The 111,556-nt window shown below is 37.3% G+C and overlaps 2 protein-coding genes and 1 long non-coding RNA gene across 18 annotated transcripts; 1 reads left to right on the top strand and 2 right to left on the bottom strand.

The window, feature by feature from the left end:
* Window positions 1-2,962: 2,962 nt before the first annotated feature.
* SETD5 (SET domain containing 5) lies at window positions 2,963-75,535 on the bottom strand. Of its 12 annotated transcripts, none has more exons than XM_063114128.1 (25): window positions 75,204-75,535; window positions 50,350-50,409; window positions 47,211-47,397; window positions 42,158-42,263; window positions 41,623-41,831; window positions 41,226-41,284; window positions 40,519-40,697; window positions 39,514-39,552; window positions 35,886-36,128; window positions 35,138-35,286; window positions 34,639-34,756; window positions 33,777-33,886; window positions 32,535-32,784; window positions 31,906-31,989; window positions 30,706-30,963; window positions 29,675-29,995; window positions 29,019-29,261; window positions 23,598-23,727; window positions 15,697-15,944; window positions 12,477-12,533; window positions 10,056-10,526; window positions 7,314-7,615; window positions 6,349-6,482; window positions 5,781-5,869; window positions 2,963-5,452 (listed from the first exon to the last, which is right to left on the bottom strand). In XM_063114128.1, the coding sequence occupies exons 3-25, from the start codon at window positions 47,279-47,281 to the stop codon at window positions 4,844-4,846; spliced, it is 4,479 nt and encodes a 1,492-aa protein (XP_062970198.1). In that variant the 5' UTR covers window positions 47,282-47,397; window positions 50,350-50,409; window positions 75,204-75,535; the 3' UTR covers window positions 2,963-4,843. The 12 variants fall into 12 exon arrangements, with proteins under 12 accessions (XP_062970198.1, XP_062970196.1, XP_062970202.1 ...); XM_063114126.1 differs by lacking the exons at window positions 50,350-50,409; window positions 75,204-75,535 and adding exons at window positions 42,546-42,738; window positions 46,173-46,397 and having other exon boundaries at window positions 47,211-47,279; XM_063114132.1 differs by lacking the exons at window positions 50,350-50,409; window positions 75,204-75,535 and adding exons at window positions 42,546-42,738; window positions 46,173-46,397 and having other exon boundaries at window positions 41,623-41,774; window positions 47,211-47,279.
* A 161-nt stretch (window positions 75,536-75,696) lies between these two features.
* LOC134390352 (uncharacterized) lies at window positions 75,697-85,176 on the top strand. The gene is made up of 2 exons (XR_010024854.1): window positions 75,697-75,756; window positions 80,918-85,176. It is a non-coding gene; the product is annotated as an uncharacterized LOC134390352 (long non-coding RNA).
* Window positions 85,177-87,377: 2,201 nt separating this feature from the next.
* On the bottom strand, window positions 87,378-111,269 carry THUMPD3 (THUMP domain containing 3). 5 transcript variants are annotated; one of them, XM_063113604.1, is made up of 11 exons: window positions 111,017-111,250; window positions 110,515-110,674; window positions 109,487-109,762; window positions 108,332-108,409; window positions 101,982-102,458; window positions 99,868-99,998; window positions 95,943-96,012; window positions 93,285-93,400; window positions 90,051-90,161; window positions 89,332-89,455; window positions 87,378-89,153 (listed from the first exon to the last, which is right to left on the bottom strand). In XM_063113604.1, exons 2-11 carry the CDS (start codon window positions 110,590-110,592, stop codon window positions 88,986-88,988), a joined length of 1,629 nt encoding a protein of 542 aa, XP_062969674.1. In that variant the 5' UTR covers window positions 110,593-110,674; window positions 111,017-111,250; the 3' UTR covers window positions 87,378-88,985. The 5 variants fall into 5 exon arrangements, with proteins under 5 accessions (XP_062969674.1, XP_062969675.1, XP_062969676.1 ...); XM_063113605.1 differs by lacking the exon at window positions 110,515-110,674 and adding an exon at window positions 109,912-109,986 and having other exon boundaries at window positions 111,195-111,214; XM_063113606.1 differs by lacking the exon at window positions 111,017-111,250 and adding an exon at window positions 109,912-109,986 and having other exon boundaries at window positions 110,515-110,558.
* Window positions 111,270-111,556: the final 287 nt, after the last annotated feature.

Genomic DNA, 111,556 nt, shown 5'->3' with positions numbered 1-111,556 from the left:
TGGTGATACCAAGCAGGTCTTGTATCTATTGGTGGTATATGTCTACCCATTTTTTATTTTGGGGTTTCTGGGGATACCTACTTTTACTGTAAAGTTGTCTAGGGTTTTCAGTTTTGCTATCATGACTGCTTTGTGTGCTTTTATGAGGGATTTAAGAAATAGTCAAAACTATGATTTCAGAATTTCTGCCAGGTAACTTTAGAATGTTAGGAGCTGGTAAAAGTTGTAGAGAACACCATCTCCTTTAATGGCTATGCTAATGGCTATGCTTTTCTCCAAGCCATTTCCTTCATCTATCTTCAGAACAGAGTATCTTAAGAACCCTTGGCAAACTCCATTATCTCTCTGGGCCTCACAGTAGGTTATGAAGACTGTTATAAGTGCAGTTTAAAAGCAAATGGCCTACTCCATTTGGACAACTATGCACTTTTTTTCCCCTTCAGGGTGACCTCTGCTAAACAGAATGCTGTACTATCAAACTGATGCCTGAGGGCCAAACGGGCCCTATTTTTAAGATAGAAAAAGGTATGATACACTTTTTCAGCCAGGTAAGTGATTCCCAGTCACAGTTTCACAGCATATGTTTCTGTTTCCTGGGTAAATTGTAAAATTTCCAAAACTGTCAGTTTGGGTCCATCACTTAGAAGAGAGAAATCCTGGACAAGTTTTATCTTCTGAAATTCAAATCTAAAGAACTATAAGATGAGAATACATACATTTACGCATTGTTATGTGTGAACAAGGTAACCAATGACATAAATGGGAGAACCCAGAAAATTGCAAAGTGATATACAAGGTGCCACCATTTCACTGGCTTACTCTCTTAATACTGTTCATCTTCTAATATTCATACCATATCAAAAAGCAAAGTACCTGGCAACACTGTAGGTACTTAATAACAACAGCAAATAGGTTACTTCCTAATAGGCAGCTGACTGTCTTACCTTTATATTCCCAGCACCTCACATACAGCATAGCATACAGTGAGTGTTCAATAAGTGATTATGAAACAGAACCTTTCGAATCTGGCAGAAATCAGACAGCCTTATTTATTATCAGAAGCCCTGTGGTAGAGCTGGAACACTGTACTAGGTCTCAATTTCTCATTTCAACTTCTAGCATCTGGCTTGTTTTCTTCACAGAATTATGAGACCAAGTAAGACACTGTATATGAAGCTACTTTTTAAAGAGAACAATGCACACTATTCTCCTACTGCAGGCAGAATTAGGTTGTGGCTGGTGGTATGTTACCTAGGTATTCTGAGGTCATTTTGAAGGAGTCTTCTAAGAAGACGAGCATTTTTGTCATGCCTCCAATTGGTTACTTTCTAAGCTCCTTAAAGAAATGAATACCCTCTTCTCCATCTTTGAATCCCTATGGGCTTAGCAAAATGTAGTCTATCATAGGTACTCAGTAAATATTTGTCAAACAAACGTTAAATTACTGCCAGTGCAATCCATCAGCAAGTCCTGCTGTGTAATTGCAAAATATATCCTGATTCCAACTGCTTCTCCTTATACCATTATCATCTTAATAGAAGCCACCATTGTATTGTTGCTTGTCTGAACAACTGCTATACCTTCCAGACTGGTTTCCCTGCTTCTATTTATCTCTACCCCAACAAGATCCAAACAATCAATAGTAATTTTTAAAAACCAACAAGCAAACCAAACCAACTGTAACAGACCATGTCATTTCTCTGCTTTAAATCCTGCTATGAACCCCACTGTACTTAGAATGCAGATTCTTTAAAGTAAACTTACAAAGCTCTACCTTATGGACCAGCCGACTACAGCCTGCAGGCCAAATCCAACTTGCCACCAGTTTCTGGAAATAGTTTTATTGGGACAGTCATGTACTCTCTGGCCCTTTACAGAAAGAGTTTGCTGACTTATATCTCCCCTACTTACTGCATCTTCTACTCTTTCTTCCCAGCCCCACTCATTGACTACATCTCAACCAAGCTTTTTCTTTTTTCTTTTAAATGTGGGAATTTTTTTTTTTTTTTTTGTCGTTTTTTCGTGACCGGCACTCAGCCAGTGAGTGCACCGGTCAGTCCTATATAGGATCCAAACCCGCGGCGGGAGCGTCGCCGCGCTGCCAGCGCAGCACTCTACCAAGTGCGCCACGGGCTCGGCCCTCAACCAAGCTTCTTCAACCTCAGTCTTCATACTTCCTGTACTTCTAAATGCCCAGGAATGATTTTCACTCACATTGTCCCCGGACAGCCTCCTTACCACTGAAGTCTCAGCTTAAGTATCAACTCCTCAGAGACTTTTCCTGACCAACCAATCTAGAGTGGGCCCTTCAACTTCCCTATTCACATATCTGTGAAACAAATGGCAATAACTATTTGAAATTATGAACTAGTTTAGTTCTTTCCTCCACTAGAATATAAGCTGCACAAGTGACCTTACTCTGCTCACTCCCCACCACCATTTTAATGAGCATAATAGGCCTAGCACTAAAAACAATGCCCACCATTGTTTTTGAATGAAAAATAAAAAGGCAAAAATAGTTACTAAATGAATGAGGCCAAGGTCAGGAACCCCATTCTAGTTCAAGTCAGTTTTCAATGTTCAATTCTCCTGTGGCAGACTTGCCTCAACACTGGCCCGACCTCAATCACAAAAGGCTGAAGCAAGATTAATCAGTATTCCCGGCCCTATTATGGGCAAAATAACTCCACCAAGGGCACATTCTCCTGAATGTGGGTCCATCCTGCCTTTTTCAGGTAAGGATAACATTAGGAAAAGCAGGCGAAGTAAGGTCACAGAATTGGACAAAGAAGTTCTCAACTTTATGATTATTATGGTTAAGAATTTTATTATCAAAATTATTACATCTCTTGTGAAAGTTCAAATGTTACAGCAAGGTGTAAACACTCCACTTGAGGAAGAAGTGATACTTCTTCCCTTCCAAGAGTCCCCCCCCCCCGCCCCCACCCCCCCCAGAGGTCTGGTCTTGACAGCACCCTGCCCACACAGAGTGGCTGGGGTCTCTGCACGTGCCAGGCAGGGTGAGGGCAGCCTGCCCGCTGGCCTCTCCCCTTGGTTAATAGCCAAGGGGAGAATGCAAACCCCAGCCCAAATGGAGAGACATTTACATACGTTTTATATAATATACAAAGAAACCAGCATCCCAGGCAACATGATTTCCACTCCCAACGCTCTCCCAGACTAATGGGTTTGTGGGGGAAACAAAAGAAAAGTACTCTGCTGAGGTCTCAGCATTAAAAACAACAACAAAAAAACTCCCCTCATTTGAGCAAACACCTGATTTCAATTTTGAAAAGTGAAATTTTGTAACAGTCACACAGAGAGAGAAGACTGTGCATATGATAGTTGTAGGACAGGGCAGAAAAGAAGGGGATGCAAGAGGCTGGGGGGAAAAAAGGAGAAAACAAATTAGAAGGAAGGAAGGAGGGAGACTCACAGTATTATCTTGTCCAAAAGAAAAGAAGGTCCACTGCAGCACCAGGGATTACACCTGTCATATATTCACTACCCCTACCATGGTTATAACTGAATACAAAATTAGATAAATAAAAACACGCCAGATATTACAGTAAACAAGTGAAAGAAATAAGCTGGCAACCGTATGGAATTTAAAAAGATTGTGTACCCCACCTGGGCTGGCTCCAGGGCTCCTCCAGGGGTGTACAACAGGCACGATGCACTGATGGGGAGAAGCCAGTCTGCTCTCATCTCTCATACAGAACAGTGTTAGGGGCGTGAGTGGCTTGGTAACTCTCACTGGGCCCCTTCTCATAAGCATCCCCCAAAGAAATGTGGGGCAGGCTCACACACAATCACAGTTCTGTTGGTGCCACTCCACAAACCTATTTTCCCACTCTTACTCTGCAGTCACGAGTGCATGCTCCCCAATCATGGAGGCGGTCCTGCTCATGGGATCGTCAACTCCTGATTAACTGGGAGTAGAAAAAATAAAATTCAAAGCATTCCCAAACCACTCGGGATCCTTCCTAATCAAATTTATTGCCAAAAGCTGGTAAGTAACAATGCAATTGGCCTATCTCACTTCTCATTCCTCTCTTCCTTGTCTACTTACTTGATGGGTTACTGAGCTGTGAAATAGCTTGGGAAGGGGGAGTGGGATGGTAACAGCTGGGAGCTCAGACAATCCACTCAGTTAATCTGCTCCCAAATCATCAAGAGCTGACCACAAGCTCTTCTTTAGAGAGCCGGGCACCCCTCAGTCAGAGCATGTTCCAAGCTTTACTATCCCTGCCTATTTCTTGGTGATTTTAAGACAAAGGTGGGGAGTATTCTTGGTGGACACACCTTGGCCAGTATCTGCTTTTGGAATGGTTGTTTTAGGGTGAACATTTACATACCTACCTTTTTTCTTAAGTGCGTAAAACCCTAATACTACTCGGATGGCTTGGGGCTTTGAGATAGGCTCTTTTCACTTTTTTCCTTTGAAAAGAAAACTTTTTTTTTTTGTTTTGTTTTTTATTTAAAAAGATATCCTCACTGCACAAGTGACTACAGGCTACAGGCAAGGATGGGAGACGGAGGCTTCAACACAACTCATTGCACTTAGAACCGTTACTAACTGAAACACCATTTGCTTGTCAACAATGTACCCTTAACAGCAGGGAGAAACTTCTTTATAGTCTCTGCTTCAGACAAGATTTACATCTTTCTCCAAGGCCAGAGGCCAGTCGCGACCATAAGTCTTGTTTCTTGTCCACCAGACCCAATCCTCTGGCACCTTGTACCCCCCTTCCCCAGCAATATGCTCAGCCTAGGTTCCAGAGGCAGCTGGAAGGAAGCAGCTATGGGCTCATTCAGTTCTGTTTGCCCAAATCCAGAAGCCCTAGGAAAGTCCTGTCTGAGTCTTGACTCCTGACCCTTGTAGTGGCTGGAGTCGGTACTGGTGCACTCCCCCACTCCCACGGTGTGGGTAGTGCTGTGAATTGGAAACCGCAGATACCCTGGAGGCCTGGTAGGCAGATGACTGCCCAGCATTGGGCAGACTGATAGTCCGTAAGTCTGATGGCAATGATGACCGAGAGTTCTGAGGAAAGGAGGTGGAACTCAGAGTTCCTGTGCTGGACTGAGAAACTGAGTCTGAGGTTGGCGAGTCTGAGGGGCCCTGCAGGGTAGGGCTAGCAGCACTAGAAGGGCAGCTCCTCCTTGAAAGATTGCTGCCAGTGCTGTTTCCAGAATGTGGCTGGCTGCTATAATACCCTGGTGTCCCTGTAAATGAGGCCAACGAGTCTGTGGACACAGGGTGGGCAGGGCTAGAATAGGAAGTGGAAGAGAGGGATGATTCTGAAGAACCGTGAGAGGGGGGGTTTCCAGGTCTCAGTGCAGTAGTTCGATAACTGTATCCTGGAGATTGGGTGGGATGTCCTCTAAAGGGGGAGGAACTCTGTTGAAGGAGGCTTTGTGATTCTGTCCGTGGACTATCACACTGCAGGAGCTAGGAAGAGTTGGGAGAAAAAGCATAAGGAGGTAAACAAGTCCCTTAAATGGCTTGTGAATATTTACAACACACATTTTTTCTTTATCTTTTTAACCGTTTGTTGTTTTTAGAATACCAAAGGCAGTAAAATGGCTGTCTTTGATCATCTTATTTATTTTCCAGCATAATTTATTACCTGAGAGTAAGCAGATGATGATTTACTTCCAAGGCCGCTGAAACTATATGCAATGACAGCATCTCAACTGCAAAGGATGGTCAGGATCACAAAACATTTGGAACCCACAACACACTCCTATGCTCAGAGATCAGCAATTTCTTATCTCACCTGGTAGCTGTATCTGGAAGGGCTGTAAACGGCTGCTCCTTTAGAGAGTGTTGAGCTTAATGTCTCTGGGCCTTCTCCATCTGCAGGGTCTGGAAGGTAATATAAAATCAACTTGGCTTCTTAGAATAAGTGAGAAACAACCATTGTTCATTCAAATCACCAATGCCATCACCAACCCATGTTGCTCTCTTTGTGACAAGTCACGTGAGTGCAGCATGCCAGAAGAGCAACAGGAGTGGTCAATTATGGGCTATGTTTTAAATGCCTGATCTGACTCCTGTCTCCTTCTTTCTCTTCATCCTTCATCATGGTGCGTCTCCAGGACTTTGGAGAGATGAGAGTTACAGAAAGGTATCCCTTGGGAAAAAAGAGCAGACAGAGAGCAAGCAATGCTACATCTTACAAATGTTGCAGCCCAAATGATTAAGACTGAGCTGGAACCTGGTATGCAGCAGAACCCAACTGCGTAAATAACTGACTCACCTCATCCCAGCACTTGGTGTAAACTGTGTAGAGCCTGGCTCACGTGACCCTGAACCTGGTTGTCAGCAGTAGGCCATGGGCTCACCTGAGTCTTTCTCTGTGATGTTACTCTCCCACGTGGGAGAGGGTTCTCCCTTTTGGGCCACCCTCACACTGCTTCGGAGAACCTTGGGGATGCTCCCTCCTTCTCGGAGTCGTTCAACTGATGTGGGAACCATCCTGTAAGGGAAACATGGTATAAGTTTAAGAGTCAAGACTCTGAAACAAATGAAACCCTGACAAAGTTTTACAAAGTTGATGATACTCTTAAAAATCCAGGACCAATTTAAAACAAGTTATTTCCCCTGCTTCAAACGACATTAAGCACAACAGAAATAACATTTTTAATGAAAAAGGAATCAAGGAAAAAGTGAATTAAAGATATCAATTTCTTTTAAGTCCCGTTTCAAAATGCTGAATTTCTTCCTGTGAAATCATGTGCCTTATACATAGCAATAATTCAAGAGTTTTCATAGATTAATGATTTGAGCTATGCCTCTCCTTTCCCAGACTCATTTCTTTAGCTCAAGATCCCTGAACTCCTGTGCTTCATTCTCTGTTTCACTCATTGGATATTCAGTACTTGCTGCCAGTATTATTTTTTTACTTGTGGTATTCCCTAAACCAGACACAAGTCCTTTTAGAATGTCTTATTGCTAGCTGTGGGGAACAGCACCTCTGCTGTTTATTCAACTGGGCCTCTGCTGAACTCCTGACTTACCTTTCATGCAAAATAAGAAAACAGAAAAGGCAGTGATAGTGCCCACCAAATAAAATAGCTCATCTGCACCCACAACTATATGCTGTTCCGTAAGCTCATTGGTAATTCTTTGTTTCTGCAAGACTTGGGGGGGTTGCAGCTCATAAGATTAAATCTGCTGAACAGACAGATGGCACTGTCGGCTGGCTCTCTCAGATAAAGCATTCCCATACATTTTAGATCCTACACCTACACCCACCCCCCCCACTTTCCTCCTGAATTTAATTATAAAGCATCAAATACAAACTTACCACCTACTGCTGATATTCTCTTGAGGTCTGCAGTGAGATGAAGAAGTGCCTCTGGAATCTGATGGGCTTACTGCCTCCAAATGGGACATAGAGGAATGAGATGGGGAGAATTTTTTGTGAGGGGAAGACGGGGTTCGGGCTGAGGATCCTTGCACACCATGGGCACCAGTCTCAGAAACAGAGTTACTGCTGCCTTGCCCAGCTCCTGTAGACTTGCTTTTGCTCTGTGCAGAGTCACCTCCCCCACCAGCAGAATTCTCCTTGGCTTCCTGTTTCCGTTTGCGGTACTCTAGCAGGGATACCTAGAAAAGAAAAAAGAAACAGTACTCTAGCTGGATATCATTAGTGGATCACTAGCAATGGTGAAAGAAGGGAAGATGGAATCCTGGTAAACAACTAGCCAAGCCATGAAAACAAACCAGAGACCAACCCTGACGACTTTCTTCAGGTGTGACAGAGACCTATAGACAGCTATATATTTAAGCCAGTCAGAAATTAGTTAAGTGGAAAAGAATAAACTAGCAGATGCTATTTTTGAAGAATGATGTTTACCAAGTAGACTGCAACCTTTTTTCTGCTTTCAGAAAACCTGTAAGATTACCATTACCTAGTAACAAAGTGCGCTATCATAGTTATTTCCAACAATGAGAGTACCTAGAAAAGGGAGAGTAGACAACTGGAAGCTTGTGTAGTTTGGGGAAAAAAAACTCCCAGGTGAATCTGATGGCTTTTCTGCACTCCCTAGGAATCTCTAGAGTTAGTTGGAGGGAGGGAGGGGTACAGAAAGGGGGAGGTGGGGGGGAGAGACAGGAAAAACAAAAAAAACAAATGACAAAGCCAATGCTCCAAGGTTCTTAAATATGCTCAATTTTTAAAGATATAGACATAGAGATTTATTACTGTTTCTGTTTTGGGAAACTAGTATAAAAGAAGAAATTATTTCCAGTTCATACTTCAGCAAGCTAGCTTTAGAAAACCTATACTTAGAAACTTCTCTCCAATTCCCCCTTCATCTGCCTAATCCTTAACACACTCTTTCCTGACTGCCACAACAGAAGCCCTCTTCCCTGCCCTGCCTAGTATATCTAGACTGTTATACCGTGCTTATACCGGCTGCAGAACCTGTTAGGGTCTTACCTGTTCCTCAACTAAACTATACATTCTATGATGGCAAAGACCAAGTTTATTTGATTTTCTAACATTTAGCATAGAACCTCGCATATTGCAGGTGCTCAATAAATTTCAGAAATGTTCTGAAATAACAAATCATGATTTTAATACTTTTGCATTCACTAAATAAACGAAACCAGAAATCCAGAGTGTTTCCATCTTTGTTTCTGATAATCAATGCTGCTCATGCAAGTCTTTGAAACCCATTACTATTTTACTCCAAATTATTTGCCAGTGTTTCCTTCTCCTTCTATCCCCTTAGTGCTCTCATTTTTCTGTCCAGGTGTAAACTATAACAAAAATATGAAAAATAAGACAATTTTATGTATGCATTTACTATACATAATCTTGGAAACAAGTTAATAATAATAAATTCTGGTAATGTATTTAATTATAATGAAAATATAAAAAGCCATTAGGCTACATGTCAATAAGGATACTACAGGTATTCTGCCATTTGTGACTGTCTCACATACAGGACATTTAGCATCCCTATTCCTGCCCAATAAATGCAAGTCACTGCCAGAACCTAAAATACTCCCATATATTTCCAAACTCCCCTGGTTGAGAACAACTGACACAAAAAGTACATTTTTGGCTTTGTGATTTTGTGATCAGACATTACTCACAAGTTAGTTCCAACCTGTTAGCAAGCTCTCTATGGCCTGGCCTTGCCCAATCCCCTCTGTACCTCCCCCAGTTCTCCCTGCCTTTCACCTGACACCATAACATTAAACTGGCTACACCACATAGAATCCCTGCTGTCCGCCCAGTAGAATGTCACATTTTTACCTGTTCTGCTCTTTCTAGTATAACATCCTCACTCTCATTTATTGGTTGGTTGACTCTTACTTATTGTTTGAGATTCAGCTAAATCACTAACCTGACACCTCTCACTCCACCTCCCAACTCTCAAACTGGCTAACAGACTCTCCTGTTTGTTCTCAAAGTACCCTCTCTATATATCTGACTAGGTCAGGTTCTTCTGTTAAGATGCTCTCACCACATCTGAACAACTCCTTTGGAGCATCCATCACCAGTGTAATTCATTATTATTAATGTAATCATCTGCTAAAGCTCATTACTATAGGCTCCATCAGGGCAGAACGTAGGAGGCAATTAGCATGGTGGCAATAAGAGCATGCCATCTGGAATCAGACCTGGGTCATATCCTGGCTCTTCCACTTACTAGCTGTGTAACCATGGGCAAGTTACTTACTTCAGTTTCCTTATCTGCAAAAGGAAATTACCTATCTTACAGGATTATTGTGAGGATAAAATGCATCTGAAGAGCTTAATATAGTGTCAAATAATGTAAATAATTATTACTCTTTTTCACTGCTCTAGGCTTTGAATTGCCTAGCAAGTGTATGGCACATATTAGGCATTTACATTTGCTGGATATTTATAACAGTAACCAAATGGTATTACAATAGTTTTTCACTGGACATGGCAGAGACTGTCTTACTTATTTGAGAACAGTGCTGAACAAAGTGGGAATTTAGTAAGTATCTACTGAATTAGTCGGGTAATGTTCTTCAAAAGGAGGCCTATGTAATGTGAAACACTTACCTTTTTCCTCTGCGGTGGGTTCTGTGGAGCAGATGGGACTCCTTCACAAGCCCTTTCGCCACCAGGTGACATGGATCCACGAGAGAGGTCTTTCATAAAGCCATGTTCATATCTGCTGGGAAACCCTTCTGCAGGGGAACAATATCCCCCATCCAAATGTAAAGGTTTCCTATCTCCCACTAGGGGAGACCCTCGATATAATCCATCTGCTCGAGGCATAGCATTCAAAGGGGAGTAGGCATACATCAAGTTGAACTCTGTCCGAAATGCCTGGTCTGAGTTTCTCATGAGGGTCTGATGTCCATCTCCACTCCTGCTTGGGAAACCAGTCTCAGAGGTGGGCCCGATGGAGGGATGAGAAGCCAGGTCAGAATGACTTGAGTTGAGCAGGGAAGATCTGTCAGCACAGTTGTTAGTGTTGGAGTCAAGGTATCCTACTTTTGTCAAATCCAGGTCTTTTCGGTGACAAAGCTAAAGAATAAAAATCAACGGAGACATAGGATAGGGGAGAAAGGAAAAAGTCAAAGGGCAGAAAGGATGGAGGTGAGAGGGACACAGGTGAACAGGGAAAGATAAGAGGGATGAAAGTAGAGGAGAGAAAGGCATTAATATCTGAAAAAGTCCCACGTAGCAACAGTGTATATAGGCCAGAAAACTAAAGAATTCCAGCCTTTCCCAAATTGCTTTCAAGTCTTTCCAGATGAGAATACTGGGAAAGTCAGAATTAGGTAATTGGTCAAATGTGATATTTCACCCGCTTAGCCTTTCATCAGTTTGCTGAGTCACCTTGTACTACACTAAGGGACAGGCAGTATAATCAGGGATTTACCTGAGCCCCATCCATGTTACAGAGGTGAAGCTAGTGTCTTAAAAGAACTGGCTTCTGGTGTCATTCATTTCTAAAGTATTATTGATGGAAGGTGTGGGGAGGGAAAAAGGTGGAGGAAAGTAGAGGTAGATAGAAAGGCAAGTATTTAAGTTACTGGTTCAGTAAAGGAGAATGGCATTAAAGACATCAACCAACCAGTTCTTCACTCAATTTCACTGTTAAGTAGGTTTGTTTCTCATACAACTTTCTGGCCACTCAATTTTCTTTCTTTATCCTCTAATGTGTGTCAACATATCACAAGACCACTAATGCCCATCACTACAGAGCATCTGAAATGCTGAAATATACCAAAAATAAACCCCACCTATTATTTAGTTATCATTACCTTCTAACACCAAGATTTTCCACCAGTAGGTCAACTATAGCTAACTCTTTACAAAGAATGATATCAGAATCCCAGATACCACACAATGTCAGTTTCCAAATTATGCTACCTTAGAATATTTAACAACCGAGGAGAGGAGAGAGCTTTACTTTTCTAACAAGATAGAGGCAAAACACCCAGAAAATCTCTAGTACACTAGTAGAATTCGACATTTTTCAGTTTCATATTGATCTATAAAATCTTACTGATTCGGAATTTGGTAAACTGTCACTGAATTTAGCCCTAATATTTTACTGGAAGGTGGTGGGGTTAAAGTTCAGTTAATTTCTGAGAGGTTATGAAAGAATGTAACTTTCTCTTCAAGAGGAAGAATGTTCCACGTAGATTCACAGAATTAATCATTACTACGTTTGTCCAAAGCCTATAACAGAAACTCTAGCACTAAAGTCTGAATTCAACATCTCCACAGCAGTAGGGTTTCTGGGAAAAGCACTCAATTGATATCCTAAGAGATATCTTGTATAGCAACCATATCCCAACCACTGCAGAACGAAGGCCTGTGACACAGAAGCCAGGGACTGATGAGTTTCCTTATGCACCCAGTAAGGAGCTACAGAGAAAAATTTAGGAAAGCTGAGAGACAGACTGACTTTCCCTTTCTAAAGAAGCTGCTCGATCTATCAACCAAAGCTCAAACATCTGGTTACACAGAGCAGAGCAGTCAGATTAACTCCGGACTCTTCCAATATAAGCTGCTCCTTTATTAGCTCAAGATAATAAATATCAAAAGACAGGTCCTACCAACTTTTGATTCAACTTTCCTTATTTGTTAACCAACAGACCTTATTTTTTAGGCTTTCTTTAACAAGTCTCCTACCACATATTCAGCATCCTTTGAACTTGACTTCTAGATTCTCTTCTTCTTTAAAAGAACTTCAACCACCCCCTCCCCCAAATAACAAAAACAAACCCCAACACACACACGTACACACACACACAGCTACTTCATTTTCCTCCGTCTACATTGACAGTCCTGTGTAGTCACAGTCACACAGAAAGATTCATTCAATTTACTGTGACCAATTGGCCGCCCTCCAGCCCATCACCCAATTCACACAGATCCCCAGCCCTCCCCACACACTCAGGAATACACTCATGCACACTCACTCTCAGCCTCCAAGTGTGATTGAGATGGTGTGATAACTACCTCGGGTGACAGGGACTCGGGCCTATGCGCAGGGGAACTCTCAGGGGAGGATATGTTCTAGAGGAGGGAAAAGCATCTTGTTATTCATCTACTCAAAGTCAAGAAGCAAAACAAAACAAACAAAAAATAAAAGCAAGCATAGATGTTAGCCACAACTTTTTGGGGGTGGGGGTGGGGGGTTGGATAAGAATGCACAGGGGGAATGTTTAACTGCAGAACTCATCTTGATGGACAGAATGGCTTGTTAAAATGCTTCCTGGTGTCTTTGAAAGCATTTAAGGATAAATTGGTTATCAAGTTTCATGCTATAAGTAAACCTCTCAAGCACATATCAGGAAAGAGTTAGATTGGTGAAATTTTAGTGGTTTTTTTTTTTTTTTTGTATTTTAAATGAGAGTTTAGCAACCTATATTATTTGTTATTGAGGGGCACCCTACCCCTTATTCCTCCTTAGAGAAACCTTGCTCCTTCACCTCATACTCCTGTCACATTTCCTTGTTTTCTTGTATGTCTCAGGCCCACCACCAGGGGGACACGTTAGCATGCTGGAGGCTGACAAGGGTCGGGAGGTGGCCAGTTCCTCTTGAATGAGGTAGAGGAAATGTGACTGATGGAATCCCTGGCTCACAAGCTAGATTTGATTCATGGCATCATCTAATTGGACCTGAGCACCCCTACCAACATCCCCTTGGTTAAGATCCTTTGTACTTTTGGGAACACAGCAAAAATAGCACATGTGTACACTTGAAGCCCCATCCCACAGAGGGTAGGACTTTCACCCTGGGGCTTTCACCTGAGGTGGCACTCCCACAACAAGTACTGGGCAGTGAGCTCCTGAAGGAAAGATGTGAATGGAAACAAGTGAAGAGAGTAACAGTGGTAGTGTGGCCAGGATTTCGGGTGCCAGGGCTAAGTAAGGTAAGGGGAGGGTTCCTAATGTTGTAGACTCTGGGCAACTGTGACCTGGGTAGCAGGCCTATGCTGTGGTAGGGGAAATGAGGCTGCTTCAGCAAAGCAAGATTTTGGCTGTGAATTTTATTCAGTGGGGAGGATGGGTATTGTATGTGTGTGCACAGTGTGTGAACTGGAGAGTGGAGTACAGATCTCAGGGCAGGAAGAGAGAAGGGAAAGGTTATTCTGGTGGAAAGGAGAGGCTAACTAAGCTTGCCCTCCCCATGTTGCTTTCACTCCTTTTTCTAGATGCTTTCCCCTCCTGAAGATCTTGTTTTTTTCTACTGCTTATCTCCTCACCTTCTTCCCTCGGCATTGGAGATTTCTCACTTTTCCCCTTAATGCTTTTTTCCTTTTCAAAAATATTCTTCCCCAAACTAAGCTGGTCTTATGACACCTTTTTGACATTTCTCTATATGCATCACAGTCTTTGATGAAAGAAAGGCTTCCACCTTTCTGTGCTAGAATATAGGAAAGAGTATGGCCGTTAGAATGGTGATAAGGATGGATCAGGGTGGTGAAGTTTATTTTTTTTAACTGATGAGAAAGGCTATATCTCCTTAGTTAAATCACAAGTTTACAATCATGGAAACGTGATTTTTGCTATTTAATGTATTTTCTTTCCCTCCTGGTATTCTAACATTATGCTTGGACTATACATCACTAAAACGATCTTTGATTTTTTTAAAAAATGAAATTATCTTGCATTTGCATAGTGTTTCACGGTTATCCAAAAATGCTACAAGGGATAGGGAATGCACTGAGTGCTAAACTTGCTTGGTTTGGAAGGTGACTTACCTTCTAATTTCCACAATTTCACTTTTATAATAAAACCTGCATTGATAAAGTACAAAACTCTCTTCCTATAACCTACTGCCCTCCAGGGAGAATTTCCTCTCATGAAATCTTACCATAAAACTCTAATTGCTAACTGAACAGTCAACTGCAAGTAGACAAAGTAAAGTTAGAAAGGACTGAATCAGCTGCTTTAATATCTGGCTAAAAAGAATGTTGCAAGGAGCTGTCTGGTTAGTTCAGCTGGCTGGAGCACAGCCTTGTAATACCAGGATCGCGGGTTTGGATCCCCACTCTGGCCAGCTGCCAAAAAGAAGAAAAGAATGTCGCAAAGAATTTGGTAAAGATTAACTTCTCTAGAAAAATCAAATGTGACCAGGAGGTCCCCCGCTGCACCAGAAAGAGGTTTGCTCCAAAAGTTATGTTAATATGGTCTAGAGTTAGCTACAAAATATAGCTCCTCTTTCAAGGTTGCTACCTCTTTCTGAGTTAGTCATAAAAAAACCCCAGGTATTTTTAATCCGCACGCTCTCATAAAAACTGAATAGGGAAGATGGAATTGGTTAGAAATTCACCTTTATCAAAGAACACCTCTGGAGAAGTGCAAGCTAGGGATGGAACTGAGTGTGTTTAGTGGTCAGAACAAATTTTTCTGTGAAAAAGGAAGAGATAGTGCCCATTTAATTTCATTATAAATCAAAGCAACATGCAATAGATGAGGTTTTTAAAATACACATGAATTCTATTCAAACCTGCTGTCACCCAAACTTGAATACTGAAGTAATTCAGAATTGCTTTTACAAACAGCTGGAATAGACATTTCTAAATTAATCCAAAGAGTGAATGTAATAAATTTGTCTCTTACAAATGCATGTTGCTAGTCTCTTGTCTACTTCTCATTTCTAACATAACAAGAAGGGAAAGAAACCTGGAGTGGGAACCCCCCGCGCCCTGTATTTGCCGTAAACCATACCACAAAGCTTTCTAAATCTTTTCACTGAGGCCACAATGAAATACCAAACAACCTGGGAAAGACACTTCACTCATTTAAAGACCTAGAAATGAAGACACAATCAGTATAATCTGAGCTTTCAGGCTAGTTTTACTAATGGTTACCTCAGGAAGCTAGAGGCCTATTTTGAACAAGGTATGCAGTAAAGATAAAGATGGAAATCTAGCATGCTTACTAGATTAGACTGGTGAAATCTAAAGTTATGGAGACTGATGGACTACATGCACAAGATAGATGAATGGGATCTGTGGTAGCACTGTTCCTATTTTGGGAAGTCCAGGAGCTGCCAAGATGAGAGGCTACTAGATAACAGGCCACACTGACCCTGAGGTTTCCTGTTCTCTAGCTGAGATGGGGAAGGAAGACAGTAAAGAAACATTTGGAATGATATTATATTTAAAATGAAGAGGTACAAACGATGATTTTCATAGCCAGCACTCCCAACAACCAAACCCAAATCACCTCAAACTGCAGAGGAGTGTTGCAGCGACTAGCAGTAGTAAGTGACGTGATTGGTGAGAACATGAGGCTGTATCCATTTCGACACTCCTCTTCTCCTGGGTGAGACGGACCAGGTGTGGCCAACTGGGGGCTCTTTGAGCCTGAATTGGGAGGGGGTGGCGTGACTGGAGACAGAGGCCGAAGTAACTTGGTGACATTCTGCTCCATCAGATAGCGAGACTTCCATTTCTTTAGGGGGCTCAACAAGTCTGTGAAATACAAAGCTTAGATGAGAGTTTGAAACCACAGTTTAATGGGAGGCTATATAGTAAAGCCATTAACCTCTCACCTACAATGGCTCTTAACTCCTCTTTTGCCTCATCCCATTGTTATCTCCTCCAATCAAACGAAAGCCCAAAGAAACTTTTCAACTGCCACAATTAAAATAATTCTCAAAACAGTCTATAGCCCAGAGAAACACCTGTTGAATGCAACAATTCTAGTGACTAATCCCTGGAGCAAATTTAATTTCTTCCAGTGCAAAATACAAATTTCTTTCTTTTATGCTGAGTTTCCAAAAATCTTAAACCTTTGATTTCTACAAAAACTTCTCCCAACCATTAAAAAAAACTAGGCTGGTACTTCTTTTCTGACTAGAATAATCCTACTTTCTATACTTCTGAGATCCACTTAAAAATAAAGTTATTACAATATGTATTTTAGTGACCATTCAGGTATGTGGGAGGAATTGATCATCATATGTTCTATTTTCAAAGGGCTTATAAATTTGCAAGAAATAAAAAGAGAAAAAAATATAAAACATGTTTAATGTAAGTTTAATATTAGTATAATCAAGAGGGGTGATCACAATGCTGTGTTAGGAAGAAATAATAGCTATATTTTCCAAGTGATTATTATACGACTGTACTTGAAAAGTTCATGGAAAGATTTATATTATTTTTTAACCTTGTATACCAAGGCTCTATACTATGTGCTTTATGTAAAATATTTGGTTAAATTTGAACAACTCTATAAATCAAGCACTACTATTATCATCCTCATGTTAAAGGTGAGGACATGATTTGTGGAGAGATAAAGACTAGGTAATCTTGCACCCATCTACGTTCTTAATCACTAGGTTACAGTATATCTCCAAGGCTTAGTGAAAAGAGTGACATTTATCCCAGGCCTTTAAGAAAAAGTTTTGAATCAGTAGGTCATGATCAGAGCTATGCTTCAGAAAGATCAATCTGGTAGCAATGGTTAGGATGACATTGGTAACTGGGAAACTATCTGGAGTTAATGGAGTAGTTAAAGAGTTATGAGGCACTAAACTAGGACAGCAGATGTTCAAACGTAGAGGGGAGAACAAATGCAAAAAATACTGGAGATGCATATTTTCCTTTCTGATATCTCAGAAAGTTTTATTTTCCTAGATTGGAATATATTCATTTGTTTCTTTTGTCCCAGATACTAACTTTTCTTCCCTCCTTTTTTTAAGTGCCTAGATATAAAAAAACAAACATGTAATTCATGGCTTAAATTCAGAGTAAGTTTTACATATTTCAAGAGTCTTAAACATTGAGTCTTTTGTTAAAAGACCTCTAGGTCCAACACTGTAACTACTAAAATCAATTATACGTGATGAAGTTCACTGCAGACAAGTCAGAAAATACAGATGAAAACTGCCACTTGCAAATCAATGTACGTGGCATTCATTTAACATATATTTACTGAGTACCTGTGATACCGTATATTCAACAAAACAGACCTTATGTCTGCCCTTATAAAGTTTACAGGCCAGCAGTCATTTGCCTACCTTTTTTTAAATTTATTTTACTTTTTGCATACACAATTTTCTAATTTTATGTGGTCAAATCTATCCATCTTTTATTGTTTTTACCTTTATTCAAGTAATTCCCTAGATTCTTTAAATAAACATTCACATATTTAAACACAAATAACCTGAAATCATACTCACAAATAAATGCACTGCTAATATACTGGTGTATTTTTATCTGGACATTTTTCTTGCCATGGCCTCATTGACTCTTGTCTTACTCACATTGCTCAATAACTATTTTCACTCAGAAATACATGGTAAAAATCTTTCTGTGGACGGGGCCCGCCCGGGGTCCTGAGGCACAGTGCTGGCAACTGACCCCTACACTTCCACAACCAGGCAAGGAACATGCCAAAAACACCACTTCCATGTGGGTGGCCCACCACAGCCACCACAATAGTCATGGCTTCCTCAAAAGTGGCTCGACGCCACAACCACCATGCAGATGGCCTGCCAGTCATTGATACAAGGAGAGTTACCAGCGAAGACCAAAGAAAAGAAGAGGACGTCTCTCTCCACAAAGTCTACTCCAGTGTGATAGAGGAAGCATCTGCTCTACGATAATAGTGGGGGACCTGAACACACCTCTCTCAGCACTGGACAGATCATCTAGGCAACAAATCAACAGAGTAACCGTTAATCTTTCAGAAGGAGAGAAGAAATCTAGGGTTATCAGAGGTTGGAGGAGGAGGGGGATGCAGAGAGATTGGAAAAGGGGCATAAAGAATAAGTACAATTTGTAATAATGTATATGCTAATAATATTGATTTGATAAATAGACGTCAATGTTGAACCCCCCAAATATGTATAATCAATTATGATTCAATAAAATAGAGAAAAAAATCTTTCTACAACAATAAACAGAAATCTACAATTCAGTTATTAATGACTGCATGGCATTAATCTTATCAAAATTAAACCAATTTTAGTATTTTCATTTTTTTGCTACTATAAATATATCCCAATGATCAATAATAATATTGCTGTTATTTATTTCTGCACTTGTTTCAGATTCTTCAGGATAAAGGGCTACACAAAGGATTGTTAAATCAAAAGAATACTTACACATGCTTACTAGTATTATACTTATTCTTGTGTGAACTGCCTGTTCATGTTCTTCAGTCTGCATTCTACTGGGGTGTTAATCTTTTTCTTAATTTGTAAGGACTCTTTAAATAATAAGAACGTTGGCACTTTCTCAAAAATGTTACAAATATATTTTCTTAATTTGTTGTCTGCCTTTTATTTTTATTTACAGCTTTTGGCACACAATATTTTATTTTTATTTCGTCAAATGGATCGATCTTTTATTTTCTGCCTCTGATATCATGAATGTCTTTGTCTCTCCACCCCAGGACTATATAATAGCAGCTTATGTTCAACCCTTTATGTCCATGTTCAATTTTTAAATTTACATTTTAATTCAAAAAGAACATACTTTAATATAAGGTAGTGATCAATCTATCCTTTTCCCATGCCATATAGCTAGCAGCTTCTTTCCAAATCTTTTAAAATTGTAGAATGATGATAATATCCCCACTGATTCGAAATATCACATTTATTCTATTAGAGATTCTTACATACACTGGGTTTATTTCTGAATGAATGACTTATTGTCAAATATGGAATCAATATTGACATACTTTTTAGTAAAATTGTTAGGTCAAGTCCCGTTATTCTATTTTAGATCTCCAAAATATTTTGGTTATTCTAGCATATAGTTTCATGTCAATGAACTGTACAAATCATTCATCAACCATGCTCACACTACCAATAAAACCCCCCTAAAACCCCCAAACAAACAAAAAACAAAAAAAGTGTTTTGATTGGTGTTCTATGAAAATTCAGGAGTATTTTTGGGAAGGATTCTTAGTCAGGAACATGGCATACCTCTTGCTGTTATTCAAGCCTTAACTTATACCCCTCTTCATCTAAGGTGCGTCATACTTCTAATTAGGTTTACTGTCCAGCAGTCTCTGATTGTTATTACTGTGAGCAGAACATATTTCTACCTTTATGTTATCTAAATGTCATCAACACAGAAAATGTTTATATATTTATTTTGTATTCAAATAAAATGCCCTCAACCAGTTTTTCAGATAATTCTCTTGGCTTTTCTAGGTAGATGATCATATTATTTGTACATGAAAACACATAAACCTTCTTTACCAGTACTTATATCTCATAGTTTTTTGGGGTAATCACTTTGGCTAACAATTCTAGAATATGTTAAATAATAATGGTAACTAGTAGGATAATTTGATAACCCATTTTAAGGTTTAACTACTTTTCACAATGATGTGTGATAATTGGCAACTGTTTTCAGGTAGATTTTTAAAAAATCGTTAAGTAGGGCTGACTGGTTAGCTCAGTTAGTTACAGCACAGCCTTGTAACACCAAGGTCATGAAGTTCAGATCCCTGTACTGGCCAGCAACCAAAAAAAACCCCAAACCATAAGTATGCTATTTCATTATTAAATTCATAACAGTCACTGTGCTTACTTCCCCTCCCCATTTGACCTGCTAACGAATGAATTACATTAATACATTTTCAGATATTAAACTATCCTTACATACCTTTCTAGCCGAAATCTTATTTGGTCATATCATTATTATTCTTTTAATATTCTTACAAATTCAAGCTGCTAATTAAGGTCACAAATCTAATTCAAAAGTGGTACTATGCTGTTTTTTTAGGGAATTAAGTTAATTTGATAAAATGAAATCAAGAATGAATTTTTTTTTTGGCAGCTGGCTACCACAGGGATTGAATCCTGGACCTTGGAGTTATCAGCACCATGTCCTAACCAACTGAGATAACGGACAATCCCCAAGAATGAAATTTTTAATGAACACTATCAAATGTGCATATAGCAAATGAAATGACAAATTCTACTTCTCCTTTATTGGCTGAAATTCAGGTTATTTTTGCCCTATATATATTTTTTGCAATTGTTAATAACCGAATAATATCTTTGTATGTAAATTTTGGTTCCCCTACCTATTTGTGGTAGAACAGATTCCTAGAACTACTAGGTTAAAAATTATAAATATTTTTAATGCACCTGATAAATCCTACCAAAATGCTAGTAGGAATATTACTCTCCCGTCATTTTTATTGCAAATCCTTTCCCCAATACATTAATCCTCTAATTAATTCAGAGACTATGCAGACACAGAACATGGTTAATACAGTTTGATTTAAAAACAAACAAACAGAAAAACCCTTTCCGAATCTGCCTAGAATTTGCTTTGGCAAAGAATCTAATTGTTTTTAAAAATTCGAAAATAATTTACAAAATCTTTCATTTATATTAAAGGCTATTTCTGGCTATTCTGTCCAATAATATTCTTGCACCAGCACCATACTAATTTAATTACTAGCTTCATATTAAAAGCTAGTTTTATGGGCCGAGCCCGTGGTGCACTCGGGAGAGTGCGGTGGCGCTGGGAGCGCGGCGACGCTCCCGCCGCGGGTTCGGATCCTATATAGGAATGGCCAGTGCACTCACTGGCTGAGTGCTGGTCACGAAAAAGACACACACACACACAAAAAAGCTAGTTTTATACTTCCATGAAAAGTACTTTTTCATCATTATTCTTTTTCAATTTTTTTTTAAAGATAAACTCCAGAATCATTTAAGCAAATTCCAAAAACAAGCTAGTTTCATGGGAACTATAAGACGAGAGAGAGAGAGAGAGAGAGAGAGAGAGAGAGAAAGTTTATTTTTTTCATTAATGAATATGAAATTTCTTTCCACTTGCTCAAACTTTAAAAATATTTCTCAGTAATGCTTACTCTAAACATCCAACTAAGATTACTCCTAGGCAGTTTCTTAGTTTTGTTAAGTTTGGGAATGAAAAATTTTTCTTTATTCACTTTCTTAGTACATAAATGGTATTAATTTTTGATTATTTACCTTCTATCTGGCAATTTTATTGAAGCATTATTAATTCTAAGCTTTTCAGTCGATATTAGGCTTTCGTAGGAATATATCCACATCATTTACAATGAACATTACGTCTCTTCCCTACTTCTACAGTAATACCTTTTTGTTTCTATACAATTTTAGCTTTTAGGACTTTAGAATTTTTAATGTAGCCAGTACCTATAAATTCTTGACAAAAGAGTATTCTGTGTAGAATAATGACAGTAGTAATTCCTATTATGTGTTTGATACTGTAGTGAGCACTTTATATACATTATTCAATCTCATATTAGCCCCATAAAATAGATATTACTATTCCCATTTTACAGATGAGGCTCAGAGATGTTTATTAACACCGTATAGTTAAAAAAGCGTAGAGTTGGTCCTCAAATAAAGTTCTGTTTGATTCTTTCTATCATACCAATCTGTCTCCCTTTCTTGATTAACGTCTCCTTGGTATTCTTGAAAAAACAAAAGAAAACCTACAAACAAAAATAATTACTCAGAATTTACACTAACTTGTAGCAATATGACTTGTTCATTTGTCTACTGCTTGATTTTTTAATAAAATATTTTCCTTCTGTTTATGTTGCTCCTTAAGGGCAAGGTGTATCCTGAGAATGTTTCTCAATGCTAGACACTAGAGTTAGGTTGGTGACTAACTGTCCTAATTCCATTCCAACCAGGGCACGTAGTAACAAAAGCATGTTCCCTATAAATCTTTGCTAGTCAGGACATGAATTGCTATACCATCTCCTATTCTCAGCCTTAAGAACACACATATGGCAGATACTGAGACATGCACGATAGTCTATTTACCTAAGTTATATTCTTACTATCTTTTAAAAGCTGCCAATAAATTCGTAATATTGATAGAAATCTGGCCCCAGGATATATTTACATTACTCTTGTTTGACAAAATTTCCCTAACCATTCACAAATAACAGAATAAAATGCTATAAGTAAATGGTATCATTTATTTTTCAGATGTTCCATACTGGGATTTTATTATCCTGGGGTTATACTTATATATGTGTTATAAAGTATACCTTATAATTTATAAGGTATAACCCAATCTAGAGATAGAAGAATAAGCTAAGTCAGTAATTTAAAAAATGGTAGCTCACTTTTTTCCAAATAAAATTTAACAAAAACCCCCAAATCCAAATCAAATCAGAATTTTAGTATAAGGCGATATTACTAGCAAAAATTTAGTCTTCCTGTTCATAATATTTACTCGGCAGGATGATAAATAAAAACAATGAAGTGGTTTTTATGAAAATGTAAAATATTATCACGTTAGCTGTAGCTTTACATGAGCTTTAGCATATAATTTGTTTTGGTATTTTGTTTTGATTACATAATGTTCAGAAAATTGATTTAGAGATAAACTTATGAAAATCACAGAAATTTTCAATTAAGCTGATACTGGCAGGAGAACCTTTGGTAAAAAGACTGTCCCAAAATAAGTTAAGAGGTATCACAAGTCAGCGAACCAGCACTTTCAATTAGAACCTCTCCAAGAGTGACTGTGAAAACCAATGGACCAGATGATTTTTCATGACCAGCTAGTTTAAAAACTCATGAGGACCCTTAAATCAGACTTAAAGCCATGTCTTTTAAAAAATTTTACACTAATTGTACAAGTCCTTTTGAAAACAACAAATTGATAATCATTTCTCATTTATTTTATTCATCCCCTGCCCTCTCAACCATGCCCCACCCAACTCAATTCCTTAGAATTTTGATTCTTTCCTGAATATTAGTGTTCCACCACTTTCTTGCCTTCCCCTGGCCTCTTAATAATTATGGACATAGTTATGGATATATATATATATATCCATATATATCTGGTAATCAATATATAGGTAATAATTATGGATACAGTCCTAAACTTACTACTTTAAATGTATCTAACCTTTTTTATAACCATTTCTGCTGTTATCTGTATACTGTCTAGTTCCTTCTTTGTCGTCCTGGGAAAACTGATCCCTGACTTGAGAGCTCTTTCTTCCTCTGTAAAGACAGATTTAAAGTAACTATTTAGATAACATGCTATTTCTTTTTTGTATCAGAAGTACTAATACTGAAATTTTTTCTGTGGATCTGAATCATGGTTCATATATTCATAAATACTTTCGATACGAACCTGCATTGTCTTTGCAGATACTAGAAGAGTTACTATTCTCATTACTTTGGTATAGGTGCTGAGTTCGAGTCTCTTGGGGTACAGATGATGTTTGAGTCATCCCTTCTTCCAAGGCTTGTTTTATCCAGCGCTATAATGTGAAAAGAACCAGGGAATTACCAATAATCATTTTAAAACTATTCAGTACACCTATTTTAAACGGACTAACCAGGTCATTGCACATCAAATGGTGAGAGATGCAATCCAACACACTCAATCAGTTCCATAGTCAAGTATTTTACTGTCTTGTGTTTCAGTATATTGGACCATTGTCACATCAATTCCTACTACCAGGCAAAATTGAGAAAAATCTAGATTACACATAATGAAATCCAATAAAAAAACCCAAACCAAAAAACCCCCTCATTCAATTTTTCACTCTGCTTAGGATACAGTAAATGAGTAAAGGAAGAAATCCTATTATTTTTTAAAGACAGACTCTGATCATATAGAATAAAACTAGTACATAAAATAAGTGCCTAAAGGAAGATAAAGATCTCTTAAAAGTTGTCTACCCTATGCTGGGGACATCCGAATAAATAACAGAAAAGATTCACAAGAATACTTTGGATGAGAAAAAATAGCTTTCACTATAGGTGCCAAAAGATTTCCAAAAGGTCTATTCTTAAATGCAATTATCTATGGGTTGTTCCACCCTACCTAGTAGTTTGGTTATATTAAACATGAATAATACAAATCACAGAAGAAACAACCTTCTGCAGAAATCAAAAAAGGAAAAGAGTAACAAAGAAGACCTCTCTAAGCAGTTACATTTTTTGGTAGTAAATACTGGAATATAAATTGATGAGAAATAAGTTTAGGCCAGACAGTAAGCCTGCAAAGATTGGGATAAGATTATGCATCCTGTGGGAGAGAGAAAATTTCTTACCTGTAACTGTGTTCTCTTAAGATATACAGTTGTAGGTGTCTCACCTCTCTGTGGCTTTCCTGTCCTAATATAAGACAGATCGAATTTTGATAAACATCAATTTCTGAGTCAGATCCTCCCCCAAACAGGAAGAGCAAAGGTGAATTATTATAATTTTACACCTTCAGAGAACAAGTATTACAGGTGAGTAAATATTCTCTTCACTAAAGAGAGCAATCCTAAAAGATTTTCCCTCTTAGAAACTTATATAATCCAGAAAAATCTCACATCATGTAAATGTCATTGTGGTCTGCCACATGAAAGCAAAAATAAAATTATAATCATAAGGAGTTAAGAGTGAATGAGTATATAAAAAAGAGATCTCAACAGTCATTTGAATCACATCAACATTTTAGGATATGACCAGGTCTCTGAAAAGCCAAAACAAGACCAAGAATGAATTCTCATATATACAGAATATTAATGTAAAGACAAATGATCAGAACCATAGATCTATCTTAGAGCTTCGAAGAGACCTTAGAGGTCATCCTGTCCAAAGCACTCATTTTATCGATGGGGAAAATGAGGAATGGGAGGACAAGATGAGTGCAAAAATCCTTTATTACAGATACCTTTAGTCTAAGTTTTTCTTTTCAGAGCAGATGAGAGAACTCTTTTGGGGTTACTGAGCTTTCCTTCAGAAAAAGTTAATTTTTTATACTTCCAGTGTCAAGTAGATGTACCCATAAAAGAATTTACATTCTGGATCTGATGACTAGGAAAACGGAACATAAAACCAGAACAGGGGCATTCTAGAAACAAGATGCTGCCATGGTTGGCCCTAAGGTTAAACTCAGAAAATATGGTCAAACCCATTCCTCTTGGCCCTGTTGTAGATTTTACAATATTTCAGGACTCACATAAAAAAGAAACACGACCATTTGTTTGTAATGACAAGATCCAATCTCCCTTATGGACAATAAATTAATTTCAGCCCCCTCATCCCCCCCACTTGCCCAAGTTCTATCTCAAGTAAAGTCATAACAACAATTCCTCCTTCTCTGAAATGCTTTATGAATTGCAAAAGAGTTTTTTAGGAGGCTCAAAGGTGGGTAAGAGAAATATTTTAAAGGGTCTCATTCATTATTATGGGAAAAGAACAAGGAAGTAATATAGGTTTTGAAGTTCAAAAGATCTGTGTTGAAACTTGGCTGTGCCACTTTATGGCTGCCTCACTTTGGGCAAGTTACCAAAGCTTTCTGAGCCAGAGCTTCTGGATCTGTAAATTGAGGCCAATAATCCCAACTTCACAGGGTTATTCTGAAGGTTAACTGAGACAACACGTGAAGAAAGTTTAAAATACAGTACTGGGCACCACAGCAGATTTTCAATGAGTCCTTCTTCAACTAAATTTCAAGGCTATGTTTAGAAATGCACAGATTAATAATCCTCCAGTGTATGCAATGAAATACCAATGCAACACACATTATCAGTCAAGTTGATTTTCTAAGAAATCTGGGAGGCCAAATGCCCTACATGTATTATGTCTAGAAGGTGAATTTAGAGAAAAAAAGGTGGACAATACTGAAAAGGCCTGTTGGCTACTTATAAATGCTTCTGTTCTAAATTAGTAACTGAAGTAAGATCTAAAAAAGATACACCATAAAATGCTTAAGAACTATGACTTAATTTAATTCAGAAACTCCAAGGATATCATAAAATATTCTGTCAAATATTCTTAAGAATCTGGGTACAAATATACAAGATATAATATTAATTTGTCTTATACTGTTTTTAACTATAAGTTAAAGGCTTATAAAGTTTTTTTTTTTTTTTTACCTCCTTTAATCAGATATGAAACAGTGAGCCTATTAAGAATATACACTGCTCTAAATAATCCCAAGGAAGATGATTTTTCTCACCTATCTGCTTAATTTATACTCTGAGGGATTTTCAGAATTTTATTACAATTTTGCTTAGTCATGGAAATGTTCTTAGGTCCTGCACTAGATGAATCCTTTCTAACCAATCTAAAAATGACTTTTCTCTATCCCCTCCCAGAATAAAGCTGAGTTCAATTTCTACCTAAAAGACTCAATTTCATTTTTTTGCCCATAAAAAGGTACATTCTTGTTTTGTGATATAATCATTACACGTTTACAGCAAATACTAAAGCAGTGATTTAAACTTTAACATTCAGATCTAAACAAACAATTTTTAAAGACCCAATTTAAGTAAAATAGTCTTCCTATGATAATCCAGTGCATACAGCTTAAACTCTTCCTTAAGACCTATCATGACACATACGGATAAAAGTGCTTGAAGAGAGCCTGTAAAAAACAGGACTAAGGATGATGAGATACATTTGAAGGATAAAACAGACTTGAGTTAAATGGGATTTCTATCTGTTGTCAGTGGAAATACAAGGATGAGCCACAGATACAAGTCCTAAAACATAACCAGGTAAAAAAAAAAAAAAGTTGAAAAAATGGATTTCCTATTAGGTTTGAAGTCACGGTCTTTTTGTTTTGAAGTCATGCTTTTTGTTTTCAAAGGTCTCTGCTAATCAGAAAAGCAAGATGGGAACAGAAAGACTGCAACCCAGTATCAGAATTATCAAGAAGGCTAATTCTGATAATTCTTATCAAGTATTATCTTGATAATTCTTTCAAGAGGCTAGTTTGTTATTTACCACTCAGACTTCACTATTAATCTGCACTAATAATTCTCTACCCTTCTTAAAGGACCAAAATAGGAGATTCTACTTCCTGGTTTGATATGATGCTTCAACAACTAACATCCTTGGAAATCTAGTATTATGTTCATACAAACATGGAACAAAAGAGCTTCTTTCATATATATTAAGCCACCTCTCAACTTGCACCTCCTTTAAAGACCATATCTATATATCCTCTTTAATTTTCAACACTACTCACAATTATAGTTAAGATTTTGAACTGTTAGTCTTAATGAGGGCCCGTGAATGCTAAATTTAGAAGGAAGATAATTTTTCAGTTTTGCATGATATACCAGAGTACAGCTCTCCAACTGTTACAGTTTGATCATAATGCTTATTACATGGCAAACAATTCTTCTTAGATAATTTCTAAGATCTAGGAAAAATTAGTCTTTCTAAGAGAAAGTATACCCAGAGACCCAAACTTCCTTCATTACTTTGGCAAACTTCCTTTAGAAAACAGCTTTTCAGAAATTTTCTAATCTTACAAAGAAAGTTGTCATTGTTTTATTTCTGACACCTGAAAGTTACTCATGTTACTGCATTATCTACAAACCCTTTTGGCAGGGATCTCATGGTCAAATTTCTCTTCAGGATTTCTTCTAACCAGGAGTTTCCCCAAACAAACGAATGAGTGACTCAAATACTTAGGTAAGATGTACAATTAGGAAAAGACTTTCTGCAGTGTGTGCTGCTCATTTCACAGTAGTGTTCTTCCTTTTTTGCAGTGATTCCTGATGCCCTCCTCCCCTCCATATCCACACCATTTTGGCTCATCTTTCATGCCCCCTCCCCCCAAGATAATTTCTATTCTCTGGGGAAAGAAACACTTTAAGTTTGGAGGAGTCAGGGAAGACCTGCCTGGAGTTGGAGACTTCATCACATCAAATAATTTACATGCAGCATCCTCATGTACGTGATGCCAGTGGAGGAGGGCAATGGCAGACACTGAGGAAGGCAGCCTGAATCCAGATCTGAGGATAAGAGAAAAGGATGTTCCAGGGAACAGACTCTACCTCAAAGGAAGACCAAATGAAAGGGTGTCCTATACTTCTAGAAACATGGAAATGACATTATAGGTTTGAGGGAGTGATCTATTCCTGAGAGACACCTTTGGAAAATATGCAGGGCTTCTTGGAATTAAGAAAGAACATTCCAAAACCAACCAACCATCAAACACTAATGCTACTAGATCCAAAAACAATAAGAGGAGAGAGAGGCAGACAGAGAGGGAGAGAGAGTCTTTTATAGTAGGTTTCATATTCTCTAGGGAACAAACAGTCCAACTGGTCATTTGATCAAGGAAGAGGAATTATGCTAATTATAATAGGATTTCTCCTCTAATCTACTTCAAGTGACAACAGTGACTGAATTAATTCAAAACACAATTTGATCATTTTTTACTTATGCAACAGTGCTCTAGAGGACTTGGGGCCCAATCTCACAATAATCACAAATGAACATGTTAACCAATACCATGAGAATGCACACAAAACATCTCTCTCCCTACTCAACCATCAACTGCTGTGTGCTCTCACTTAGGAACCTCAAGGGCTCACAGAAGAAACAACAGTGAATACTCAACAAATCTGAGTGCCAAAAATGCAGTATACATTCCACCTTAGTTCCACTGACTCTTGATGCATCAGTATTCGTGGCTGAACAACTAACTTACTATAAACACACATGGGTAGTGTGTTACATACATCATGATTATAGGCATCCTAGGTAAACAACAAAATAAACAAATGAAAAAACCACATAAACACAGACATACCTTCTTACAGGAGCTGAATGTGCCATCAGGCAGAAGGGGCCTTCGACGCCTCTCAGGGATAAAGGGTGAACCAAAGCGAATGTAGTGTTTGGGGGTGGTGCAAATTAACGGGGAATGGATAAGACCTGGTAACATGTTCAGGGTCGTTGCCAGTACAGTTGGGTCGGTGGTGATACGTAAAGGGCACTCAACAGGACACTCTTGCTTCTCTGCTTTGTCATTCAACCATTCTGTAACTAGATACTAAGGTAAAAAAAAAAAAAAAAAAAAAAGAGATCGTTAGTTGATGCAGCAGATGGAAAAGCCAGAGGCAGCAGTACATTTCTCAAAGACAAACCTCACCTAGAAACTAGGACAGAGGGATGCAGCAGCTGCAGTGAGCATGAACTGGGCAATCAGAATGCATGGGTATCTTCCTTCACCCTCTCCATGCCCACTAAGAGAGGAATAATTTCAGCTATTAGTTATTTAAGCTATGCCAAAATGTAAGGGAACAAAAGGTAGTAGAATGGCTTCAGCCTTCTGCAGCATCAAAGCTTTTTAACTACAACTCCCAATCTAATAAACTGAGATTAGTTTTTTCTGGAGATTACAAGTCCTCTCTTTTTACTAAGACAGCCCTTGCCAAACTAGACGAAGATGTATTTGTGACTTACCTTTTTGGTTTTGGGGTATTTAGATGTAGCACGGTTGACATGGGATCCAGTAATTGATACCACAGTTGGGTCAGACCCTGTTAATTGCCTGTTTTCTCCTGAACTGTCTATACTTCCAGCTTCAGTAGGAGTTACTGAGCTATTATTTCCTCCCTCGTCCAAGGCAGCTTGTGACAACTCTGCCTGTTGTGCATTGGCTTGCTTCTGACGTTTTAGTCTTTGGGCTGAACTGGTCCGGTACCGAGAAATTCGACTCTTCGGTCGGGGCCTAGAAGGCTTTGCTGGGGGTGGTCTGGGGACTGGTTTTTCTGCAGCAATATCCTGTAACAACAGAAGAGTCAAATGCTTAACAGAAATTTCTTAGCAAATATTCTATCCAATTTCCATTCTGAATGTCTGCTGGTAAAAATGATAAGGATTTAGAAACACTAAAGTGTAATCCTTAAATGCAAAATTTATACATTTACATTGGTTAAAGAGGCTGTATGCAGATGTCTGGGTTGGTTATTTCTATTTCTAATACTCATTTATAAAATAGGCTAAAAGTCTGCTAAAGGTAGCCACCTAATTCTAGGGTTCTTAGAAGGAAAGAAAATTCCTCTCTGTGTTTCTTTCCCAGATACTGAGGTTTTAGTTTAAGGCTTAGATTTATGGCTAGGGTAGAGAAGGGAAAGATGGGTTTCTCCTGAGAAACCTATGAATGATCAGGTACAAAACTGGGCTATACAGAAGGTCCACAAAAGGAAACAAATGATTTTTATGAACTTACCACCAACAGTTTATCTGGTAGAAACAGTATCAAGTTTCATTCTAGTCTTACAGGTGACTAGTCATTCAAATTCTGATTTTACCTGAGTCCCTGAATCCCACAAATCAGCTGACGAAAATGGTTCTAGTTAAATGGACTTAATTTATTATGATAAGCTGAAAATACTAATTTTAACTATACCAAAAGATCAGTAAAAAAAGATAGGTAATTGGCATTAACAAAGGCAAGAATGTCTAAACCCTGGAGTCTTTTCATCTCTTACCCCTGCATGGGAAGACCTCCGGGTGTTCACACCAACGCTCTGTGGGATGCTTGGGATGGCAACATTTGAAGCAGAGTTGCTAACTTCAGATTCAGAGGCTTCAATTTTTGTTTCTTCTCCAATGCGAGTCTCTGAAGTGGTGGTAGTAATCTCTATGTCAGAGTTGCTCTGTTCCAAGGGCTGATCCCGCCGCTTCTTTCTTTTCTCTAAATTTTCAAAAGCATGCATGATGGCTTCAACCTTCCTATCTTCCCGGGTCTGGAAAGAAACAGTATTAGCATAGAAGGAAGTTTCAACAAGGAAGAGGGAACAGCCTTTTCTATAGTGCTATTAATGGAAATTTATAGAAACACATTTAACTACCAGTAAGATGACACATATCTTACAGAACATAAGATAAAAACTAAAAATAAAATATTTCATTTCAAATGTTGGGAACAGTTGTAAAAGAAAGCAAGGTCAAACTTAAACTTTTCAAAAAAGGTCAGCTATTTTGAAACTTTTTAATATAAGAAAAATAGCTATCAAAACCAATTTTTCTCTGAATTTTCAGAGTTCAAAAATAACCAAGTAGGGGGCTGGCCCGTGGCTCACTTGGGAGAGTGTGGTGCTGGTAACACCAAGGCCATGGGTTTGGATCCCATATAGGGATGGCCGGTTAGCTCCCTGGGTGAGCATGGTGCTGACAACACCAAGTCAAGGGTTAAGATCCCCTTACCGGTCATCCTTTAAGGAAAAAAAAAAAAATTAACCAAGTAGATTTCCCTTGAACTTCTTCTCAGGGACATAAATAAACACAATTGGTGTCAGCATAAAAGAAGAATATTTTAATACATATGCCTGAAAGGGTTTTTTTTTTTTTTTTTAAAGTCAAAACTCACACAAACCTAGGAAATTCCTAAGTCAGAACAAAACATTCCCTACATACTTTGTTTTTAATTGGCCAGTTTTTTTGAAACCACATTTTAGTAAGAAACCTCTTAAAAACACCATTAGACAACTACTCTGTGTGTGTGTGTGTGTGTGTACGTGTGTATAGGTGTAGAAAAATAAAAAAATTATAATAAAATCTATGGAAAAAGCCCAAATTGTAACCTTCAGGTCAAACAAATATGACAATGCAAAGTCAGGAGAAAAGAAGAGGTTCACATGCTGCTGGCAGTAGGAATCAGGAGCAAAGGGATGTTAGATAATACCTACCCTCCTGCTATGAGGTGGGTTTTCCTGGTCATCTATAACCTCTTCATTCTCTTCTTCTGGTTTTTCTTCTGGATTGTCTACTTCCTTTAAGATAGAAGCAATATTCAGCTGTACTCTTAAGCTCTGGGAAAAATCAATCTCCTTTTTATTCTAGTATCTTAAAACTTTCTATAAACAATTTGTAGTGCTTTAAAGTGTTATTCATGTGAGGCCACATGGTAAACAAAGATGATAACCCCATTCTCGGGCTGAGCCCGTGGCGCACTCGGTAGTGTGCTGCGCTAGCAGCGCGGCGACGCTCCCGCCGCCGCGGGTTCAGATCCTATATAAGGATGAGCGGTGCACTCCCTGGCTGAGCGCCGGTCACGGGAAAAAAAAAAAAAAAAAAAAAAAAAAAAAAAAAAAAAAGATAACCCCATTCTCTGAACTGGAACTTGGCAAGCAGCTGAAAGGATGTTCTTGACATTGCAAAACAAAAAGAAAATGAATGAACACACGCCTACATTGATAGAAAGGGGCATTAACTGTTACTATGGCTTCCCTATATAAAAAAAACTGTGGCCACCTGGGATCCTCTTCATTTGCAGACGATCAATACAACAGCATCATCATTTGACAGGGGAGATTACCTCATGATCACTGGACACAGTTAATTTCTCTGGAATTTCTTGCGGTTGCTGGTCATTATTTCCCTCTGAAGCCTCATTCTGCTGCTCCATCTCTAGCTCTTTCCGTCGTGCTTTTCTACGTCTGGTCTCTGCTCCAATGGTGGGTAGGCTTGGAGGAGGTGGGAGTGGTGGTTCTGCAGCATTAGGATTCCTTTTTTGTATAGGGCAATTCCGGTTTCCCTTGTGACATGCACAGTCCACTTTATAATTACTGCTCCAAAGAAACAACCAAAAGTGCCTGTCTCAGTACCCTTGAAAATCAATTATATAATTCATTCATTCTCTTGAAATATTAGCATAGTAATTTCCTCTAATATTATCTTTGAATAAGTTAAACAGAGACATCAGAGAGCCCTATGAAAACTTTCAATATTCTATGTTTCTCTGTAACTCCAACTCTACTCCTGTGTATGGTCAGTGGAAAGGGAAAGAAAGCCTCCATTAAATTCAATTCTCCCTACTGTTTCTGTGCTATTTTACAGGTAGTCAATCAGTGATAGAGAAGCTGGAGTGGCCTTATCTTGTGCTCACCGTCATCATATCCTCACTTTTACCTACTGATTATTAACAGCTTTTCTTCTTATACCTGGGCCCAAATCACTTTATCACACACCCTCTATTTTGCCCAAAACAACCAAGAGAGAAGAATCATCTGCTTTACAAAACTCATCACATATTCATCTATGACTTGCCATCTGTTTTTCTGCATTGTCATATAAAGCTAGATTAAGTGGTTTTAGTGAATAGGGCAAATCTTTAACACCCCCCACCTTTATTAAGGTATAATTGACAAATAAAAATTGTATGTTATTTAATAATGGCGGTGAATTTTTAAATTCTTATTCTATATGGCCCCTGGCACAAGTGCTCTGTGCATAACAACATATGCTACTGCAATTTCTAGGAGTGTCTCATATATACTCTTTTTTGCTATTCTTGTTAAAGAGGCATAAGCCAAAACATTTTTGTTAGGAGGCTTTTAAGCAATATCATACAATGTACCTTTATCTCAAAAAAAAAAAAAAAAATCTCAAGTCTGTCTTTTCCTTTACAATTTCTAGGCAGAAAACATATTACTCATGAAAAGATTAAGGAAACAAAGGAGGAAAGAGCAAGGACCAAAAGCACACTTTATTATTTAGAGTTGAATAGCTTAATATAAGACAAGGACGTTCAAGTTAGGAAAGGTTTTTGAGGTCTTACCAGTTATTATACTCATAATCAAATGCTATGGTGACCTCAGCATCCTTGGTGATGGCAGACACAGCATAGATACACAAATGAATCATCCCATCTGCAATCATGTGCCGCACCTGTGTGAACAAGGCTTATGGTTGGATTTATCATAAAGACCACAACTTTTCCATAGAGGAATAAAACCTTTTACCCAAATAATTTCTCCCCATTTAGTAATCTGTTTTGGTAATCTGTTACTTAACCCCATCATTTAATTTAAAACTACTATTATACATAAATGGTAAATTTATGATACTTCTTGAAATAAATGGAGAAACCCTGAGATGTCAGAAATCAAGGTAAAATCATTGCTTTACATTTTAAAGCTGTTTCCAGCTCCACCAGAGAATTAAAATCCCTTAGCCTGTAAGTAAAGCTCTGTGGATTTTCTTGTTGCATGTGATGTCATTGCAGAGTAATGTATTCTAGAAATGTCTAGATTCTCTTAGAGCATAATTTCCTAAAATCTAAAAAACGGCAACCAAATATCTTAGTTGAGCCTAATAATTAAAAGATCACAACTATTAGCTTCTACCATATGGCAGTTTCTTTAATATAACCTCACTGACTTCTTATCCAGTCTAGCTCTTTCTCCTCAGCAAATGCTAACTGCTTTTTTCCATTTCTGTCTTCTCTAAAGAAAATCCAGTCACTCTTTGGCCCCCATCCTGACATTATAAAAGCACCATTACTTTTGTTTTTCATCTTTTGCAATAAAAGATCACAACTATTACCTACAAACCTTTATCTGGGTGAAATTTTCAGACTACTTCAGTAAGCTTGTCCTTTTGTGCTTCCATTCAAAGGGAAGTGGATACGAATATCTTACCTCTGCATTTGGTGTACATGATCTTCTGATGAACCGAGCATCATTACCGAAAGTACGGGCATCCACACACATCTCTACACCATTGAATTTTGAGTAGAAGAGCACAAAGGGGTATGGTCTAGGGATATAATTAAAATTCCTGTAATTCTCAACACACATAAAAAGGCCACCCCATGATTCCAAATATGAAGCATATGCTGATAGAAGCCGTAGTCCTTTCCAATGCCTAAACTTGGAAAACATCACATGCTTGTCTGCTTTTGATTAAAGAACAAGCACAAAGCAAGGAATGCTTGGCTTGGATAGGAATCATCACCACTTTACACATTAAACAATTTGCAGATTTATTTGCACTTCTCCACGAATAGCAGACAGGGGTGAGCTTATTTGAGTTGTAATCTTTGTCCCAAGAGCATCTTATCAACAGGATGATTTTTACAGCAACACTGGTCAGCCAGGTTCATGTTACCCCTCACTGCTCCATAAATAATGTTCTTACTTTTTGAAGAAATGCCCATTGACCTCAAATTGCTGTCGTAACATGACTTTCCCACGATACTCTATTATAAGAGTGTCCAAAGCCAAATCTCTTGCTGCCCTCAGGATCTTCCGGTGCTTCTGAACACGAGTGACTCTTCCCAGCTGTAACTAAATAAAACCAGAGTATTAACATTAAACAGCAGCAGCAGCAGTCTAGTAGACACTTAAAATATTCCATAACTGAGAAAAAGGCACCTACATTTTCAGGTTTTATCAGAAAATTTTAAATTTGATGTAAGATAAATTTTGCTAGGAAACATGCTCCATCTAGTAAACAGGCCACCCCAGAAAAGGCAAGAAAAGATCAAAGAGAAACCCACGACTAAGGTTAGTAGTTCTATGTCTAATACAAGAATAAGAAAGAACAAGCTTAGCTTTCTATAAATCTTACATAATTCCTACCTAGGTTGTATAAGATTTCCCATCTAATCCACCTATTTTTGATTAACAAAACAGAGTTTTAAAATATATATCCATCTGCTCATAAATAGTTTCTATGTCAAAAAAAAAAAAAAAAAAAAAAAAGTATCCAGACAGTTTCCAGTTAATATAACATGCTTTTGGTTAAAGAGGATCAATAGCTGGCTAATTTGTTATTCTAAGGCCTTGCACATTTGGAAGAAACAGTAATCTCAATCCATGCCCTCTTCCCATGTTCTTAAAATCTCAACTACTTGCTTAGAATGTTTTTAACCTTTGGTCCTTACCTGCATTTGGGAACCAATAACTGTATTATTACAGGCCAATTCAGTCTTATTAATAGTGTCTAAAATAGCAGGTTTGCCCACAAATTCCTTGCTAGAATGTAGATGTTGTTCAAGGGCGTTCTGTACATCTGCACTGTACTGATTAGTGAAAGCTTCTTCATATTGATCTGTCCACAGTCTTATCCGATTTTCCCAGCCCTCTGTTGTATTCTCATCTAAATTCTGTGCTTCAGAGGGAGAATTCTGTAGAGAACAAAGATCAGGAAGGTTAGTAGAGTCCATGCATAAAGGGATGGGGATATGAGGGTACAGCTGAGTTTCCAGAGAAAATTTGTTTTCACTTGGCAGTTGGTGTGGCAGAAAAGACTAATGGATTGGGAGTAGGGGATCTGACTTCTATCATGGTTTTATTACCAATGAACCACCAGTGAAGCTTTAGATAACTCTCTTTTTCTTTTTTATGGGCAGCTGGCTGGTTTGGGGATCCGAACCCTTGACCCTGGTGTTATCAATACTGCGCTCTATGTTAACTGAGCTAATTGTCCAGCCCTGGCAACTTCTGGAAAAGGGAAAGCTCAGTTTCCCCATTTTTAAAGTGGGAAATTAATCTTGATCACTGTTCTATCACATCACTGTGATTTTATGACCATGTATAAGTCATAAAAATATGTTCTTATTAAAAGACATCAAGTTCATAAGAAAAATCTTCATAAAAATGAACAGTAGAAACCTAAAATTATCACACTACTTTAACTTTCAATACTTATTGAATATCTGTGTTAGTGTGCTAGCCCAAACTGGTTTGTTTTACTAATCTCCAGGAGAATGATTTTGTTTTGTTATCACATATTATTTTCATTATACAATTAATACATGTTCATTCTAAATATACATGTGACCCAAATCAATCAATCATAATCTTATTACCCATAGAAAAAGTTATCATATTGGAGCATATCTTTTCTAGCACTCTATTTTAAACAATTTATATTGTCACATTCTAAATAATCTGAAGAGGTGAAGTGAGGAGAGAAGAGTGTGTAGGGGGAATATAGAACACGTCTGTAGGAAAACCACTGCCCTCTATGGTGACAGTACTGAGAAAAGATTATACCTCAGGAACAGCATCCTAAACATAGTTTTATATGTGCTTGAGCTAGAGTCTGACACATGTTCTCCTCCGTGGTACTCAAGACATCAAACTCAAGCCATCAGGTGCTATCAGAAAGCAACATCACTGATAGTGATGTTACACTAGTGATGATTAGAAGGATAAGATACTATAGTACCAAAACTACTTGAAAACCCAAGTCCACACTAAGCTTACAGAACAGGCATAACAAAACTAAATATACTTTCCATAAACAGTACAGAAAACATTGAGGCCCATTATAACAATTGCTTTCTTCACTACTTTTACTTCACTGTTGTTGATTTGACTGTTGTCTACTATTCTTTCCCCAAGGAACAGGGAAAAGGAAAGAAAAAATTAACACCACTGTTTTCCGCATTTCTTATTAGAGTCCAAAAGACTGAATAATAAACAAAGAAATCTAAGAAACACCTAGGGCCAATGCACTGAGAACAGAATTATCACCTGCTTGACATTGTCAGGAGCAACTGAGCAAAAGAATAGTGTGAAATCTGAAACTTGAGGATGCCTTTAAGACTAGGGATTAGGGGTACCCAAACAGAATTCCCAGCTTTAAGCATCCAACAGCTATTACTAAACTTATGACTTGTTAAACTTATTGTATTTTGGAAGCCTCTGCCACATTATTAGTCTTTGTTCACTAATATGACTGTGTGTATACTCTGCTGTCCTTTCCTTCAGGGCACTGGAGATCCCACCTCAGTGGGCTTAGAGCAGTGGTTTTCAACTGGGGGCAATTTTGCCTCTAGGAGACCTTTGCTAATATCTGGAGACATTTCTGATTATCACAACTGGATGTGTGTCTGTTACTGGTAGATGCTATATGGTGCAAAGTCCCCTCCACAGCACAGAATTACTTGGTACAAAATGTCAGTAATGTCAAGGTTGAGAAACTCTGGTTTAGAATTAAACCTTCAGTAGGGAAACTCTTGACTTTGGGATTAAAAATCCAAATGATAAATTTTTCTCATTCTATAGCTCCCACACCTGGATCTTTGGTGAAGTTTTTATTAATAATTCGTTCTGAGCAGAAAATTTATAACTAAACTTAGAATTATAAGAATAAAAATAAAACGACTAGATTTTTTTTTTCCTGTCTAAATTTTAACATGCCTTTGGGACTGTCAATCTCCTGAAACCGTAAGCAAAATTTGAGGGATTTATGTGCAGTTTTCTGGGAGAGCTAGTCTATAGCTTTCAAAAGGTTTTGAACCTCTGGAGATAAGTTATGACAGTAGGCTAATAAAAGAGACAAGGGCTTAGCAGCTGGGATAAGGGCTATGTCTGCCCCAAAAGTCTATTTAAGGGCTCCTCTAAGTAAATGAGACAAAAATAAAGGGTGATTAAAGCAAACTTGGGCACTTATAGGAGATGGATCTAAAAAAGAAATAATACAAAGTTGTATTCCAAGACACATCCCAAGCCTCTCATGCTCTGTGGCTATAAGTCCTCTCCTATGTCTTTTACAGGTACATGCATGTCTGTTTATTGGTAGATATAAGGTAAGGCTTTAGATAAAATGCCATCTGTAATCTTTGTTAACATCAGTTATATTGGTGATCCACATAAATATAAAGTAATTCTAATAAGGCTTATAGTCACTAAAGATTTTAATGTTTATGCCATATAACTGTCAGTATGGAAAGATCCTTTTATATCATTTATACATTTAGATATATGAATACTTATAGAATTAAACTAAAACTTAATTCTAATTAAATGCTTTGAAGCCATAAGTAATGATTTGGGAGGTATGCTGTCCTATAATACACACATAGGAAAAGGAAGGTACCAGACAGTATAGTATAATCAGATCTCTTTTTGGCAAACTCTGTTTTTAATAAACCAGTACTAAAAGTCCTTCTAAATTACTGCATCTAATTTCTCCATTCTCCAACCTCTTTACAAAATCATGCCTCATAAACTCTCTTATTTATTAACTGAAGAAAAGAAAAAAGAAATCACCTGAGTCTTCACCAAATAGATATGCCAAGAGAAAACAGTTCGAAAGTAATTCCAATAAGAATAATTCCTAGCAATAACACAACTTTCCAGCTGATGAGATTTATCCTTCCAGCTGGTGATTAATGCCCACATAGTGCTAGGGTGGGAGCACAAGAGATCCTATATCATTACCAGAAGAACCTCATTCCTGAGGTTGAGTCCAATCACAGTGACAGAACACATCAGCCTCATTTTGTTTGGCAAAATGTCACCCCCCATCCCCCACCCCCAAAAGCAGCTAATGAAAAACCAATAAATGAAGGCTGATTACAGAAAGGAAAAACATTTCAGAAAACGGCCAAGAAAATCTACTTTGTAGAAAAAAGCTCTACAGAAACTGAATGGCAACAATTACAAACTAATGAAAAGCACAGTCTAAGATTCCCAGACCATCAACGTCAGGAAAGAAGCTGACCAAAATGCAAGATCACAATGAAGGAAAACACAGCATCAGGGAAGATTACCCCTTACCTTCATCCGCAAGGACTTCCGGGATCCCTCTCGAAATGCCTATCCCAAAGAGGAAAACAAGTAGAACAAACAAAACTTGGTACCAAAAATGACAGTTATACCTATCCGAGACTAAAACTAAGGCACAAACTAGTGTTCTATACTGTTCCCTCTTCTCTAGGTAACAAATACAATGGAATTCCCCAAACTATTATCAAGAATAGGGATAGCTCAAGGCCAATGAACTCTGACACTAATTCTAATACTTTCTAGTGTGGAGCTAGGTAATTAACAGGGAAGAGCATGCATCACTTAAATCCTATATGCACCCCCTGCAGTAAAAGAAAAAGTAAACAAAAAACTTTAAGGTTTCAGATTTACCAGTTTTGAAATTAAGAAGGAAACAAAGACCAATCCCCTTAACAAGGGGTGGGCAAGTCACCTAAGAACAACAAAGTTGCTGTGATGGGGAAGAAAGAACACAAAACAGAAGAGGTTTCTCCTGGAGACTTCTTAGCTGAGAATATAGGAAAGTGACCATGACACTGAGGAAGCCTAGACCATTCAAGAGATGTTTCCTGATTTTTTTGAAACAAGGAAAAACAATCAACCCAATGACATGAGGTGGTTATGTAACCAGGACAAGAATTTCAGACTGTGCTTTGGAGCTGACAGATTTCAGACTGTGCTTTGGAGCTGAGAGGTGGGGAGATACTATAAGAATAGTGGAAGCCCAGACTTAAGGCTACAATACATATGGGCTTGTGCCAGGTAAGCCTGGAATTTCATACCTGGGATGGGGGTTGGAGTAGAAGAAACTTTGAGCCAGTGGTGATGATATGGTGTGGCAGAAGAGAGGTTGGTCTACATGTACATAACACAGATTAGCTGATTTTTGCAAGCAGAGCAAGCATGGCTCTTCAAACAGCTGGATCAAACTTTTAAAAAGAATTTTGGTGTAATCTTGCTCCAAAATTTGACCTATTTCAGACATATTTGTATTTAAGATATTTTTACCCTTCATACCTTGATTTTCTTTGTCTTTGGTGCTGCACGACCCTTTTCTGGACTCTTTTTTCGCTTCTTGGGTTTGGTTCTTCTAACAGTTAAGGTGATGCTTGTAGGTGTGTGCTGTGTTGCTGTATACAACACAGTGGAAGGAGAAAGCTCCTCATCCCAGCTTTCTGTTGCACTGCTATCCCCACCTAAAAAAGGGTGATTTCATAGTTCAGGTACTAGTAGCCTCAAAAGTACATTAAAAGCAGCTTATTCCTTTAGATGTGCCCCATATACAGGAAGTCATTACTTCTACTATTAACTGTATCATCTGTAAAGCAACATAAATACCTACTTTCCTTATGAAAACAAGATTCTTTCTGTATCATTGGCATTATGCATATAAACCCTGTTCTGCATTCTATCTATTTTTCCACTTGCTCATATTCAGTCCCCCAAGCTCCATTGCCTCCATCTGTAACAATCTGAGACTGGGTAATTTAAAAAAAGGATACATTTTTTTTGGTGCTCATGACTGCTACAAAGCTAAAATGTTGTTTGCGAATAGATTTTGTTCACAACAAGAGAACTATACAGTGGTTTTGAGAAGACTTTTAAGTCTTTCCATGAAAAAAGCTGGGGACCATGGGAACTTACAGGAGGGGATCTTGGGATGAACATTTAAGTCACATAATATCTATATGTCAAAATGTGAGTCCAACTCATCTTCCACTCACCTGATATGTTGTCCTGCTTCCGCCGATGAAGTCTAATAACCTTCCCCCTGCTCATTCCCCTAAAGAGGGAAAATAAACTTAAAGTAGTCCTTCTAACAGCACGCAGAACATCATAGCACACATGGGAGAAGTGTCTCTGCACATACTACCCCCTCCCTCCCACCTACCAAATGTTTCCAGGACATTAAATTTCATATCAAATTCAATAGCTTTAACATCAATCTCTCATTCCTTGTTGTCAGCAATTCTCACCTAGTGCAGAGAATTCGAGCCAAGGAGCACTAAGGAATCATCTACATTAACAAACACAAGAAAGAATACTTTGAGCTTTTCCCTACTAATAAAAAACCCTAATCCCAGCAACCCAGACTTGAATTTACATGGAACAGGATCTTACCTGCACTTGTCACAGTTGAGAAGGAAGCCATCCTGAGAAAGACCACAAGGACACCAGGTAGGAACAGTCTCTCCTTCAGAGTTCGGGCTGTCTCCACAGCGTTCCTCTACCGGCGACGGCAGGCCATTCAGGTCAGAACGAGGGATGATCGTCTGGACAGGGGGAGAAGCAGGAGGTGTCGGAGGAGGAGGGGCTCCGTAATTATGATCCTGAAAATAAGATTTTTTAAATCAACAGTGTCCAAACACTGGCCCCTCTCTCCCCTAAAGTATGGTACATATGGAAAGAAAGAAGAAAGTAGTACCCTTCGTTTTTTGGCTTCAACCAGGAAAGTGATAAAACAAAATGCCAAGGTCAACTGGGACATAAAAACAAGAACAATGATGCAGGGCTAGACGTCCGCTGGAGGCAGGGAAGTGCAAAAGGGGCAACTTCGTCATGCTGCATATAAACATTTCAAGAAAGTCACAATGTATAAGAATGGATTACACTCCAGGAAGATCACTGCTCTGGAGAGAAACAAATGCATACTCACAGCATAAGGCAGTCCTCGACACCCATGCCTCTGAGTGGTCCCATAATTATGAGTGGTATACACGCTCTTCTCATTAACTGCTGGACTAGCCTCCACAGATTCAGGGCTGCACAAAGGCGAAAAGCAACGCATGATAGCATAACACCTAATCTTCCTTTAAACTACCGCTTCATTCCCCATTCTAACCCCTCCTTTTTCCACAACCACCAGTCACTAGAATAAGAAAAAGAACGCAGTGAAACAATCTGATTAACATAACTAAGCCTATAAATAACAGTAAGAGTGTTATTAAATGTGGATTTGTGTGTAACATGAAGCCAGTATAGGCAGATGTCTCAAGGCAGGCACCTGGGATACAAGGTGTCCCTAATGACAAACACAAACGTACCAGCTGAGCAGGGAGTTTCCCCTAGAGAAGCCACTCTGGGCTGGTTTAGACTCAGAACTATTCTTCTTAATTGGATCTCTTAATACTTCCATGAAACCTCACATGACATTTGCAGTGAGTGAGATGATGAAAGTGCCTTCTGCACTGCCCCAGGGACCAGGCCCTCTTCCATTCACTACCAAGACAGGATACCCTGAAGAAAGTACAGGTAAAAACAACGGCATCGTATATTTATCACACCTCTCATCTTGATGAACCCCCAAAAACTTTTCAAATATTAGAGTAATAAATTTCTCATCCATCAATTACATGCAAGCATCTCAAGGACACAATTATTTAACAGCTGCATGGGAATACCACAGAACTTCAAAAATAATCAAAACTGAACTTGGAAGTTATATTAGTCTTGTGATAAATAATAACTGTAGCAGCAGCTACCATTTTGAATTGCCCATTATTTGTTAGGTGCTTTATATACATTAATTCATTTAATTTCTGGAACCACTAAACATGGTAAATAGCAACCCATTTTTACAGAAGGGGAAGCTGAGGTGGTGAGATTATGTGACTTCCCCAAGGTCACACATTGACAGAGCCAGAATCTGAAATAATGTCTGTCTCATAGTGACTTTTCCACTATGCCTCTTGGCTTGGAAACCAGAATAACATCTGATCTTTAAAGAACATTATTAGAGACCTTTATTAACAGGGCTTAGTGAGAAGGTTGGTTTAGTATCTTATTGCACCCTCACTGAGTAGAAAATAAACTGTTCAAGCACAATTTATTATTATAAAAGAATTGTAAATATATTCAAACTCAGAAATTTAATGTAAGACTTTACTTGATGATAAAAAGGCATAGGTGGCAAAAGATGAATTTTATCTTTTCTTTCAAGTTTTTGGGAAAAAAGAACTTCAACTGTGATAGTTACCTGGTGAGGTTCTGGGGAATTTTGAAGGATAATTAAGGAATGTAATTGTATGACTTTGCAGAGCTGAATAATGGGTTATCTGTAATTTATACTAATTAGAACAGAGATTCACAAATTAGAAACTCCAAGGACTAACATAAGCCAACCTTAGAGATCAATGGGTCTTTCAGGGAATCAAATAGACATTTTTTTCCTGCTTGAAGATATACAATATACAGTAGTTGGCAGGAATAAAGTGTGCAGTTCAATGTGGTGCAGTGTCAGTTGAGAAGTGAGGGATAAAAGAAAATTCTCATATATATATCCAACTCACCCAGTTATACGTTCCAAGACTGTGAGAAAGGATCTTAGAAATTACCTTTGCTCTTATTAATAAGTGAAGAACTTTAGACAGAGGAAAGTATTCTCTGTTACTGAAGGGCATGCATTTTATTACTTAAGAGTATCTGCAAGATGGGAACCAGGGTGTGGGTGGGGGACACATCAAGAATGCAGGTCAGTATTCTTGAGATAAAGATGATCTGAACATGGCTCACTGAGAGGCAATCAGCTCTGAATATTAGGAAACAGGTGGGGTTTCCTAAATGAAACCAAAGGCAGACAAGCATTAATAAAATGAAGGTAGAATTTAGTTTCTACGATGAACAGTTAAAGTAATAAATTAATACAACATTGTTAATTTACTAGGTGCATTACTGGATAAACAAGTATTCCAAAGAGCCGCACATATTTTATATAGGAGATTTTGTACCACTGAACACATGGGGTGAAACATGACAGCTGTTTATTAGGAATGAATTTATTTTTTAGGACTGGAAAAAGGAAAGTTGCATGAAATAAAAGATGGCCATGGAGATGGAGCTATGTTGGTTGTATCTTACCCATCTCCAAACGGGTAAATATGAACATATGCACTTCATGTGCAAGTCTAGGGAATAAAAATAAAATGTATATTGTGGAGGTTAATAGGCCATCCCACTGCCCAATACTTTCTAGTCAAGCACAGCATTTAATATGTTGCTATGCATGCCAAATCTAAAATTTAAATGCATATCTTTTGATGAGGGAACTTTGCAATTTCCATATTGGTTACTGATTAAATACACAGATGTTGACAAGGTAACTATAAGATTTCCTAGAATATTCCTTGACATATGTATCAGCTCTTATCTATATTTTAAAATATGGGTTAAAAATCTGGAGTATTAGGAGTGCATCTGTTTATTAGCCAACCACTTTATACAAATGTAATTGTAGCCTTTCTTCTCCTATGACTGAATTGCTATGACAGTTGGTCATATACACAGAAACAAGGCAGTCTTCTGGCTGGTTGGCTCAGTTGGTTAGAGCATACCAAGGTCAAGGGTTTGGATTCCTGTAACGGCCAGCCACCAAAAAAAAAAAAGTAAACAAGGCTCACAACAGATACACTCCATCAACTGTGTTCTAAGTGTAATATGCAACCTGGTGCTATAATGCCACCTTTGGAAAATGCCTGATATCCTGTTATGGCAGAGTTGAAAATTCAGAAAAATATTTGCTTCTCTTGTTACATCTATAAGTTTTCCTACAAATATACAAAAATGAAATGCATACCACATATTGTTACCATTGGATTTAAAATCCCATGAGGTAAGGTCTAGGTCTTACTTAGTTGAGTATGTTGCCCTTAACACCAGGTTTAATCTTAAAGTGCCTAGAACGGTGGGACAGGTATAATGAAGCATTAACAAATATCATTAATAATTTAACAGAATGGTGCATAAGTTACTTATTGACATTCACTCCCTTTGTAGAACTACTAAATGAATAACTGTGTAATCAGTTGTGATCACAGTATCAGAAATCTGTCTGGAGATTTTTAATGAAAATATATCAGGGACTCCTAGAATATGCTGATGTTAACAGAAACACTGCAATCAAATTTGTAGACCAGAAGTATTTTTGTTTCTGCAATTACTCCTGGAATCCCTAAGCAACATTTATGGGCAGATATCTCTATACTCTGAGGAAAATATCAGTTCTAAGAATAACTGCTTTGTATCTTTTTCTTATATACCAATTCCAAATTTATTCGTTTAACTTCTCTACTGAAACATCACACAAATGTTAATGCTGTCTACCTATGTGGTTTGTTAGCCAATCTAAACAGTAGCAGGTTAGTAGATGACTTTATAAAAATCTATAAATAACTGGGCTACCTACTACTAATACAGGAAGATTTTTAAGTACTTTATTTGGGGAAATAGTTGTAAAATTGGAATTCTCACCTATTGGCATAACTAAATCTCTTTGGCATGCAAAAAATAGAAAAAATGCAAAAGAAAAAAGCTCTAGAAGGAACATACTCCACCCTTCCCCATCCCCCACCCTCTTTCTTCCTTTATAAGCCTGCGTACTGCTTTTAATTCTAGACTACCCAGGAAAATTACATACTATTTCTTAGGGTAGCTTTTTTTATAGTCTTCCTCTTTAAGGAAACCAGACAACACAGAAGTTATACTACGTGGCTTTATGAAGAAATACACATGCTCTTAAATAATATTCTCAGCTTTAAGGAAGAAAACCCCTACTAATCAGGGATGTTGTTCAACCCAGAATTCTGGTACAGGTGCTTTGCTTTGCTGAAGGGGGGAAGAATCCCCAGGGACTATGAAAATGGCAAGAGAAACAGGGGAATTAGAGCAACACCCACCTCACTCAAGAAGTGGCTGTGGGATCAAGAGTCTGAACTGGACCTGAACATATTCAAAACACCAGGATTTCTCCAGCCCAGACCCTAATCCCTGGTACTGCCTGGAATAGACTTGGCTTCTGGGGGTGTGCTGCCCCCTAGGCCCCTTGGGTCTCTTTCGCTGGACTTTCACATCCTGGTGTAGTGCCACTTCGTCTTGAAAGGTAGGGGGCTTCCACTTCCTTTCTGTAAGCAAGGAAGATTGGGTACAAGGGAGGTAAAAGGACAACAGGGGGAATCTGTAAGCAGGGGGAATCTTGGACAACTTAAAAGAGAATGGATACAAAAGGCTAAAAGTTTTAAAACTGTGAATAATATATAAAGTTGTATAATGAAGGCCTACCTTCATTGTCATTTGGCATTTAAATTCTTCAAGAATTGAGAGTCTATTTTAGGGATTGGGCTTTTCGACAAACTCTGAATTCCTAAAGCTGCTCTTAGCTGAAAAAAAAGTTTGGTACCACTGATTTTGAAGGTCCTCTTTCTAGGCAATGAATATTATAAAAAACAGATGACACCACTCTCCATGTTTTCTACCCCAAGTGTCAGAAGATCTAAGCAACCTACCCACATAAAGTTTCAGCCCCTTTACTCTAGAACAATGGGAAGTACATAGGAAGAGGCCTTCAAAGAAAATCAGTTGGAAAGAACACCTCCTTATCTCCCTCCATCAGAATAATCATTAACTCTACAGAAGCAGGTAGTGACACCTACTTTATTTCAATCTTTCCCACCCATCAAACAAAAGAAAAGGTACTCACTACTTTTCAACTTTGACTCAATTATTTACCCAGAAACCCCTCCCTAAAAACTCTTTTCCTCCCCCTTCTAGTTCCTTTTTTCCTCCAGCTTCTATAGGGAAAGGGGAAAGGCCTAATGTCATTTATAGTGGGACAGGCTTTGGTTAAGAAAATAATACATATATCTTATTAGCTACCCACAAGAAAGTTGTCTCTATACAAACTGGTAATGTACCTACTACTAGGAAGTACCACTTACTCTGATCCAGCAGCCATATCTGAGTAGGATGTATCTGGTGTTGTGACTCCCAGAGGGATTGCAATGCTCATGACGTCCAACACAGCAGAGATGTGAAATCACGGGGTCCAATTAATGGAGACTGACCACTCTGAGAGTGGGGGTGAGCCGCAGAGCCTCAGCCAACATGTTATGGACATGAGGAATTCTGCCACAGAAAAGGAAAATATCCAGTATCAGATAGTTAAATTTATCCCAAATGCTACTAAATACTGTTCTATTTTTTTTGAACAAGGCTTTTAAGGGATAATTATAAAACAAGTACAACATGGGATCTCTACATTGTCTCATGTTTACTATGTATTTCATTAATGTTCCACAAAGTGATGTGGCAAAGAATTATGCTTACTTTTTAATTTCTATTTTAATTTCGCCCCCCTTTTCATCCAAAGGGAAAGTAACAGCCTGCCCAGTTCATTAACAAGCACATTTCCCCTATTCTACAACTGCCTATCAAACACAATTTTCCAGCAGCCTAGGACCTAGCAAACAAGTTTCTAATAACCATCCTATATCTAGAAATATCCTAGTTTAACTAAACTCTTTAAAAATTTAAGGTCTTTATTTAAACTTTTTTCTAGGCCACAAATAAATACAGTTTTACCAACAGTCAATAACGTTATTTCTTCCAAATTAAATATAATGATAAAAGAGATCAATTTGTTGTTTATATTTATTGGATACAGCTGTTTCTTATTGTCTTCGTCACAGAATACTCTTCCTTCTTTTAAATCATTTTATTTAAGTATAAATTTGGGGGGAGCTGCAATTACCTTAACAACGTACATAATACACACTGCTAGATATGAATTAAAAACATAACCATGGGGGATGCTATGTATGTATGGGTGCAGATGGTATATGGGAAATCTCTGTACCTTCTGCTCAATTTTGCTGTGAATCTAAAACTGCTCTAAAAAAACCAGCCTGTATATTTAAACACATACACACACACACACACACACACAACCACAAGAGTATAGTTCCATGATAAAGATCAGGGAATTTTGTATGGAAAAGCAATGAGGATGCTTTGTCTTGGTGACCATAACCAGCGGAATGTGGGAAAAGAAAGACTCACAAGTTACTGAAGTGTAAAAAAGCAAAAAAAGATTAAGAGATTTGGAGGTATGGTATGAAGGTAAAGTGTACTTTGTATAATTTTACATTAGTGGTTTTATTTTAATGTAAAAAGACCATTAAAAGATAAAACAAAAAAACATTTTATGTGAGAGAAAACTAAGTCAATGTGAATGTTAAAGACCCAGGTTAATAAAGACTCCTGCAAAACAGACTGTGAAGAGTCATGACTGACATTACTGATTCATGATAAGACAGTAGAAACAAACAAACAATCATCAATACTAAAAAAACCAAATAGAAAAATACACAATATTGACTGAGTTAATCTAAGGGGGTTAATGCAAATTTTAAATGGTAGATGGTTTGAGATGCTTGCATCTCAAATTTTGATATATGAAGCAAATTAATGAGGATAAGAAAATTATCGTGAATGGTGAACTAGGCAAAGATTTTTAAGAACGCATAAATATACTACTTTTGTTTCAGTATTTTAGAATTCTAGAACAGCTATAAACTAAGCAGTTCTCCTTGGCACCTAGGCTTTGAAAGTGCTGGATCTTACCAGTGGACCTAAGACTCTCCAAATCCGAGTGTGGCAATACACCTGTTCCTACCCAACTGGAGGTGACATATTGCTAGACTGAGGACTGAAACACAAAGGAGGTCAAATCTTCCTATCCACTGTTTTCTAACAGCTCATAAAAGAGAAGTGACTGATATAACTTTCTGCCTTTGGGCCACAAATCTTACACATAAATGTTTCCTTTCCCTAACAATACATACAAACAGATTTTGGCAGTAAATCCTCCAAGACTTTGGAAAATTGAAATAAAATCTGCAAATGATAGAACAGCAAAAGAGCATAGTTAAATATTGGGGACTGTTAGTTTTAATACCACTGTACGATTCAAAAAAAAAAAAAAAAAAAAAAAAAAAAGCCGGAAGCTACTTGACCAGATAATCAGAAGAAAATCTGATTATGATCACACCTCCCCTTGACTGTAAAGGGAATCTGAATCATGTGCTATAGTTTCAGTAAACAACTTAAAAAAAAGAGTCACTCAACACCACTAAAAACTCTTTGTTTTTACTACTATATGCCCATAAAAATATGTAGGCTTCTAGATAAAAGACAATGTATAAACCGAAGCTGATAGTTAATATTTTTTTTCCTGAGAGTAATTTTTAAAAGATATTCTAAAAGTTAAAGATAGAAAAGTTACTTTAGATATAATATCTCCTTAATGAATGAATAAATGATTTCTACATTCCATAATGAAATACTAGCCCACCTATTTTGGATAGTTGATAAGTAACTTTAAGAAACATTAGGAAGTTAACTGTGAATTTCTCTTTCATGAATTCTTCAATTTTCCTTTTGTCTAGTTTTACACGACCCTTCCACTCTTCTGATGAAGGCAATCAATAGGTTAGCTTAGCCATCCAGTTCAAAATAATACTTTCATAATAATGAGACTTAATTCAAATTCTGATAATAAACCCAAATATCTCATATATCAGCCCTGAGAATAGTTTCTTCCCTTTGAAAATAACTCGGTAAAACATAGCTAATAGAATGTTAACTGAAGACCTTTATTAGATCACCTACATGCAATATTTTCTTATTATAATACTCTTGTTTTATAAAACAAGACAATATACTTCCAGTATAGTTTACCAAGCTTATAATAACTTTATAGCAGTTATTAGTTTATCATATAGTATGAAGATGTGTCCTGGAGAAAGTGGTAAGAATTAATTCCATGGTTTCAAGATAGATTTTATTTGTTAATTTGTCTGTCTCTTCCTACCAGAATACATACTGTATGCGACACGGATTTTTGTGTTTTATCCACTGCTGTTAGTTCCAATGGCCAGAACCATGACTGACACACACAGAGGGTTCAAGAAATACTTGCTGAGTGAATTATGATCATATTACCATAACGTGATTTCAGCATTCATTAAAATGCAAAAAATGGATCAGAAATTAAAATGATTTATTTGGGTCAGTCACCTTTATATAGACCTCTGAATATGAAGTCCCCCAAAATTATCTGCAAGTAGCTCTGAAGACCTAGAAAAAGTTGAGACACAAATTAGCACAGAAAGAAATAACAATTATGAACACAGAATAGAATTCTACAGAATTCTATATATATATATATACACACACACACACCATTCATATAAATGGTAACTTTGTTTTATTTCTGTATACTGTCTTGTTAACCATCCTATGTTCCATACTAAATGTTTGTCCTTTAATCTTTATATCTTATTTTCCTGTAAAGCCAGAAACCAAATAAAGGGTGGGAAAGGAAATTATCTTTATTTGACTTAGGTCATTGACTAATTCTTCTCTTTCCTTCAAATTAGAATTCTCTCCCATTTCCCAAGGTATCCCTTCTTTTTCTCTCTCCTAAGAGGTGCTTCTCTTCTCTACTCAACCCTTTCCAAATTCAGAGGATTTTCTTTAATCAAACGTCAAATTTACTATCCAGCCAGACAAGGGCCTACCATCACCTACTAAATTACAAGTCCATATTACTCTTTTCTTCCTCCTCATTCCATCTACCTTCTTGTCTTACTATAGAAAAGGAGTCAGTTCCACTTGTGGTTAACTCCATAAAGGAAACATGCTGAAAAATGGAGCTTTAATTTTTCACTCTCCAAAAACGAAAGAAAAATAGGTGATACAGGACTTTGGGGGGAAGATGATCGGTATATCCCTTAAGTTTTCAGTGTTTTCTCCAAAAAGCCCAAAGTAAAATTAGCCAGAATGAGCTATTAACACCCAAAATGTTATAAACATGAAAAGAATTGTTCATGGGATTCCATTTACCAAGCATTAGAGGACATGCACTTTAGTTAAACTGATGTTTTATGATTCCTAATTTTTAAAAAAACTGGAAAATAAGCTATTCTTTAGAAACAATTTTAAAAGAGCATAATCACAATTGTTATAAAAAGAAAAGGTATGAAGATAACAGTAAAAGAAAAAATTAAGCAAAGGAAGAAGCAATAACAAATAAAGAAAGGACAGGAGGAAAAAGAGAAATAAATATGCGAGTGTACAGTAGGGAGAAAATGAATGCATCAGAATTTCAATTTTTAATTAGTTTGAATAATTCCAGAATAATCCATCAGAATCCACAGGAACACAAGTAAGTATGGATTCAGAATCAGAACCAGCCTGTCCTCTGGTACTGACTATTCTTTTGAGGAGAGTACCATTTACAAACAGTTTCTAGGGAAAAGGATATTAAATAGAAATAATGTAAAATTACCCCATCTTTTTAACTGGGTTCAGAAATGGCCAATACTCTCTGTATTATCATTCTGACAGTGTCTCCTCTATATGACTTGCTGAAAGAACAAGACTTGTATGATCTGTCTGGTCACTCTCAGAGAAGACAAACAAAAAGTGTTTTAAGAAGAATTCCAACAGAGATTTCAGAAGAAGAAATTGCATCAGACAGGTGAGCCGGAAGCAGCTGGGAGACAAGAGTCTAATAAACAGCCAACCCAGTGAAAGAAATTCAGAACAAGTCTGCTTCAGTAATCCTGTGAAGAGGACTGGCAGGAAGAGGAGTGCCGCTTTAGAAAGAGAACAGGCCTCATATGCTTCAGACAGTCTTTGTACTGAGGCTGTGGACCTTGGCCATTCTCCCAGAAATGATGCAATCCTGATGAACAAGATCTGCTGCCAGAGAAACAATTGTTAACAGCCTATGCAGACAGCAACTCAGCCAAGGAGCAACCTCTGATTGACTCTCCATAAGGCACCAGAACGCCAAATCTCTCTTCCTCAATTTCAGCTTCTGACAAAAAAACATAAGTGAATATAGTATATATTTAGGTATCGAAGAACAAGCCTTTTTTTCTCAAATGTCCTTCGTTTTTAAAATTCCTTTGGCTTTACAGTATTTATCATCATCATAATTAAATTTTAAATAAAACACTCAGAGCATTTTACTTTTATGAATATAATTCTCCAAGCATATCAACAGTAAGGTATTTACACTGAAAATTTATACTTATTTTCCTCACTCACATGAGAAAACTTTTGGGAGACAGTGGCTTCCCTAAGCATAAAAATCTCTCTGAAATGTAGCACCCAATTACGAGATTTCAAAGTAAAGACAAATATGCACTCTAATTCATGGTTAGAAAGGTATATTTTATGGATCTTTTTGAAACTACAGGAAACAATGTTAAATATTGGCATCTATTAGAGAAAAAAGAGAAAATCTATTCTTGCTTAGGCTAACATAAAAGGTAGACTGGATAGTATCATCTCACAATGTTACTTAAAATGACTACTTTTATGAAGGACAACAATGTTACTTCAGATCTTACTAGAGGGTCAATGATTATTTTCATCTTCTTAGCCACAATTTACAAATTTAGAATCCAGCTTAAAAATGTCTTCAATTTAAAAATCCTCCCTAGAATCTTCATCTCCTATGCCTGCTTCTTCAGAAGTTTTGGTATCGGGTTGTTCACACAGTATTGTTGTAAAATTATAAGACATATTTTGTTTTCATTTACAAATAAAAGACCCCGCATACAACAAATCTCAGTTCTCTATAAACTCTAACCAGCCAGAAGTCACAATCAACCAAATTTCTTCCTCTTGAAAGCAATAACCCTTAAACCAGGATTCACTAAAAAACACAAGCATCTAAAATATATCCTGAAATCAATATTATTAGCCCAATCTACTATTCTCTATGTACAAGGATTACAAGCATACTTCAAAAACTTCATGTAAAGATTTGTATTATCTTTCAATTCTATTTTTCCATGAACTTTTAAAAGTACCCTTGTATTTATACTAAACAATGAAAATTTAAAAATATACATAATAGCTATGAAGCACTAAAAAATCTTTAGTAGGCCAATAAATTAATAAATTTAACTCAGTTAAGGAGAAGAGAAAAAACATTTCAGGAAAAATTTCAACATGGGTTAAAAGAAAACAGCCAGTAATTTAAAGATTCAATATCTGAACCTGATTATTTAAAATTTTCTTACACATTTAAGTTGAATTTCTTCTTAAATACTTCTATAGTTCAATTTCTCTTTTGAATGAGTTTACAAAATCATAAAAAAATGGAATGGGGAAAAAATATTAGAAAGTTTTTATTGTTATGATGATTTTTACTCTCAAATTTTTTAAAAATCACAGAACAGTCTAAAATGCAAGTATACATGACTGCATATTACCTACACAGCCAACTTGTTTGAGATGCATTATGTGCTTATGTGGCAGCTGCATTATATGCTTATCTTCCACCTCCAACCCAAACTTAAATATCTCAAGCAAAAACATCGCAGTTGTATCATGACATATAGCTTTTACCGAGGGAGAAGAAAGTATGTTAGAAAAATGTACTACATTAGGAGTAAAGAGACTTGAGTTCCAGCCTACAAATTAATTATTAATTAGTTTGGTGACTTCAGAAAAATCACTTTACATAGATAAATCCTAAAATTCCTCAAAGTAAAATCTTCATTGTGTTTCTTCCTGCTCCAAATTTCTATGAATTCAGGCACTGTCACTAACTGGCTTAGGCAATATGTCTCAAAAGTGTCAGTTTTCTTATCTGTACAATAGAAAGAATATCTGTCTTGCTGAGGTGCACGTGGACGAGTGTCTGTAGCAAATAAGAGTTTAAATGGCTCTTTGGTCCTTTTAAGTATATATGAAGAAAGAAGAGCTGGTGCTACTAACCTGAATATGGTTAAAAATTATTTTCACTCTTCTCCAACAGTATGTATTTCAATTTAATATAGTAATATGGGAAGAATAATGTGGGAAAAAGAAATGTGGGAAACATGAAAAAAAATATGAAAGAGAGAAGTGATAAGCTATAGATGAAGCAAGTAATAAGTGGAAAATAAGGAGATAAACTCTTATGAAAAGAGTGCTCAGAGGTCTGGTGAACAGTTCATGTAATTAGGATAACAAATTAGGCTTACAATCCAAAGCTAGTTAATACAGGCAAAGGATCTAGGAGTTCAGGATGAAGAGAAAGAAGAAAAGATAAAGAGTAAACTTAAAAAGATTAAAGAAACATCATGATTTAATAATTTAAAACCAAGATAAAAATTTCCTTTTCTTCCACCTTTCCTCCTACAACACCAGTTTATCCCCTGGTTCCTTTGCCTAAATTTATTTATGCTCCCTCTAATGGTTTGGGCTTGGCACAATAAACCAATGTCTGTAAAGGTTCTCCGTTTACCAGAATAGAAGGTAATTAAAAGTCAATTTTTAAAAATCCTACTTTAGTCCATAGTAAGAATTTCCTGTCCCATGAAAAATTTCATTAATAGTGAATATTATAGAGGACAAGTCATACTTAGTAGTACTTGGAAGAGGAGCAGGGAAAAGACTACATACCATAAATAATAGAACTAAACACTATGATATTAAATTATTTGAAACTAAAGAAAAATATTTTATTTACAAACCATTAAACAGTGATAAACAGATATTTACTGCTAAACTAACCAACAATCAATGTAACAGACTGTATCCTTAACAAGAATCAGAAAACTTTTAGGCTTCTAAGTATCAAATCAAGATGATGTCCTCCTTCAAAGAATCAGATTCGCTGACTTCATTAAAGAGCTATACTACCCTCAAGGCTTTCTTTCTTTCTTTTTTTTAAAAATTGACCGGTAAGAGGATCTTAACCCTTGACTTGGTGTTGTCAGCACCACACTCTCCCAAGTGAGCTAACCAGCCATCCCTATACAGGGATCCGAACCTGTTGCCTTGGTGTTATCAGCACCACACTCTCTCAAGTGAGCCACGGGCTGGCCCCTACACTCAAGGCTTTCTGAAGGTTCTACCCTACCATGTTCTGAGGTTCAGAGAATGCTTTAGAGACTTCTTGCCAGCAATGTACCATGCTAGGTAGGAAAATAACTTCTCATATCTCTACACTTACCTCCTCTCTGAATTCAGACCTTTCCATTTTCAAACCCTGAAATGGGAACCACTTTTACTCTAGACAAAGTGGGTTATGTACATTTGTGAGGTTTAGGCAAAATTTCTTTAATTGATAAAAAATGTAGAATTTTATGGTTTAGTCTAATTCATTATTTTATACACGAAAAAACAGCTACAAAAAGATTCACCTGTAAGAAGTCTCACACACACACACACACACACACACACACACACACACACACACACACACACACACACACACACATACACAGAGTGGTAGAACTTAGAAGAAAGAAAATTAAGATTTTAATGTACAGCCTCTATTTATTAAAGCAATTATTACTTCAGACAGCAACATCTGAATGAAAACTAATTGTTTTTATTAAGCACCAATTATTATTGGTGTTATGTAGACAAAAAAGTCCAGATTAAAATTCTTGGTTCTCTTGGGATTTATATTATGTAGATTTGTTTTGGGATTATATTATGTAGATATGCTATTTTTTTCATTCATCATTCTTTCATTCAACAAATACAGAGTAACTAATATATATAAAAACTGCTTTAAAAGTGTTAAAGATGTTTCTTTTATTCCAAGTAGGAGAGGGTAGGCAATTTGCAAACTATAGGTTTGCCTATGTATCGAGTATTGCATTTTCACAATCATAAAGGGAAAAAAATAAATCCTAAACTGTGCCTCTACAAGTAATAAGTCAAATTCTGAAGGGAAATCAATACCCTCCCCCCAAAGAAAGAAAACCCTAATCGACTCCATAGTTTACCAGTGAAAGAGTTTCTCATAAAAACAAGTTATTTTATAAATCCTTTAAACTGTTTAGACAAAGCTTATCACTGATTGGTCTCATGGAAAATTCTATGAAAAATGAAGGCCAATGGGCATCAAAAACCCTGAAAATACAAAAGAAAAGAACCTGACCATACATGTTCTGTCATCACCTGGCAGACCAGGTGGCCAAGTATATAGCAGTAGGGGAACTTAAAGCTTAGTAATTCAGAAATGCAATAAGTTTCGGATATCTATCTATGAATATGTACAAATCTACTTCTTCCTCTTAAACTATGCTACAGTATTCTATTCTATAGATCTACTATATTTTAAATCAATTTCCTGTAGGTGCCTGTTTAGATTGTTGTTAATTTTCCATGACATATGCAATGCCGCACTGAACGGTCATTTACTTATACCTCTCTTTAAACATGTACACAAACATTTCCTTAGAATGAATTCCTAGAAGTGAGACTGCTAGAAAGGCATGAGCACATTTGTAAGTAATGATGAACTACTCTCCAGAAAGTTAAAACTATTTTACATTTCCACAAACATTTGAGTTTTTTTGTTTTTCCTGAGCATGGAGCTGAGGAGTTCTTGGTTAATATGGTGGGAAGGCTAAATTTTCTCCTAAGGCTTAAAATAATTTCATTTCTAACTTTGCTCATATAGTCTTTTCTGTAAAAGATTCTCCACATTCTAAAAGAAAAACCCTAAAATAAAAGTTAACTGCAAATTCTCCATAACTATGTGATTCACTTTTAAGACTACTACTAAATTGGGTGTACTATTGTCCTCTAAACTTCTTATATACTAGATAGTGTATCTCAGTTGCTTTTTGACCAAGTTTGAGCTGGGATCTTACAAATAAAGCCTAGATGAAGCAATATTTCAGAATCGAAGTATTTTCTTATAGTTGTCCCTTGAGATAACTTTTAATTCTTTTAAGAGAAGGCACCAAGCTCTAAATTTCTTTTTCCAGTAATGAAAAAACAAATTATGCTAGCCATCTGTAATCTAGCTGGCATCTGTAGAATTGACTGAAAATACAAATAACCTAGAAGATTTGAACTCTTCGTTTTCAAACAGATTATCAAAACTGCTCTAGGAGTTCTGCTTCAGGGGTATAAAATATAACGTTTCATTTGTATCACCTTTGGAAAGAGAAGAAACCTATAAACTATAAGAAGCTTATCCATACTAATTTACTGAAAGATAAGAGCCAAAAAATTGACTTGATTTCCACCAAGCTACATATTTGTTTGGCATACTCCATTATGACACCTGACATCCACATGGTCCAAATCTATGCCCTCGCCAAACGAGGGAAAAAACCTCTCCTTTTTGTTGTGCTGGCACTACTTCCTGACTGAAAGCCTGGATGCAGAGCTATTCTTTTCCTTTGAAACATTTCACAGACTATCTTTTAGGAATCCATTCACCAGCAGTACTCACCTCCTTATGATTTCAAGGTTGTATTACAGCAGTGAACTGGTCTCACTACTTCTGGAGTCTCAACCCTCCAACCTGCTCTACATTTTTCCATAATGTTAAGCCTTCTAGAACATTAACTTTAATCATTATCATTCCACTATTTGGAATCTACAATGACTTCCTTAATGTTTATTGGGTTAGTTCAAACTCATTTGCCCAACTGAAAAAAAATCTTTTTATGAAAAATTTCAAACAAATACAAAACCAGAGAAAACACTGTAATGAACTCCATGGTCCCTACTTGGCTTTAATCAACAATCAACTTCATGGCCGATCTTATTTTATTTATATCCGCTCCCCTTTTCAGGATTATTTTACAGCAAAGCCCCCAAATATCAGTTGTGTATATTCCATCTGCTGAGTAGAGCTGTTCCTTGTGTATCATAACAATGGATAATAAGGATATATAAAAGAGACCTGCTTATCATGATGGTGGTAATAGGGAATAAAAGGTCATCATTCTTTTGCAAAGTTCAGATGGATAAAAAACTTATGCAATTCATCAACTGCTAGATTTGCTGAGTAATGTTTAGGTTTTACAACTATATACTATGGTTATTAAAAATGTCATAAATAATTGAAACGTCTTAAACTGTGTAAACAATTATTTTTATGACATGAGTTTGTTGTTAAAATTTCTTGTGTTTTTAGGAATGCAAAATTCTCATTATAGCAGAGCTAACTGCAAGTCTATACAAGACCCACAGCTGTGACACAGCATTCCTACATATGTAAATGTCAATATGTAAAAATGAGCAAAACACAGGAGAAACACCCCAAAGAAAGCTGATGAAGTGAGCTTGATATTCTATAAACCTGTGTAGGAAAGATAAAGACTGATTATACCATATAAGAAATGACTCACATTTGAGGTTAGGAACCAGCTGTTCTTAATATTTAGTGAGCAGTCTCAGAGTACTAAGAGAGTCTTAGAGTGGTGATACACAGGACAAAAAGGCCCACCTTCCACTGGAAAAAGAACTCAGCAATAATGGTGAGTGTCACAGAACAAAAACATTTTGGATATGTATGAATGATTCCTATTTGAATCACCAAATATACATATTCTAAAGTCCAGTTATTGGAACACAGGCCCAGATCACTGTCAATGCAAATATATGCCACTACATAGTCTATAGCCCAAGTACTCACCACAAGCTGTACTGAAAACAATGACACTAAACTTAGAATAATTTGTAATTTAAAAAGTAATAGCAATGGAAGACAACGACCAACTCAAAGAAATACTAATACACATTGGTAAGTTTTGCCTTAGAAAAAACTAGTCTGTATTTACTCATATAGTAGGTTACTGAGTAAAATGAAATCTTTGGTGAGCACATTTATTTCCATAAAAGCCCATGGAGATGAACATCTCTGGACTAAGTAGAAAGTGGGATGTTATAAGACTCAGGACCTTCTACAGGTCCCATCATCCAAAGCATTAAAAATACTTAACTTATGGATTGAGAAAATTTTCTTTGGAGATCTTAATACAGAAAATGATTTTAAAGCCCTGACACAGATGCTCATCTTTGATCCAGTTTCAGTAAACATTTCATCTGTATTTGGGCCAAAATGCTCATGTCGTTAATTAATACTTGTAATAAATTAGCCCCAGGACACTAATAAAATAGTACTTTTTAGTTAAAGAATACAACTGGCATAAAAAGCTGCTCCAAATTCTTACACAAAATACAAGCACAAACATATATCATGTTAAATTTTCCCAGTTATTTTATTGCCTCCTTTAATCATCTCTGTTGGCTTTCCAGTCATATCAGTTTGACGCTAGGCAAAATCCAGAATTCTAGCATTGAACAGAATGAAGTAAAACAGTATCTTAGGATTTCCATTTACCTGCTATTTTCCTTTTCATTAAAACACTTTCTACATATAAACTTATTTTTTCCTGAGTAAAATATTTCCAAACGCTAAACACTGAATACTGTATTTCCTTTTCCAATACTCAGTAACCAATATAAAAACTCAGACATCTTTTTTTTTAATTCCATGCCCCAGATTTTAACAAATTTCTTGTAGACCACATTAATTACTTAAAAGCAGTGGTTCCTAATCTTCTGGGGAAAAATGATTGTTTAAAAAGCATATGAATTTTTATCTGTTGATTAGGAAAATACAGTTAAAAATACACTAGAGAACTAACAATACTTGTACACAGGATCCTTTCATTTAATGTCCTAAAGAACCATTTTCTATTTGGCTAACACAGGACTAAACAATTTATACCTTGCTAAACATACCAAATGACGCTAAGGGTGACAAAGAGAAACAGAGAAGATCTCTGCCTTAGAAGGTACCCCCCACCGACACACGGGGCTAAGCATCAAACCACCATGAAGCCCACCTGTAAAAGTAATGATGTCCCCACAGTCATCTCTGAATTCTATTAAAAAAAAAAATTACATGACCCATAGCTCTTCAATGAACTTAGGATTTCTTAATCCTCTAAGCTTCAAGATTGCTTTTCACATTTTGAATTCCAACTCTTTCTACATCTGTATATGAGAGCAAGAAGGACACCCACTAGAGCTCAACATCTGCTCTAGTCTCAATATTCAAAAATTGATCCTGGTATGACTAGCTTGTTTTTGTTTTTTTTCTAGCAGATTTCAAACTTAATATTCCTTAGCTATTATTTGAGCTCACTTACACATATAAATTCTTACCAATCCTGTTTTGGGTGAACTGCTCAAAGGAGACAATATTTGCTTTAATCTTTCTCTTAAGGGGATCTATAATGAATGTTTATTTGGCTATCAGCCTGTGAGAATACAAAAACAAAAACATTAATTTACAAACTATTCAGGAGCTGCTTGTCACCATTCCCTACTTTCCCAAAATACGAATTCCTTTAGGAAGTCTTACACCTGACTTCTAGACCTGTTATTAATGCTTCCCTTTTTTCATTTCCTTTTTAAAAAGTATTTTCTTTGGGGGGAAAAAATATATGTGTGTGTGTGTGTGTGTGTGTATAGAGAGCAAGCGAGAGAGAGAGCACGCGCACGAGAGTGCGCTTGCTCATCAAGCACAGCTGAGTGCAGCTAGCTATCGTATTGTTCTGCCATTCTAAAACTGTTTTGTGTATACTGTTTGGAAGAGGTCTATCAACTTAAAAAATATATATATACCAAGGAGGCCAGAATTTACAATCACTCTAGTAAAAGATAATATCCAATAAACATCCATTTCCTTTCTCTACCCATATCCCAGATCCAGAAGGCCCATGCAATTCTAGCCAAAGAATCCTAGAAGGGGGAAAAAAAAGATCAAAACTACAGGTGGGCAGCAATACTCAAAGTCAGGAGGAGAGGGAAGGGCAATTATTAGGTAGAGATGGAAGGTTCTTTAAATAAGGTAGACGATATGGTATAATGAGAAGATCTTGGAATCATGCAGACTTGGCTCACACTATTACTAACTGTATGACCACTCTGATTCAGTTTATTCATTTGTAAACTGCCTCATAGGACTTTTTTGAGAATTAAGTGAAATAATTTTCATAAAAGAACCTAGCAATATAGGCAGCACATTGTAGGCATCCAATTCTGTTATGCAGTGTTCCAATATTAGGGAGAAATAGAATAGAGATCATGAAGAAGGCCGCTGCTTTCATGCTTGCAAAGCAATAGTATCAAGTGGAAGACAGGAACCTACGGTTGGAGTCCTATAGTAACTTGCTACTTAACATTAAGATTTGCTAATAGCTGCAGAAAAATCTGCATGCTTACTCAAATATTCTGTTCGTTTTCTTAGAAAAATCTCGACAGTTCAGCATTGATATGATATTTATAAGACACCTGCCTTGGGATGAATGTCCCCCCCAAACTTAGTCCACACTGTGACAGTGTAAAGAGTGTGGGAAATCCTACTGTGGTAATTGAAAGGTGGGGGCCTTGGAGAGATGATTAGATTGTAGGACCATGCCATAGTAAATGGATTAATAATGGTGGTCAGGGAGAGGCATGGTTCTGAGGGCTTTAAAAGGAGAGCATGTAAGAGTCTCTCTCTCTTTCTCTGCTCCACCATTTTCTGCCATGTGAGACCCCTGGGTCACTGTCGCCACCAACAAGACCCTCACTAGAAACACATCTGGGAACACACCCTGGACTTTGGACTTCTCAGTCTCCAAACTTGTAAGCAATAAATTTTGTTTTCTTGTAAATCATCCAGTTCCAGATATTTTGTTATAAGCACCAAGTAGTATAACTTAGTCCACCATTTTGTCCTTCCCTAGAACTCCCATTCCCATATCTAAAATACTATCATCCAATATGAATTCATATAACAAGCACTCAATCTCATTTCAATCTCAAAACATTAAAAACAACAACAACTGAGTGTGGTGCAACAACCAAGGATTCAGGGTTTGATCCCTGTACCAGACAGCTGGACCCCAAAACCACAAAAAAACCTGAGCAAGCTGATGTTCGACATACATTGACCCTAAAGTCACTTCAAATAATATCATTTCTAATCACGTTGAAAAGGACAATGGATCCTGAAAAGGAGCCTTGTTTCCTTAAAGTTTTCTTATCTATTATATTTTTTAATGTGATTATGTATACATAGTAAGCAAAGATATATTTGTAGTCAGAGGTCTCAAACAATTTCAGTTAGATACCAATTACTCCTTTGTTAACAGTTGGTTCTTTTCATATAGCCAACGGAGTCATGAAAATCAGGTGTTATTTACAGCATGTGAACATTACTTATCCTAAGCGTTTAGAGAACTGATCAAATATTCATAACAACAATAACTTTCAAAGTGAAAGCTAACATTTACTGGATGCTTATTTGTACCAACCACTGTTTCTTTCATCACTTTACACACATTAGCTCATGCAATGCCTACAACTTTATGAGGAAGTACTATTCCTATTTGGCCAAAGAATTAAACAAGAAACGTGATTGAAGTCAGGACAAGAAAAACACAGTTAGAATCAGAACCAGAGTCTAAAATTCCAGAACTCTAACATTCTTACCCACTACTTCTTCACCATTTGACATATGCTGATTTAATATGTTTTTAGTCTCTAACATATTACATATTAGAATGTGGCATATTGCTGAAATATATTACACCTTTAAGATATAGTTAGGAAATACAAAACAGATTTAATATTTTAAAGGCTTAAGATTTTAAAAGATTTAATATTTTATTTAAAATGTACAAAATCAAATAATTTGAATTTTAAATGACAATTTAAAAAATAGATGACATCCTTTCTAAATAATATCTAAGTTTCAGGTCTAAGGGTGAACCATTCAAGAAATCTTAATTGATAATCTATTACAAATAGCACCAGTGTCCCAAGTATACCTGAAATCACCAGACACAAATATGATCTAGCATTTCAAGAGATGTTTTTTACTAGAGAAAGGAAATTTCTTATCTCAAACTGCTTGTATTAAGTCAAGGAATTCTGTTTCCTAGAAAAGAACAGAAAAATTCACATTCCTCTTCCATGGCATAAAAATATCGGTTACTGAAAAATTGAGAAGTAGATAGTTTTAGTAAATAAATTACCTTAAATACTTGATGTGTAATAGTTTGTTCAAGACAAAACACCACTTCGAATATTCATGACGAATCGTAAAGTCTTATATACAGGGACAGGGAGGACCAGGGTTGGAAAAGACTAGGATAGAAAGCTAGATTTTTCTGACTACCCAGCTTTGTAAATTTCACTTAGCCACCATTAAAGTATTTCACATAACTGTAAAACAAAAAGTAATTCCTTAAAAAAAAAATTGAGTGAAATGAAACAAATTAACCTCACTGTGGATCAAGCTGGTGGTGTAAACACACAGAGAAGAACTATTCCAAGTGATTTCAAAATACTGTAATTTAACAGTGTATCTCCTTTTGCCCTTAGGGTAAGGGCAAAAGGAAATAAAACAAAAAGCTCATTTTCTAATAATACTGTCCTGCCATTCTAAAACTGTTTTGTGTATATTGTGGCACAAAGCAAAGAGAAATGATATTGGTGTTAGGGAAAACTGAGATTCTGGGAATGGGGAAAAGGGATAAAGTTTTGGTTTGAATAAATAACATGAAGTACTGAATTTGAAGGGGAAGTCACCAACAATGGATATTTTAAAAAAGAAAGAAAAGAAAGCAATTTTTAGCTTTGTCCATTGAAAATGCTTAGAAACAAGGACCAATCCAATAACAATGAACACTCCTAGCACCCAGACTATGGTTTCTAAATGCCATTTCCCATGAAAAGAAACCAAGGATTTTTGCAGAAATGGCTGATGCCAGGTTTGGGGCACGAAATGTACAAAATGATCCTGGAACATGGTGTTATACTAGAAAGCAAGGAAACAAACAAGTGAGGAAGCTATTAAGAACAAATCCAAAGGATTTAGGAGCCAAGAGGCAAAGGTAGGACAATCTGAATGTCAAAAATAGTAACTGCAAGAGGCTGTAACATATTAAACATGTTTAAAACCATGAGTACACAATAATAATACTTAACTGATCACCTTTGGAGGTTGCTAAGTTACCAACCCATTATTATGAAAACTGATAAATGTGGAAAAAAACCCCAAGCACTTATCTTGCCTTTCAAATATAAACTGTATCTTAGAGCAGCCAAATAGTAATAAATGAGGGAGAGAGTACTGCAGGCAAAAAATGAAGAAACGATCATCACCACTTTAAAACATGAGGGAAATAATGGAACTAGGTCAGTGATTCTCAAAGTATGATTTGAGAACTCCTGAAGTCCTCTAGATTCTTTCAGGGGGTTGTGTGAGCTCTTCCCTTTTCCAATCTGTGCAAGGCCAGATTTTCTTCATAGTCCTCAACCAAAACAACTTATCACAACAAATTAAATGCAGAAGCAGCTATTAGAAAGCAGCTCTCTTCCGTTAAGTCAGATACTGAAGAGATGTGCAAAAAAAGTAAAAAAATGCTATTTTTAAAAAATTGGAAGTATAATTATTTTTCATAAAAATCATGTTAGTATGTTAACAGGGTTTATTACTGCTATTTTAAAATTAATCAAGAAATGATTTAAAAATCTTAGTTTTCATTTCTAACACGGTGTATCTTAATAGATATAACTTACATAAACAAAAGCTCTTGGGGGGTCTTCAATTTTTAAGATCATAAAATTTGAGAATAGCTGACCTAGGCAATGAATATCAACAGCTGCTTAACATCACATAGACAAGAAGACATTATGAAACTCTTAATGGAAGTACACAGTACTATTATAAAGCACACTTACAATCTAATCACTAATGACATGAAATATGGGCAGGAAGAAGAGGTCACCTAATAGGAGGATGTGTTAAATGATGGATTCAACCTTCAAAATCCAAAGATTAGGAAGTCTACAAAACAATAAATTTCTTCAAGTTTACCACATGAAGAAAAAGGAGGGAGAACTTAGAGATTAAGACTCAAACTTATCAATCAAGTGCAATGTATGGACCTTATCTTGATCAAAAGAAATCTTTTAAACTAACGGTTTAATAAAATCCAAAGGGAGTCCATTTTCCCATTCTATTTTGTTCTATTTGGAATTCTTCATAATAAAAAAACTAAAAACTTCAATGTCTATCTATCTCCTCCCTTACTACTAACTAAAAGGAAAAGAAAAGGCATTCTAAAAACTGCTTGTTTGGAAATGAGGGTTCAGAGAGGCCAACAGATAAACCCTAGCAGAGAGGAGACTCCAGAATCAGAAAAGTTCTTTAAAGAAAAACTGGGTTGCTTGGTAATGACTGAAAGTTCCATGATCCTCTGTAATTAGGGAGAGCATATAATTTATGTTTCAAATTGGGACATTTTTGAGAGTGAAAGGGGTGCTATTACTAATTATGCTAGCACAGCAGGGATAAACCAGGACTGTCCCAGGGAAACCAAGACTTATGGTCACTATCTATTAAAAGATTAAATTTTTTTTATCATTTTCACAAAAGATATTCAACTCAATCCTTTGGGAAACTGTTTTCCATAGAAACATATTCCCAGTATTATAGAGATAAGAAAAACTAAGGTATGCTCCAAAAAAAAAAAAAATTACTTTTCATCTCTTTTGCCTGGCACATGGTTATTTCATAAAGTGGATATGTCTACTTCTGTTCTGTTGCTCTGCTTACTCTGCAAACCTCCAGTCATTCCTTTTCATACCAACTGTTCATGATAAACCATAAGAAGGTTACACCTACCCAGAGCCTTGCTTCTCTAAAAATACAAGGGACTCCACACATGGCCTAACTAGAGTCCTACTCAATTCATGAACTGATACTTTACTCCTAGCAACACGTTAAATCTTAATAGCCCAGGGCTTAAGTAAGGAGTGAGGTAAAATCATCTGGGTCAGGTCAACCAGTTCAAGGTTCCAAAGTAAGAGCCTTGGGGTTGGCATTATTACCTACTTGTTCTAAGTGGTATGGCTACAGTAACCTCTGAGCTCTATATATGTTAGCATAATTTTCATTTTTTAGATTATTAGTAAATATCTAGTTTTAGTACTACTTATATAATGTGCCATCAATAAAATGACTACCTGTTTAATCTGAAAATTTTATGACACTTCATTACTAAAGGTTTTTAAATGCTGGGTAATATTTTAAAATAAAAGCAGTCCAAATATGAAAATACATACAATTTTGTATGTAGATCCCACAATTTTTAGCCTCATCCTAAAATGTGCATTGACATCATGTCAACCTACCCTTATTTTGCCCTATTACTAAGCTATGACATTAAAATTCTATTTATTATAAATAAAATCAAATTAGTCTAGAAAGAAAAATAATATTTAAAAAAAGGGACTTCAATATTTTAGACTTGTTCCTACATTTTCCTCAGACCTGTTCTTTTTTTAAAAATGCACTCCAACTAATATTTTTCAGACTGTGGGCATAAAGATATACAGTATTTACCTCCATGGCTGTAATAGTTTGCACCATAGAAACTGTGAAAAACGTATGCATTCATAAACAATCTAATGCTACATTCAGCATGTAATCAATCATATTGTCTCAAAAGCCCTCCTTCTCTTTGTTCTGTTTTAGGTTTTAGTCTTTAAAACTAAAAGTTTTTTAAAAATGTGCCCTGTAGATTCTATCCCAAATGTTATCATAATAAATATATTTATTTTAAAATAACCATATCTAACTGTGGCTCTTGCCTTTTATCTGATTTCTCTTATTAAAGCAAGTCATCCCTCAACAACCCACATTAATAAAGGAAAATGTAACATAAATGCAGAGGCAGTCTAATTGTCAACAGTTCCTTCCAGGTTCTTCCTCATAAGTAAAAACCTTCCTTGGATACCAAGATTGCCCAAACAGTTGATTATTAACTTCAGATCATCCTCTTTTACAGAAACCATGAAAGTACAAATTGTATGGGTTGTGGCATGCATAGAGGTTGGTAACAGAAAAGAGAATTTTTCTACATAGGCCAAAGATCATAATAAGACAGGAATAAAAAAAAAATAAACACGGAGGGGCCGGCCCGTGGCTCACTCGGGAGAGTATGGCGCTGATAACACCAAAGCCACGGGTTCGGATCCCATATAGGGATGGCCGGTTAGCTCAAAGGGTGAGCATGGTGCTGACAACACCAAGCCAAGGGTTAAGATCCCCTTACCGGTCATCTTTAAAAACAAACAAACAAACAAACAAACAAACAAACAAACAAACAAAAAAACCCACGGAGAGGGGAAAACAACACATAAAAAAACCCCTCATACAATGACAAACAACTGGTACAAATATAAAACAATGAGATCCACCTGGATGTGTATTAAAATTAACATGTCAACATTATGAAATATGCTAACATGATACTGGAAATCACAACCATATCATAATATGTAAGAATCATGAAATAATCACCTTACTATTTTCAGCAGTATACACACCTTGTTAGATTACTGGGTTTCACTTGAGTCTTTACATTTCAGGAGTGGGGAGGGGGAAATTTCAGCATCAGAAGACAATAATAAAAGGGATAAAAATAAAATTTCTTGTTTTGGGGGCTGATAAGGGATAAAGAATGCTTGAAGAACATAAATTATACAGCCTGAAGAAAGAACTCAGAGGCATAAGAAATTTACATTCAAACAGCTAATTAATTTCACTTCCACTAAGGTAAAGGGGTAAACATGTATAGAAATTTAATTTTTTCAACCTTATTTTAGTCATAAATCCGAGTTACACAAATTAGTAATTTCCAATACAAATTGCAAATATTATCTACAGAAGGGATTCCATGTTTCTTCAAGCTAGTAATACGGTGGTAGTAGTGATTGTGTGAACAGTCAACGAAAATTAAGTATGTTTAAAACCTTTCTTTTTGTAAGGCTAAGAACCTGAAACGGTTTATCAAGAAAGTGGAAGATACCGAAGTTATAAAAGTATCTATCGCCACAGACTTTTAAGAATAAGTCAAATTAGCTTTATATTTAAGTACATATAAACCATGACCTAGTCTATAAAAATCACTTTAGCCCATCCAATTTTCCCCCTTTGTCCTAGTTTCTTTTTTGCTGGGAAGAGGCGTTGTGGGATAATAATAGCAGGAAATCAGGTGGAGCAGCTACACAGGCAAGATGAGGTACAGTGCTTGTGTTTCACCTCCATTCTAGCCTACTGCTGGCTAGGTCTTACTGAAAATGAGATTAGCTGTCTGGGGAGTCATAGCAGTTATCAAAACCTTTGGAATCAAGATGTGCCCACCTTTGCCAGAAACTTTGTTATGGAAACTGGGGCTTGAACTATATGGCTTCTATCTTAGTCCCACAAATCTATGGAAACAATAGATGTGAATGAAGTACAAAGAGAAGAAATAACTACCCTAAATTTCTGTAAATACAGCTCACTAAATTTCATGGTATTGTGTTGCTATTTTACCAATGAGAAACTTTTAACTAATGGCAATGATAATTAGTTACTCTAACTTCCTTTTTCAGGTCGAAATACTATATCACTACTGTCAAGACTGTTACACATAAAAATATGTTAAGTGGGCAACACATCCAGATTTCTTTTACAGAGGGAAAGAACACAAAACTTGGTCAGGTTTGCTTAGTATTACAATGTGCACTAAAGGCAGTTTTTAAGATATTTCTTAGGTTAAAACATCTCTTTCTTTGCTAATCCATAAACAGAAATTAGCATTCCAGTTCCCTTTATTGTTTCATGCAGTACAAATGGAAAAACTTTAAGCTAGTTTAATAACATTGCAATACAGGTGGTATCTCAATTCAAGCAACAGATGTGCTCTTGAAAACTGATTTCAAACAAATTATTTCTAAAAATCAAATTATCTTAAAATACATTAAGCATTTAAAAGAATCTTGTCATATATTCCTTTATAAAGGAGGAATCCTTTGGCAATCCAAATAATTGTTCTCTAATTTGTCTGAATGCAATTCTTTATTTTTTTTAAAGAACTGGCATGCACATACTGCTTGACATTTATTTTTAAAGTAACTAAAAATATCATTCAGGACACTGATCCTTTTTAACATTTTAATGAAAACTTGATCAGAGACCCAAATTTCCAAATATTTCTTATGATTTTGCTTTAAATGGCCAGACAGATAATCGATAGATCTCTTCCAATTTTATGATTCATATTAAGTCTAATAAACTCAATGTACCACCCCACTTTCAGCTGGGAGTTGAGCAAAAATGTATCAAACAAGGTTACACTTGAAGTAAATGAGGGTGGGGGGCCAGCAGAGGGAGTAATCTCCAGGGAACATCAGGTTCTCCAGGAAGTAGGGATGAGACTGAAACAATAAGTAACCTTTCTTCGGGTTAGCATTTTACATGATGGCCACCCAACACATGAATGAGGGAAGGTGCTCTTCATCTTACTGACATAAAATTGGAGCTAACATGCAACTATTTCACCAAGGGAAACAAATAATTCTTACATGTTCTGGTCTAATCCCAAACCCAAATAAAAACACTATGTATGGAAACATGAGTTTTATTTAGACATAATATTCTTTTCCATTCCTTAATGAGAATTCAGCTGGCAGATGCTCTAGAACTAGTCTACTTGGAGTTGTATTTAGGAAGGTGAAGAGCATGGGATTTATTTTATTTTACCCTATACAAAGCTTTAGTTTTTAATTTTTCCTTGGAGAGGATGGGTCCCTATCAGATATTCTGAAATAGATCAAATTTGGGGTTAACAGTATAAGGTTGGCACAAATTCAATGCTTGAGTAGGAACTAAAAATGATTTATTTAATTGTATGCCAAAGTGAATAATCTCTCCCAGGGAAAAGAACCTCCTCCTGCCTCTCCTACCTCCTGCCCCTCCCCCACCAATATTGCCTCCCTGCTGTGCAAAGAGCCCTTTGTCCTGCCCCGCACTTATCTTGCTGTTTGGCCATATTGACAGTCCTACTGGAGGGATAATAAGGGAGTCAGTCTGACAAAAGCAGCTGGCAATTTGAGACAAAATTCTTCCTTTTCTACTTAGACCAAATCATGCTGCAGAGGTATCTGGCTCCTCCCATGTTTCCATCTATTTCTCAAACAACAGCAAGGAATTCAACATTTTCCCTCGATTAAGTAGCACAAATCAAAAACTTGATTCCTCAGATAGAAAATAATTCTGTATAAATTCCTAGAGCCACTGCTTTTTTGTGACTCATAACACTGGCCAAGAAGTATCCCCACCTCTTGGGTGTGTATATAACTAACATGGCCAAGGAAATGATTCTTATTACTTCAATTTGCCATCAAAACTCTGGGAATTCTCACACTACAAGGAAGATTGAAGAGCACAGAAGAGACAGCAGTCCAACCAAACCAACAGACACACGCACCAAGCAAAACTGGCCAATAATCTTAGTGTTTTAAAAAATATTAAGACATTATTCCAATATTCCAATAAGCAGAAAATTCCTTTCCCCTGTCTTCATATCAAAGATACTTAATGTGACCTGACATCAAGTAAGATATTCCCTCAGGTATTCAGCAAAGAAAATCAATATGATGGAAAAACTGAGTGAGGCAGGATGGGATTACAAATTCCTTGCTTAGTGAAGGCACATATAAAGCAGACTGAGACTTAGCTTCATTGTTCCCTTATTGTATCTCACAGTTCTCTTCACTTAGTGTTACGAATTTGAACACATTTTGTCAGAATAAAAGACTTCTTTAAAGTGATGCTTTCTAACAGCACTGCCCCCACAAAGTTACTAGGTATCTTTTATCTAACTTATAATTGAATATACAACAGGACACATTTCATTAACACTCTGATTTAACAAAATATAGATATTTAAAAAATATATAGATAGTGAAAAAAATTATATTCTTTACCTTTCATGAACTTCGCTGAATCTTAACCAAAAGAAAAATCAATCACTACATTAAAGGTTAAAATGCCATCTTAACACATATTTAATTTTTTGGCAGGAAGGTACAGTACCTTTATTTTCTAAGGAGTGCCTCTGAAAGGATATTTACAACCAAAGTACAAATGACTACCAATTGTGTTACTAAATTTACATCACCTCACACGTTTTGCAAAGTTTTATGTCTTAAACGACACAAATATATCAAGAAATTTCAGTTTTTAACACTTGAAACACAATTTTTATAAATAAAACTCTAGGCCTTCTAATATCAAATTAAACTGAAAAAACACCAGAATTCATAAAAATTTTTTAATCTACTCATGGTCCAGTCTCTAAGATGTATCCAATAATCATTGACTGTTGTTAACTATGGCCTAATGTTTCATAAGTTATTTCAATATGAAGAGGATAAAGCAAAAGTGGTTACCTGCACTTCTGCATTTTTTGCATTATATATAATTTTCCCATTTAAGGCAAAAACAAATAAACAGAGATGCTAGGCCAGAATAATTTCAGAAAGTATGTAAGTCCTTGGAAACAACAGTACCAAAAGACGTAAAAAAACTTCCAGCACATTAGTTAAATAAAACCTTCTATGAAAAGGACCTCTATGATCCTTCAGAAAATGTATCAAGACCCTCAGTGGGTTCCAAATAACAGGAAATGCAAGTGAAAAAGCAATTATTTTATAAGGTAACTTTCACATTATATACTAATTTAAACTAAAAACATTTATATCTTAAACTATAAGTATGTCAAACAGCCAGTATGAGTCTGATACGGCATATCACATATGTGATAGTAATAAGAATGAGAACCACCTACAATATTAAAGGTTCTGTTTCACTGGTCTGCTTTCATTACTGGGAGAACAATGTGAGCCACATTTGTGAATGACAAAACACATTTTTATTCTTTCTAGTTCCCTGCCACAAATGCCAGAGTCATACTACAAATTATAAAGGTTTGTGGGATTTAAGTACATTTACACAAAATTGAACAAATCAAAATTCTGAAGGAAAAAGTATAGGACACAAGAGTCTTGGGGGAAAACAACACATGGGCATATGCGAAGTACCGTATGTAATTGGTGGTATATTTGGGTGGTGGTTCTCCTTCAAGTACTTCCATACTAGATGGACTGTTCTGCTTAACCAGAGATCATCCTAATGTTCAGGAGTTGTAGGGGAGGGGAGACCACATAAGGGGCTTAGAGGCCATATTTTCAGTATCCTGAACTAGACTTACTCAATTTCTGAATATTCTTTCTGGTCTGTCCTATATTTCAGATGGATCACATCCAAGAATACATCCTTGTGATATCAGAAGACTATGTCCAACATGTACATAAATCAAACTTATAGGTCAAACTCCAAAGAAAATATCTAATCTGGAGAAATCTATGACTAAAAGAAATTAAGAAGGAAGTATTTATATTTAGAAATCACTCCAAAAATGGCAGCTCTTTATAGAGCTTAAGATTCCAAGTTTAGTGAAATGTTCAGCAAAACATCTATTCAATAAGGTAAATATGGCTTAATCAATGAAAGGAAGGGGACAAACAACAAAAAAATAAAAATTGATTCAATGATTAAAGAGATAGAGGAATACATGTCGGTTGCAGGAAAAAACCCTGATTTCCACACCCCCTTTCTGGTTCTCAGGAAGATCCTTAAGTTCTTATTACTTTGGTTTTAAGTGGATTCAAAAATTAAAACTATAGGCTGGCCCGTGGCTCACTTGGGAGAGTGTGGTGCTGAGAACACCGAGGCCACGGGTTCGGATCCCGTATAGGGATGGCCTGTTAGCTCAATGGGTGAGCGTGGTGCTGACAACACCAAGTCAAGGGTTAAGATCCCCTTACCGGTCATCTTTAAAAAAATAAATAAATAAAAAATAAAACTGTAATGGAACATCAATTGCTGTTCAAGCACAAATCCCCAGATAAAAAACAAAAATCTGCCGAAAAAACAAAAACCAACCAAACAAAAAAAGTCTTAACTATGATCCAGTTCCCAAACATTGAAATCCACAAATGGGTAGAAGGTTATGAATTGCAAATTCTCATCTTCCCACCAATAAAAGGCAAACTAGCTCAGCAGTGAAAATTCCCAGGAAAGCAAGGGTTCTTCTTAGTCCTCAAACAGCCATCGCCTAAGTGCAGCTCCCTGCAGCCAACAGCATTAATGGACGCTGCACTGCTGTCCTTCCCTGGAGACAGCAGCCAGCACTACTCAAGCTTCTCACGTAGCAACCCGAGCTCCAGAGCCAGCAGCTGCTGCTGCCTTGTATACTAACCCCTGTGATACAACCCAAAGGAACAACCTTCTCTTTACCCCACCCCCACTCCTTACACACTTTTTTTTTTTTTTGAGCAGTGCTGCACACCAGAAAGGCTGGAATTATGCTTTTTGGAAAGAAACAATCGTAAGGTCACCCTTTTAAACTAAGGTCTTTTATCAAAATAATCAACATTCACCAAATTCCAAATATCCATTTCAATTAAGCCAACGATTTAGAAGTGAAGATTAAGCTTTAGTTTTTTACGAGGCCGATTTTCCAAGCACTGTACAGTCAAATTTAAATTTGCAGCTAGAGCCAGAGTCTTGTGTCATGTCCTACCAAAGGACACAATTCATTTTTCTACACTTAATGACAGTCTGAATAAACCTTAAAGACTCTAATCCCATAACGGGCCAGATTTCTGGCTACGGAAGAGAACTAATGATCCTCCTGAGAAAATTGGAAGAAATCCAATAAAAAAATTTTTCCCCCATTTCCTCCAAGAGGCCCCCAAACCTTTGATTATGTGAGTATTCTTCGCTTTAGTCCTAGCATATTCCATACATCTAAAATTACCACTTATAACTTTTTCCTCAGTGACCTAAAACATTAATATAAAATTAACCCTCAAAAATAATTTTTCTCAAATAAGGAGTACATTGTCCAGAAAAGCTCAGAACACTAAACTCAGCTGGATCTTCCCCAATCAAAAGTATAGCTATGTAACATCTGCCCAACAAAGAAATGTAAATATGACCTTGGTCACAAATATGTCATCTAAAAACTACCTGTTTAGTCAAGAGATGAAGGAAATTAACAGAGAACCTGGGGTTTCTTTCGGTACTATGAGCATAGGGAATATTGGAGGAATGAACTTAAGTATAGACAAAGCCCAGTGGAACCCACAGCTCTGGGCAAGAAATGAGTTACTGGTGAACACATTGCACAAGTAACATGAGAAAGCAGAAAATGCAGGTCATACACGCACCCCTGACCCAGACCAGCAGAGCTGGCTGCAGCACCAGCATCCAAGAGAAAGACCACTATTCCTAAGAAGTGAGACAAGCAAAGGAGCTCTACAGAATAAATTAGCATAGAGGGGGCTTTCCCAACAGTTAAACTTTCCCTCTCACAAGATTTACTTACTTAAACCAGGGCTTTTTCCCACCACCATTCACTTCACATCCCTGCTTTGCACGCACAGGGAAAGAGAATTCATAAAGGGTAAATTTTTTTGCCTTTAAATACGTTCTCAAATGATCGCTCTCCACGCCCAAGGCAGGGAAAACGACACAATCTGGCTCAACTCCAGTCTAGAACCCTACAAATTTAGTGGAGCTATCTCAGAGATACTGGGGCATACGCCACCGGGAGCCCAAGAATGTGAAGTGGGGGTGGCGAAGGTGATGTCTTTAGTGAGGGAAAAGGAAGCAGCCATCTGAGATGGGGACCCAAGAATGAGAGAGAAGGCACCCAGGAAGATTATAGGGGGGAGATCGAGGCCCCCAGAGCGATTCAGAGTTGTCACAAGGCCGCGAGTACGGGGATGGGGGAGTGCGGGTTCGGGTAGAGGAAAAAAAAAGTATGCTTGTGTATTTTGAGAGGAAGGCAGCTGGAGGCCTATCCTCAAGTAAAAGGTAAACGTGGAGTAGGCAGTTCCCAGAAAAAGGGGTAAAGAGGCGTGGGGGAGGGGAAGCGTCCTGACCCAAGAAACGTGAAAAGGGTAGTGGGGTCGATTAGATTACAGAAGGGACCTTACTCCCTGGGCAAGAGGGGTGCAAGGGTGTGGGGGAAGGCGGCGAGGGGATGAGAAGGGGCAGCATCTTCTTGAGAAGAGCCTGGGGAGGGCCAGGCCCACATCCCGAGAAGAACGAGAGCGGGGAGACGGAGGAGGCGACCCTTCCTCCCCCAGGGCCCGGTCGTGGGGGTCGGTCTGGTCTCTCTTTTCTATCGGGCCCTTACCTTGTCCCAGGCGCTGCCGGGGCCTGGGCCCGGGCTGCGGCGCACGGCACTCCCGGGAAGCAGCAGGACTCGAGTTAGGCCCAACGCGGCGCCACGGCGTTTCCTGGCCGGGAATGGCCCGTACCCGTGAGGTGGGGGTGGGGGCAGGGGCAAAAAGGCGGAGCAAGCCAAAGGCGGGGAGGGGGAAGGGCTAAGGAAAGAGAGGGGCCGGCACTACTGTGTTGGCGCACTGGCGGGACTGGGACTGCGTGAGCCTCTGAGCGCAGGCGGGCGGCGGCCGCCCCTCCCCCGGCGGCGGCGGCGGCGGCGGCGGCAGCTCGGCGGCAGCTCACTCAGCCCGCTGCCCGAGCGGAAACGCCACTGACCGCACGGGGATTCCCAGCGCCGGCGCCAGGGGCACCCAGGACACGCCCCCTCCCGCCGCGCCATTGGCCTCTCCGCCCACTGCCCCGTACCTATTGGCCAGCTCGCCGCCAATCAGCGGAAGCCGCCCGGGCCACCTAGAGAAGAGGCTGTGCTCGGGGGCTCCGGCTCCTCAGAGAGCCTCGGCTAGGTAGGGGAGCGGAGCTCTGGTGGAGGGGGGAGCCGGTGGGTTGGGGGGGATGGGTGGCTGAGGTGGACCGAGTGGTTACTGGGGGGCTTTGCCTTCTCCCGCGGGAAGTCGGGAGTATAACGTTTGTAGCGCTGGGAGAAAAAGGGGTGGTCGCATGCAGGCGGGAGGGCAGCCCGCCCTGCGGCAACCGGAGGGGGAGGGAGAAGGGAGCGGAAAAACCTCGAAACCGGACGGAGCCATTGCTCCCGCAGGGGGAGGAGCGCTTCCGGCTCTCATCTTGTCACGGATTGGCCGTTTCTCATCCCGCCGTGTGTGAAAATACAAATGGCGTGTTTTGGTTGGAGCAAACTGCCTGTCAGTTATAGCCTTGGGAGTGCGCAGTCGCCTAGCGACTCTCGCATTGCCCCCTGGGTGGGGCGGGTGGGTAGGTGGGGAGGGGAGAGAGCTGGACGGGCGGGCGCGGTCGGCCTCCTGCGGGGGGGGAGCGGGGAGGGTCAGTGAAAGTGGCTGCAGCGCGGGCGTCCTCCCACTCTCCCCTTCTGGGGAGTAGGTGTACCCGCCGCGTGCTCGGCCTTGGCATTTGATTGGTTGTTGGAGACTGGGGAACGGGCCTTTGCTATTGGCTCGAGTTCCAATTGAGCGAAACCACTGCGCGGGGTGGCGGGGAGGCAGTCGTTGGTACGGTCCTCCCCGAGGCCCAGCGCCGCAGTGTCTGGCCCCGCGCCGCTGCGCAACGTGGCAGGAAGCGCGCGCTGGAGGCGGGGGCTGGCTGCTGGCCGAGGGTTCTGGGTGGCGGCTGCTTTGGCTCCGCCCCGAGTGCCCGCCGCCTGAAGGACGAGACAAGCCCGACTTGCTACAGGCACTGGTGGGGGTGGGGAAAGGAGTGAACGTTGGTCCGGCTGGTTTGTGGGCAGGAGGCTGAGGTTCTCAGAAAATCGGCGCGAGCTGCAATCCTGAGGGAGCTGCATTGGAGGAGGCGGGGAGAAGGCCGCACCCTTCTGGGGAGGGGGAGGGGAGTGCCGCAATACCTTTATGGGAGTTCTCTGCTGCCTCCTGTCTTCTAAGGACCGCCCTGGGCCTAGAATAACCCCCCTCCCCCCCATGATTTCGTCATCGCCTCCTTGTCGAGTCTCTTCGACTGTGGGCGGGATGCTTTTGCCCAGGCTTAAGGGCTGACCTCGTGCCTGGGCGTTGTCCTGGAGGAGAATTGAGGACGTATAAGATTTGAGGGGCGAGTCCAATTTCCTTGTCTTCCCAAGTACTTGAGTTTGTGTCAAGAGGTAATTATAATATGGGTTAAAAAGGGAAATGGAGCCTAGGAATTCACCTGGGGTTGATTTTATGCGGGGAGACTGCGGGTTATTACTACTTAAGATTCCTTTTGGAGCATTTCTTTTCGAGATAGAAGGAGGTGAATTAAGATACAGTCACCTGTGTTTTATTCTCACCCATTTGAGACTCTTGCCAAACCACCGAAGTATAGCACCTCAAATTAAATCTTTTTTATCCTCTTAATTCTACTTGCTCAGATTAAATCTTAATGATAAAGTTGTAGCCCTTGTTTCAGAACCCAGTCCTTTCCTCCCTTCTTCCACCTCCCTCCCCGTTCCCTCTCCCTTTGGATCCCCACCATCAGGCTGCTTAGCCATTCTCACTCATGTTTTGATCCCATTTTCCATTTGTTGTACTCGCTCATCCGGTCCTCAGACATACCACTGGCTTTCTCCCTCCCCTGATCTTGGGTAGCCTGGGTAGCCAGGTGAGTCATGAAACCAGACAGATTGGTTCTACTACAAATTAAGGCTTGAGTTGGGGCCTCACTCTTCCCCAGCAGCGCTTTTATTCCTCCCTAATGCACTTTCTTGAATGTTTACCTTGGTTTTCATTTTATCCTTTTTCTTAGAAGATGTACCCTCTTTTCTCAGCTGGGATTCTACCCCCCCCCCCAGTCTCGTCACAGTCCAGATGACCTTGACTATTGCTTTACTGAGAATTGGACCTGAGGATCAATGACATCTCCCTTTCTCCTCTTTTGAATACCGCTCAACCCATCTCTCTGTTCCTGTTTTGTCAGTAACTGAGCTCAGTTTCTTGTAAAATAGCTTCCAAACTGGTCTCTGCTTCCAGTATCATCCTCTGATACATCTTACATGTTGCCAGCACCTTTGTCCTGGAGTACAGATAGAGCATGAAAATGACAGATGAAACTCCTTTTCTGGCTTTTTACTACTTATAGGATGAATTCCATCCTCATGAATGTGATGCATAAGGCCCCTTTATGGGCTGACTTCTACTTAATAGCTTTTTCGTTTGTCTCTATTTTCCACATATACACACACACTACCTACCACTCTACTAAAGTTACACAGAATTGATTGCTGTTTACATAAACCATTGTGACATTGTCATCCATCTTTGCAGGGTGATTCCTTTTGAAATGCTACCCCTGCTGCTCGTTACCCTTCAAGACTGTTAAGTTTCAAATATCATCCCCCCTCTCATCTTGCCTTCTGTGATCTGTTGTCCTATGAGCTGACTCCACTATAAAAAAGTTAACAGTGCTTTCTCCTGTCTCTTAGCAATTTCCTTGAATCCTTTGCACTTCTCATGTTATCATTGCTGGCTTAAATGCTCTTAAATATTGGGAACTTCTTGAGGGCACAGTCTCTTGTCTTGTGCTGCTAAGCTCCTAATATATTCCTTGATCTTGCCAACCCTAAGTAAAATGGAGTGACACATAAATGTCTTTAAGGTTGGATATTTTATTAGTCTCTCAAACAGTTCTTAGTATGCTTGCTAGTGCTCTAGATTAGCACTGTCCGATGGAACCTTCTGCAGTGATGGAAATATTCTGTATAAGCTATCCAATGTAGTAGCAACTAATCATAATTACTCTTGAGCACTGACTATGTGGCTGGTGTGACTAAACTGAATTTTTAATCTAATTTAATTTGCTTCTGTGGACAGTGTAGCTGTAGACACAAACTAGAGGATTACGGAATACTTAAATGTGAATGGTTTTTTTTTTTTTTTTTGGGTGTCTGGCCCATACTGGGATCTGAACCCTTGACCTTGGTGTTATTGACACTGCTCTAACCAACTGAGTTAACTGGCCAGCCCTGATAATTTCTTTTTATACTGAGCAGTAAAGAAATAAAAGTTGAACCCTCTCTGGTCCATTTAATTTTATTTTTTAACTGCTTGTTTTACTTTACCTATTTCTATACTTCAGCTGTACTTGGCTGAAAGCTAAATCCAACAAACCATTACTGAAGATAAACCTGCTGTGGACAATAGTGTGTTGAGAAAACAAGTGTTGATTAGTTGGGATTTCAAAAAAAATGCATAATGAATTTTAGGAGGTGCTTAATCAAAAGTCACAGAGGCTTAAATGAGAATAGAACTATATCTGATATTAATGAACTAAGCCCTAAATTTCAGTCCAACAAGTTTTCATCTTTTGGTTAAAATGTCATCAGAAATGCCCCAAGAACCTTGAGTTACAGGAAACTATCACAAAGTAATTTGCATCCTGAGGAAGTATAAATTAATACCAGCATATTTTAACACTGAAATGCTTTTTGATTTATGTGCTTTAAATATGTGTAAATTTAAATTGTTTTAAAACACAATTTAGGGGTAAAATTTCTTAGAATATGAGAGGCTTAGTACAGTGGTCTTCGGACTGTTAGTGTGCACAGTGACAGTTGCTTTGCTATTTAAAGCAGATTCCCAGTTCCACACCCAGTGATTCTGATTTCAGTTGGGGAGGGGGGGCCTCACAGGGCTTAGCATTAGAATTCTGTATCTTTTCAAGTTATTCATTTGCTTACTGCCTACACAGCCCTAGGGCTGTGATTTACCTGACAGAAATGATTACAACTTAAGAGAAACTCTTCTCAGTGATACTTTATGTCCCTTCTCCTTTCTCCCTCAGTTTCTCAACTGAACTGTTTTTTCTTCCAAAAAAAACCTGTATGAATGGGAAAATTTTGAAAGGCAAAGAAAAGTAGTAATTAATATTTTTGGAAACATGCAGGTCACATTCTTTTTCTTTTAAAAGGGATATTAAAATATTCCAAATACTGTTTTTTGAACAAGAAAAGTTCACCTCATTTTTTGAGTGTGTTTCTCCCACTAAGTTGCATTCTTCAAGGGCATGGGGATTTATTTTTGATTCTCCAGTGCCTAAGCACAGAGCTGGGAACTCAGTAAATGTTGGTTTTATTGATTTATGTATGAAATTGGTTTCAAATAATAGTTAAACCAATAAAACATAGAAACAGGACTCCTTTTATGGAGAAACATTAGGGTCCTCCTTAACCTTAAGTCTCTTAATATTCTATTCAGAGAATAAACTGATGCCTCATGGTCTCTGAATACATCCGTCTACCATTCAGCTCTTCTTTGGGTTTCCTGAACTAACCTTTGCAGTTATCATCTTCCTGTGCTTTACTTCCTTGGCTTTTTGTTTAAATAAACCAGCTCTTATCTCCTTTTGAAGTAGTGCTGTATAATTTCCTATACTTACAGGACAAAAATTTAAGTGTGTTAAAACTTGTACTTGCATGAGAGTTGGTGAAAGTTTTTGTGAGGGCTTATTTTTTGGTTTTGGGTTTTTTAAAAAAAATTTCAGCAGTTATTTTTTGATATTACATATATTAGTAATTGATAAATGTTGTTAAGTTGTACACAAGTTCTCTGATTTTACTTTGTTCACTGCCCAGAACAGAGAGGGAGAAGGGGGTCTATGCATCTTAGAACAGGTTTTTGGGTTTTTTGAAGATTTGCAAAATTTGAGCTAGATAAGGTTCCTCCCACATATTTTTTATGAATAGAGGTTTGGTATAATTTTGGTTTGCAACTTTTAATCAGAATATGATAGAGATCAGCGTCGCAAGGGTAAGACTAGTTTGACTCTTTCGGGCCAGTCTTAATTGTAGAGCACCTTGTTAGGTCACAAATCCAGGAGTCTGGTACTTGACTTTGCAGGTTGAAAATTTTTGATTATGTTAGTTTACCAAGTGGCATACTAGTTTATGGGAGGGGTGTTCAAAACGTTCATGGAAAATGTGTATTATGGAAAAACTATGAGTGGATTTCAAATTTTTTTTTGCATCAAAATATACTCATACTACCTTGTTATAACATGTCTGAACAGGATCTAATCAGTTTGAAAAGAGCCCCTATCAGAGCAACATGAATTCTAAAATTGAAGCAAGAACAAACATCAAATTTATGGTGAAACTTGGATGGAAGAATGGTGAAATCATTGATGCTTTACGAAAAGTTTATGGGGATAATGCCCCAAAGAAATCAGCAGTTTACAAATGGATAACTCGTTTTAAGAAGGGAAGAGACGATGTTGAAGATGAAGCCCGCAGTGGCAGGCCATCCACATCCATTTGCAAGAAAAAAATTAATCTTGTTCGTGCCCTAATTGAAGAGGGCCGACCATTAACAGCAGAAACAATAGCCAACACCACAGACATCTCAATTGGTTCAGCATACACAATTTTGACTGAAAAATTACAATTGGGCAAACTTTCTACCCGATGGGTGCCGAAACTGTTGCATCCACATCAGCTGCAGACAAGAGCAGAACATTCAAGGGAAATTTTAAACAAGTGGGATCAAGATCCTGAAGCATTTCTTCGAAGAATTGTAACAGGAGATGAAACATGGCTTTACCAGTATGATCCTGAAGACAAAGCACAATCAAAATAAAAGCTACCAAGAGGTGGAAGTGCTCCAGTCAAAGCAAGAGCAGACCAGTCAAGAGCAAAGGTCATGGCACCAGTTTAGGATGCTTAAGGCATTTTGCTCGTTAACTTTCTGGAGGGCTAAAAAACAGTAGGAAAAGCTTTACCCAGAGTCCTTTCCCACCACAACAATACTCCTGTTCATCCCTCTCATCAAACAAGGCAATTTTGTGAGTTTCAATGGGAAATCATTAGGCATCCATCTTACAGTCCTGATTTGGCTCCTTCTGACTTTTTTGTTCCTAATCTTAAAATAATATTTAAAGGGTACCTATTTTTCTTCAGTTGATAGTGTAAAAAAAGACTGCATTGATATAGCTAAATTCCCAGCACCCTCAGTTCTTATAGGGAAGGATTAAGTGGCTTTTATCACTTGTAAGAGTGTCTTGCATTTGATGGAGCTTATGTTAAATAGAGTTTATATTTTGTGTGCTTCTCCAGAATACTTTTTTTCTTATCCATGATTCCTCATTCTTGATGGAGTGGGTAAGAAATTAGATATTAGAGTACTGTTAGTGATCATGGAGTTAAATATTTAGACTTATTTTATCTAGACCAGGGTTGAACCTGGTGAATTATTCCTGCTCTGTTACGGAGTGTATTTTCTTGGTGACTAGAGAGATTATTTCTGCCTCTCTGTATTTCTGAATCATGGTTATGTTAATAATCCTGCACTACAGCTTTTCCTAGAGTTCAGAGTTATCACTGACCTTTAGTTTGTCCTGGTACTTTGTCATCCTTTGTTTTCTAGTTTTTTTTTAAAACATGTTTAAGATCAGCTCTTCCTGCTGACAACAGTAACACATTTTCAGGTCATGTTTACAGACTTGATTATTTTATTATATAAATAGTCCCATCTGTAGTGTATATACTCTAGTCTACTCAGTCAGCAGTTTTCATAGTCTTTCTTCCTTTTACTGACCTTTGGTTAAAATCTCATTCCAGACTTTGTGGTATTGCTTACTATAACAAATAATGGCAACATATTATAATGTATGTTATAGGAAAAAGCTAATGGAAACATGGGTAGGTTAGAAAAAATGAAGTGTTCACTGAGTGCTTTTTGTGTACTAAGTAACTAAATGCAGATATGGTGGAAATAGCAAGAGAATTAGAATTAGAAGTGGAGCCTGATGATATGACTGAATTGCTGCAATATCATAAAACTTTAAATGGATGGGGAATTGGTTTTTATGATGAGCAGGGAAAGTGATTTCTTTCTGGTGAAAATGCTGTGAACATAGTTGAAACGATGACAAAGGATTTAGAATATTACATAAACTTAATTGATGAAGCAGTGGCAGAGTTTGAGTGGACTGACTCCAATTCGGAAAGAAGTTCTGCTATGGGTAAAATGCTATCAGACAGCATCGTCAATTGATGCAGCAAACTTCATTGTCTTATTATAAGAAACTGCATGGCCACCCAACCTTCAACAACTCACCCTGATCACTCAGCAGCCATCAACATCGAGGTAGAACCCTCCAGCAGCAAAAAGGTCTAACTCACTGAAGGCTCAGATGATTGCTAGCATTTTTTAGCAATATTTTAAAATTAAGGTATGTACATTTTTAAAGATATAATGCTATTGCACACTTAATACAGTATAGTATAAACATAACTTTAATATGTACTGGGAAACCAAAAAATTCATGTGACTTGCTTTATTGCAGTGGTCTGGAACTGAATCCGCAGTATCTCTGAGGTATGCCTGTCTGTATATTTAGTGTGGTCCTTATATATTTAAAAAAAAAAAAAAAAAATTACACAATAGGAAACTAAAGCTCAGTGAGATTGAACAATTTTCTTTAGCTATCTCAGGCCAGGAATCCAAACTCTGGTCTTGATTGACAGTTGCTATTTTTAACCGTTTTGTCCACCTGGTTCTAATGGACACAAAACATTATTTTAGGAAATTTAACCTGGCTGCAGATACAGGATAGGTTATAGGGATGAAGAAATTTGAAAGCAGAGACCACTTATGAGATTCTCTTACAGTAGTCCAGCCATGAAGTGATGAGATCTGGTCTCATCTAGTGCTGGCAATCAAAATGGAAAGGAAATTAAAGGATTCAGTAACTGACCAAATGTCAGTCACTGAGAGGGACAATGGTCTCAGAATATCACTTCTGAAGCCTTCCTTGATGCCCTCACCCCTACAACACTGGGTCCCCATGTAAATTTTGTAATGGCTCTCCTCACAATTGTAATTAAATTAATCATTGTGTAATTCTTGTTTCTTTCCTACTTCTTCAGGTTGGTCCTTGAGGACAATGCTTATTTATGGCTGTATCCCTGTTGCCTGAGCACAGGGAAGTGTGTGAGGTCAAAACTATTTAGATAATAACCAGATGTTTGCCTTTTTCACTTATTCTTGCAAGAGTGCTGCAGAGGCTACTGATGTGTGATGACATCCTCTCTCTGATGTTAACAAATGGTGCTACATATCCTTGGGTTTTTATAAGGTGGTAGGTAGGTTTAGGTATGAGTATTTGTGTTTTTAGAAATTAACTCGTTATACCTTCTGTAATCTCAACACTATAATTGTTACTTTAAAATCCTGTAGTCTTCCTTGTGCCTAAGCATAAACATAAGTACATTTTGTTGTTGTTTTGCAGTTTAAAATATTTTCTCAAAACGTCCAAATTTTACTTTAAAGTTTATAGTTTTTCTTATATTTAAGAATGGATCATTAGCTTAAAAAAGAAGAGACTACTTGTTGAACCCAAGCTATACCATCTATGTCTAAAAATGCTAAAGTACAAGATTGATTCAGAAGGATTGACTGAAAAGAAACTATAAGAAATGAAAATATGAAAGCTATGTTTCTTCTGGTTTTAGAGATATTAATTTACCTTATTGTGTATATGTAGTAGAATAATTTTGTGTACTGTTGGTGGTAGCAAAGTTGAATCATTTGGAAACCAGTGATTTTTAAAGGTATTGAATATCTTAACTTCAGATGTGAGGCTTCTTAAAAGAAAAAAAATTACATTTTCAAACTAGACATGATAAAACTACTGAAGTATCTTAAAGGGCAAGTTATTGTATTATATTGGCTGGAGAAACATACACAATAGCTGAGAAGCTTTAAGGAGCATTCTTGGACGAAAAGCAAGTGAAAAATCACAGTAGTGCCACTTTTGAACAATGCAAGTTGTTGGATTTGTGTGCAGACATGAACTCTGTTAATATCTCATCTATAGACGTGTACAGTCATCCCTTGGTATCTATAGGGCACTGGTTCCAGGACAACCAACACTCGTGAGGATACTGCAGATGTTCAAGTCCCTTGTATAAAATGGTGTACTATTTGTATGACTTAAGCACATCCTCTCATATTCTTTAAATCATCTCTAGATTACTTATGATACTTAATGCAATGTAAAATGCTATGTAAATACTTAAACTGTGTTTTTTATTTGTATTAATTTTTATTTATTCCCCCCCCCCCCCAATATTTTCGATCTGTAGTTGGTTAAGTCTTTGGATGTGGAACCCGTGGATATGAGGGCCCACTGTACTTAAACCTTATAAATGGATCAATCTACAAATGTGGCTGGACTTGTTGACTTTGCTTGTATTTGCCTGGCATCAGCATGAACTAATCAGATACTCTCATACGAAAGCTTGGCAATAAACACAACATATCCTGAAATAGTCAAAGTGTGGAATAACTTTTTTTAATCTTACGGTTTATCCTAAACAATCCTATGTTGACATTTGCACTAATGGTGAAAAGGCAACAGTGGGTAATACTGGGCACCTTGGTACATATCAAAGGAGTGGCTTCAAACCACAGAAGTCATTCTTCACTACCATGCATTTGTAGTGTAAACCCCTAAAAAGGAGAAATCAGTTTCACTTAAGAATGTCCTTGTGAAAGCAATAAAATTATTCTGTTAAAGACCTGAGTACATAACTTTTAACATGAGTGATGAAATGGAAAGTTTGCATGAAGTACTTAGTACAGTTGTTCTGCTGAGAAAAAGCACTCATGCAGTTGGAGCCTCATTTTTATTTTAAACAGTCAATTTTGGTTATTCAGAGTTGGCTGCTGGGCAGACATTTTCATATGAAGGAAGTGAGCCTGTCAAGGAAAACAACTGACAGCAGTCGTTGAAGATAAAATTCAAACTTTAAAGTGAAAATCAAACTTGGGAAAACCTGGTATTTACCATCAGGAGCTTCATAGCTTCCCAATACTTTGTTTTTTATGAAAGGTAGTGATATTAATGAATATGATATTTTAGATATGGCATAACAAAATGGGCCAACATTTGGAAGATGTATATAACTCAGTGAATACTTTTTAAGTGACTGTGAAATTACAAAAAACAGCAAGTTAAATAACCATGAGCTGAATGTAGAAGATGAAAATCCAGCTGCCTTCTATTAAGTCAGACAATTGAGAACTGATTTGCAAAAATGTAAAACAATGCCATTCTAATTTTTTTTGAAATATAGTTACTTCCATGGAAATGTTAAAGAAATTCATTTGTTTCTATACTGTTACAGTGTTTTGTTTTAATTTCTAATGTAAAATATTGGTAAACAAAGTTATTTGGGTCCCTCAATTTTTAAGAATGGATTGTAAGGCTACAGTTTGAGAAATGGCTGCTCTAGCACAGTGCACATAATAAACACTCAAATGCCTGTTGAATGACTGGATGAAGTTTTAAAATGACTGCTATCATTAAACCTGAATGACTGGGATAATGGGCCTGCTAGGACACGGAGTAGGTTTTAGTGAAGAAAAAAGTGTGTTTATGTTGAATGTGAGGTGGGACATAACAAAGCCAACTATAGTAGGCAGTTAGAAATTCAGAATTTGGGCTTGAGAGAAACTAAAATACCATTTTTTCTCCTTTCTAGTGAAAATTGCTTCTACCATAAACAGATCATTGAATAGCTATAACTTCACAATTGATTAACAAACATTAGCTCAGGGGCAAAAGTACAAGGGTGACCAAGGTACAATAATTAAATCTGATTTTTTTTTTTTTTTTTTTCCGTGACCGGCACTCAGCCAGTGAGTGCACCAGCCATTCCTATATAGGATCCGAACCACGGCGGGAGTGTCGCCGCGCTCCCAGCGCCGCACTCTCCCGAGTGCGCCACGGGCTCGGCCCCTGATTTTTTTTCTTATAGAATATTCAAACTTTTACCATACCCTCACTGAACTTCACACATGATACCTCACCTGAACTTGGAAAAGTCTATGCTTGAGAATAAGGTTTTCCTTTTTCTATGCTTATCACTAAATAACTTACAGGCTTTAGTGTACGTTCAGTAGTTCACAGACCCTTCAGAATATATCTCCCCCCTTCCCCCTCATCTTCAACTATTGGTCCTTGCAGTGGAGACTTGAGCCCATACCCAAAATTGATAAGCCAGGACCTACAGTTTCAGCAATGTTTCCTGAAAGCCTTATTACCATTTCAAACGAAATAAAATGTAATCATATGTTCCCTTTTGAACCACTCTAGTACACTGTCAGTCTTGGGAGATAACTATCTTCCTCTAATTACATTTCAAAATGTTTCTGAATGTTTTTTACCTCCCAAATATTTTGACTTTCATTCCCAATAACAGAATGGTCTGTAACTCAGTCATTTCTTGTTAAGATTGTAGATTCTCTTTCCCATCTTTTCACATTCCCGTGGTCCAGGAGACCTACTTCAAAGGTTAAAAACCAAGACACACAACTAATAGGTGGCAGTGTCATTTACGACTCAATTCCAGGCCTCTGAGTCCTGCTCAAAGCCCATTTCCTATTCTAGTCACCAGATTACAAAACACCATCCTAGGGGAATGGTGCAAACTATAGCCCGCTATATATTTGCATCAGTCTGGTCATGTTTTTATCACAGTATTTAATAGGATTAAAGCTATAATGAATCGAGCACAAAATGTACTGATACATTTCTTTTAAAAACTAAGCTAATACAAAAAATACGCATTTGTTCAACAGAATTAAATGTCCACTCTGTGGCAGGTACTGTGCCAGGCACTTGGTAAAATGGTAGTGGAAACAGACATGGTCCTTTGTACTTTCTGGTGCTGTGGACTGCTGACCAACCCTTTCCTAGTTTGAAGTTTAAATGGTTTCTTTCACCAGAAGTTGTTTCATGTTCATTCCATAAATAATGCAGCTGTGCATTCTGATAATGCTAAAAATGCCAGTCTAGGATATAAAACCATTATAAATGTCTTATTTCCAATTCATTATCAAGTGTGGGGTAGCAGATTAGGAAAACCAGACTAAGATTGCCAGCTATGCTGCTAATGTGAACTCTGTCCTTTCAAAGGAAGGAAGTACTGTGTTCTTTTATTCTAAATGGAGATATCAAAAGGTATTATGAGTAATACTTTTACTAACAGGACACTGAAAATCTAAGCTGAATGCAGCCAGATACTCCAAAATAAACTCTTGAGTACTATAAAGAGTTCCACATAAAAGCTCAACTGTTCTTTGTCCCAGCGAAGCACCATTTTCACAAGGACTTAATGCTGAGGTTATTGCATTTTCCACAAAACTATCTCAGGAAGGATTTGCTGCAACTGGAAAAGAATGAATAGTGATCCTGGAGAAAATAAAAAAGCTTATAGTATCCCCACATTAAAAGTTTTTCATTCAAAGATACATCAATTTTTTCTCTAGTTCTTTTTGAGAAACTAAACAACAAAAAAAATACTTTGACAGGTTTATGGTTGGCTTTGAAAAGCAACACATGCCTTTGTGTACTGAAAGAAAATTTAATTTGGCTTGTTGGTCCCACATCTCATCTACCAGTATTGCTGTTTACAAATATTAATGTCTTATACTACTACAAACAGTAAAGTATCTTTGTAATCCCTTTGATAAATCCTAGTTCTCTATTTCTATGTATTAATCTGAATAACAGATGTGTATTTTAATTTTTAAGGCAGGTGGTAAACTTTCCTATAGGTCTTGTGAGATTTAATGTTCTCACAGGGCAAACACTGGTCACAAAATGTAATAACGCTTCATTTTGGGGGGGTTGAGGTAAAGAGAACTTGAGTAACTGAATAGCAAAGCTGCATAGGCAATGAGATGTGGCCTAAGATGCTGTGATTATGTTCTCTGCCTTTCCTTTAGGCAGTGTAGCTTTCCACTTGCCACAGTGGAAAACAGGCTATAAAACCTGAAAAGTGTTCTAAACTCAAATCTCACAGCATTTTAATAGGCTTTTCGCGAGGCATCTTTAAAGCATAAGCATTTAAAAAAAAAAATACTAATTGCTCAGCTACGCCTTCAAAACAGCTCCAAGGAAAAGCTCTCAAGACTTTTTCCAATTCCAATTACATTCATGCCTTTTGCTAACCAGGGTGAAGAACTCTGGACTGGTTTAAACAGTGCAGGCTGAACGTTTGTTAATACTATTTTCCTCTCAAAGCAAGTTCTTCATGCTGACGTTTCCGTGTTGGGAAATGCAAATACTATTAATCATCTTCATTCTTTGCATTACCAAGGAGTTTTTCTCCATCTTGTGAAGGATGAACAAAAGTTTGGGGTGTACGTTTCAGAAGATAAACTGCAGCATGAAGACCCCCGATGTTTATCCAGACTGTATGCACTTTGCGCCACACACGTCCCATTCCAGATAATGCCTGTGTACACACAAAAAGCATAAAAAAACTAGGCTGATTCTAAACCCACCAGGGATCTTAGTTGACAGTTAAGAAATGCTAGGGGAAGAGAAAACAATTCCTATCCAAATTAATATCCCCAAGTCAACTTAAAAATATTCTACCTAAAGTTGCCACAGGCTGAGCTAATGTATATCACCTTGGTAAAGCATTTCTTGTCCTGAGTGAGTAGTACAGCTCGGCCTGTCCCGGGTCTACAGACACGGCTCATCTCCCGCAGGCAAGCTGGATAAAGGTTCCAGTTTCTCTTCTTAGACCCCATCCTATAAAAGAAGGACTAATGAATCAAACACTGCTGCAAAAAATAAATATCTAGGACTACATGAAATGAGAAGAAATTTTCATGCATTTTGAGGCATTGTCTAAAATGCCTAAATGTCAATGAAATAAGCTATCAGAGTTAGTAAAGTGCTTAGAATTTTGCATCAAAGACAACTATAATGATCATATAACCTGTCCTCTTGATGAGTATTACAAACAGTCAAGCTATATAAATCAAACCAGTGATTAGAAATCATTTGTCCTGAGAAAGTCAACCAAGTCTTCATCAACCTTTTTGTATGAAGTATTATGTAATTCAACAATGGGCTAGAAAGTGAATTACAGGTAATTTTTAAATGAGCCTCCTGTGATGGTTAGTATCAAAATTTAATACATTCCTGAGTTCTCAAAAACAAAGAAACATAATGGGTGAATCCATCATATTGTTAAGTGAAAAGCTACTCTGCCAAGTCTGCTAAAAGGAATTGGAGATTTTTTTTTCTGACTTTGAATAAGCTCAAAGAAAATACTGAGAGTTTTAGAAGACAACTGGGTGCAGGTGAAAGTAAAACTCATTTTTAAAAACACAATTCCCACCTTTTTCCAAATGGCATATCCGTTACAATAATATCCACGGAGCCTGTTCTCAATGGCAGATTGCAGATATCCCATTGAATAGCATCTATGGGCAAGCCCCAGGATGGTTTGCTGTGGGGACAAAGGAATGGTACTTCAACATATTCAACATATTAAAAAGAAAATTTCTCTCTATAAAAGAGACTGCTATAGCAAAATATAAAATGGTAAGAATATCAGAACGTCAACAATCAAAATTTTAAAAATAATATGTAGGAAGAACACAAGGTCACAAGATAAAACTATTACAATGACTGAAATGGAAAATCTACAAGAATGACAAGTAACTTTTAAAAATGGTTAAGATTGGTTTTCAAAAGATGTCAACATATATGTCATACAATTTAGGAAAACAAATTAGGGGACTACAAAATTGAAACAGAAACAGAACTGCAACAGACTTGAAAAACTATTTTTCACTGTTTTTCATCATAAGTAAGTTACATAACTGATGATGAAAAAGTTACTGAAGAAATATACACTGGAAAAAAATCAAACAACACTAAAGAGAAAAGCTTGTGAGCAATACATCTGAAGAAGAAAGTTTGATAAATCTACATAGTAATAACAGGAGACTTAAAGAAAAATACATATGTAAAATTGGTAAATATATAGGTAATTGTTTTAAGATTAAAAAACAAAAAAATACATACCATACTCTATAAAACAAGGCCAAGAAAGGAAAAGTTAAGATTGAAAACGTAGATGACAGAAGACAGAACAAATATAGTAAGTTATTTAAATCCTCCCCATTAAAACAAAGCAACTTGTTTACAAAACAAAATAATGCACAGGCTAAGAATTAAAGGCAAATCAAAGATTATGAGCAGAAATTAAAGGTTATAATAATGACATTTAGTAAAGAAGAATTGAAGGAAAAAATGCAATAAAGGTAAATGCTACATAATTTTTAAAAAATGCAGATACTGAAAATATGTATTACAACCACAAGATATCAATAACTGACAAAACAAAAGCCAAAAAATATTTAAAAATCAAGGTAGAATTGAAAGAAATACTACAGGTCGAATAGACGAAAACTGAAGGTACGGAGGTTGGAATAACAAATAAGATATAATATTTGGAAGCTAGAAAAGAAATTTGTTTAAAAATGTTTATCAAGTTTGAATCCCCCCCCAAACTGATCATACACTATACCTGAAATAAAACCTCGATAAATATGAAACAAGATATATCATAAGAATTCATAACAAGTTAATATTTAAGAAAATAAAAAACTTCCACTACTTGTATGTATAAATGATCTAAATGCCTGCTACTTCAAAGTTGATCCACAGACTAGCAGCATCAGTATTCCCAAGGAGCCTGCTAGAAAATGCAGACTCCTCAGGTCCTATCCAAACCTACTGAATCAAAATCTGCACGTTGGGGCCAGCTCATGGCTCACTTGGGAGAGTGTGGTGCTGTTAACACCAAGGCTGTGGGTTCGGATCCCATATAGGGATGGCCGGTTAGCTCACTTGGAGAGCGTGGTGCTGACACCACCAAGTCAAGGGTTAAGATCCCCTTACCGGTCATCTTTAAAAAAAAAAAAAAAAAATCTGCATGTTGACAGTACCCCCAGGTGATTCACATGTACATTAATGTCTGAAAAACATTGTCCTAAACAGCTAGATCATAAATGTAGTTAAGTATATAATAAATGACTTAGTAACAAAAACAGAATTATCAAAAATCTATAGTATATGGTCAGTAGTAGTACTCAGAATAAAACTCATATAACAGCATATAAACAAATAAACAAGTTAGAAAATTAGAAAACAAAAAAATCTCAATATCAACTATGGATTAAAAAACAAAGCACTGAGCATAAAACCAAAGAACAAATAGTATATGAAAGAACAAAACAAAGCACTAGGGAGCCTAATCAAAAAGGAAAATATGAAATTAGAAATGATAAGGGGATAGCAATATCTAGACATATTGCATCAGGCATACCATGTATAAATAATAAATGAGTACTTGAATAAAATGAACATATTTTTTAAAAACAACTGATTTCTACTTACAAATAAAGCCTCACACAGTTAACGGAGGCAGCTGTCTCTAGGTCTCCTAAGGCCAATTATGGGATACAGTACTATGTATTCAGCATGTGGAACATTTGTAAGACTTAACAAATCTGCTGACCACTACTTACTCCTGCCATTTTATAAGAGAACAAAGGACACCAACAGAAATGACCAAAGAAGCAAGTTCATGAGGCCTCTGGTAAGAAACTGTAGACCAAGTGACATTTCAACCAATTCTTCCCAAAGACAAAGACAGCTGAGATGTTCAAAACATGGTAAAAGCTGGCACAGATGATGTCATCAAATATAATTTGGAATACAGGGCTAGGCTTAAAATACTGTTAACAGCATACATCTGAAAAGGATGGAAAATAAATTTTCCCAGAAGCTAATGGACTTCCATGGGTATCAAAGGGATATATATGGTTGAAGGGCCTTAGAATTGTTTTGCTTGGAGAAGAGAGGATTTAGGGAGGAGGGGTTGTAGCTCTTCAAATACCTGATTTCAATCATTGTGTGACAAAGAGATGAGATTTTTTTCCTTTATGGACCCAAGTGAGAGAATTAAAACAAATCTATGGGAGGTACAGGGAAAGATTCAGTTCACTAAAATATGTGACTAGCACTCAAAGCTGTGCAAAGATGGAATCAGCAGCCTTCAGAGGTAGTCATTAGAAGTGTTTAAACAGGCTGGAAGGCTACTGGTCAGGGTCTCTTATAGGACATTTAGGCATCATAGGGATGCCTTGCAGGTCTCTTTCAACTTTGAGATTCTTTTAAGTGTCAATAGAGGAAAGGCTAAATAAACTGTAGTATTTCTATATAATGGAATATTATGCAGTCACTAAAAAACAGACTATGTGTTTAAAAATGAGAAATTAAAGTGAATCTATACAATCTTCTATTGTGTGGGGAAAAAGACACATGAATAAGAAAAGAAGAAGGAAGACAAAAACAGTTGTATTAGGGTGGGGAAATTATAGTTAAATGTTTCTTAAATATAAATTATTTTCAATAAATTTAAAATTTAAAAGGAGTCCCACAATATGTTCATTTTGGTTATAATGATATCACAATGAACTAGGGTATTAATTCATAAAGTCCAAACGAAAGTGATTAAAGTCCAAAAAATGCTATAAAATCTTTTAAATTAAATTTTTACCCTTCTTTAATTTGGTTCTTGGTCAATAAGGATGAGATGTTATTTGCTGCTCTATTCACAGCCAGTGGATTATTATCACCAGCAATATGATAACAGTTAGACCATTCAGTAGCTCCCTAAAAGATAAGAGTATGTATTAAAACAGAAGTAGCAAAGTGTAAAAAAAAAATGATTAAAAGAAAAATCACTTAAATCAATTGTCAATAAACAAGAAAATTCAATGCTTTTCTAAAGTGGCCAAACATTGCATGTTGTTAAACTTTGCTGGAAATGCCCTCCTTTTCTTTCTCTGCTTGCTAACTCCTACCCATCTTTCAAAGCCCAGCTCAAATGTCACGCCCTCTGTGACATCAACCCCAGCTGTCTAAGCTATTTCTCATCTGCCCCTCCAAAAGCACTTTGTACGTACCTGTGCCACTGACTGCACTTGTTCCATTTTTAGTTATTTCTATCCCTGTGTGCCTCCCAGCTAATCTGGGAATCCCCTGAGGACTGGTGTAGTATTTTATTCAATTCTTCACCCAGCCATATCTGGCACACACACAAAAAACCCCAAACAGATGTGGTTGGAAAAAATTAACCAAATCAAACTGACCAAGCCTATACTTTTGTGGTTGTGGGAGTTTACGTAATCTAACATATTGTAATATTTGAGAATTTCAAAATAAAATGCAATTTCCTTTTTATGATAGGCATTTGAATGATAACTACCATATCCTTGAAAGGATTTTGTAATTTTAAATCAGAAATATGTCAGTAGAACATAAATACTCAGGGCCGAGCCTGTGGCGCACTCGGGAGGGTGCTGCGCTGGGAGCGCGGCGACGCTCCCAGCGGCCGCGGGTTCGGATCCTATATAGGAATGGCCGGTACACTCACTGGCTGAGTGCCGGTCACGAAAAAGAAAAAAAAAAAAAAAAAAAAAAAAAGAACATAAATACTCAGCTGTCACATATCATTTGTGGAATGAGATGACACGTTACCCTAGGCCTGAACAATGCTCTATGAAGATTAACAGAAGGTTTCTGATGGGAAAGTAGAGAAAAGTTTTGCTCTCTGCTCAGGGATGAATAGCAAACACCTCTTCCTTTGTAAACTAACATACCTCTCATCCATGAATACAGTGCTTCATAACTTTTTCTTTTGCCCAGACACTTGAGGGTGATAACACACTCCTGACTATAATCCCACAATGACTTCAAACAAAAGGGAAGTTGAAGTATACCAGAATTTTGGGTGGGTGGGTGGGGATGTAGAAAGGACCTACAGAATTTGATGAAAGCCTCTCATGTGACTGTGATTCTCCAACATTCTTTAAGAAAACAAACAAAAAAGCCAAAAAACCATGTGGATTTTCAGTCTCAGAAAGACTTGGGTTTTACAGTTTCTAAGTTTTAAAGAAAGTATTCTAGACCAAGTATTTTAAATTAGTGAACAAATTTGTATATACACCCTGACCCTGTCAATCCCTTTCATGACTGTATTCATTTCGATCACATATCAGCTCAAGTTTTTCTACACTGGCATCCTTATGTCTATGCCTACATGGAAATGGTTCAAAATTTTCATCTTTTCTTGCTCCCTTTTTGATTCTGTTCTCTGGCTGTTTTACATTTCTCGACATGTAGTGACCTTAACTGCTATTTCACAGACAATATCATGGTTTAGTGCTAGAAAAGAACACTCTGCTTTGTTCCCAGAATTCTTTTCGCCCACAAGTGGGTTTTCTCTGTGTAGGTCTCTTTAGCCAGAGTAATATCATAGCTGTCACTAGCAGACCTCAGTAGTTATGTAGACTACCATGATTTTTTGCTTGGATTTTAATTTCTGGATCACAGGGTCATTTTCTAATTACATTTGAATTACTTTTCCCTTTCTTTGGATTTGCCTGTCTGTCCAGTTTCTACCCATTTGTGAAATCTGTGGTATGTCCCTGCATTTATTCCCACTGGCTTTTAGTATACTAAGTGGAAGAACTTACTGTATTTCACACAAATTTAAGCAATTTTACCGAGAGCTCCCTCTTCTAAATTGTTTATAAACATATAGATGATAATGATTCGGGGAGACTCTACTATTAGATATTCTCCCCTTAGAAAATGCCTTTCCATTTCTGGCTTTGCTTTGGGCAGTTTTTATGAGTCCTCTCAATATCATAGTAATTCTGAAAACTATTTAAGAGCATCTATTATGTAACATTGTTAGACTTCCTAAAATATCGAAATAATGTTCAAAGATTTCTCCATTTTACAACTATACTTACTCCTTCCAGGAACCTAAGTGGATTAAGAAGCACAGTCTCATAAAGATGAAAATCGCCTTCCTTCAATTTATGCTTATGCCTTCAATCATCCTTTCCCATTCAAGTCTACCAGCTTGTCTGTTACAGAAAGGGAACTCACCAAAAGTGTGTAATTCTCGGTTTTCTCTGTAATCCAGTGAATAGATATTACGAACTATCTAGTCCTTTGGCACTTGGCTATTTCAAATAAGTTATATTCTTTACACAATAGTTTCAACTTTATTATTGTAATTATTTTAGAACTCTTCAATTCACTGACTCAACCTTGGTGATTTCATTATGTCTAAATGACAATTAGATCTAGAACATTCTGGATATATTACTTGCTTATCTAAAAGCTAAAGAAAAGTTATTACCTCTATTGGTATTGCCCCTGTTCCACACATTGGATCGATTATTATATCAGTAGGTTGAGGAGCACAGAGCCTGGAGAAAAGAAAACAGCCTATGTGAAGAGACTAAACTGAAAGCTGAGGCTTCCACAGTGATGATTCCTGAAGCTATAAGGTTGAGGACCTGTCAAATAGCATGAAGAACACCAATCTACAATCATTTAAAAAATCAATTTGTAATTACATGTTAACTCTATATCCTACCACTTAAAAAAAAAGTCAATACATATAGCTAAAAGTCCCTTTTGACTACCATCTGAAGTCCCATTTCTCTCCCAGATGGAATTTAGCTTCTAGACCTTTTAAAATTCACAAACACACATTCATGCATACCTTTAGAAAATTCTGAGTGTTATTTTGTATATGAACCTCCATTTTTTTTTTCCCCCCGCCTAGGTCACAGTACCTGAACCTGTATTGTTACATTAAAAAAACTAAACGATGCTGGCCTGTTAGCTCAGTTGGTTAGAGTCTGGTGTTATAATACCAAAGACAGGGGTTTGGATCCCCATACCATACCAGTCAGCTGCCAAAAAACAAAACCAAAAAAAACTAAACATGTCTCAAGTAAAACATGTATCAATATAAGTTTACTGCCAATTAGACATTCAGTCTTCCTTTCCTTTTGAATTTAAAGATAATAACCTAGATATAAAAGTAACTGCTTTTTCTGCACAGCAAAAGAAACAATTAGAAGAGAGAAAAGACAACTTACAGAGTGGGAGAAAATATTTGCAAACTATCCATCCAACAAAAGATTAATATCCCGAATATACAAAGAACTCAAACAACTTAGTAAAACAACAAATAACCCAATTAAAAAATGGGCAAAGGAGCTGAATAGGCATTTCTCAAAGGAAGATATACAAATGGACAACAGACACATGAAGAAATGCAAAACATCACTTGGAAATGCAAATCAAAATGACACTGAGATATCATCTCAACCCAGTTAGGCTGGCTGTTATCAAACAGACAGAATGACAGATGCTGGCAAGGATGCAAAGAAAGGGGCACCCCCCAGACTGTTGGTGGGACTCTAAGTTGGTGCAGCCATTATGGAAAATGGTATGAAGTTTCCTCAAACAACTACAGATAGAACTGCCATACGATCCAGCAATCCCACTACTGGGTATATACTCAAAGGAATGGAAATGATCATGTCGAAGGAATACCTGCACCCCCATGTTTATTGCAGCTCTATTTACAACAGCCAAGAGTTGGAACCGACTTAAATGTCCATCGTTGGGTGACTGGATAAGGAAAATGTGGTATATATACACAATGGAATACTACTCTGCCATAAAAAAAGAATGAAATACTGCCATTCACAGCAACAAGAATGCATTTAGAGAATATCATGTTAAGTGAAATAAGCCAGGCACACAAAGAGAAATATTGCATGTCCTCACTCATAAGCAGGAGCTAAAAAAAAAAAAAAAAAATTTAAAAAGATACAACAATCACAATAATATGTTGAAATTTCAAAAGGAGAGAACAGAACTGAGGTTAGCAGAGGTGGGAAAGGTGGGGGAGAGCAGGTGGGAAGGGAAAGGAGAAAGGAATTGGTAAAGGGATATTAAAAAATGATTACATTGTTTAATGTTGAATATACTAATTATCTTGATTTAAACATCACATATTGCACACAGGTACTGATATTCAACTCTGTACCTCAGAGATATATACAATTGACTATGTTACAATAAAAAATAAAATAAATAAAAAATAAAAATAAAAATAATTGCTTTATTTTGAGACCTAGTTTTGCCAGGCATGGATTTAAGGTCTCTCCATGCATTATCGCATTGAATCCTCTTAACGGCCCTATTGGGTAGGTTACTATTATTCTTCTCATTTTACAGACAGGCTGATGCAAAGAAACTTTAAATTACCTGTCCAGGGACACAAAACTAGTATGTGACAGAGTCAGGATTAGAGGCATTACTGTTTATGGCTTAAATACTACGCCTTCTACGAAGCATCCCAGCCTTAGGCCACTAGGTTTCTCTTTCCTTCTCTTGTCTTTCTCTTCTTTTCATGTTCTGTTATGGGACTTACCACATTCTTTGGAACTAACACTGGGTTCTTACTGTAATACCTGTTCAACTCTACCTTCCTGTTCCTACCCCTCACTCAACACATGGCAACCTTCTTGGGGTAGTAAGCAACCCTATACTCCCATCCATTGCTGAAGGGTCGGGGTGAACACTTGAATGAACTGTCAATCAAATCCTCTCTTCCAGGAATATGAAATAAAGAGCTAGAAGCCTTAGGAAATATAGGCTGGTTGTTTGAAATCAGAAATATATAAATTTAGATGAAGGGGCAGCCATATGATGAGCATAGACAAGAGTCCACAGGATCTCAGGAGAGATAAAAGTGGCTGACTAGGTTTCTGGTGGTTTTCCAAGATCTGGTTCCTACCCTTCTTGAGACATGGCTTTCAGTTTTTCTGTGGATTCTCTAAGATTTCTCCTTATTTTTCCAGTAAACTCCCACTTTGGTACAACTGTCACTATTTTATTCTAAACTAGCTTACTTATGTTTCAAATATTTGAACCCAAAATAACTCTCTCTCCATATCTCTGGCTCCTACCATAATGCCTGGCAGCAGATGATAAAAGTTTGTTGAATGAAGACTAGCAGCTTTTTCTTAATCAAATAGGTCCAGTTTTCTACTATTATCATTGAATTAGTATGTTCTGATTGTGTTGAACTGTGACTCTGCCAATGAGCAGAATAAAAGAGAAGGCAAAGATTGGAAGAGAAGGAAATACAATTACAGTCACTAGCCGCAAAGCAACATTTCAGTAAATGACAGACCATATCTAGGACTGTGGTCCCATGAGATTAAAATACTGTGTCCTTATTATACTTTTTCTATGTTTAGATATGTTCAGATACACAAATACTTATCATTGTGTTACAACTGCCTACAGTATTCAGTACAGTAACATGCTGTACAGATTTGTAGCCTAGGAGCAATAAGCTATTACCAGAGCCTAGCTAGGTAGCAGGCTGTACCATCTAAGTTTGTGTAAATTCTGTGATGTTTGAACAATGCCAGAATTGCCTAATGAAGCATTTCTCAGAATGTATCCCTGTCATTAAGCAACGCATTTATACTTAACTACCAGGACATGCCAAGCACTGTATATAACAGGTATTGTGCATATGTGTCTGCATGTAATCCTCACTAATAATCCTTTAAGTCCCACATCAAACCTATTTTGTAGTCTGGAAAACAGAAGCTTAGAGAAGATAAACTTGTCCAAGTGGTGGAAGGAAGTACCCAATAAAAGGGACAAGGTCAATGAAGAGGGAAAGCTAGGTCTTATACTCTAAAAAGTAGAAAATTTCAAGATGATTCCAGGATTGCTGTGAGTATAAAATTTAAAAACATAAGTAAAAACTCTGTGTTCATTTACACATTATAAAAATCTCTGCTTTCATCTGCTTCACTGAACAGAAATAAAACACAGCAAAATTTGCTCTACCTTCTAACATACAGTATATCCTTTATAAACAGAAATGTGGCAACCCCATTAAAAAGGCAGATGAAAACTATCATTTTCATTTTAAAATCAAGGAAACTAAGATATTGGTTACATGATATTTGCAAGATCACAAGGAGTCAATATTGGATATATGTGCAAGAAATAGATCATTAGCTTTTTATCCTGTTTTTTTTTTTTTTTTTTTTTTTTTGGCAGCTGGCCAGTAAGGGCATCCTCGACCTTGGTGTCATCAGCACTGTACTCTAACCAATATCCTGTCTTTACCCACTAAATTCCAACACAGTACCTCACACACAAAATCAGTGTTTTGAAGGGAAAACTGAAACCAAGAGGCCACTTTAATCAGGACAGCAAACCCATTTTCTTACCTGAGCATCCCATAGGCAAGAGTTGATCTAAGAGTTGTAGGTCCAAAATGTGTAATATTTCTTCGATGAAGACTCTCTTCAGTCAATGCAATGCCCACGATGACTTCATTATCATGGATATTTAAAAGAACCTACAGTAAAGTTAAATAAGACAAAATAGTTTTAGGATTGTTCAAACTTCACTTATTACTAAGATTTTGAGGCTTTATCAATTTTTTTTACCTTTTAATTGAGGTATACTTTACATAAAGTGAACAAATCTTAAGTGTACAGGTCAGTATTTTTACCTATATACATACTGTATAACCACCACCCAGATAGATATAGAATACTTCTAGCACCCTTGCCCCCTCCAAGTCAATACCCACTCAAGGTAATCACTAATTTGACTACTACCACCACAAATTAGTCTTGCCATTTTTTAACTTCATATAAATGAAATCATATAGTATATACTATTTTTTGCTTAATTAAAAAATGTTTTATTCTTCTCATTCACTCTATTTATCACTTGGCTATAACCAGATTTCCTCCCAATTTTTATAATACAAACATATTTTAAAGGTTTATGGGTTTTTAAATATATTATTTAATTTATATATTTTATATATATTTATAATATTTATATAATATTATAATATTAATATATAATATAATATATAATATTAATATAAATATATAACATTTATACATATTTTAAATTTCTAACTTTTTTGGAAAAAAAATTCAAACATATAGAAGTGCTATAAGAATACTGGCACAATGAACTTCTAAGTATACACTTCACCTAGATTTACCGTTAACACTGTACACATTTGCTTTATCATCTATTATATTGTGTTCTTAGTATTTTTTCAAATTTGACTCATGTAGTAAAAATGTCTGTGAAATAATGGCTTTCTTTATCCTAGTTACAGTTTTCCTAACACGCAGTTAAACTATTCAAATAAAAATAGAAGATGTTCCCTAATCTCCCACCTAAAATTTCCTCATGATGATCCTAGCAGCAGCAGCAGCAGCAGCATCAGCAAAGCACACAAGCAAGGCACTGTTCTTTACATTGACGACCTCATTTCATAGTCACACCCTCTTAGCTGGGTCCTATTATCTCCCTTTACAGATGAGAAAACTGAGGCATAAGACATCAGCTCACTTGCTCATGGTCATTCAGCTCCTTAAGTTGGGATTTGAACCCAGGAAGCATGACTCTAGGAACTGTCCTCTGGGTCACCTTGCTAACTTTTGGAAATCTCTGTGCTAGTTAGCCTATACATTCTCACAACAGCTATATGAGAAAAAGGATTGGGGAGCTGTTCTCCCGATTTCATACGCAAAAAAAAAAGTTACAGAGTAAGAGACTTGCCCCAGATTCAAGTGTCCCCAAAGCAACAGAAATTGATTTCTTGGTAAAACCATCAGCTGCTAGGGGCCTTTTAAGCTGTCATATATTTAAAGATTCTTCTTCCTTTTGCCCACATCAATTACCTGGATAGTAAAGGATCAAGACCAAGGAGAGTAAGCATGCTAATGAGAAGTATCTAGATTTGGGAACTAGGAGAATTTAAGAAAGAGGAGAACTGGCTCTAGGATGAGTATGTACACTATGTCCTGGTATGAGGAAGCTCAGATTTGTTTTAAAAATGTACTCTTCTTAGTAGCAAAACTCTACAACCAAGACACACAAAATAACTGTTTTAATTTTGGTTTAATTTTATAATCTGAAAGTCTACAGAATGTAGTAAAAAAGTACTAGATTAGAAATCAGAAGACTCATGTCTTGACAGCTCCCATCTATTGGGCACTTAGTATGTGATGCGTATTACACCAAATACTTTAAATGTATTATTTCACTTAACCTTCAGGACACTCTTAAAGGTATACACTATTATTGGCTCCATTTGAAACAGAGGCTGTGAGAATATTTTGTCCAAAAAAAAGTTACACAGTTGTGGAGTCAAAATATTGATCCAGACCTATCTCTATAGCCCATGCTCTTCTTAACCACACCCTACTAACTCTATTGCCTTACTTTAATTGTCCATAAGATTGGGTTAGTCTGGAAATTCTACAAATCTGTGACAGCATTCTTGAATCATCACAGAGTCTGTACCTACCTCAACATCAAAGTTGGTCATGTCAGCCTTCCACTTAAAATAATCTTGAACAGCACCCCCAAAATTTCTTGCGGCCTCATTTGAGGTGAAGCAATGTTTCTCTCCTGCCCTGTTGCATGTGACTCTAAACTTCAGCACTTGGGGCTCAGTTTCTTCTTTTGAGATTTCATCAGTGTCACCTCTGCAAGATGCCAAATCATCACTTACTAACGTTGATATCTCCTCTTTGATGGCTGGATTTTCATAGTAGTCTAAGATTTGTGAATCTAAAGTATTGTTAGTGAACTCTTTTTTAATATCTCTCTCATCTGTTTTGTCTGCTTGTCCATTATCAATCTTCTCTTTACTTGAATTTTGATTTATCTTTTTGCGCTTTGTTTTTTTTTTCTTAAAACTGGTGTTAATTTTCCATACTTTTAAAGGGTCTGACCATGGGAGTTTTCCAGCCAAGTCTTCAAAATCCTGTAGAACTTCTTCCTATAAAGGACGGAGAAGGAAATCAATTCATTTCTCACTACTTTAAATGAACAAATGAATAAATTCCTACTTTCTTACAGATAGTCTGTATCCATGAAGGATTGGTTTCAGGACCCATAAGGATACCAAAGTCTGTAGATGCTCAAGTCCTTTATATAAAATGGGATCGTATTTGTGTATAACCTCCTATATGCTTTAAAATATCTCTAGATTACTTTTAATACCTAATACAGTGTAAATACTGTGTAAATAGTTGTTAATACTGTATTGTTTAGGGAATAATGACAAGAAAAAAAGTTTGTACACATTCAGTACAGGTGCAACCATTGCAGGCCTGACTACACTGTTGATCCATGATTGGTTGAATCTGAGGATGTAGAACATGTAGATATAGAGGGCTGACTTACAATGATCATTATGTTGGAGGTGATGGAAGTGCAGAACAAAAGAGTAAATAAAATAATGCCCACAATTAAAGAAATTCAAATCCCATTGATAAATTAAGATATATACACATTAAGCCACTAAAGAATAATACAAGACAGAATGGTAGATTGGAAGTAGGGCTTCAAGATTAAAATTTAAGCAGTAAGAAACTATTAAACTTGAAATACATGCAGTACGAAACTACTTCAGCAAGAGAAAGTGGGTAGGTGAAAGACGAGGAAGAAGGGCAATTTATCTCTCACTGACTGACTTCCTTTTGAATTTTGTGCTGTGTATATCTATTAACTATTTTGAAAAGCGAAATACTTTATAAGAAAAAAAAAAACTAAGAAATTAGAAAATGTACCTATCCAATTTCTAAACAGTATAGAAATGGCTATCTTTTTAAAAATTAAATATGATGATGCCCCTCCCTTGCTTAAAGTCCTTCAACAGCTTCCCACTACACACAGAGAATCTAAATTCATTAAAATGCCCAACATAATCTGACTCCTGCCTATTCCTCTCACATCATTTCATGACCCTTCTGTCCCACACTTCCTACCTCTGCTTAGAAGATATTTACTTTACACAGTCCCTTTGCACTGCTGGCACCTTTCTCATTACTTAATAAGCAACTGAAAAGGCATATCCTCTGAGAGGGCTGCTCTACTTACAGCAGTTCTCCCCAGTCATTTCTCTTCCTGTTTTCTTTGCAGTACTTAGCATTATGTGAGGTTACTAAGTTTATGTACTGTTCCCCATGAAGGCTCCTCCCAGAAGGTAAGTGCATGGTGGAAAGGGCCTATTTGCCTTTACCACGTCTATAAACCATATGCCTAGAACAGTACCAGCATGTAAAGGTCCTCAATAAACAGCTGCTGGATAATATGTGATTAAATGTAAAAATGGGAAGTATAGTGCTGTGCTGTTGAATATAGCAGCCAGTAGCCACAGGTAGCTATTAAAATTTAAATGATTTAAAATGAAATAAAATTAAAGTGAGTTCTTCAGTCACTGTAGCCACATTTCAACACTAGCAGTTAGTGGCTACCATGTTGGATGTGCAGACAGGGAACGTTTCTATCAGAAAGTTCTACTGCACAGTGCCAGTACAGACAGTATATGTATGTTACTAAAGATCAAAGTAGAAAGAAATCAGTGCTAACTGACAGAATTCAGACTAGGAAATGGAAGTGAATGAAGGCTTTGCTACTACTTGAAACCTGTTGAAATAGTATCAAACTTCGGTGTTAGCAAATTCAGAGAGAGAGAGAGCGAGAGAGAGAGAGAGAGAGAGAGAGAGTGTCTAACTTCCCTATAAAGGACCTCTAGAGAACTAGAGGGTTTAAGATGGTGACATAACACTGGCACAACCTTTCTTTCTTTCTTTAGAAACTGCTCTAAAAGAAAAAACAACAGAAATACCAACTGCATCTGGATTAAATCAACATATCTGTAACCCTGAACCAACATAAGAATTCCAAAGTGCAGTGAAGGTTAAACAGAGATGCAGGAAGATATGGAAGGGGAGAATGCCTACAAATCTCAGACAAAGGGTAAAACACAGTCTGCAAAGTAGCAAATAAACTTTGTTTGGAACAGCAGGGAAAAACTATTTGGATTGACGGAGGTAGCTTCCCTGGATCTTGTTTGTACCAAGCAGCAGCAGGGGAGGAAAATGAACCTGAAAAAGGAATCTCACAGTCATTCTGTTTTTGTTGGACACAGTCCATTGGTAAGGTAGAACTGGAGAGAGATACTCCAGTTGTGAATAACCCTGAAGCTACTGATCCCTTTAACCAGGGGGAAGTAAAAGTTAAAAAACCTAATTCAGTGGTATGGCAATTATACCTCAATAAAGCTATTTAAAAAAAAAAAAAGAACTCATTCACTTACAACCCTTTGTCAGACCAGGAAGATTTCCTGCTGGTCTAGAACACCTTCCTGGCTTCTCCCATCACAAGAACCTCTTCTAAATAGCAGGTCCAAGAGGAACTTCCTCATTCAAAGATGAGCAATTATCAAAAGTTACCAGCACAGGACTTATATGAAAGTAATAAGACCAAAAAATTGACCAGAAAAACTGCCACAAAGCAGTTTAAACTGTGATCAAACACAATAACATGATATCAAATATGTAATGAGGAAATAACTTTGTAAAATAGCTCAAAGCAGAGATACAAAAGCAGAAAAATGATGAAGTGAGCCACCAGAAGGAGATGGAACAGAGGTTTATAGAATTCAAAGAAAAAGTAGGAAAAAAAAAAAAAAAAAAAAACTTCTGCAGACCACATTGAAAGCAGCATATATAAAAGACACTGCTGAAAACACAGTAAAGGATGCAAAGCAAAGCAAAGCAAATAAAATGGAAATTAGCAAAAAGTAAAAAAGGATTTCAGAGAAAATAAATATGACAGTCAAAAGATATCATACATATGTATAACTGGTTTCCCTAAACTGAAATTTAAAATAGTAAGACCAAAAAATTTTTTTTCAAATAATTCAAGAAAATTTTCCAGCTATGTTAAGTGGATTGACTTGTCCTGACAATGAATTTTCAACAATGAGACATAGTCTAGTTAACTTATTAGACTTCAAAGATTTTTAAAAAAAAAGTCATCTGGGCATCAAGCAAAGACATCAAGAAAGCAACAAATAAGGGGAAACGATATCAGCATGGCCTCAGAGTTTTCCATGGCAACATTTAATGCTAGAAGAGAATGAACACTGCCTATAATATTCTTAAGGAAGAAAAGTGTACCTCCAAATTTTATATCTGAACTATTAACCAAATATAAATGTGAAAGACAAACATTTCTGAACCCATGCCATTCAAGAAATAAAAAGAAAAATTATAACAAAAGGACAGGTAATGCGCCTATAATCTGTTTAACTACAGGATTAAAACGAAAACAAAGGTAGAGAGGATGACTATAAAACGGAAGGTAAACGTTACAAACTGGAATGTAATTAGGAAGGAAAAGGTAAGAGAAGATGTGAAGTAATTTAAGCATGCTGATATCCTCATCTCTAATACCCAGAGGTCAAAGGACAGAAGTTAAAGCTGATAAATAAAATATAAGCATATTTAAAGGTATAAGGGTCAACGTGAAGAAAAATAATAAAATTGGAAAGTGGAAGTGAGAAGAGGAAAATATGCCAATTTCATCATTGCTCTCAGTAGGGATTAAAAAAATACTGTGTAAATACTAGTAAACACATGATGTAGATATAAAAAAAAAAAGCAGAATGTATACCATAAACGTGATAGAACTAAGACCAAACATTTCTACCATATTAATAAATATCAATGGGATAGACTCTCTTATTAAATACAAAGATGACCCTAAGATTGAATACATACAAGGACAGAGCTGACAAGTTAGCTCACTCAGAGCGTGGTGCTGATAACACCACTGTCAAGGGTTTGGATCCCGATACTGGCCAGCCATCAAAAAAAGAAAAAAAACCCCCCAAAAAACCTATATCTATCTATATATATAGATATATATGGATGTATATAGGATATTCATTACACCACTATAATAGCAAAAGAGTGTGAAGACCTAATATACTAAAATAGGACTGGTTAAATTATGATACAGCCACATAATGAAATACATTCAGCCAACTCCAGCAATGATACTGGCATGATCTCCAAGACATATGGCAAAAAGCACAGCACAGAAGAGTATGTATGCCATGCTTCCATTTATGTAAACAAGTAAACAAAATATACATATTCATCAAGTATCTCTAGAAGGATACTCAAGAAATGTGGTAGCTGTTGCCTCCAAGGAGGGAAATGCATGGCATGGTGATATGGGAACAAAGACTTACTTTTCACTGTATATCCTTTCAGTCTTTACAAGTTTGCTCTAAGTACACGTATTAACTAGTTTTTAAAAACCCATATAAATCAAAAATTTGTCAGCCTTAAAAAGGGGGAGGGGGCTAAAAACTTATGTATTATCTGAATATTTAAAAATAAGAGAAATTATAAGAATGCTTAAACAGGCTTTTTATAATACAACAAAAAGTATAAAGCCATAAAGAACAAATTTGATGACTAATAGAATGAAAGCTAGAAGCAACTGTTTAAAAATGAGGTTTTACTGGGGCATGTTGTAATTTAAGTCCATTAAGTACAGGGCGTAACAGTTTTTCATGGTCAGACACAGAAGTTTCCCTTGCACAAACATGAAAATCTGTCTTAATTCTTTCTGCTCTTCCTTTGGGACTTCCACCAGGAACCTCTTCTGCAGTTATTTACAAAACAACTCTGGAAAACTAGCTCATATAGAATCATTCCATAATAATCAAATTTACCTATAATTAGAGATCCAAATCACCCAAAATAATAAACTTCAGGGTTGCAAAAATGCAGGAATTTAAGAAAATATTAATAATGCCCTAGTAAGTTAGAGACGAGAATTTAAGATGGAAACAGTTTTAAAAAAATACATGTTAACATTAATACATGTACAGAATTGGCTATTAAAGGTTTAAAATACTTAGCAGCAAAAATTTTCAATAGACTGCCTATTATTTACTACTATAGTTTCATAGATATAATTCAGTTGGCAATGACTATCAGAAGTCTGAAAGGTTATAATACAAGTGTTGAAAGTCACATTTCTAGTTAATAAAATATTTATCTATTTTCAGCCTAAATTCTTTTAGGTCTGGTTTTATTTTTTCTAGGCTGTGGGTTCATATCACTTTTATTGGTTTTGGACAGTGTTTTAGAAATCAACCTGTTGTCAATAAATAAAAATTAGAGAATTAGGCAGCATATCACGGTTGTTTTTAAAAAAATAATTTCTAAGATAGGCAATAAAATTGATAGAATAAAGTTTTTAAGCATTTGACTAAGGAAATCTGACCAAAAAGCAATGTGGAAAAAAAACTAAAGCCTTACTACAATCTGTTTTCAAACTTCAGTTTAGGCAGCAGCAGAATATTTAGGACTCATGCTAAATATGTGTTGGAGACAAAGCTGTTGTCTTAACAACTGACGGAATATTTAGATATTACTTTGGGTTTATTTCAAAAAATTAAGTTAGAGAAGAAAGCAGGGCAAAAGCAGAATGGTGAAGTATTATTTGTAGATGACAAAAACTGTCATTTGTTTTTTGGTTTACACTCTGGAAGCAATTCTAGTTTGGAACCATCTACTAGTATATCAGCAAAGCTAATCTAAGGTTCATATCTTTTGTAAGAAAGTTAATTTGTTTTATTTCTTATAAACTTCAGTGTTTCTCAATACTGATTTTTAAAAATGACTTTTGGGACGGACTGTCATCATATCTCTGGATTTTATCGTAAAGGCCTCAATTATAAAAGCAATAGTAATGCTAAAAGATAGACAGAATGTGAAAAGTGGAAATAATCTCTTTGGGGAAGATGGCTGAAAATCAACTACCATGTTTGGGATAGCTCACCTTTGTTTTTTGGAACTGGTAATCTTTAAACTCCTGAACAACTACAAATAAGTTATCAACTGATCTCAGACAATGAACCTGGGGAGAAAAAAAAGTTAGAAACAAATTCCTGAGAAATCTTTTGAATAACACAAGCTATCAACAATTAAATATTTTTAAAAAGTTGGTACAATGGTTTTAAAGCAGCTAATACCATATTTTATATTTCTAAAATTTCCCATCTCCCTAGTCCCCCATCTGTTTGGTTACTCATCAGCTTCTGCTTTTCCCCTAGAGAAAGGGAAGGGCAGATGGAAAGACAGAAACTTGAAGTGTTATGTGGGCAACACTGGGTGAGAAGGGAAAGATGAAGACAATCAAGTGGGACTTTATCATATTTCCCTCATGGCTCTCCAAGGTACAGTGTGTATAGCAGTGGCTAAAAGCACTGAGTTTGAGCTCCAGCTCTGTGATTAGTCACTAACCAAGTGACACTGGGCAAATTATTTAATCTTCCTAAACCTAATGATTAAAGAGGATAATAATGTTTATTTTCACAAAGCTGCTGAAGGCATTAACCAAAATATAGAATGGAAAATACCTGCTTACCAAATATATACTGGGCGCCTACTATATGCCAAGCTCTAAGAGCTTGGGATAAATTGGCAGAAAAACACCAAACAATCTCTGCCTTCATGTTGCTTATGTGGTAATGAGATATATCTTAAGCTTTTGTTATAGTGGGACAGCAGTTTGCTGACCTTCACTTCTCACCTTAAGTGATTTCTTGTTACTTCTGAGCAAGAATTTCTTCGACACAGATTAAAAGAAAAATCACTTTTATGCTTCATCACCAAAGTCTAATCTTCAGCTAGATGCTGAAGTAAATAAATTAAAGGTATAGGAGATACTCAGAATTTCTTCAAAAGTCACATAAGGATTCTTTCTGGTGAATTAAATCCTCTGGAAATACTAGGATCACTTCTAAAAATATAGCAAACCTACTAGTCAAACTTACAAATCAGTACCCAATAGAAAATGCAGTAATATTTTATATCACCTGATTTAGGGCAGAGCCATGAAAAGCAAAAAGGATTCCAAAGGGGTCTGTAAACTAGAAAGGAAGTATAAAATGACCAATATAGAAAACTACTTTAAATATTGCTTCATTCAAACCTGAGCCAGCCTTTCCACTGAAACATCAAAATATATCTTTCCCCGGTCTTTGCTGATTTTGCATGATGACCCCAATTTCTCTTGCACTTCATCTGCAGCTGTTTGCTCAAAGCCAGTAGGTACAGTGGCTCCAATAATGACTTGGAGTTGCTCAGACTCACTTCTGAGGCCATTGTCTGTCACTTGTATAGAACTCTCGTCCTCATGAAGGTTCACATCCAGGAGTTGGTTAGCAGCTTCTTGAATGTCAGACATACTGGCAGTGTTGCAAGAACCCTAACACAGTCCATTTAAAAGCAGTGCAGAAAAGAAATCCAAACATTATCACTTTTTATTTCAGCTATACTTAAAAATATTTGCTTTGAAAGGCAGGAAGAACCAGGCAACACAACTGATATAACACCACAACTGATAGAACCACACACCTTCCCTCGTGCCTTCGGATCCCAGAGGGTTGTCTCACAGTCACTGTCTGATATAGACATATTCAATCAGCACATCTGATTAAGTATTCAACAAAGTTAAAAGAGTTGAATAAATATGGTCAGAGTGCAGGTTGTAAAAGATGATGTTATTATTAAACAGGCAATAAAGGTACATGGAAGAAGAGGCAGGCCAGTAAGGGTATTATTTCCACAGCATTACAATATTTGGTTCGGAGTTATCTACGTTGATAAAAGCCATCTCATAACTACCACAGTTAATAAAAACAGAGGATGCTAGAGCACATTCAAACACATTTCTGCATCTAGTGCTTTTAGCTAGCAGTTACGATTATGGGGCTTTGGAGTTTCAGGTAGATATGGGTTTGAATTCTGGCCTCCACCATTCATAGGTTGAATGACCAATTTTCCCAAGCCCCAAAAATGGGGATTAAATAATACTTCTCTCCTAAAGTTGCTGGGAGATTTAAGTGAGAGTAGCACATTGCCAGGCCAATAATTAAAACTTAATAGGATATCTATCTTCCTCCCTCCTGTGACGCTGACAATGATTCGTAATTTAAAAATAATTAACTGAACACCTACTTTTTTTTTTGGCGGCTGGCCGTCCAAAGCCTTGACTTTGGTGTTATCACCAACTAGGCCAACCGGCCAGCCTAACATCTACTATTTAATAACAACAAATATTTAAATGCGTACTACATGGCAGGCTCTGGGATCCACAAATGGGCATCAGGGGAGATCTCTGAAACACATGAAACAGTAAACCGAATTTCCTATATTTGAGTGTTTGGGGATCAATGGCTCTCACCCGATTTTCAAAGGGTTTGTGACTCAAAACAACTTGATAAGGCACAGAGTGCCTACACTGTCCTTGTGTTGTACCAGGGACAGGCGACAGTTATTTAACATTAATAGATCGGTTCGGGCCCTTAAAGAGCGCACGCACAATCACTGTGAACGCGATCTCTTTCTATATAAGGCAGTTGAAGCCAGTGACAGAACGTGTCCTCCCCAAGGTCAGAGAGCCCAGCAGTGGCGCAGAAAACCCCGTCTCCCGACTTCCACCCGCAAGGCCCGCGGTTACGGGAATCCCGGGAAGCGGGAGAAGGCCATGGAGAGGCGGCGAGACGGTCTCCGCCGTTGGACCCGGCTGAGGTGCGGCCCGGAGCCGCCCCGACCGCAAAACGAAGGCCGCCCCTTCCTCCCGACGCTGAAGGGACATAGGCGCCACACACGGCCACTCCCACCCGCCACCCGGTTACCGGCCGCCAGCACAGACCCTTCCGGCTTGAGCACCCCGTGGGCACAGCGTGCTCAGGTCACGCCGCCGGAAGCCCCCTCGCTGCCCCCGGAAACAAAAGTGCGGGGCACGGCGGCAACCGCCCGGACAAGGTCGTGGAGACAGGAGCATGCGCATAAATCTCTGTGCGGCAGGGGACCGGATCATTGCAAACCGAAGCTGGAGGGTGGCGATCCTCATCTCCACTCGTAGTAATAGCTAATTAACATTTATAGAGCGCTGTACCGAGTGCTGGGTGAGTGCTTCGCAGGCGTCATCTCATTTGTTCCAACAATTATGAAGTGGCAGGGCTGATCCCCGTTTTAAAGACGGAGAGACTTAGTC

The sequence above is a fragment of the Cynocephalus volans genome, chromosome 11 (assembly GCF_027409185.1).
Source record: "Cynocephalus volans isolate mCynVol1 chromosome 11, mCynVol1.pri, whole genome shotgun sequence".
In the NCBI taxonomy this organism is placed as follows: Eukaryota; Metazoa; Chordata; class Mammalia; order Dermoptera; family Cynocephalidae; genus Cynocephalus; species Cynocephalus volans.
The sequence above is the reverse complement of the archived record's forward strand: the minus strand, read 5'-3'. Positions and strand labels throughout refer to the sequence as shown.

Coding starts and splice junctions, on each gene's coding strand:
- THUMPD3 (XM_063113604.1), bottom strand. CDS start 110,592: ATGTTAGGCTGGCCGGTTGGCCTAGTTGGTGATAACACCAAAGTCAAG. Junction 109,763..110,514: donor GCCAGCCGCCAAAAAAAAAA/GTAGGTGTTCAG, acceptor GGACTGTGTTAG/GGTTCTTGCAACACTGCCAG. Junction 108,410..109,486: donor CAGTGGAAAGGCTGGCTCAG/GTTTGAATGAAG, acceptor TTTTCTCCCCAG/GTTCATTGTCTGAGATCAGT.
- SETD5 (XM_063114126.1), bottom strand. CDS start 42,637: ATGGAAGTATTAAGAGATCCAATTAAGAAGAATAGTTCTGAGTCTAAA. Junction 42,264..42,545: donor GGAAACTCCCTGCTCAGCTG/GTACGTTTGTGT, acceptor GCCTTTGTGCAG/CCCTGAATCTGTGGAGGCTA. Junction 10,527..12,476: donor CCGAGTCCCTGTCACCCGAG/GTAGTTATCACA, acceptor TTTATTCTTTAG/CTTTGTCACCGAAAAGACCT.